Source organism: Spermophilus citellus (assembly GCF_964194105.1).
Source record: "Spermophilus citellus genome assembly, chromosome: 9".
NCBI lineage: Eukaryota > Metazoa > Chordata > Mammalia > Rodentia > Sciuridae > Spermophilus > Spermophilus citellus.
The window spans coordinates 62,118,970-62,263,148 of NC_138191.1; the positions used below are offsets into that span (position 1 = coordinate 62,118,970).

At 37.5% G+C, this 144,179-nt stretch overlaps 3 protein-coding genes, 2 long non-coding RNA genes and 2 pseudogenes across 8 annotated transcripts; all 7 read left to right on the forward strand.

Moving 5' to 3' along the window:
• Positions 1-24,413: 24,413 nt before the first annotated feature.
• Positions 24,414-27,154, forward strand: LOC308656524. The gene is made up of 3 exons (XR_014023739.1): positions 24,414-24,564; positions 24,686-24,794; positions 27,103-27,154. It is a non-coding gene; the product is annotated as an uncharacterized lncRNA (long non-coding RNA).
• Positions 27,155-28,425: 1,271 nt separating this feature from the next.
• Positions 28,426-31,100, forward strand: LOC308656507 (endoplasmic reticulum chaperone BiP-like; annotated as a pseudogene). Its single transcript has one exon. The product of its transcript is annotated as an endoplasmic reticulum chaperone BiP-like (transcript).
• Positions 31,101-40,849: 9,749 nt separating this feature from the next.
• Positions 40,850-48,162, forward strand: LOC308656515 (guanylate-binding protein 5-like; the record flags this gene model as incomplete). Its single annotated transcript, XM_081307692.1, has 9 exons — positions 40,850-41,021; positions 41,683-41,810; positions 42,963-43,072; positions 43,328-43,521; positions 43,887-44,129; positions 45,295-45,575; positions 46,443-46,655; positions 47,510-47,612; positions 47,906-48,162. The coding sequence occupies 9 exons, from the start codon at positions 40,850-40,852 to the stop codon at positions 48,160-48,162; spliced, it is 1,701 nt and encodes a 566-aa protein (XP_081163818.1).
• A 24,653-nt stretch (positions 48,163-72,815) lies between these two features.
• LOC308656521 lies at positions 72,816-75,642 on the forward strand. Its single transcript, XR_014023736.1, has 3 exons — positions 72,816-72,971; positions 73,093-73,201; positions 75,511-75,642. It is a non-coding gene; the product is annotated as an uncharacterized lncRNA (long non-coding RNA).
• Positions 75,643-76,798: 1,156 nt separating this feature from the next.
• Positions 76,799-79,504, forward strand: LOC308656508 (endoplasmic reticulum chaperone BiP-like; annotated as a pseudogene). Its single transcript has one exon. The product of its transcript is annotated as an endoplasmic reticulum chaperone BiP-like (transcript).
• Positions 79,505-92,699: 13,195 nt separating this feature from the next.
• Positions 92,700-106,998, forward strand: LOC308656518 (uncharacterized protein). Its single transcript, XM_081307694.1, has 7 exons — positions 92,700-92,974; positions 101,113-101,419; positions 101,891-102,167; positions 103,205-103,415; positions 104,091-104,193; positions 104,487-104,668; positions 106,074-106,998. Exons 5-7 carry the CDS (start codon positions 104,187-104,189, stop codon positions 106,191-106,193), a joined length of 309 nt encoding a protein of 102 aa, XP_081163820.1. The 5' UTR covers positions 92,700-92,974; positions 101,113-101,419; positions 101,891-102,167; positions 103,205-103,415; positions 104,091-104,186; the 3' UTR covers positions 106,194-106,998.
• Positions 106,999-121,481: 14,483 nt separating this feature from the next.
• Positions 121,482-133,249, forward strand: LOC308656514 (guanylate-binding protein 5-like). Of its 2 annotated transcripts, XM_081307690.1 has the most exons (11): positions 121,482-121,668; positions 123,447-123,655; positions 124,783-124,910; positions 126,077-126,186; positions 126,443-126,636; positions 127,003-127,245; positions 128,504-128,784; positions 129,491-129,703; positions 130,302-130,404; positions 130,724-130,905; positions 132,297-133,249. In XM_081307690.1, exons 2-11 carry the CDS (start codon positions 123,466-123,468, stop codon positions 132,414-132,416), a joined length of 1,764 nt encoding a protein of 587 aa, XP_081163816.1. In that variant the 5' UTR covers positions 121,482-121,668; positions 123,447-123,465; the 3' UTR covers positions 132,417-133,249. The 2 variants fall into 2 exon arrangements, with proteins under 2 accessions (XP_081163816.1, XP_081163817.1); XM_081307691.1 differs by lacking the exon at positions 129,491-129,703.
• Positions 133,250-144,179: the final 10,930 nt, after the last annotated feature.

Genomic DNA, 144,179 nt, shown 5'->3' on the forward strand with positions numbered 1-144,179 from the left:
ATAAATTATTAAATCTATAGCAAGGCATTTCTGTCCCACAGTGATTAGCCTTTTCTGTTAATTTGTTAATGAAAATCCTTTGTCCTGATTATACCTGTTACATCAATTTCATCTTGCATTTTGTCTTTGCTGTTGTCCTTGCCTAGGTCATCTCTGGTTCTTATGGCCTTGAACTTACAGTGCTTGTTTCACCAAGTCCTGTAGTTTATCATCACTCAATAAGCAGGAGTTCTTCTCTCCCAAGCACTGTTCAAAGCCCTCTGCATGCATTCTCTCATCTAATCTATTTGCTGTGAAGCAGAGCTGTTGTGTCCCCAGTTTTATATGAGGTTAGCGATGCCCCGAGGAGATAACTAAATGTGAGTATCTCACACCCTTGTGAGGCATTGAAACTGCCTTTCCCATTAGTGGTATCCTCAGTGTTGCTGCTCCCTAGATTCTTTGGCGAATTCCTGTGGGAACACCTCATAAGATAGACAACATCCCGATATTTTCCCTGGCTTACCATGGAATCTGTGGATATTTGGGGATTATAGCTCTTTTCTGAAAGGCATTATGGGCAAACTCTGGTGTTTGATCCCCTCATTCTTTTCTTGTACTTCTCCCTCCATAGTTCAGTGACCTGGACCATTTCCTTCATCTAAGGCTCAGACCTCGCCTGACTGCACATCACCTAGATATTCTGTTTTTGAGTCAGTTTCTTCTCTTACAAACACGGTTCATATTTTCCTAAAGATGGAAAAGAGGATTGAAGTCAAGTTGTGACTAAGATTACTCAAGGAAACTGGGTAGCGTAGGTGAAAAGCGAGCCTTGGGATGGTATTCTACAGACCCCAACATTCCAGGGACTGGATGTTTCTGGAACTAGAGAGAGAGGAATGTGACTAACTATAGAAGTAGCATGGACCTACCTGAGTGGAAAAGAAAAATATGGAAATGTCTATTGTTTCTGCTCATTAAAGGTAGTAAGGACAAGTCAGTGGTGTAGGCAATCAGAATGAGGCTGACCTTGCTTATTGCTAAGTTTTATTGTTTTTATTTATTACTTCTCAGGAAAGGGGTGACATGATCCCTGAAGCTCGAATCACCAGGTTTCATGATCAGATCCAGCATCTCCACCGTGCTAGTGATTCATGTATCATACTCTAACGTACTGAAAACATCAGAGCTTCCTCTTCCTATTTCTTTTCACTGAAGATGAGAAACTAGAAAATGTGGGACAATGAACATTTAAACAATCCCAAAGCCTTTTGCCTAATCTTTCATTTTGTCTCTAGGTATGACAAGTTACCTAGGTGATGTTATGCACAGTCAAATGGAAATTGTTCTAGGTTTTGGCCTCTGTTCAGCATCACTCTTGCTGCTGGCCCAGTGCTAGATGCCATCAAAAGGAGGCCCCAGTGGTAAAGTTAAAACAATGTGCCCTTCTCAACTGGGTGAAGGCTGCTCTTCTATGAGCAATGGTGAAAATCATCAGCATTGTTAGTTGACCTCTGCATGGAGAAATTCCAAGCTTAAAGCAAATAATGTTATGATGAGATGGACATCTCTAGAGGATGAAAGGAAATACTACTTTGAAATTGTGTCATGTGCTTAAGGGCTAAAGAGAAAGCCTTTTCCTTTGCATTCATCCTCACCTGAGTTAGTTCATAACTCAGAGAATTTTATAATAGAAAACATTGGTCTTAATATTTATGTATTATTTAAAATCCTTTAGACCTCATAAATAATAGGCATAAGTAATGTGTAATGTGCCCAAATTCTGATGATGCTCATTTAGTTTTATACTTTCTATATGTGAAAGTTAAATCATCATAACCTTTGCAGTCTTTTGTGAGAGCCTGTTGATTATTTAAAAATATTGATTAAATGAATGTATCTTTAATACATAGTTTTAACTATAAAATATTATTAAGCCATAAATATATTATGGTTTTAACTCTTTTTAAAAATGTTTCACAGTAGTTAAATTCTATGGGGAAAGCTTTTAAATTTCCATCAGGAGATTAGGAATTTCTTTAAAACTAGAATTAAAATACAATTTGCTATGTCTTTCTATTTGTTTTGTTTAACTCCAATAAAAGTTTTAAAAATTGTAGGAATACACCACAAAGTTGTTTCTTTATCCCTTATAACTACTTAATTATGTAAAGAATTTCCAGTGCGGAGATATTAGAAGTGCATCACTTATTTTTTAGTTGCTCAAAATGTGTTTTACTTATATACAAAAGAAAAGCACATTAGTGTTAATATCTGTACTTCTTCTTCTGTTCTTTGAGATTTTTATTTTTCTAAACTTCTTGTATCAGCAAAGGTCTGCTCAGCTATGTTTCTAGACTTGACCTCTACTCTATAAGGTACCAGCACACTGGCTGAGCATTTGTTTAGCAATACTCTATAGGAAACTTTGTGAGCTATGCAGACCACAAAACAGAAAATAACATATATTTTACACCTGAGGAAATGGCATAGTTGGAAAGAACAACTTTCTATATCATTACTACTCATCTTCAACACACTTTTAAACCTGGGTCATACCATATTTAATCTGCTTATCCAAAGTTCCCACCATTTATACTGTTAGTCTAGACCACACTACAAATAATCTGTCATCTAGCTCACTAACACTTCTCTAGTATCTCCCCACCAAATAAGAGGTCTTCCCCTTAGAAAACTCTAGAGGAGCAAGTTGCTTCCACCAGTGGTCCACAAACTTTCCTTCCCACCAGCATCCTTGGCTCCCATGTGTCCCCACATACTCTGTCACCTTGAATAGAACTGTGTCATTGGATACAAAATGACAAGAAAAGGCACTGAAAGATGAACAGGGACAGTTTTTTAGAACTACTAAGACTAGACTATGTATTTCTGACCCCACTGATCTTATTATCATGAAATTAAATGATTAAATCATTTAAGTATAATGAAAAGTGAGGAAATAGATTCTCTCCTGGAGTTTTCATATGAATCACAAACTTGCTAATGCCTGAGATTAGCCTCGCAGACTTCTGATTTCCAGAATTGTAGGGTATAAGCTTGTATTTTTTAAAATATTATTTTAGTTGTAGATGGATATGATACCGTTTTTATTTTTTATTTTTATGTGATGCTAAGGATCTAACCCAGTGCATCACCTATGCAAGGCAAGGGCCCTACCATTAAGCCACAACCCCGGCCCTTGCTCTTTTTCTTTCTTTCTTTCTTTCTTTCTTTCTTTCTTTCTTTCTTTCTTTCTTTCTTTCTTTCTTTCTTTCTTTTTGTAACATATTTATTTTTATTTTTTGTAGTTGTAGATGGATACAGTACTTTTATTTTATTTATGTATCTTAATGTGATGCTAAGGATCGAACTCAGGGTCTCACAAGTGCTAGGCAAGTGCTCTACCACTGAGCTACAACACCAGCCCTTTCTAGCATATTTTAAGAGATAATTTTACTGAGCGTCCTGAGTAAATGTTTATTTCCAACATTTCTCAAGTTCTATGTTGTCATATAATAGAAGCTTCTATACCACATGTGCCATTTTCTCTGAGCATTTTAATTTATTATTACTGAAATGTTTTTTAGAAACTCAGATCTCACTATTATTGTTTTGAGTCACTTAGTTGGTGGTTGATTGTTACAACAGCAATAGTAAACATGTACAACTTCTTTATTTCTTAGCATCGTAAGTAGTTTGTAATAGCAGCTAGTATTTTTTCAGGATTCACGATGTGCCAGTTGTGGTCCCTGTAATAACACATCTATTGCTCACAAAATCCTATGAACATGAAGTATTGCTTTATTGTAATTATCATTACTTAAAACATTTTTATTTTTATTAGTGGGACTATTATTAAAGTTATTAAATTTAAGGCACTGAAGATAATTATGTCATCTCAAGGCAATACCACAGGAGCCTTTTGAATCTGGACCCCACATTAATAACCATTTTGATATTGTCTTTCTTGTCATGCTTAATAAAATAATAGTAAATAATATGTTAAAATTTAGAGAGAATTACTGAAAGAATGAAAACCAAAAGCACAGTGTGAAAACAACATAAAAGTACTCAACACAAAAAGCAGATACATTGTTAAAAATAAAGGTTAAAAATGTGATAATGACTCTTGAATGTATTGATCACCAATGGAACAGAATAGAAAGTCCAAAATAAACTCTATAGGAAGTATGGAGAATAAAGGTGGACTTCTAAATAGAAAGAGACAACTGCATGGCAAACTTAGAAAGAGACCAAATCAGAACCAGATCTTACATTCTACACTGAAACAACAACAACAAAAAAGTTTAAAGTGTAACAATATAAACTGTATTTAAGAAAACCAAGGTTATATTCTTTATGAACCTATAGGAGAGGGCCTTTCTATGAGCCAAAAGTATCTTGAAACTTCTCTTGATCCTATATCTCAATCAGTTATAACACAATCCCTTGATCCTTTTCAAAGCAAGATTCTGACGAATTATATCCCCTTCTCTGTTTTTCAAAATTATGAAATATGACACATTCAGAGGAGTACATCAAATATAAAGCATATAAATTACAAAAATCACACCCCAGAAACATAAATTGAGCATTGCTAAAACCCCAAGGAGTGTATTTCAACCTCTGACTACCCTACTAGAGACAACCATTATCACAACTTTTGAATTCCTCGTGGATTATATCATATACAAATGATGTCTGAAATAATGTAAGTTAGTTTGACCTTCTTTCTAGATAAATCAGATCTTATTGCATGTCTTCTTTTGTACTTTGCTTCATTTCCAAAAAGATATCAATAAGATTCTTCTATTTCATTGTGTAGTTGGAAATATATATATTGTATATAATAAAATGACTTTGTTTATTATACTATTGATAAATATATAAATTCTCAGGTTTACCTTTTCTGAAATATAAATCAGTTGATTTTGAAATGTGTATGTGTGTGTGTGTGTGTGTGTGTGTATACATGCACAATTCCCTTGTGTAACGCCCCTAGGAATGGACTTCCTAGGTTAGAGGAAGTGAATCTTGTCCTTCTACATAAGGTTAGCCATGACCTCAGAGTCTTTCTTGCATAATATGATGGTTTCCACACCAAAATTGCTCACATTTTGAAGTACAGGGGCTGTACTGTATATGGTAATGTGTTGTATCTTATTGAGACATTAATTTGCATTTTTCTCAAATAAATTAGGTGCAACACTTCTTCATGTGTTTGTACACTAGTTCTTTTTCATGTTTTGTGATGTCTTTTTCTTTCATATTCTGTCTTTTTCTTGATTTTTATGTGTTCCTTAAATATAAAGGATATGAGTTTCCTGTGTGTTATATGATGTGTCAGTGTCATTTCTCATTCTGTGATTTGCTTTAACACCTTTTATGGGATTTTTTTGAAAAGAATTTTTGACTGTAGTCAACAACATTTTACTTTATGGTAGGAGGGATGTATGTGTGATTGCCTGTGTGTATCTTCACATCTATCGACATGGCTCCTTATCTAAATATTTTTCTAAATGTGTGTCATTTGACCTTCATATGTATCTGTATAAATTTCTGTAAAAATTTAAGATCTATGTAGTGTGAATTATGGGTTCAAAGTATTTTTCTGAAAAAAGGATGACCTATTTTCCCAAAACAATTTAAACAGAAGATAGACTTTGTCTCCAAACTCATGAAGAAATTGTAAGTTTGATAACAATATATGACTGTTTATTTTGCAACTCTCCCAATTCTTTGGGCCTGTTGACCCACTCAAGCACAGATATAATGATGTATTACAAACTAAAGAATCACAAGAATTATGTCTTATTTCTACTGTGCTCAGTCTTTCTACAATGTTCATCAAAAATTTCCTGGCTGTACTTAAACATTTGCATATCTATATAAATTTTTTGGATCATTCTGTACCTCCCAGAAAAAAACCATATTTTTTCTTGGATTACATTTAATCCATTAATATTGGTTTTCATTGTTTTTATAATTTGTAAAACTCTGTATTTACAATTAATAGACAAGTAAAACGAAGGCTAGTAGTATAGAGGAAGAGAGGGGAGCGGAAGTGTGAGGGGAGATGGAGATCATGAACTGAAATGGATTTTCATTCGTGTTTGAGTTTATCAGGATGAACCCAGAAACTATGTGTAACCATTAAGCTCTAATAAAAAATAAAATAACAATTTTAAAAACTCTGTATTTACATTTATTTACAAACATTGTCACTAGGTAAAGAATTTGGAATTGCCATTTTCTATTCAATATCTTAGAGATGTTTTTCTATTTTATCTCACTTGTAGAGTTTCCATAAATAACTGCTCCTATTTTTATTTTTAATTCTTCATATGTAACATTTTCTCTAGTTGCCTCCAAAATGCTTACTTTATATTAGGTTTTATTATGTTGCATATGATGTGCATGAGTGTGTTTTCCTTGCATTTATTCTGCTCAGGTTCTCTGAACTTGTGGATCTGTGGTTTGTTGTCTTCGAGTAGTTTCAGAAAGCTCTCAGCCATGTTCTCTTCCCTTTCCATTTTGTCTTTTGGAATCCCAATCATATTTGCAGTAAACTCTTTGACATTGCTTTTGGGGATGCCCCAAGCTACTGGGAACTCAGCTATCAATGATTGTACTCATGAATCTCTTTGTGCTGCTGTTTAGTTAATTTCTATTGACCTTTTTCAAGGGCTCTGATTCTTCTCTCTGTTATGTTCATGTGTAGTATTTTGTTGAGCCCACTGAAGAATTCTTCATCACTAATATTGTGATTTGTGTTTACAGAGTTTCCATCTGACTGTTAACAATTTCCACTTTCCTGCTGCAAATCCACATCTGTTCATGTATATTGATCACCTTCCTGCTAGAATCCTTAGACATCATACATATATAATTCATCATAATATATAATTCTATATATGTTGCTTGCTTTAGCTCTTTAAAATCAATAGTTTTAACTTCATTTTCCCATGTGTCTCACAATTTTTTAAATCATTCATTGCTGAAGAAATAGTTGAGAATTGTATGATAATATTTGTGTTGGAAATAGAAACACCTCTTTTGTATTAAGATGTCTGGGGCAAGTAAGGCTTCAGAGTCATCATACTTCAGCTGGATTTGAGTTTGGTTTTTATGGATAGCTACCTTGAAAGTACCACAAGCCTGAACTTTCATCAGTGACTGTTCAGCAATGACATTGATCTTTATGTAAGGTCTAGTATGCTAGAAAGTCTGTCTCAATATTGCTGTGACATTTCAGTTTTAGCAGACTCTGCATAGCTATCTCACATGGATATCAAAAAAGTGATACTATTCCTGTCTGAGCATATTCTCCAGACCCCAAATTGAGTACATGTAAAAACAACAACAAACAAACAAAGAAAACCACAAATTAAAGCAAAACTGTTTCTTTTTTTTTTAAAGAGAGGAGAGAGAGGAGAGAGAGAGAGAGAGAGAGAGAGAGAGAGAGAGAGAGAGAGAGAGAGAGAGAGAATTTTTTTTAATATTTATTTTTTAGCCAGGCGAGCACGCTACCGCTTGAGCCACATCCCCAGCCCAAGCAAAACTGTTTCTAAAGAAGATACTACATTTATTTCGGGGGTTCAACTAATGGAGCAGAGAATAACTTTATTTCAGTTAAATAAAATCTCATTAAACTATCAGTTTAGGAAACTATTTCAACAAGCTTTCCTTAATCAATATTTTAACTTTTATGAGGCTTACCGAATATCATTTTAAGAGATGTTCTTTCTTGCAACAGTTTGAAATCATGGAGCGAGAAGAATGATGCCAAATTTGCTTTTTTTCTTCTGTTATCAAATAATGATCCTAAATCTTCCTTATGATCAGAAAGAACAAATAAGCCTGAGTATCTTCTTTTCTAGAGTCATATCTACATACCTGCATGAACAAAATGAAAACAAACAAAATATATAAGAGAGAGAGAGAGAGAGAGAGAGAGAGACAGACAGACAGACATAAAGACACTGACATTTTAGATTTAGAACTTTAAGATAAAGTTTTATTAAGAACTGAGAAGGTTGCTCTGTCTTTCTTTACATGTTCAGTGGTTCTCATATTGGATTACATTTTACCAGTATAATATGCCCTCAAGAGTTGAAGGAAAAAAATGATCTGTCAGGCTTATTCTCTAGGGCATCCACCTGACTCTGGGGGACTGGATCAGTGCACTTCACAGCGGATAGCCTGTGATCCACAACCGCCCTCATCTGCCGATGGCCCTGGTTCCACCCCCCCCCCCCCTGCTCTGGCCAGTGGCTGGTCTCTGGGGGACTTGGCAGTGCATGGCGGGGAGGGGCTTATGTGGACAGGGTGGTCTTGGAGGTGGCTTGATAGGGCATCCAAGGGCCATGCGTGGGGATGGAGGCAGGGAGCTCTGGCCCTCTCTTGCCATGCATTTGGCGGGAGATTGAGTCCTGGAGACTGGAGGAAGCGCGGGGATGAGTGTGGGATGGCGGTGGTCGCTCTGGCGCTGCATTGGGCTGGGGACTGCAGAGATGGCTGCTGACCAATTGCCATCCAGGGTCAGGGCGGCCACAGGGTCATGCGGTGGTCCCAGAGGGGAGGCGGCTGCGGGCGGGGCGGGGTCTTCCGGGAGGATGGAACCTTGGGATGGGCGCCCAGGAGCGGTAGACGTCAGGAGCAGGCACTATGGGAACCGGAACACTGTGGTCCTTGGTGATCAGTGAGCAGTTGGAGCGGGAGGACGTCGCTGAGGCAGCTGCGGACCAGAGCCATACTCGTGATACTCAGGATACTCACGGGTTAACTTGACTTTTCCTTCTTGGTTTTCGGGTCTTCACAATCGTCTTTCCCACTGGGATCTTTTTGTAAGTGTTGTGACATTTCCTGAAATTTCATTCTGATGAGTACCTAGGTAAAGAAACTAACAAGTGCTGTTCCCTTTTTACTTTTTCTTTACCCACTTCACCTCATCTAGGCCTTGGTTGATGACTACTTTGGGGAGGGGAGAGGGGTCTAAAGGTGCAGGGACACTCTCCTTGCCGTTATTTCTGAGTGCCCCCTCTGTTGCCTCTCTATCCTACCTCTTCTCTGTCCTTTCCTTATTACTGTCCCTTCTGTTTCCATTCACCATTTTTCAACCATGACCTTAGCACACAAAGTTAGGGTGTAAATTGGAATTGATAAGCTGGGAGATCCCAACTGCTACAAGGAGAGTAAGTCCCTGTGAGTATGTGGCCAGGATACCCCAAGACCCTGTGGGTGATAAAAATCTGGTGTTCCAAAGGTCGCCCCCCTTCTGTGGAAACCAAGTGGACCAGGACTGTCCTTTTCTTTGAGTCAGACAGGTGCTGGTTTATTTCACTTTTTCACTACTGTCCCTGCCTTGGAGACCAAGGAGAGGGTTCCACACTGAGTCATTTGGATCTTTGACATCCACTGAGTTCTTTGGATCCTTTGGGGGAAGGGAGGAGTGTTAGGTGTTTTTTGAATATTCCAAGACCATTTCTAAACAGCAGGCAGCTTTTTGTTCTATATCAGTTTTGTTCTTTTCTTCTTTGGGTTCACTTCACCTCCTTATTGAGTTTGGGTGTAGGGGTCTCCCTCTTCATGAAAAATAATTCAAAATTAGATGTGAAGGTGAGTATTTAGGATGAGTAAATAAATCACAGCACATTATACATGTGTGTCTTTGAGATTTAGATCCTTTTCCCTGCAGTGAGTTCTTTAAGCAGTTTGCCAGAAATGCCAACTTAGAAATGCTACTTCATTGTTAGAACTGTGCAAGTGAGGAACAGTGACACTTAAGCCTCATTAGGTTGACAATACCTATAGCTCTGGTCTCATGATTTTGATAAAATCTTTCAGACTGAATTTGAAGAAAGCCCGATGGGCCCAGGTAGAAAAGTTTCAGCCCCCAAGTTGGCAGGTTATTGAAGTTTAGCTGAGTTGAAGAATCACTATTCAGTGAACGTAGGGTAACACCAGCCCACTCCACCTCCCGAAAATAGAACAACTTCTCAATTATCATCCCCTTCACCTCCCACCTGCAAATGTCCTTGACCTAGGAATGTGGGCCTTTACAACTGCTCTTGGTCCCAGGGGGTTAGTACTACCATTGAACAAAGATGATTCCCAGAAGGGATTCTGGAAGAATTCTGATGCTCGTTGATCATAATTTATCACCATTCACTCTGAAAATTTAACAGGGTCTCACTTTATGCTAGACAGACTCCCTGTAGAACCTTTCCATTTAAAGAGTGGCAGAATACAATAACAAATACTAGAGCCAAAGGAATGATTATTTTCAATGGAGGGAATGAAGTGATATTTTTGTGTGAGCTTGAAAGTGAAAGGTAACTTTAATAAGCACAGAAGTGGGGAGGCTTTCTGCACAGAATTGCTGGTTATCTCTAATGTCTACCAGGATCTCACTGCTTTGACAGTGCAGCCATGTGCTCTGAGCCATTGAGGAATCTGAAAGAAAGCTCTGTAGGTGGCCAGAATGTGCAGGTGTCTCAAATCAAGCCAGAACCACTTGATTTGAGACAACAAGTCACAGACAATAGCTCTGAAGAGTAGTTGGTTTGCTGTTTCTTTTTAATTTCCCACTCACTTTCATCATGGTGATGAGCCACACACATAAAGGTAATTCATGTATGTAAAGAATCCAGGGGATTGATAAAGGTTGGGAGCACATTCTGGTCTTTTCTGTGGAAAGTGGTATGTGTTTTATTAATTGTCTTTATTATTACGTGATAAGGAAATGAGCCACCTTGCTCATAGAGCAGATATTCAGCAATAATGCCTCCCTTGATAAGAGTTTTATTTTTCTTGAAGAAAGTTTCAGGATGTATTGCTGAGAAAGTTTTCAAATGTCACAGTCTTCCTTTTTATTTTATTTGTTGTGGTGTTACATATTGAACCAGGGCTTCAGGCATGCTAGGCAAGCACTCTACCACTGAACTACAGTCTAGTCCCATAGTCTTCCTTTGAAAGGAAGAGGTAGGAACTAATTAACATGTTTATAGAAGTGTTAGGGAAGGGTAAGTTCAGTTTCAACTTCAGGGTGTATGTAGACAGAACCTTCCATAATTTTACTTATAATATATTTCTCTAATATTCATTCAGTACCACCATGATGTCACATCTATGCTTAGCATGTTAGAATGAATGGCTGGCTTCCACAGGACATTCAGGGGACTCTAGGATTGGTTGAGCCTTGCTGGAGAGAAATGGGAAGGAGAGTGATGGAGCTTATGGGGATGATCTTGAGATAGCCCAGAGTAGATCTGAAGGTAGACTAAAAAAAGAAAAACAAGTTTTTATCATGGGAAATTTCAAACAGTCATGAAAGTAGGCCCAAGAGTATTTGAACTCTGTGTATACAACCTCAGTTTCAAAAATTATCAACACCTGTACAGTCTTTTATCTCTACTACCATTACACTTAATAATCCTTAAAAGCAATTATACACAATACATCAACATGGCTGTGTTCCTAAAACATTCTTTATTTATAAAAATAGGCAGCTGCCCTTTATAACCTTGAATTCAAGGATGGATAGTGTTAGGTTGTATGTTTAGGTGTGTGGTTCCTGTTCATTTTAGAGTTGACTGAAATAAGGTTTGAGGTTCATCCCTCACATTATGGATATCTGTTATTTCAGCACCATTTATTGAAAGACCACGGAAGTACTTTGGCATCCCTGTCAGAAATCGGTTGACTGGGATCCAAGGTGGCAGAGTAGAGGAGATCCTGTTTCTAGCTTCTCTGTGCCTGAATCAGAGAAAGCTATCAGGTGGCTTCTCCTCCTCCGGGTCTTGCCTTGAGGAAACACAACATCTCAGTGCATGTGACAGGACTCCATCCAGCGGATTTTCGCAGAATCCACCAGAGCTGCGAACACCAAGCAGAACTCTGTGTTCAGGTGAGACTCCAGGCTCCGGTCCCAAAGCCCACAGTTTGAGCACAGGTGCGACTCTCAAGTGGGGGAGCAGAGACACCAATTCAGCACCTCGGCGGAGTGGCAGAACTCCAGAGGATGCTCTGTTATCACGCAGGTCCCCAGACCACATTCTAGGCACAGCACAAGGACATCCCAGCTCCCCCCACCTCACCAGACACCCCAACTGGGAAAAGGACTGACTCGACCTTTCTCACCATCTTTGGTCGGTGTGGTTACCAGCCAGATCTGTGACTGAACAGGTACCTGGGTTCCAAATCGCCTCCCCCAGCTGTAATAACTCAGTATAGAAACGATCAGCACAAAATCAGCTCTCAGGTGAACAGGAGAGCAGTGCCACCAGGAAGCTGCCCATCTGGTGCGATTCTAAGGTGGAGGGCGTGAGGTCCCCCAGCTGAGACCTGATAAGCAATAGAGAGAAGGGGGCTAAAACCTTAGGAGCAACTCAAAGAGACCAAGATTAGGGAAGCCCAGATAAGACAGGAAGAGCTTTAGTCTTCTCACACTGGTTACCTACACCACCCTGAGGGCAGAGAACCAAGCTTGGAATAGACAGCTCCACCTACTGAAAGAAAAGAGAAGAAAAGGGAACTCTGAGAGTATTTTGTTGTTTGTTTGTTTTGTTTTTTGTTTTCTTCTCTTCCATTTTATCCTCTTTCTTTCGCCCCTACCCCTCCATCTCTGGTCCCCACAACCCCACAACCAAGAACTTTGCATGAAATAGAACTGAGTGACCATAATAATATAATATAAAGGAATTGCATAAGCCATCCCTCTTTTTTTATTTCTCTCTCTCTTTTTTCTCTTTTTTGCTTCCTTTTTATTTTTCTTCCTCCCTCTCTTTCCCTTTCAACCTCCTAATTTTTACTATTTTTACTTCTTGTAATTTTCTAAACACATATATGTGTTTGTTTTTATGCATTCTACTGTCCTCCCACATACTTGTCTCCCCTAAATTACCTCCTGTCTATTCCCCTGCTACTAACTTCTTGATTAGAGTTCTCCTCCAAATTTCTTAAGTTTTATTAATCCATTGCCCTCACATCTTTCGCCCTTAACATAATGTCAGATACCTGACCTCCAGTTCTCTGTCCACCACCAGAAGTAAGTGTACATCTTCTATGAAACTACTGATTATATTTTAAATTATAATTGAATCTAACATTACTAGACATTGAGACAATAAATGTCTTAATAGCAGAAATTTACACATAAGTGATGTATTGTTGATATTGGGAACTGTCAACATTGTCCTTCCCCACAAAGAAGGGATCTTAGAATATACAAGAGCACTACACATCTATAGGGTAAAAAGAATAACACTCCAGTCCCATAGAGCAGGAAAGAAATACCAGCAACATGAAAAGTCAAGGGAAGAAAATACCACAAACAATTGAAGACAATGCATCATTAGAAGAATTATCAGAAACAGCAGAAAAAAATGACAGAGAAAGATTTCAGGATTTACATTATTCAGATATTTTGGAATCTTGAAAAAGACATTAGACAACAAATACAGACAGTGAAAGATCACTTTGACAATGAGCTACATAAACAAATCCAAGAAGCAAAAGATAACCTCTACAGGGAGATTGAGGATATATATATATATATATATATATATATATATATATATATATATATAAACAGAAATCCTTGAAATGAAAGAAATAATGAACCAAATTAAAAACACAAATGAGAGCATCACCAGCAGAGTATACAACTTAGAAGATAGGACATCAGACCACAAAGACAAAGTATATCATCTTGAAAAGAATGTAGACAAGCACAGCAAAAATAATAAGAAACCACAAGCAGAAAACCCAAGAAATATCGCATAGCATAAAAAGACCAAATTTAAGAGTCATTGAGATAGAGGAAGGCACAGAGGTCCAAACCAAAGGAATGAGCAATGTATTCAATGAAATAGTATCAGAAATACTTCCAGACATGAAGGATGAAATGGAAATCCAAATCCAAGAAGCCTACAAGACACCAAATGTGCAAAATCACAACAGACCCCCACCAAGACACATTATTATGAAAATGCTCAATATACAGAAATAGGAGAGAATTTTAAAAGCCACAAGCACACAGAATCAGATTACTTATACGGGTAAACCAATTAGGATAACGGCAGATTTTTCAACACATTCCCTGAGAGCTAGAAGATCCTGGAACAACATATTTCAAACTGGAAAGACAATGGGTTCCAACCAAGAATCTTGTATCCAGCCAAACTAAGCTTCAGATTTTAAGATGAAATAAAACTTTCCATGATAAACAAAAGTTAAAAGAATTTACAGCTAGAAAACCGACACTAAAACACATCCTTGGCAAACTATTTCATGAAGAGGAAATGAAAAACATTGATAACTGGCAGAAGGAGGTGGTACACTAAAAGAAAAACTAATCAAAGAGTAAACCAAGTCACGTTAAGTAATAAAAATAAACAAATATGACTGGAAATACAGACCATATCTCAATAGTCACCCTAAACGTTAATGGCTGAAACTCACCAATCAAAAGACATAGGCTAGCAGATTAGATTTTTTAAAAAGATCCAAGAATATAATGCCTACAGGATACTCATTTGATAGAAAAAGACATACACAGACTGAAGGTGAAAGGTTGGGAAACTCATACCACTCACATATAGTGAGGAAAAAATAGGGGTCTCCAAACTCATATCAAATAAAGTAGACTTCAACCAAAGCTAATCAAAAGGGATAAAGTTGGATGTTCCATACTGTTCAAGGGAACCATACATCAACAATACATAACAATCATAAATATATATGCCACAAACAATGGTGCAGCTATGCTCATCAAACTCTTCTCAAGTTCAAGAGTCAAATTGACCTCCCAGCACAATAATCTTGGGTGATTTTAACCCACCTCTCTCACCACTAGAGAGATCTTCCAAACAAAAGTTAAATAAACTTCAAGAAATAGTAAATGAATTCAACAAAGTAGCAGGATATAAAGTCAACACCCATAAATCAAAAGCATTTATGTATATCAGTCACAAATCCTCTTAGCAGGAAATGAGGAAAACTCCCCATTCACAATATCCTGAAAAAAAATAAGATACCTGAGAATCAACAAAAGAGGTGAAATAACTATACAATAAAATCAACAGAACCCTACAGGGACACAGCCACATCAATGTTTATAGCAGCACAATTCACAATAGCTAAACTGTGGAGCCAACCTAGATGTCCTTCAGTGGATGAATGGATAAAAAAAAAAAGTGGCATTTATACACAATGGAATACTACTTAGCCTGATAAAAGAACAAAATTATGGCATATGCAGGTAAATGGATGGTGTTGGAGAAGATAATGCTAAATGAAGTCAGCCAATTCCAAAAAAAAAAAAAGAAAACAATGTCAAATGTTTTCTCTGCTATAAGTGGGGTGACTTATAGTTGAGTTGGGAGGAACAGCATGGGAGGATGAGATTAATTCTAGGGAAGGGTGGGAGGGAAAAAGAGGGGGAAGGGGATTAGCAAGGATGGTGGAATGTGATGGACATCATTATACAAAGTACATATATGAAGACTTGAAATGGGTGTCAACATACCTTATATACAAACAGAGATATGAAAAGTTGTGGTATATATGTGTATTACGAGTTGTAATGCAAAACAATAGAACATATATAATGGCATAAACTGACGTGAACATACTTTATATCCAGAGATACAAAAAATTGTGCTCTGCATGTGTAATAAGAATTGAAACGCATTCCAGTGTTGTCGTGTATTTAAAAAATTAAATGAATTTATAAAAAAAGAAATAGCTTCACTAAATACAAGAGAGTCTACTTTGTATTCTATTTTATTCTGTTGATTTGCATGTCTCTTCCCAGGCCAAAAACACACTGGCTTGAATCCTGTAGCTCTACAGTGAATTGTGAAGTCAAGTAGTCTAGATTCTCTAAAATTTCTTTGGCTCTCCTATATCTTTAACATTTTCATATAAACTTTAGAATCAACTTGTTAATTTCTGCATAAAAACATGCAGGGTTCTTCCAAAATCCTATATATTCAGCAATAAAAGAGAATACAATCATGGCATTTTCAGATAAATGGATGGTATTGGAGAAGATAATGCTCAGTGAAGCTAGGCAAGCCCAAAGAAACAAATGCCAAATGTTCTCTCTGATATAAGGAGGCGGATTCATAGTGGGGTAGGGAGGGGGAACAAGGGAGGACTCTGGAGCAGAGGGGTGGGAGGGGAAGGGAGAGAACATGGGGTTAGAAATGATGGTGGAATGAGAAGGTCATCATTATGCCAAATACATGTATGAAGACACTAATTGGTGTGAATATACTTTGTATATGACTAGAGATGTGAACTATTGTGCTCTATATGTGTAATATGAATTGTAATGCGTTCCACTGTCATAAGTACATAAAAATGTGTTTTATAAGAGATCAATAAATGAGATGCTTTTTATGTTAGAAATGCAAAATAATAGCTTTTTGTAATATATAAGTAATCTCAAAGTCTAAAAATTATTCCAAGTACAATATCATGTGGTATATGTTTTTGTCATTTTACCCTTCTTACATACTAACATTTCTGTTGTAAGGACCGAGCTCCTTTGGAACATTTCAGCAATCATTAATGGCAAAAGCAGCTGCCACCCATAAGTTCAGAAAATGGAGATTTCCAGCAAGATGTCGATACTGTGAACGCATTTTCATATTTAGAGGTCTTAAATGCGAAGAGGTAAGACCTTTTGGGAATCACAATTTTTTCTTTTGCCATATACTTTTTTGTTAGGATTTTACTTATTTAGAGATGTGTGTGTCCACACACAAACACACATTTAAATATATATAAATTTGTTGTTTGTACTCCTGGGAACTAAATTCAGGGTCTTGCACATGCCATATTTTTATTTTGTTTTATTTTGTTTTTTTTTTAAAGAGAGAGTGAGAGTGGAGAGTGAGAGACAGAGAGAGAGAAGTTTTTAATATTTATTTTTTAGTTCTCAGTGGACACAACATCTTTGTTGGTATGTGGTGCTGAGGATCGAACCCGGGCCGCACGCATGCCAGGCGAGCGCGCTACCGCTTGAGCCACATCCCCAGCCCCTTATGCCATATTTTTAGAGAGAGAGAGAAGAGAAAGAGAGAAGGAGAGGGGGAGAGAGAGAGGGAGAGAGAGAGAGAGAAGGAGAGAGAGAGATTTTTTTAATATTTATTTTTCAGTTTTTGGTAGACACAATATCTTCTTTTAAATTTTATTTTTATGTAGTGCTGAGGATCGAACCCAGCGCCCCGCGCACACCAGGCAAGAGTATTACCGCTTGAGCCACATCCCCAGCCCATCTACCCTTTCTTAAAATTGTGTTTTGAAATGGGTTCTTGCTAGATTGGTCTGGCCTTCAACTTGTGAAATTCCTGTTTCAACCCCTCAAGTAGTTGGAATCATGGGCATATGCCATCACACCTGGCTTGCCAGTACATTTTAATAAAGTCCCACAGTTTATTTCTATAGTTTTCTTCTTTGTTTTCCTGTTAACTGTAATTCACCAACCACAAATAGTACTTTTTAACATATTTTTGTCGTTATTACTCGGCCTGTATTTTGCTTAGTTGTGAATAATTTTAAGGTGAGTCAATCAGTTTTCAAATATCATTTTCTTATAGTGTCTTCTTGTCTGCCATAAAAAATGCATGGCAAACTTAACCATCATTTGCGGACATCGGAAACTTCGGGGGAAAATGCACTTATTTGGAGCAGAATTGTCCTGTGTTGCCAAAAAGGAGCCAGATGGCATTCCTTTCATAATCAAAATGTGTACTTTAGAAATTGAAAAGACTGCCTTGTGTTTACAAGTATGTTGTTTACTCTTAAAACTCTAAAAACATAAATGCCTTTTTGATTTGTCTTAATGAAAAAGAGACTTTAAGAAAATCAGCACTCTCCATTTGTAATAACTAAATTTATTCACATTTATTTGGAAAATGTTAATTTATTTGACTTCAACTTGTATTTTTTAAATACTAATAAGATTGAAGTAGATACATCAACTCTGTCTAGATGTCTGCATTTAGCCCTTTGTACTAAAGTAAAATATTGCATTCTGTTTTTCTTTTCTCTTCAAGGGAATTTATCGAGTGAGTGGCAACAAGGCAAAAATCGCAATACTGTGTCAAGCTCTGGAAAACGGAAGGCATTTAGTAGATCTGTCCGAATTTTCTTCACACGATATCTGTGAAGTGTTAAAATGTTACCTTCAGCAGGTTAAAGTTTTATTCTAAACCTACCATCAAATGCAAAGAGCAAAAATATTTTATGTTTCATATTTTTCATTGGTATAGACTATGTCATCACCCCCCTCATTATTCTAAGATTTTATAATGATGTACTTTGATGTGGATATATTTCCATCCAGTATTCTGGCCACTCCATGAGCTCCGTCAGTTGTGAGCACTTTAGTTCTTGGAACTTTTCTTGATTTTTATTGCCATTCTCCCACCCTTGTACTTGAAGCTCTTGTTTGGGGATGTGTGTGTGTACACATACACAAACACACATATAAATATTTATAAATTTGTTATTTGTACTCATGGGGATTAACAATTCAGGGTCTTGCACTTGCTTGGCAAGCATACTTGTTCTCCAGTTCCCTTACCTTTTCTTTATTGTTCTTTTTTTCTTCAAAAACTTTCTAAGACATTTCCTTGTCTTTTTCTTCTTGAATAAGTAAATTACTCCATTTGTGAGATCATGTTTTAATATTCAAGAAGTCTGATTTTCTATTCTTTTGATAACATTTTTTAAATGATTATATGATTCTCTTTTATTGTGGATATTCATAGATTTTTCTCATTAAGGGTTCTTTTCTCTATTTGGCCTCTAACCTTTGTAGAAATACAATGTGACCCTCATATATAACATTAAATTTTCTATAGCAACATAAAAATGAAAAATAAAGTGAAGCGAATTTTAATATGTCATTTAACATTTTGAATATCTAGTTTTTCAAATTATGAGGTATTTTTCTTATTTATTTATTTGTATTGCAGCTCTTCTTCTTTGAAATATGGTATCTATTTTTCATTTAGAGCACATCTCAATTTAGATCAGTTGCATTTCCAGTGCTCTTTCACCATATCTGACTAGTTGCCAGCATATTGACAGCATCATTTTACACCTTCAATTTGTTCTTTATCTACCCCTTTTGATTTTTGTCTTTCATGGTGTCTAGTTACATGAGTTTGGGCTTGAAATCACTTTGGAAGCACTTGAACACACATCAAGGCTTTTTAAAAACTTTGAACTTTACTATAAAGTGGTCTAGGTGGACTGTTTGGTATATGCCTAACTACATGTCTCTAGTTCCCTGTTCTGGCACTGGTGTGGTCCTCCTGGGATGGCATTTTTGTTAATTTTGATGGACACAATACTTTTAATTAATTAATTTATTTTTATGTGGTGCTGAGGATCAAACCTAGCGCCTCGCACATGCCAGATGAGTGCACTACCACTGAGCCACAACCCCAGTCCCCCAGGAAAGGGTTTTTTCCTTGCCTAGAGATACAGTACCAATACTGTGGGAGCCAGGGTTACTAAGACTGTAGGATCTGTGCTTTCAGTGTGCATATAGCCAACATATCCCCATTTGAAGACAGTTACTTCTCTGTTCCTTATGTTTGGCATTGCCTCGATTCAGAGAGCCTCTGTATCCCATTGCCCAGAGAAAAATTTTCCAGAGTTTTAGAAAGGAGATTGCCCTAGTACATGGAGTGGAGACAGGAGTCTATAGAGAGCTAAGCTTTCTCAGCTGGCCCACCTGCAACCTAAGCCAAGATCAGAGGACCTGGTAGTGATTGTCCACATCCCTTTAGGATTCTGAAAATCATGTTGAGTGACAAAGGGTCAGTTCTCTTGGAAATGCTGCATCAGGACTTATTCATCTGCTCTTCTACTTGTGAATTGTTGCTTTTTGTTTTCTCTATTTTCCTAGTCCTTATGAGCCTACTGTATTTTAGTGGAATTGCAGGAGGGAAAGAAATTAAGTATAAATTGCTGGATTTACAAAGTTAGCCCAGGAAAGCATTGATAACCCTTTAATCACATTCTACAGACCCCTCAACTGAGAAATGGAGGTTGATACCTTTGAATGACTGGAAGTCTCATAATGTGTCATCCTTAGCCTTGTTTAGTCAGTCAGGGAGAGGAGATGAATTGGGTCCAATACAATAAACTTGCATTCTGTTGAGGAATTTTGTATGTCTAAGACTTTCATTTGGGAAAGTGTGCTCAATTCTTGCAATAGTGTTAGAGAGTAGCCTTTATCTGACTCATTGACCTAAAGCTCCAAGAGGTGATGTGACTTGCCTCAGATCCCAGAGTGGTGAAGATAGAAACTGATCACAAGGCAACACCTTAACTTCCCACAGATATTATAGGACATCAGGTAGCTAACTGTTCACTGAATTTTCTATTGTAGATCAGTAGAAACATTGAAATTCATTATGGCAGTGGATATTTGTTGTAAGAACTACTTCTTTTGATCTATTCATGGCAAATCAGCCTGTTTTAAAGTTTCATGAGATGTTGACGGTATGTTTTTGTAGGTCATATTATCTTGTGCTGATCTTCATTCTTGCCCAAGTAAAATCTGTGCCCTTTAGCACTTTGATATTTTTACCCCTTACTCATAAAATCCATGGGTTTCTGATTCATTTTATAGATTTTGTTCACTATTCTATGTTTGTTCCAGTAAAACAGCTGAAGATTATGCTATTTGGGGGGCAGATGTGAATATAATGTGTTTAGGATAGAGATGAAGAGTTTTAAAATCCCATAATGAAGCTTAAAGCTTAAACTTCATTTAAAGTTTAGAATTTCACTCATTATCTATTAATTTGTTATTAACATAAATATAATTTATAGTCAAGATTTTGATTTGCTTTCTAAGTCACTTCTCTACCAAACATAGATATTTTATTTTATGGGCAGGGATGAAGCTGCGTACTAGAGTGCTTGCATAGCATGCTTGAGGTCCTAGGTTCAATCTCCAGTACTGAAAAAGATATCAATAAATACAGATTGACTTCAGAAAATTTTGTTAATCTAAAGGGACATGCTAAATTATTTGAGCAATTCTCACTTATAGTTGACTTTAACAAAGAAAACAGGCAGAAGATTTTTTCAAAATATTTATTTTTTGGTTGTAGCGAGATGCAGTACCTTTATTTTGTTTATTAATTTTTATGTGGTGCTGAGGATCAAACCCAGGTCCCCGCATGTGCTAGGCAAACACTCTACCTCTGAGCCACAACCTCAAGCCAAAGGTATTTTTAATATAATTTTGTTTCTTTAGCTACCAGAACCATTGGTTTTATTCCAATGGTACCAGGAATTTATGGAGCTTGCAAATGTCATCCAACATATTAACCAAGAACAGGACACCAAAAGGGACAACTCTGAAGACAACACATCTCCAAATATGTGTACGGAAATCAACCAAATTATTCTCAAAACCAAGGACCTTCTAAGACAATTGCCACCGTCCAATTTTAACACTCTACATTACCTTATCATCCATCTTAGGAGGTAAGAATTTTTATACCATCTTAGCCATTTTTAATTGAACAGGGCAATAGTATTCAGTACATTTATATTGTTGTGTTATGATTTTCAAAATGATTTTTAGGATGTTTTTATTATGTGTTGGGAGAGGGAGACATTGAATACATGTTCATGCAGCAAACATGGTTCCCTCAGGTGCTTCCTGTGTGCGAGGCTCTGGCTGGGGAAACTAGGATGGAAGTATAGGGTTTCTGCTATTTGTGGGCTTATCCTCTTGGGGTACAGATCTGTATATAACCACAGTTCACCATCATCCTTTTCTAGTAGCTGTGCACAGCTTGTAGGCATGCAGAGGAAGTTTTGGGGGTAGGAATAGAGCAGAAGAGGCAAAAGGCCTTGTGTCTGATTTTAAGAACTGAGTGGTGATTTGGTAGTGAACGTGCAGAAGAGCATACGAGACAGAGAGAAACAGACATGGGGACACAAGAAAGCATTTTGCATTTAGAAAATTTGATTTCATTAGGCTACAATATAGCCAGCAGTAGCAGGAACTGTGCTACCCTTCCTAGAGACTTGATAAAAAATTTTACCTACCTGGCAGATTAGTTGACCATGTTGTTTCTATACCCACTAAAGAACTTGGAATCAGGAATTTCACATATTCAGATTTGCCTGCTAGACCTTTCTGACAACAATTAAGATCTCCTTTTTAAATTTTTTTTTAATTTATTTTTTGTGGCTGGAATTTTGGCTCAGCGGTAGAGCATGTGCAAGACTCTGGGTTTGAACCTCAGCCCCACATACAAAGAAATAAATAAAATAAAAAATTAAAAAAATTTTAGTAGTTCAAATCAGTTATACATGACAGCAGAATGCTTTTCAATCCATTGTACACAAATGGAGCACAAATTTTCTTTTCTCTGTACATGATGTAGAGTCATACCACGTGTGCCATCATACATGTACTTAGGGTAATGATGTTTGTCTCATTCCACCATCTTTCCTACCCGTACCCCTCCTCTTCCTTCCCTCTCCTGAGCCCAATCAATGTTTCTCCATCCCCAGAGACCCAATTATGTATCAACATTTATTTATCAGAGAGAATTTTGTCCTTTGATTTTGGGGGATTTGCTTACTTCATGATATTCACCAACTCCATCCTTTTACCTATAAATGCCATTATTTTATTCTCTTGTGATTCTGAGTAATAGTCCATTGTGTATATATACCACAGTTTTTTTTAACTATTCATATCTTGAAGGGCTTCAAATTATTCCATGAAATAGAAAAGGAGGAAACCCTTCCAAACTCATTCTGTGAAGCTAGTGTCACCCTGATACTGAAACCAGCCAGAGACACATCAAGGAAAGAAAATTTCAGATCCATATCTACCTGATGAACATAGATGCAAAAATTCTCAATAAAATTCTGGCAAATCACATACAAAAACATATAAAAAAAAACAATGCACCATGATCAAGTTGTGTATTCCAGGGTTTCAAGGTTGGTTCAACATACAGAAATCAATAAATGTAATTCATCACATCAATAAACTTAAAGAGAAGAAACCTATGATTATACCAATTGATGCAGAGAAAGCATTTGACAAAATACAGTACCTTTTCATGTTCAAAATATTAGAAAAACTAGGGGTAGTAGCAATATACCTCAACATAGTGAAAGCTCTCTATGCTAAACCTAAGGCTAACATCATTCTAAATGAAGAAAAATTGGAAGCATTCCATCTAAAAATTGTTCAACATAATGCTTGCCACTCTAGCCAGAGCAATTAGATGAAAGAAATTCAAGGGAATACAAATAGGAAAAGAAGAACTTAAAATACCATTCTTTGCCAATGACATAATTTTATACTTGGAGGATCAAAAAAACTCCACCAGAAAACTTCTAGAATAATAAATGAATTTGGCAAAGTAGCAGGATATAAAATTAATACCCATAAATCAAATGCATTTCTATACATCAGTGATGAATCCTCTGAAAGACAAATAGCAAAACTACCCCATTCACTATATATATATATATATATATATATCTCACAGCTTTTTCACCCATAGATGAATCTAGTATCATCCTGATAGCTAAACCAGGCAGAGAGAGATTTCTTTGGATAGTCATAGAAATAACAAGCTGAGAGTGTTTGAAGTAAAACCAGAACATTGATAGTGGCAAGAGAACAGAGAGATGTTCAGGAGAGAGAATCATCTAGGCTAGAAAACTAGCTGTGGGCAGCTGGGAGTGTGGCTAGTGATAGAACACTTGCCTAGCACATGTGAGACACTGGGTTTGATACTCAGCACTGCATAAGAATAAATAAATAAATAAAATAAAGGTATTGTGTCCATGTCTAGGTAAAAATTATTTTTTTAAAAAAGAAAACTAACTGGGCAGTGAGAGAGAAATTGACAGTGCCAGTTTCCAGTATAAGAAATGGGGAGTATATCCGACATACAATGATGGAGCAATTTTTAGAGGTGTTTTTCTTCCTTCTGCTACTGAGTTCAGTAGTTCCTTCTACTTACATGCATTTTATCCTAATATAGTACTCTGAAACTCAGTTTGGTGTGTGGTAAGTATCATAATGAAACAAAGGATTCTTTCCCTAGACCTACCTAACTTGACCCTTGACAAACGTTTTGTAGTCTTCTATAGCCCGAGTTTTCTCCAAACTTCTCAAGTCATGGTAAACTACCATTAAGGACCTCTATTAGGCAAATCTCATACACTTTATGTGTTCTTCTTTTCAGGGTTGTAGACCATTCTGAAGAGAACCTGATGAACTCAAAAAACTTGGGGGTGGTATTTGGACCCTGTCTCATGAGGCCCAGGCCTACAACCACTCCTTGTACCATCTCCTCCTCTCTTGTTGCCTATGCCAATCAGGCCCTTATGGTAGAGTTCCTGATTACCAATGCACAGATGATCTTCGATGGGTCCCTAGAGCCACAAAATGTTTCATCTAATACTGATGTTGTTGCACCTCGGGTGGATATAAGCCCTCCTTCCAAACCCATAATATCAACAGAACATTCCACAAAGTCACAATATTTTTCTACAAAGCAAGTGAGTTTTGACCATTTCAGAATTGGATTAAATTTGTGATGTTTATGTTAACAAGTTAATAATCTTTGAACTGTTTGAGATGTGTTTTGCTTTTAGTTTAAAACTTTTCTTGTATCAATAGGATATTCACACTGCAGATATTGAAATTAAAAATTATGAATTGGCTACATCATTTGAGGAGTCAGAATGCAAGCAAAATGCATTGGAAAAAAGGGATGCATGTCTCATTGGTGAGTGGTCATGTAACATATATCTTTGCATATTTCAAACCTTGCCAAGAAGTCATGATTAAAAACCAAGGTGAGGGCTGGGCTTGTAGCTCAGTGGCAAAACACTTGCCTCGGCATGTGTGAGGCCATGAGTTGGATCCTCAGTACCATATAAAACAAATAAATGAAGATAAAAATATTGTGTCCATCTACAATACTCATCCTTTAAAGAAAAGGTTAGTTTAGTTGAGGTAAGTTCAAACTTCAAGGTTTTATTATTTAACTTTTCTAGCCATTGAGAAAGTTTAGTGAATGTCATTTAAATGAATATCTCGGTTTGTTTCTTTCTTGTAAAAAGATATCTTGAAATTCATAAATTATTTTTGTTCACTTTCTGAGATTTGTTTTCACCTTTACTTCTTTGTCATCAATTAAAGTCAAAACAGAAAAAAGCTGGACTCCTGAAACTCAAAAAAAAAAAAAAATAGACTCCTAAAGTTTTTTGATGTCCCTTTACCTGTGGCCTAACTTTAGCACATTAAGCACACGTCTTCCATTTTCTTGGCTCCAGTCTTTTTGTTCTCTGTTTTTTGATCATTTTATTTCAGTGAATGGTTTCTGGTAAGGGGGTTGAAAACCTTTCATTCCTTACTGCTTTAGTAGAGCTGAGAGCTGAATCTGAATTTTTCAATACATAGTCATAAATGTTAAATTTGATATATTAAATTAATGAAATATCAATGAGTGTAGCCTGAAAAAGTCTGAAAACAAAGACAGTCCATTACCTCTCTGCAAAGAAAAGCACTGGACTCACTGATTCCATTTATCTGATTTGATCTTATTAGCACTTCTGTGCTATGAATCTTGGCCTCATTTAAGCCATAGCTAACAGTCTGAAGAAGGTAAATAATGCCAAGGGTCATGTCCCTAAATTATTGTTGATTCAGGATTTGAACCTCATCCTGTCTCATTCCTAAATGGAACCTTGTTTCACTGTCCAATGAAATTTGATTCCCAGATAGGTATACTAATAACAATAAGTAATTTTAACATATTTGAAATTTTTATTACATACCAGGTAATTCTGAGCCTTTTCTTTAGAAGATCATTAACACCACATGCCAACATATCTCCACATAGGAGTTTGTCTTGACAGAAGAAGGCAGGTAGGGCTAGTGCACTAGGCTTGCCCAGGGCAGTACTGGAGCAGGAGCTGCGACATCACCCAGGCAGCTAGAAGTGGTGCTAGAAGTTCTGCAGGACTGTAAATATGTTCTGGTGGTTGCCATCCAACCACAATGGCTCAGCTCCCTTCTATCAATGTGGAGAAGGGTCCAGGACAGCAAATCACATGAGCACTGCCTGGGAAGCAGGAAAGAGAGGCCAGAAGCCTCAGGTGAAGAAGGATGTCAGATGAGATGATGACCTGCGATCATCATCAAGTGATGCTGCTGTGCACCTGTCTGCAAACCACTGCCCAAGGATATGGGAGAAGGACCAGGTGGCAGGGATGAGGAATGTGGGCTATGAACAGGGCTGTTGGAAAGCCATCAGACCAGTGGCAAGGCACACAGTTGTCTGATGTTTCTCAGCAGGGAGATGAGGATCATGGCCAGATGGCTGCACCTTTCTAGCAACAGGAGCTTCTGGGGTACATGCAGCAAAGAGAGAGTGGGAGATGCTAGGGTTATAGGTGAGAAAACGGACCTTGGGACCAGACTAGAGGAGAAAGAGAAGGAGGTAAATCTGGAGTCTCCAGGACCAGTAGCACAATGGCAATTTTGACAGCTCTTCAACCTTCCTTTGTCCAGAGGATATTGCCATGTATTAGTGGATCAGCTGGGAGAGCATCCAAGTCCTCTCTGGTGTGTTGCCCTCAGTATGGACAGAATGTAGCTGGAAAGCAGATTAAGTGACAGGCAAAGTCCTTGGGATTCAGGACAAGGCGTTTGTTGGTGTAAAGAATAGTGTTACTGTTCTAGAGTTACCATTGTCTGCCTGTTGAAATCAGGAAAATCTTAACACAGAAAATATTCATTCATGGGTAGTATATTAAAACAAGTTATTACAGGAAGTGGTTTTTTTTTAAATTTTATGTGCTTTGTGACTATTTGTTCTATTAAGATGAATTTTAAAAAGCAATGCTTTAATTAAAAATGTGCCTTTAATATTGTATGGATTTTTAATTCCTCTGCATAGATGACTGAGAAAATAATGTTGGAAAAGATATGTAAGACTCTGTTGTTTGAGAGAATGCCCATTCATAAATAACCACACTTCCTTATTAACCAAGCTTCATGAAGTTAAAAAAAAATCTCTTGTTTTTCAGATCACAAAGAACTTGAATCATCATCACAAAAGATGGACAATATGTGTAAAACCACGAAACCACTTAGTCTGAAATCTGATGTGACAACAAATGGTATACAGAGGCCTATGCCAAGCCCCAAGATCAGATGTTGCTGTTTGCCTGTAGATAGGTTCCATCTTGCAAGCTCTCCTAATGAGAAAAACAGCATAAATGTGGGAAATGTCAATTCAGACAAGTTTTGCCAGAATCTTACCTTTGAAGGACGTAATAGAAAAGATACCTCTACTACTGTTGGCTCCCAAATTAATGGTTTTGATCTGCAGTTTCCACAGAAAACTCAGGAACAACAATGTGAACCAAAGAACTTAACTGGCAGGAGTGCAGTGATTGTGCCAAGTGTACTCCAGGAAAAAGTGACAATGAGCATCAAGGTTAGTGGTGACCATTCCAATGGTGCCACACAGCCCAACACACCAGCCAGTTCAGCAAGAGAGGCACCAGTGAGACTGTCCTCTCATTCTCACCGTCTTGCTCCTGCAAGAGCACCCAGAATACTGCAGCCCCATCTCGGGACAACATTTTACAAACCACCTACCCCGACCAGCAAAGTCAGGGAGACTGAGGAGAGACCAGCTTCACCTTCAGCAGCAGTGCCTCCTAGCACAGCTCTTATTCCCCTGAGTCATGTGGAGAAATCTGTTCCAGAGGCAGACAGCACATCAGCTTATGCTTTGAAACCAGCTGCTGAGCCTAAAGAGAACTGTGAGGAGGTTGGCCTGCCTGACATGAATCCAATGTGCCAGGGACTCAGGCTAAAACAAATGGAAGAGTTACAAGACCTTGAATTTGAAATGCCACAGTTTGTGTAGGTTTTCAAAATTCAGTTTTTCTTTTTCTTGTTTCATTTTTATGTATTGTGTTTATTTTATGAAAGAATGTTGTAACAGAACCCCTTTTGTATAGGATTGCCAAAGTGTATATTATGCCTTTTGGCCTGTATTGTGTTTGCTAGTCATACAGAATGATAGTGTTTTAGTCATATAGAATGTTAGTGCTCACTGGTATTGTCTTTAAATTCTGTGTTTTTGAAGTTATACATAAAATAAGTATTATAATTTTAAATTTAATATAATTTTCTCTATAAAATGATTCATGTAAATGCATCCTTAATGTACAATATTGTTCTCAACAAATAGGGGCAGTAGGGGAAAATGAGCTTTATTTTGGAGCAAACCTGGTGCTGATTCATAAAATGCTTCTGAATGCAAGTGCCTGAAAAATGTTGATTGGGTATGAATATATTTTTTCCCACATAATGTTCATAAAGTGCATCTTTGACCACTTGTGTTGTTATAGCATGTATGGAAGCATTGGCAATTCACTTAACTTTTTAAATATTTACATAGTGGCCTAAAAGCTTGCGAATCTGTGTTTACTAGCATTCTACTTGTCAATTTTTACATATGGTAATTAATACAATTGTAGAAAGAAAAGGCACTTCAATACTAAAAAGTTTGAGAAATTGGCAGAGACAACACAGACGGACAGAGTTGAGGCATCTCGAGTGTAAGAGACCTGTAACCTCACTGCTCTCAGCTGCAGCCTGTTGCTGGATTGCCTGCAAATTCTGGCTGTCTGCTGAGGAGAGCAACTGGCCAATAGCTAGGGCAAGATGAAGCTCTCTCTGGTGGCCGCGGTTCGGCTGCTGCTCTGCACAGCATGGCTGAGGAGGATGACAAGAAAAGGACATGGGTACCGTGGTCGGCATCGACCTGGGGACCACTTACTCCTGCATTGGGGTGTTCAAGAATGGCCACTGGAGATCATCTCCAATGATCAGGGCAAGTACATCAGGCCGTATTATGTGGCCTTCACCCCTGAAGAAGAACATCTGATCCGAGATACAGTCAAGAATCAGCTCACCTCAGATCCTGAGAACACGGTCTTCGATGCCCAGCGGCTCATTGGCAGCACTGGGAATGACCCTTCTGTGCAGCAAGACATCAAGTTCTTGCCTTTCAAAGTGTTTGAAGAGAAACATACACACAAATCATACATTCAGGTTGATATTGGAGGTGGGCAAACTAAGACATTTGCTCCAGAAGAAATCTCTGCTATGATTCTCACTAAAATGAAAGAAACTGATGAGGCTTATTTGGGAAAGAAGATTACCCATGCAGTTGTTACTGTATCAACCTATTTTAATGATGCCACTGGCAAGCAACCAAAGGTGCTGGAACTATTGCTGGCCTGAATGTTATGAGGATCATCAATGAGCCTACAGCAGCTGCTATTGCTTATGGTCTGGATAAGAGGGAGGGAGAGAAGAACATCCTGGTGTTTGATCTGGGTGGTGGAACCTTCTATGTGTCTCTTCTCCCCATTGACAATTTGATGTCTTCGAAGTCATGGCCACCAATAGAGATACTCATCGGGATGGAGAAGACTTTGACCAGCGTGTTATGGAACATTTCATCAGGCTGTACAAAAAGAAGACTGGCAAAGATGTTAGGAAAGAAAACAGAGCTGTGCAGAAACTCCAGTGTAAAGTAGAAAAGGCCAAGTGGGCCCTGTCTGCTCAACATTAAGCAAGAATTAAAATTGGGTCCTTCTATGAAGGAGAAGACTTTTCTGAAACCCTGACTCAGGCAAAATTTGAAGAGAAAACATGAAGCCTGTTCAGAAAGTACTGGAGGATTCTGACTTGAAGAAGTCTGATATTGATGAGATTGTTCTTGTTGGTGGCTCTACTCAAATTCCAAAGATTCAACAACTTGTTAAAGAGTTCTTGAATGGCAAGGATCCATCCTGTGGCATAAACCCGGATGAGGCTGTTGCATATGGTGACACTGTCCAGGCTGGTGTACTCTGATGATCAAGATACAGGTGACCTAGTACTGCTTCATGTATGTCCCCTGACACTTGGTATTGAAGCTGTGGGAGGTGTCATGACCAAACTGATACCAAGGAACACTGTGGTACCAACCAAGAAGTCTCAGATCTTTTCTACAACTTCTGATAATCAACCTACTGTTCCACTCAAGGTCTATGAAGGTAAAGGACCCCTGAAAAAAGACATCCACCTTCCGGGTACATTTGATCTCACTGGAATTCTTCCTGTGGGGTCCCCCAGATTGAAGTCACTTTTGAGATACATGTGAATGCTATTCTTTGGGTGACAGCTGAAGACAAAGGTACAGAGAACAAAAATAAGATTACAATTACCAATGACCAAAATTGCCTGACACCTGAAGAAATTGAAAAGATGGTTAATGATGTTGAGAAGTTTGCTGAGGAAGACAAAAGACTCAAGGAGTGAATTGATACTAGGAATGAGTTGGAAAAACTACGCCTACTCTCTAAAGTATCAGATTGGAGATAAAGAAAAGTTGGGAGGCAAACTTTCCTCTGAAGATAAGGAGACCATGGAAAAAGCTGTCGAGGAAAAGATTGAATGGCTGGAAAGTCACCAAGAAGCTGACATTGAAGACTTCAAAACTAAAAAGAAGGAACTAGAAGAAATTGTTCAGCCAATTATCAGCAAATTCTATGGAAATGTAGGCCCTCCCCCAACTGGTGAAGAGGATACAGCAGAAAGAGAGGAGTTGAAGACACTGATCTGCTATTGCTGTAATATTGTAAATACTGGACTCAGAACTTTCCTTAGGAGAAAACTGAGAGAACTTAAGTCTGGAATGTAATTGGAATCTTCACCTCAGAGTGGAGTTGAAAATGCTATAGCCCAAATGGCTGTTTACTGCTTTCCATTAGCAGTTGCTCACATGTTTTGGGGAAGAGAGAGAGGAGGAATTGGCTATCTTAAAAAACTGGATATTAAAATGTGGGTCAGGATGTGTGTTCACCTCAGAAATGTTCTATTTAACAATTGGGTCATGCACATCTGGGGTAGGAACTTTTTTCTACCATAAGTGACACCAATAAATGTTTGTTATTTAAAAAAAAATACTGAAAGTTTAGAACTGTCATAAAATAAAAATTTGTACAGATAAAGCTAAGGGAAAAAAACACTATCAGAAGCAATAAAACCATCTAAAGCCAAATAACTAAACTATATAATTTAAATTATATTTATATATTATATATTATGTATTATATATTATATACTACATATGCAATACATTTATATAATATTATAATTTAAATTATATAGATAAATTATTTCTTATTTGGCTTTAGATGATTTTAATACATTTGATAGTTTTTAACCCCTTAACTTTATCTGTATAAATTTTTATTTTATGACATTTTAACCTTTTTTGTATTTTTATAATGGTCTTATAAATGTGTGCTTCAGATATTTTTAATTTCAATGCATTTTCTCTTGACATTATGAGGGTTTGGTTAAAACCATTCCTTTGGATGTATGCCTGTAATCCCAGTAGCTTGGGAGGCTGAGACAGGTGGATCTCAAGTAGAAAGCCAGCCTTAGCAATGGCAAAACTCTTAGCAACCCTGTCTTTAAATAAAATTCAGAATAAGACTGGGGATGCGGCTCAATGGTTGAGTGTCCCTTAGTTGAATTCCAGTTCCCCCCCCCAAAAATCCTTTTGTATGAAATGTTTTGACTTATAAATCACTTTACATACTTTTTCTACCTGACTATCAACCAGTGAAAACGTATATGTCATTAGAATTGTGCAATAATTTATTTAAGTTCATTTTGGGAGTATAGTAAATCACATTGTTTGCAATTTGAGAGATGTAGATGACTGAATGTGTTTCACTTATAAAATACCCAGTTTTTATAAACTAGTCCATTCCTGTTATTTTCTGGGTTTCATCATCTTGCCTAAAATATGATGTAAAAGGGACAAAAATAAAATAGCCTTCTTTGGTATGTGTGAACTATATTGTGAGTCAATGTTTTTGTATGATCATATTATACTTGATAAAAGTTATATGTACAGGTTTATACACACATTATTATATGTAAATTATTTCAAGTACAATAAGTTATTGTGGCTTCTCTGAAATTGTTGCCTCTTGGAGTATGATACTTTAAGATTATTAACTATTGACTCAGTGATCAACACATGGGCTCATCACTTGACTATGATATGAAATGGGTTTTAGGGCATGTTGTCTTATAGTTCTCCATAACATTAAGGACTAAGGAGAAATGAACAAATGGCCTTTTTAATGCTAAAGCCATTTTTTAGCCTTCCTTATACAAAGTACAAGAATCAAATTGGTTTGAAAACTTAAAAATAAAATCAGAGCTAACATTTATTGAGCTTTGTGTATTTAGACTTTACCAAGTTGAAATTTCACAGCAACCTCTAATGGGTAAGGAAGCATTTTATAATTCCTGTGTTATAGATGAGGAAACTGAGGCTTAGCTAAGTGACATGCTTTTAGTTTTCAGAGATTCAGCAAGCAGAATTGAATCTCAGATACAGGGTTGTGAAACTTTGATTAGTGCTTCTTTTTTGGAGTACCAGAGAGCCACATCTGCCACAGTCTGGCTGGGCACAAAATCACGAGCGACTCACTGCCTTGTAGATTCAAACAGCAATTCTTTATTCCCGAACTCACACCGGCACTCTACAATCACGTTCTGGGGAAATTCACGTTCTGGGGAAATTCACGTTCTGGGCCGAATCCACTGGGCTCTAAATCCCAAATACTCTCTGAATCACATGAGAACTCAATGGGAACTCAAGGAGCGTGCAAAACTGAGGCAGCAGGATACGCCCTATTCCCAGCAGGGTACACCTTAAACCTGGAACCACCCTAAACCCAAAGAGCGGGATACTCCCTAATCTCAGCAGGATACACCCTAAACCTGGATCCGCCCTGGTCCTTGAGCAGGGTCACCTTACTCAAGCATACATGCAATGTCACTGCAAATGACCTGGGTCCAATATGGAGAGTCCTTCCACTAAGCAATATTGGGTAGGCTGACAAAGAAATTGCCATGCGTCATTCCTACTTGGCAATGGCTCTCAGCACACATCCACAACCCTATTTCATTTTTTATTTAGAGCAGGGTCTCACTGAATTTCTTAGCACCTTGCTTTTGTTTTGCTGAGGCTTGCTTTGAACTTGCAATTCTCCTGCCTCAGCCTCCCAGTGGGATTACACACATGAGCCACTGTGCCTGGCTGGTTAGTGCTCTTAATGAATGTGATTACTAAATAATAGCAGGAAACACTGAACAATAGAAAATGCATCTTTCGATGTTTTTATTGTAAAATACACTTACAATTTGCCATTTAGACCATTTTGAAGTGTACAGTTAAGTCACACTAAATATATTCACATTGCCCAAGGTGGCGTGTATTGCTGCATCATCAGTTGACTGAAAGTAGAATGGGGGGAAAGGGATGTGAATGATGTGTGAAGCCTCTAATATAAGGGCATTCATTCTGTTAAAAAATATAGAGCCCCATGACCTAATCACATGTTTTGACTTATTAATCACTTTACATACTTTTTCTACCTGTACTATCAACCAGTGAAAATGTATATGTCATTAGAATTGAGAAACAATTTATTTAAGTTGATTTGGAGAGTATAGTAAGTCTCATTGTCCCTTTTGCTGCTGTCACAATGGTGATTGTCACAACATACACATTTGGGAAGAACATATTCAGACCATAGCAACCATGTTTAATACACTTTTTTTTTGAAAGAGAGAGTGAGAGAGGAGAGAGAGAGAGAGAGAGAGAGAGAATTTTCAATATTTTATTTTTTAGTTCTCGGCGGACACAACATCTTTGTTCTACCTACCCTAGGATCTGTTGGAAAAATGCAATAAGATCATCCTGGAAATAGATGAATTCTAGATAGGGCAGAGGGGTGGGAGGGAAAGGGAAGGGGCAAGGGATTAGCAAGGATGGTGGAATGTGATGGACATCATTATCCAAAGTACATGTATGAAGACATGAATTGGTGTCAACATGCTTTATATACAACCAGAGATATGAAAAATTATACTGTATATGTATAATAAGAATTGTAATGCATTCCACTGTCATTTTGTTAAAAAGTCAATAAAAATAAATTTTAAAAAATAAGAAGCTAAAAAAGAGATTAATAATAATAAAATAAAATAAAAAAAATAATTATAATAATTTCTCTGAAAAAAGAAGATCATCCTGGAGACTAAAAAGTGCAGTCCAAATGCAAGCCCCACAAAACACACATGAACGTTGATTAATTATTTCCTGAATGGACAAAGCCAACAAATGGGTGGTGGTGCAGAGGAGACAAAAATCACTTCCCAGCAACTAAAAAGAATGAATCACTGCCTCTCCTAAGACATTCACTGGCCTTATTGGGTGGATTGGTACATTAGTTCAGAATACAGACCTGGGGCTCTCACCTGACTTCACACTCAGCCTTCTTACTCTCTGTGCCTCAGTTTCCTCATCTACAAAATAAGGCGATTGTGATATTTCCTATTGAAGATTTTCTGTCTTGATCGGAGGATGTAAAAATACTCCATAAAAGAAACACTGAAAGGAAAATCAGGGCTAGAAAAATAACCTGGGGGTGGAGTTATTGTTTTAGACTAGACGTGGTATCCAAGGTTAGGAGACTGAACAATGCCTCAGGGAAAGATCTACATAGGGAGCTCAAGAATTGAGCCCCAAGGCAAACTGACTTAGGAGGTTAGGAAAATAGCAAAAAAGTTGCCTTTTACCTAAGATTGCACAGCCATTTGGGTTGGAAAGAAGCAGGACAAGAGTGTCATTGTGAGCTCTTGAATGAGCTGAGAGATCTTAAATCTGGCTAATGTTATGCCAGATTCGTGGGACTCCAATAGACCTCCAGGAGCCAAATCCAATGCAATCACACAAGAGTCTTTATTGCAAGCTCAAGCCTGGACTCGCAACCATTCCCGATGCAGCGGTCCCAGGGAGTGAGTCCTGGTCCTTTGTTCAGTGAGATTTTACAGGTTTTGGGAGGATACTGTATGCATCACAACATCACACAGCAAATCATTCCATACCGCGGGAAAGTCAAACAACAACTCTTAACATTGATTAGCACATTCAATGGCGGGAACAAGTTGGGAAGGGGTAATTGGTTAGTACAAAAGGGGGATTTGTTTGAGCTGATTGGTTTAGGCCATGAGGGGTGTACATGCTAAAATACATGGTTTCCCAACATGTTATCAACCACCATAAACTACTTGGGGGTCATCTGGCATTCCAGGTATTTTCCCTGTCTCATGCTGATTGGAGGTTGCTAGGGGGGTTGCTATGGGTCCTCATAGCTCAGAGAGACCGCCTAACTGAGTCAGGGACACCTGGCACCGCAGACCTCTCCTGTTATTTACAGACAAACGACTCAGCAGGGTGGGTATGTGCTTAGGAGTGCTCTGTGGGTTTTTCCAAGGACAAGGGTCATGCCCTCTTCCTTAGGGCCTTGAAGTAGAAGCTGCTGTTATTTATTTATTTTTAAAAATGGAGTCACATTAGTTTCTCACTAAGAGGGGGTCAGGGGCTTGACCCCTCCTTTGTGGTCTTAACACTATCCAATAAATGCCATTCATGGGTTCGATCACATGAGGCCAAGAATTTCCCATGGATTTCACAGCAATGTGGAGGTCATCGGTGACTTCAGAGGGCACTTTGAAAGGGAGGTGTGTTAAGAGGTTAAGAGGAAACTTGTGGAATTTTAATTGAACAGTTTTTTTGAACAAATAATATTCCTGAATATTCCTGAAGCAGGCAGTTCTCAGAACCAGGAGAAGGCTGGAGAGCTCTGCTCTTTAGCTGGTGGGCATTTCCAGATCAGGCTGGGAAGTTGAGTACAGACAGGGCTACCCTGTTGAGAGCCAGGAGTTTGCCTTGCCTGGTCATGCATGGTCTGGTGCTAGGCAGCTTGTGATTGGCTGAAGCTCAGCTATGTGTGATTGGCTGAGACTTGGCTGCTTCCTTATATTACTGAGTTTAGTTTTCAGATTGTTTTTGAACTACATTGGGTGGCTATTTGTTATACAGGAATTCAAAGCATGACCACAGTCTCTGATCTCTGATCGGGGCTCCTACTCATTTAACATGACAGATGGGGGCAAGAGCTTCACTGAGGAGCATTCCAGATAGAGCTCAGAGAGAACTTCTACAGGCAGAAGAAGAGACTTGGGGAGCTGAGCCTCTGAGCATGGTTGGAGATGGGTGGGGACGTCAAGGGGGAGCTGAGCCACCAGAGGAGGAGCAGCAGATCCCCATGAGTCTGAGGCCCTGGCAGCTTTGAATCCACAGTGTGAGCTTGTTTGGGTCCTTGTTCTCGGGTCTGAGGCTGTGTAAGCAGGTCTCCTTCTTGCTCTGACACTGAAATCCTTCAGACAAGAGGCAAAAATACAAATTGACATAAGAAAAGAACCACATACACTTGGGAGTGAGCCCAGGGTTTCACAAAGTAAGAAAAGTGAAAAGACCTGAAAGAACCTGAACCTTGCAGAACTAAACAAACAAGTCTAGTGCTGCCTGAAAGCTTCTGGGGTGACCTTCAGTGTGCGTTGTGACCATGCTGGCTTCATGTTCATGTAGTCTATATACATCGAAATTAGTGGCTTGTCTCTGTCCTTTGATAGAAAGGATTTTCTATCAAAGGACTTTAAGATTTTCACTGAATGTTCACCGTGCACAAAGAACTTTATAGTCAAGAAGATGTTGGATGGCCTAACTGTGCAAATCTCACAATACCTCAGGGTACACAACAGATTTTTATATGCATCACTTTATTTACTATCAAAGTAACCCTAAGAAATAGGTCTTATCATCCCCTTTTTTTATAAAAAGAAATCAGAAACCCAGTCCAGACAATGTACTTCACAAGTGGCCACGTCAGCAATGGCTCCCAGGCTACCTTACCCCAGACCCAGGGCTGTTCCCAAATACAAGTCAGTCATCCCTTAGCAGTAGGGCATGTTCTGAGAGATGCGCTGTAAGGTGATATTATTGTTAGGTGAACATAACAAACTGTGCTTACCCAAACTAAGGTATTTACAACATCAGTAGGAAATATGATTTTGAGATCATTGTCATACACAAAGTCCATCAGATGTGGCACATGATCATTCAGCAGAAGTGGCACCCCTTTGTGATCACCACATTGCACCCCAAAGGCAAGGCCTGAACAGTGTAAGCACACAGGAGGAGGGAATCATGGAGTCACCTTGGAGCTCTGTCCAGGATGTTCTCTGAATCCCATAGCTGTGTTCTCTTCTCCTCTCACACAAGGCTTCCATCACTACAGGGATGGTTTCTGATGCCCCCAGAAGCCTTTGCAATGCCCACCTGGAGCTACTTAAGGTGTGGTTCAGTCATACTGACATTTCTGGGCTCCTATTTTCTCACCTGAAAAATTAGAGTGTTGAGCTTCATCAAAGTTGTTCTTGTAGCTCTGAGGCCAGAACCACTTCTTTGAGGGTTTGTGGCTCTGCTCTAGGTAACTGGATAGCTGAAATTTGGATTGTTGTATAAATAAGACATTACCTTATTTCCTTGTAATGAATGTGTTTATAACTAGCCCTTCTATTAGGATGTAGAAAAAAAATTCATCTTACAACCACCACTCAACAGACTTTGCCAGTACTTGGACACTTTGGTTCTGATCCATCATTGTGGGAAGAGAAGAGATGCAGTCTTTTCAGGGCAGAAATCACTTTAGTTCCCTAACTCTGCCATCTCCATGTTTTCTCAGTTAATAAATTACATCTCATGTTTATTTTTTGAAGACTCTTTTTTCAATACAAAAAAAAAAAAAAAAAGATGTTAGCCGGGCACAGTGATACATGCCTGTAATCCCAGCAGCTCAGGAGGCTGAGTCAGGAGGATCAGGAGTTCAAAGCCAGCCTCAGCAAAAGTGAGGTGCTAAGCAACTCAGTGACATCCTGTCTCTAAATATAATACAAAATAAGGCTGGGTTTGTGGCTCAGTGGTGGAATGCCCCTGAGTTCAAACCTTGGTACCCCAAAATATAGGTTTTTATCTATTTAGGAAATATACCTACTTTTCATATAAATGAATTTAAGTAAATATGCTTTACACCAGTCAAGTTATCTTCAAAGTAAAAAAAAAAAAAAAAGAAAAAAGGAAAGTTTTCTTTACCTGAGCAGTCTATCTACCATGATATTTCCATGTACTTTATCATAATTCTTTGAAAATATTGGGGAAATAACTGGAAAATCCAAACCATAAATCAATCACTAAACTTTTCTCTTTTTGAAGGCGTGCAAATAGAATTTACATATCACTTTTTTTTTAAATTATTTTTTTATTTGTTTTTATTGATTATTTAAAGCATTACATAGCTCATGATATATCATCTTTCATACATTTGACTCAAATTGTGTTTTGAACTCCCATTTTCACCCCAAATACAGATTGCAGAATCACATCTGTTACATATTCACATTTTTACATAATGCCATATTAGTGACTGTTGTATTCTGCTACCTTTCCTATCCCCTCTTTAAAATATATATTTTAAAGATGGAAAATTCTGGCAATGGAGGCACAACAATGTCAATGTATTTAATGTCACAGATTTAAAATTGCTTACATAACAAATTCTACATTATGCATATTTTACTCCAATTTGAACCATAGCCCCTCATTTTCCCAGTAGCCTCATGTGGTCAGGGGTTACCACACTAGAGAGCACAAGGAAGATCACTCCCCTTATCACAGAAAACTCTGCTGATGTCATTGCTTTAGCTTCAGGCTGTTGGGACTCAGGCAGGTGAAGCAAGGAGCTGAGCTATGGTGAGATTTGGTCCCAGTAAGAGGTTGATGTCCTGCACCCTGCACACACCACGAGTGCAGCATAAATGGAAACAGATCACCCTCCTGTGATTGAGACATGACCTGGTTTCTCTACCTTTGACTTAAATTGCTTCGATGTTCTCTGCAATGCATTTTCCATTTTCAGAACAACTAACCATGAACATACATGGGGCTATCACAGTCAGGCACATCATTTCACTCATCTTTCTAAGTTCATGTATTTTTAAGTCGGAAGGGTTAAACATGGTATCAGTCTAAACTGTAAACTAGAGTATTGCTCATAGAAGCCACCTCTGAATTGCAAATTCACTAACAGAGGAATCAACCAATTGATCATAGGGTATGGATAAACAGGGATGGGCAGGGGATCACTAGACCATCTTATCTACTCCATTCTGTTCCCTTAACTTGTAGTGATGTGTGAATGCTGAGTAGCTTTTAGGGATCGAAATTCAAGGTCAGTGTTTGAGAGTCCAAGTCTGACTCCAAATTTAAGTTACTGCACTACAGTCTACAGGTGTTATTTATGGTCCATGTATTTATTTTTCACTGATATCCTTAAGAGTGGAGGTGTACTTAAGAGTGGATGTGCACTAAAGATGTTACGCAGAGAACACCTGGGAACAATATATAAAGCACTATTATTAATACACATGCTAATGCTATTCACAAGAAAGTCCAAAACCTTAAAGCTGTTAGCTCCCACATTAGTAAATTCACTCGAAAGCATGAAGTTTGTAAGCTCAGAATATTTGTATACAGATTTAGTCATATAACTTCTGTTTTTATAGCTAATTAGTGTAGATTATAATTGGGAGTTGCCACATTTTTCTAATCTAAATATGATTCTTGCCTCTGCTACATGTAAGTCAGGCAGCCAGAATTCTACTAATCTAAGGTGCCAATATTGCATTAGCAGTACATTAAAATGGAAAGACACCTGACATCTAAGCTTCTAAATTCATCATAAAATTGCCCCTGTCTGCAGTACAAGCATTCCCTGACTTCCATGCCCTGGAGCTGTGCCATGTGTGAAGGCAATTTGTGACTTCCTACTATTGTTTCCAAGCAGCAGTTTCTGTTTTGTCTTTCATCTAGAGGATTGACAGGGCTTTGGCTATGAGAAAGGGAGAGAATGGATCTTTATGGTTGTCAACAACAAAAACAACAACAAAGAAATCCACAGCTTATATAGTCTGCTACAACAAGAGTCCAGAAGTATTCATTTTAAGATGTCCATGAAAATAAAGTCAAACAGATAGTGAATTTTTAGTTTTGTAAAATGGCAGAAAACTCTTCTTAACAGCATGACAAGTCAGAAAAGCAAGGATTTGCTTAAAAATATTTTATCAGAGACTCCTCAGATTACAGGAACTAAAGAACAGAAGTAGAAATTGGTTAAACATTAATAAAAGAAGTTTTGTCTTCCGCTCATATAGCAGGAAAAATCATCATGCTTTGAACATTTGTTTCAATAAAGGGATTTATTAACTAAGTAAAAAAGCACTTCAAAAGTACAGCTTTAAGAAATAAGCACCTGCAATTTATTTTTAATGCTAGATAATGGCTTAGAATCGATGCAATTCACTTTGGACATGGACCTAAATAAGAGAAATACAAAAATTTATATTTGGCAAATAATCAAGCTAGGGACATAAAAAAAGGAATATAAGTAAACCAAAATCCAGGGGAAGGAGTTAGATACAAAGAACCAGTAGGTAAGATTAAGGAAATAAATTTTTCTATGTCCACCAAATATTTAAGAATAAGCAAGGTAACTGATAGCAGGCCTAGGACCGACTTTACCGAGGTGCTCTTGATAATCTTTGTTTATATTTTGTTTTTTAACCTCTTCAGAAAGAGACCATGCTGGGGAATAGTTATGTTTTCAGGTTCAGTAAGCAAAACGGCTTTCTCTGCTCAAAGAGTAGAAATTGCTGCTCATCCTACCTCTTCCCTTGAAGACTAAGGAACATCCCAGATATGGCCTCAGAGACTACATGCCCGGCCCTGTGTGCCTCATGGAGAACATGGAGGGGCAGCTAGTGGTCAAGCAGGAAGCCCTGCAGATCCTGTCGGCCATCACGCAGCCCATGGTGGTGGTGGCCATCGTGGGCTTCTGCAGCACAGGCAAATCCTACCTGATGAACCAGCTGGCTGGGAAGAAAAAGGGTGAGTGCCACCAACAGAGCTCTGCTGAGCCCTCTGTCCACCACACTATGGGCGTCCAGCATGGGGATGGAGGGGAAAAAGACAGTGCCAAGGAGGGACAGTGAAAACCAGTGTTTGGGCCACACCTGGGTCTTTTAACTTGGGGAGATAAAGGGAAGGTTTCTGTCCCTGACATATAACTTTTTAAAAATGTTGATCTTAATGTCTTTCAGGGAGAAACACAATATATTCCCCTAATACAGAATGAGATCAATGAAATAATTTCCATATGCATAATTATTATTATTATTATTATTTATATATGACAGCAGAATGCATTACAATTCTTATTACACATACAGAGCACAATTTTTCATATCTCTGATTGTAGACAAAGTATATTCACACCAATTCCTGTCTTCATACGTGTACTTTGGATAATAAGATGGTCCATATGCATAATTATAAACTTTTAAAAATTTACTTGCATATTATTATAAAAACCATAAAAATTTTCCACTTACAGAATTTGACTTTATTTCCCCATTTCTCTATTGTAATGAAGATTGTATTTTCTGCTGTTTTCTTATCTTGCTTTCCTTAAACCCTAACTGAATCATCAAGAAAATACACGAATTCTAGATCCCCTTCTCTGTGACGACCCCTGCACTCCCCTCTGCAGGCTTCTCTGTGGGCTCCATGGTGCAGTCTCACACCAAGGGAATCTGGATGTGGTGTGTGCCTCAACCTGAGAAGCCAGGCCACACCTTAGTTCTGCTGGACACCGAAGGCCTGGGTGATGTAGAGAAGGTAAGGACAGAAGATTCTTTTATGATTAAACTCCTTATCACTGAACATGTTTTGTACAAGCAGTTTTTCATTTTGTTTTTATAAATTTGTACTTTTACTTGACTATATTGCCCCTCATTTTTTTGTTTATATTTTCAATAGTGTTTGGAAGCCTGAAGTGAGAAAATATACCTAAAATGCAGAATGAGTATTAGAACTACATTGATGTTTTTGCTTAGTAGTTCCCAGGTATATAAAAATGGTGCAAATAAACTCACTTTACAAGATTATATGGTTAGTAGTGGGCACAGGATGAGATGAACTTCTGTTCAAATCAGGGCTCTGGCACTTTTTGCTTTCTGACCATGACAGAAGAGTGAGTCTCCCTAAATTTTTTATATTCTTTTTGGTCTTATCCAACTCATCATAGGAAAAGTAGACACATGGATCCTTTTTTACTGCATGGGTCTTCTCTAGTTATATTCTAATAAGTATTTAGCAACAAGTTCACAGAAGAAAATGAATTGGATTTGTACAACTTGACCATTCCATAAAGATTCCTATCATAATTAATTACAAGCTACTCAAGCGAAGTCACTAAACTCAGACTTGAGAAGAGATGTACACAGTTGACTCTCATGAGCTGGTTTTTACAACTAACCAAACTTTCTCTTGAATGTCCACTGTTTGTTTTTTATGTTTTGATTTTTACATTTGATTTACCTACCAAGATGCAAAGATAGTAATCCAAAACTTCAGCTTCAGTTTCCTTACAAAATGGAGATATTAATTATGAGTTCATCCCACAGCATTAAAATTAGATAAGATCAGTAATGTGAACTCCCTTGTGGATAATAATTATTTGATAAAATAGATATATGTATTGTTCACATAGGCTGATTTTGTTTTAGTACCCGGAAAACCTTGATTTTAACTATTCTGGTTACCCCATTGACTATTAATTTTGCAATTATCTATCAGTGGCTATAAGTGGGACTCTGGAGTTAGAAATGTATGCTTTAGGGTAAAATTATCAATGAGAAAACTATGGAAGTTCATGTGTTTGATCACTTGTGTTTTCCCTGCTTAACACTTGTATATCAGAATCTTATTTTCAATGATAGTTCATTTGGAAATGCCATTTGACATGACTTAAATTTGTTTGACTTCTAGGGTGATGATAAGAATGATACCCAGATCTTTGCTCTGGTAATCCTTCTGAGCAGCACCTTTGTATACAATACCATGAACAAAATTGACCAGGGGGCTATTGACCTACTGCAGTATCCTTGTGAGGTTCAGGATGGCACCAAAGCCACAGAGAACACCATTCATCAGCTGCAAGTCTGTGAAACTTTGTAAATCCCCCAAATGAAAATGGGTAGACACTGGATGTACAGTCAAGAGCCCTCATATTCACTGATGATGAAATGTTGATTTGTTAGTTGCCAAATGCAAAATGCAGGTTTAGGAAACATGAAATCAAATATAGGCTTAGATGCTGTGCTATTTCTTCTACTTTTCCTTAATCATCTCAGCAATGTGACAGAACTGACAGATATACTCAGGGCAAGGACATTGCCTGACAATGGAGTGAAAGATGCTGATGACATTGGAAACTTCTTTCCAGACTTGGTGTGGACTCTAAGAGACTTCTACCTAAGCCTGGAAAGAGATGGACAACTCATGACAGCAGATGAATACCTGGAGAATTCACTGAAGATGAAGAAAGGTAAATAAATGCTTTGGTTTTGGAAAGAAGAAGGAAAGTAACCCAAGAAATGATCTCTTTTGGGTAGAAGGCTAAATGTATAATTTTCCCTATTTATCCACCTAGCTGTTTTAAAAAATAAATAATGAATATTATTAATTTCAAATGAAGTAATATGTTTAATATCAAAATTTATTACTCCCTTGTTTTTGGGAAAAATTCTTTCCTTTTTTCTTTCCCCTGATTAGTTATCCTTAATATTTTTCTAACGGTATATGATGACATAATAAGTTGAGTAACACCAGGGAAAGGGCATATATTTGAGGAGAATAGATTAAAGTGAATGTAAATTCTAAAGAAAATAAATACTGTTTTTTCTTCTCCAGGTAGTGATCAAAGAACTCAAAGTTTCAATTTGCCTCGTCTGTGTATTCAGAAGTTCTTTCCAACAAAGAAGTGCTTTGTCTTTGACTCACCCACTCACCAGAAGAAGGTCTCCCAGCTAGAGACACTGAAGGAGGATGAGCTGAGTTTTCAGTTTGTGCAACGAATGGCAGAATTCTCTTCCCACATCTTCAACAAGTCCAAGATCAAGACACTTCCAGGAGGCATCAAGGTCAATGGGCCTTGTGAGTATCTCTTTAAGGATTTCCCTTCTATTCAACATAATTATTAACATGTAAGAAGGTCCTTGGGTCAACATTGCATTAACAATTACCAGTGTGCAAATCATATGCACCACGTTTGCAAAAGCTATAGTGAATACAAAAAGTATTTCTAGTATTTGTTTTAGTAATGCCTATAAGCTTACATGAAATAGGAACATGATGAAGTTAGATATTTTATCTTTCAGTCTTCCCCTGTTCATTTAGATTACTCCCTGTAGGTTGGCAGCATTTGTTCAACAAATAAATTAGATGCCTGTGGTGTGTCACAATTTTGGTAGATATAGTGACACATACCTGTTCCCTGTGAAAATGGAACTTGCTTGCTACAAGTATTGAACTAAGGTCCAGTATCGAACTAGACCCTCTAAAGATATCCGGTCAGACTTCTTGCTCTACCTTTACCTAACAACTTCAGGTTTCATAACTTTGTAAATGATTGTTGCATTATTGAGGGAAGTAGAGAACAAATGAAAAAGAAGGAAAACCAGGAAGTTCCAACACAGAATAAGGGACAATTGGTCTAAATTGTATAATTTGCTTCTTTTCAGAGAATGGTATCTATCATACTTAATATGATAACTTAAATACTTAAAAAAATGAGAGAAGAGGAAATTTTGAAGAAAATGGAAATCCAAGGCAGAGGGAAATAAAAGGAGGATTAAAGAGGCAAAAAAATCCAATCACATGAATGTGCATGATTTTATAAGATCATCTGCTTATTTCTCTATGGAGAAGGATTAAAATCATACAATCATATATCTTGGGGCTGGGGTTGTGGCTCAGCAGTAGAGCGCTTGCCTAGCATGTGTGTCGCCCTAGGTTTGATTCTCAGAACCACATACAAATAAGTAGAAAAAAAATATCAACAACTAATAAAAATATTTTTTTAAATCATACAATCATATATCCAGACATTTCCCCTATTTTCTTCTTTAGCCCCTATTTCTTTTCCCAAAGAAGGAAACACCTGTCTTCTTAATCTCACAATTTCCTAAAGAAAGTTATCTACTGGTCAGAAAGTTGTTGAATAAATGTTTTCAGAATTAATTGACATTAGTTAATCAATTAGTCAATTGTTTCATTGACTTTTTATGCAAATAACACCAGGATCTCTTCCTCTGTGCAGGTTTAGAGAACCTGGTGCTGACCTATGTCAATGCTATCAGAAGTGGAGATCTGTCCTGCATGGAGAACGCAGTCCTGACCCTGGCCCAGAGAGAGAATGCAGCTGCAATAAAAAGGGCACTTGCCCACTATGACCAGCTGATGGGCCAGAAGGTGCAGCTGCCCACAGAGACCCTCCAGGAGCTACTGGACCTGCACAGAGCCAGTGAGAGAGAGGCCATAGAAATCTTCAAAAAGAACTGTTTCAAGGATGAGGACCAAAGTTTCCAGAAGGAATTAGAGGTAATTGTGTGTTTTATTCTAATTCATGTGCTTTAGGGTTAACAGAAGGAAAAATATTACTGTGAATAACACAATAAGACTTTTTTTAAGAAAAACAATTCCTATTAGACTAGAAAATAATGATATTTGCCTATGTGTACATATGGTCACTTTTCATTTGTAAACAAAATGTAAATACCTGGGCCCTTTAGGGTCTGAAGTTTTCCTCTATGCACACAGCTCCACTTTACCATGTTACACTCAAGAGCTAAATTTGAATTGATTTCATTCCTTTAAAACATTGTATTTACAGGGGATAATATTGCCCAAATATATTGTTGTATTCTTTGCATGTTTAAATACATAAAACAAATCCCATCATTATATACAACTACAATGAACCAATAAAAATGTGAAAAGAAAAAAATAATTGTATTTACAAAGTCATGTTTTATCTTTTTATTAAGCAGAGAGAATTGTCATTTGGATCTGCTAAAGTATGAGCTATCTAGGATTAATAGAGGAAGTTGACGTCATTCCAGCTAATTATTCAATTCTACTTCTTGAAGGTAGAAAAATACTGAAACTAAAAATGCTGAAAAAGAGTAGGCTGCATTTAAAATGAGGATTTAAGTTTAGAGGTCTGTGGACATAAGATCACATCTAAAGCAGAAATGCAAGAGAGGGGTTTCAGGAAATTTTATACCCAAAAATAAATGCCATATTTTATAGACTATCATTCTTGTAACTATTTCAGATTTGCTGGGAAGGGTATAGTCTTGCTTATATTCTCTGAAGTTTCTTAAATAAATAGAGAATCTCTTTAAAAATAAATTTCAGAAAGACTGAGGTGTTGCTAATATCTCCGTGGGTTCTTTCCCTTTGAAGACCCTACTAGATGCAAAGCAGAATGACATTTGTAAGCAGAATGAGAAAGCCTCTTCTGATTGTTGCTCAGCTTTACTTCAGGATATTTTTGGTCCTCTGGAAGAAGCAGTGAAGCAGGGACTTTACTCTAAGCCAGGAGGCCATAATCTCTACCTTCAGAAGACAAAGGAGCTAATGACAAAGTATCATCAACAGCCCAGGAAAGGAATACAGGTATTTCCCAGGATTCTATCTATTAATTATGTAAAATGCTGAGGTGCCTGTTTAAAAAACCCATTGAGGACAGGACGTGCACATAGGAACAGAGGTGCAGTTTATGTCTCTGCCTCTGAGTTACTCTGTAACTGAATGAGCATGCCTGGGAATTATGTACCTGGTGTTGGTATTTTAGCACAGGATGTGGGTGTGCTAATGATAGCTGTGGAATTAAACTGAACCATCACCATAATCACCAGAATTCTATTGCAAACATGAGTACTGACTGCAACAAAGGGACCATTTTTGGCTATACAGAACAGAATTCCAATTATTGTAACTTATTTAAGAAAAACTATAATTGGTTTATATATCTAAAATCAAAAGTTTTTAATATGAATACTTTCTAGAGTTCAAACAGTATCCTCAGTTGTCTTCCTTTCCTTTTCCTTTCCAACCCCTGTTTCATTATTCTGCTCCATTTTCCTGATAATTGGCTTCATTTTCAAATAGACTTGCCCACATGACAACCAATAAGATACAACTGAATAAAAGTTCAATTCCTCTTAGTGCCTCAATCCTCCGGGAACAGAACATGTCTTTCCCAGCATCCTTACCAGTCTTTAAAACACTCAACTTGCAGTATTTTTCCTTCTGTGAAGGAGTTCTTTTCATCAAGTGGCCTTGGGTGCTCTGATAGGCCCAGCTAGGTTCTGAACCTCACCTGTGGAGAGGCTTGATGGATATCTCCATCAGGTGCAGGCAGAATGCCTTCTAAGAGGAAAAGATGATTGATAGAACAAGAAATATAATTATATCACATCGATAAACACAATTTCCTGGATCTTACTCTGTGTTTTGGGGGTTCCTAGGCTGAGGAAGCTCTACAAAAGTATTTAAAGTCCAAAGAGTCTGTGTGTAACGCTGTTCTACAGACAGACCAGGCTCTCACAGCCAAGGAAAAGGAGATGGAAGGTGAGAAGAGAACAGAAGTAATGCAAGAAAGACAAGAAATGTCCAGAAATTTGAAATTCATGTATCCTGACCTAGCTGAGATTATTCACCTAGAGCAAGACGGACAAAGAGGCTTCTTGTCCCCACAGGTGGTATCTGAGTATGGCAGGATCAGTTGCAGTATGGTTATCTGGAAGGAAAAACAACGGCAGGAATTTTCTGTGTGGGTTGGAACAATAAGGAATGAGAATGGGAGGCCCTAAGGAGCGATAGAGCTGTCCTAGAAGGTTTATCTTTTTCCTTGTTCTCCTCAGAGGCACGTGTGAAAGCAGAGGCTGCCAAGGCTGAAGCAGAAAGTGCAGAGGTGATTCGTAGGCAGATGCAGCAAAGGATGGAGGAGAAGGAGAGACTCCATCAGCAGCAAATAAGACAAATGGAAATAGAAATAGCAAACATTTTGGCACAGCAACACAGGAATTCGGCACATCTGCTCCAGGTATTGAATCAGTTGTTTCAGCCTAGGGTTGTGTTTCTGTCTTTTCTCTATAAGGATGAGAGCATGAAACAGTGAGGGGAGATGAAGAGTACTAGGGTGGTTCGGGGCAGGAACTGTGGAATCAGAATGCTGGATGTGCATCCAAGCTCCACTGTTACCAAATACATGGTGTAAGCAAGTTATCTATGTCCTCTGTGCCCGTTTTCCTTTTGCATAGAATATAAATGGGGGTTAGACATATTTGTGAAGTTATTGTGATAAGCAAGTACATTAATATTTGGATTTAGAATGGTGAGTGGAGTAGAATAAGAATATAAATTATTAAATCTATAGCAAGGCATTTCTGTCCCACAGTGATTAGCCTTTTCTGTTAATTTGTTAATGAAAATCCTTTGTCCTGATTATACCTGTTACATCAATTTCATCTTGCATTTTGTCTTTGCTGTTGTCCTTGCCTAGGTCATCTCTGGTTCTTATGGCCTTGAACTTACAGTGCTTGTTTCACCAAGTCCTGTAGTTTATCATCACTCAATAAGCAGGAGTTCTTCTCTCCCAAGCACTGTTCAAAGCCCTCTGCATGCATTCTCTCATCTAATCTATTTGCTGTGAAGCAGAGCTGTTGTGTCCCCAGTTTTATATGAGGTTAGCGATGCCCCGAGGAGATAACTAAATGTGAGTATCTCACACCCTTGTGAGGCATTGAAACTGCCTTTCCCATTAGTGGTATCCTCAGTGTTGCTGCTCCCTAGATTCTTTGGCGAATTCCTGTGGGAACACCTCATAAGATAGACAACATCCCGATATTTTCCCTGGCTTACCATGGAATCTGTGGATATTTGGGGATTATAGCTCTTTTCTGAAAGGCATTATGGGCAAACTCTGGTGTTTGATCCCCTCATTCTTTTCTTGTACTTCTCCCTCCATAGTTCAGTGACCTGGACCATTTCCTTCATCTAAGGCTCAGACCTCGCCTGACTGCACATCACCTAGATATTCTGTTTTTGAGTCAGTTTCTTCTCTTACAAACACGGTTCATATTTTCCTAAAGATGGAAAAGAGGATTGAAGTCAAGTTGTGACTAAGATTACTCAAGGAAACTGGGTAGCGTAGGTGAAAAGCGAGCCTTGGGATGGTATTCTACAGACCCCAACATTCCAGGGACTGGATGTTTCTGGAACTAGAGAGAGAGGAATGTGACTAACTATAGAAGTAGCATGGACCTACCTGAGTGGAAAAGAAAAATATGGAAATGTCTATTGTTTCTGCTCATTAAAGGTAGTAAGGACAAGTCAGTGGTGTAGGCAATCAGAATGAGGCTGACCTTGCTTATTGCTAAGTTTTATTGTTTTTATTTATTACTTCTCAGGAAAGGGGTGACATGATCCCTGAAGCTCGAATCACCAGGTTTCATGATCAGATCCAGCATCTCCACCGTGCTAGTGATTCATGTATCATACTCTAACGTACTGAAAACATCAGAGCTTCCTCTTCCTATTTCTTTTCACTGAAGATGAGAAACTAGAAAATGTGGGACAATGAACATTTAAACAATCCCAAAGCCTTTTGCCTAATCTTTCATTTTGTCTCTAGGTATGACAAGTTACCTAGGTGATGTTATGCACAGTCAAATGGAAATTGTTCTAGGTTTTGGCCTCTGTTCAGCATCACTCTTGCTGCTGGCCCAGTGCTAGATGCCATCAAAAGGAGGCCCCAGTGGTAAAGTTAAAACAATGTGCCCTTCTCAACTGGGTGAAGGCTGCTCTTCTATGAGCAATGGTGAAAATCATCAGCATTGTTAGTTGACCTCTGCATGGAGAAATTCCAAGCTTAAAGCAAATAATGTTATGATGAGATGGACATCTCTAGAGGATGAAAGGAAATACTACTTTGAAATTGTGTCATGTGCTTAAGGGCTAAAGAGAAAGCCTTTTCCTTTGCATTCATCCTCACCTGAGTTAGTTCATAACTCAGAGAATTTTATAATAGAAAACATTGGTCTTAATATTTATGTATTATTTAAAATCCTTTAGACCTCATAAATAATAGGCATAAGTAATGTGTAATGTGCCCAAATTCTGATGATGCTCATTTAGTTTTATACTTTCTATATGTGAAAGTTAAATCATCATAACCTTTGCAGTCTTTTGTGAGAGCCTGTTGATTATTTAAAAATATTGATTAAATGAATGTATCTTTAATACATAGTTTTAACTATAAAATATTATTAAGCCATAAATATATTATGGTTTTAACTCTTTTTAAAAATGTTTCACAGTAGTTAAATTCTATGGGGAAAGCTTTTAAATTTCCATCAGGAGATTAGGAATTTCTTTAAAACTAGAATTAAAATACAATTTGCTATGTCTTTCTATTTGTTTTGTTTAACTCCAATAAAAGTTTTAAAAATTGTAGGAATACACCACAAAGTTGTTTCTTTATCCCTTATAACTACTTAATTATGTAAAGAATTTCCAGTGCGGAGATATTAGAAGTGCATCACTTATTTTTTAGTTGCTCAAAATGTGTTTTACTTATATACAAAAGAAAAGCACATTAGTGTTAATATCTGTACTTCTTCTTCTGTTCTTTGAGATTTTTATTTTTCTAAACTTCTTGTATCAGCAAAGGTCTGCTCAGCTATGTTTCTAGACTTGACCTCTACTCTATAAGGTACCAGCACACTGGCTGAGCATTTGTTTAGCAATACTCTATAGGAAACTTTGTGAGCTATGCAGACCACAAAACAGAAAATAACATATATTTTACACCTGAGGAAATGGCATAGTTGGAAAGAACAACTTTCTATATCATTACTACTCATCTTCAACACACTTTTAAACCTGGGTCATACCATATTTAATCTGCTTATCCAAAGTTCCCACCATTTATACTGTTAGTCTAGACCACACTACAAATAATCTGTCATCTAGCTCACTAACACTTCTCTAGTATCTCCCCACCAAATAAGAGGTCTTCCCCTTAGAAAACTCTAGAGGAGCAAGTTGCTTCCACCAGTGGTCCACAAACTTTCCTTCCCACCAGCATCCTTGGCTCCCATGTGTCCCCACATACTCTGTCACCTTGAATAGAACTGTGTCATTGGATACAAAATGACAAGAAAAGGCACTGAAAGATGAACAGGGACAGTTTTTTAGAACTACTAAGACTAGACTATGTATTTCTGACCCCACTGATCTTATTATCATGAAATTAAATGATTAAATCATTTAAGTATAATGAAAAGTGAGGAAATAGATTCTCTCCTGGAGTTTTCATATGAATCACAAACTTGCTAATGCCTGAGATTAGCCTCGCAGACTTCTGATTTCCAGAATTGTAGGGTATAAGCTTGTATTTTTTAAAATATTATTTTAGTTGTAGATGGATATGATACCGTTTTTATTTTTTATTTTTATGTGATGCTAAGGATCTAACCCAGTGCATCACCTATGCAAGGCAAGGGCCCTACCATTAAGCCACAACCCCGGCCCTTGCTCTTTTTCTTTCTTTCTTTCTTTCTTTCTTTCTTTCTTTCTTTCTTTCTTTCTTTCTTTCTTTCTTTCTTTCTTTTTGTAACATATTTATTTTTATTTTTTGTAGTTGTAGATGGATACAGTACTTTTATTTTATTTATGTATCTTAATGTGATGCTAAGGATCGAACTCAGGGTCTCACAAGTGCTAGGCAAGTGCTCTACCACTGAGCTACAACACCAGCCCTTTCTAGCATATTTTAAGAGATAATTTTACTGAGCGTCCTGAGTAAATGTTTATTTCCAACATTTCTCAAGTTCTATGTTGTCATATAATAGAAGCTTCTATACCACATGTGCCATTTTCTCTGAGCATTTTAATTTATTATTACTGAAATGTTTTTTAGAAACTCAGATCTCACTATTATTGTTTTGAGTCACTTAGTTGGTGGTTGATTGTTACAACAGCAATAGTAAACATGTACAACTTCTTTATTTCTTAGCATCGTAAGTAGTTTGTAATAGCAGCTAGTATTTTTTCAGGATTCACGATGTGCCAGTTGTGGTCCCTGTAATAACACATCTATTGCTCACAAAATCCTATGAACATGAAGTATTGCTTTATTGTAATTATCATTACTTAAAACATTTTTATTTTTATTAGTGGGACTATTATTAAAGTTATTAAATTTAAGGCACTGAAGATAATTATGTCATCTCAAGGCAATACCACAGGAGCCTTTTGAATCTGGACCCCACATTAATAACCATTTTGATATTGTCTTTCTTGTCATGCTTAATAAAATAATAGTAAATAATATGTTAAAATTTAGAGAGAATTACTGAAAGAATGAAAACCAAAAGCACAGTGTGAAAACAACATAAAAGTACTCAACACAAAAAGCAGATACATTGTTAAAAATAAAGGTTAAAAATGTGATAATGACTCTTGAATGTATTGATCACCAATGGAACAGAATAGAAAGTCCAAAATAAACTCTATAGGAAGTATGGAGAATAAAGGTGGACTTCTAAATAGAAAGAGACAACTGCATGGCAAACTTAGAAAGAGACCAAATCAGAACCAGATCTTACATTCTACACTGAAACAACAACAACAAAAAAGTTTAAAGTGTAACAATATAAACTGTATTTAAGAAAACCAAGGTTATATTCTTTATGAACCTATAGGAGAGGGCCTTTCTATGAGCCAAAAGTATCTTGAAACTTCTCTTGATCCTATATCTCAATCAGTTATAACACAATCCCTTGATCCTTTTCAAAGCAAGATTCTGACGAATTATATCCCCTTCTCTGTTTTTCAAAATTATGAAATATGACACATTCAGAGGAGTACATCAAATATAAAGCATATAAATTACAAAAATCACACCCCAGAAACATAAATTGAGCATTGCTAAAACCCCAAGGAGTGTATTTCAACCTCTGACTACCCTACTAGAGACAACCATTATCACAACTTTTGAATTCCTCGTGGATTATATCATATACAAATGATGTCTGAAATAATGTAAGTTAGTTTGACCTTCTTTCTAGATAAATCAGATCTTATTGCATGTCTTCTTTTGTACTTTGCTTCATTTCCAAAAAGATATCAATAAGATTCTTCTATTTCATTGTGTAGTTGGAAATATATATATTGTATATAATAAAATGACTTTGTTTATTATACTATTGATAAATATATAAATTCTCAGGTTTACCTTTTCTGAAATATAAATCAGTTGATTTTGAAATGTGTATGTGTGTGTGTGTGTGTGTGTGTGTATACATGCACAATTCCCTTGTGTAACGCCCCTAGGAATGGACTTCCTAGGTTAGAGGAAGTGAATCTTGTCCTTCTACATAAGGTTAGCCATGACCTCAGAGTCTTTCTTGCATAATATGATGGTTTCCACACCAAAATTGCTCACATTTTGAAGTACAGGGGCTGTACTGTATATGGTAATGTGTTGTATCTTATTGAGACATTAATTTGCATTTTTCTCAAATAAATTAGGTGCAACACTTCTTCATGTGTTTGTACACTAGTTCTTTTTCATGTTTTGTGATGTCTTTTTCTTTCATATTCTGTCTTTTTCTTGATTTTTATGTGTTCCTTAAATATAAAGGATATGAGTTTCCTGTGTGTTATATGATGTGTCAGTGTCATTTCTCATTCTGTGATTTGCTTTAACACCTTTTATGGGATTTTTTTGAAAAGAATTTTTGACTGTAGTCAACAACATTTTACTTTATGGTAGGAGGGATGTATGTGTGATTGCCTGTGTGTATCTTCACATCTATCGACATGGCTCCTTATCTAAATATTTTTCTAAATGTGTGTCATTTGACCTTCATATGTATCTGTATAAATTTCTGTAAAAATTTAAGATCTATGTAGTGTGAATTATGGGTTCAAAGTATTTTTCTGAAAAAAGGATGACCTATTTTCCCAAAACAATTTAAACAGAAGATAGACTTTGTCTCCAAACTCATGAAGAAATTGTAAGTTTGATAACAATATATGACTGTTTATTTTGCAACTCTCCCAATTCTTTGGGCCTGTTGACCCACTCAAGCACAGATATAATGATGTATTACAAACTAAAGAATCACAAGAATTATGTCTTATTTCTACTGTGCTCAGTCTTTCTACAATGTTCATCAAAAATTTCCTGGCTGTACTTAAACATTTGCATATCTATATAAATTTTTTGGATCATTCTGTACCTCCCAGAAAAAAACCATATTTTTTCTTGGATTACATTTAATCCATTAATATTGGTTTTCATTGTTTTTATAATTTGTAAAACTCTGTATTTACAATTAATAGACAAGTAAAACGAAGGCTAGTAGTATAGAGGAAGAGAGGGGAGCGGAAGTGTGAGGGGAGATGGAGATCATGAACTGAAATGGATTTTCATTCGTGTTTGAGTTTATCAGGATGAACCCAGAAACTATGTGTAACCATTAAGCTCTAATAAAAAATAAAATAACAATTTTAAAAACTCTGTATTTACATTTATTTACAAACATTGTCACTAGGTAAAGAATTTGGAATTGCCATTTTCTATTCAATATCTTAGAGATGTTTTTCTATTTTATCTCACTTGTAGAGTTTCCATAAATAACTGCTCCTATTTTTATTTTTAATTCTTCATATGTAACATTTTCTCTAGTTGCCTCCAAAATGCTTACTTTATATTAGGTTTTATTATGTTGCATATGATGTGCATGAGTGTGTTTTCCTTGCATTTATTCTGCTCAGGTTCTCTGAACTTGTGGATCTGTGGTTTGTTGTCTTCGAGTAGTTTCAGAAAGCTCTCAGCCATGTTCTCTTCCCTTTCCATTTTGTCTTTTGGAATCCCAATCATATTTGCAGTAAACTCTTTGACATTGCTTTTGGGGATGCCCCAAGCTACTGGGAACTCAGCTATCAATGATTGTACTCATGAATCTCTTTGTGCTGCTGTTTAGTTAATTTCTATTGACCTTTTTCAAGGGCTCTGATTCTTCTCTCTGTTATGTTCATGTGTAGTATTTTGTTGAGCCCACTGAAGAATTCTTCATCACTAATATTGTGATTTGTGTTTACAGAGTTTCCATCTGACTGTTAACAATTTCCACTTTCCTGCTGCAAATCCACATCTGTTCATGTATATTGATCACCTTCCTGCTAGAATCCTTAGACATCATACATATATAATTCATCATAATATATAATTCTATATATGTTGCTTGCTTTAGCTCTTTAAAATCAATAGTTTTAACTTCATTTTCCCATGTGTCTCACAATTTTTTAAATCATTCATTGCTGAAGAAATAGTTGAGAATTGTATGATAATATTTGTGTTGGAAATAGAAACACCTCTTTTGTATTAAGATGTCTGGGGCAAGTAAGGCTTCAGAGTCATCATACTTCAGCTGGATTTGAGTTTGGTTTTTATGGATAGCTACCTTGAAAGTACCACAAGCCTGAACTTTCATCAGTGACTGTTCAGCAATGACATTGATCTTTATGTAAGGTCTAGTATGCTAGAAAGTCTGTCTCAATATTGCTGTGACATTTCAGTTTTAGCAGACTCTGCATAGCTATCTCACATGGATATCAAAAAAGTGATACTATTCCTGTCTGAGCATATTCTCCAGACCCCAAATTGAGTACATGTAAAAACAACAACAAACAAACAAAGAAAACCACAAATTAAAGCAAAACTGTTTCTTTTTTTTTTAAAGAGAGGAGAGAGAGGAGAGAGAGAGAGAGAGAGAGAGAGAGAGAGAGAGAGAGAGAGAGAGAGAGAGAATTTTTTTTAATATTTATTTTTTAGCCAGGCGAGCACGCTACCGCTTGAGCCACATCCCCAGCCCAAGCAAAACTGTTTCTAAAGAAGATACTACATTTATTTCGGGGGTTCAACTAATGGAGCAGAGAATAACTTTATTTCAGTTAAATAAAATCTCATTAAACTATCAGTTTAGGAAACTATTTCAACAAGCTTTCCTTAATCAATATTTTAACTTTTATGAGGCTTACCGAATATCATTTTAAGAGATGTTCTTTCTTGCAACAGTTTGAAATCATGGAGCGAGAAGAATGATGCCAAATTTGCTTTTTTTCTTCTGTTATCAAATAATGATCCTAAATCTTCCTTATGATCAGAAAGAACAAATAAGCCTGAGTATCTTCTTTTCTAGAGTCATATCTACATACCTGCATGAACAAAATGAAAACAAACAAAATATATAAGAGAGAGAGAGAGAGAGAGAGAGAGACAGACAGACAGACAGACATAAAGACACTGACATTTTAGATTTAGAACTTTAAGATAAAGTTTTATTAAGAACTGAGAAGGTTGCTCTGTCTTTCTTTACATGTTCAGTGGTTCTCATATTGGATTACATTTTACCAGTATAATATGCCCTCAAGAGTTGAAGGAAAAAAATGATCTGTCAGGCTTATTCTCTAGGGCATCCACCTGACTCTGGGGGACTGGATCAGTGCACTTCACAGCGGATAGCCTGTGATCCACAACCGCCCTCATCTGCCGATGGCCCTGGTTCCACCCCCCCCCCCCCCCCTGCTCTGGCCAGTGGCTGGTCTCTGGGGGACTTGGCAGTGCATGGCGGGGAGGGGCTTATGTGGACAGGGTGGTCTTGGAGGTGGCTTGATAGGGCATCCAAGGGCCATGCGTGGGGATGGAGGCAGGGAGCTCTGGCCCTCTCTTGCCATGCATTTGGCGGGAGATTGAGTCCTGGAGACTGGAGGAAGCGCGGGGATGAGTGTGGGATGGCGGTGGTCGCTCTGGCGCTGCATTGGGCTGGGGACTGCAGAGATGGCTGCTGACCAATTGCCATCCAGGGTCAGGGCGGCCACAGGGTCATGCGGTGGTCCCAGAGGGGAGGCGGCTGCGGGCGGGGCGGGGTCTTCCGGGAGGATGGAACCTTGGGATGGGCGCCCAGGAGCGGTAGACGTCAGGAGCAGGCACTATGGGAACCGGAACACTGTGGTCCTTGGTGATCAGTGAGCAGTTGGAGCGGGAGGACGTCGCTGAGGCAGCTGCGGACCAGAGCCATACTCGTGATACTCAGGATACTCACGGGTTAACTTGACTTTTCCTTCTTGGTTTTCGGGTCTTCACAATCGTCTTTCCCACTGGGATCTTTTTGTAAGTGTTGTGACATTTCCTGAAATTTCATTCTGATGAGTACCTAGGTAAAGAAACTAACAAGTGCTGTTCCCTTTTTACTTTTTCTTTACCCACTTCACCTCATCTAGGCCTTGGTTGATGACTACTTTGGGGAGGGGAGAGGGGTCTAAAGGTGCAGGGACACTCTCCTTGCCGTTATTTCTGAGTGCCCCCTCTGTTGCCTCTCTATCCTACCTCTTCTCTGTCCTTTCCTTATTACTGTCCCTTCTGTTTCCATTCACCATTTTTCAACCATGACCTTAGCACACAAAGTTAGGGTGTAAATTGGAATTGATAAGCTGGGAGATCCCAACTGCTACAAGGAGAGTAAGTCCCTGTGAGTATGTGGCCAGGATACCCCAAGACCCTGTGGGTGATAAAAATCTGGTGTTCCAAAGGTCGCCCCCCTTCTGTGGAAACCAAGTGGACCAGGACTGTCCTTTTCTTTGAGTCAGACAGGTGCTGGTTTATTTCACTTTTTCACTACTGTCCCTGCCTTGGAGACCAAGGAGAGGGTTCCACACTGAGTCATTTGGATCTTTGACATCCACTGAGTTCTTTGGATCCTTTGGGGGAAGGGAGGAGTGTTAGGTGTTTTTTGAATATTCCAAGACCATTTCTAAACAGCAGGCAGCTTTTTGTTCTATATCAGTTTTGTTCTTTTCTTCTTTGGGTTCACTTCACCTCCTTATTGAGTTTGGGTGTAGGGGTCTCCCTCTTCATGAAAAATAATTCAAAATTAGATGTGAAGGTGAGTATTTAGGATGAGTAAATAAATCACAGCACATTATACATGTGTGTCTTTGAGATTTAGATCCTTTTCCCTGCAGTGAGTTCTTTAAGCAGTTTGCCAGAAATGCCAACTTAGAAATGCTACTTCATTGTTAGAACTGTGCAAGTGAGGAACAGTGACACTTAAGCCTCATTAGGTTGACAATACCTATAGCTCTGGTCTCATGATTTTGATAAAATCTTTCAGACTGAATTTGAAGAAAGCCCGATGGGCCCAGGTAGAAAAGTTTCAGCCCCCAAGTTGGCAGGTTATTGAAGTTTAGCTGAGTTGAAGAATCACTATTCAGTGAACGTAGGGTAACACCAGCCCACTCCACCTCCCGAAAATAGAACAACTTCTCAATTATCATCCCCTTCACCTCCCACCTGCAAATGTCCTTGACCTAGGAATGTGGGCCTTTACAACTGCTCTTGGTCCCAGGGGGTTAGTACTACCATTGAACAAAGATGATTCCCAGAAGGGATTCTGGAAGAATTCTGATGCTCGTTGATCATAATTTATCACCATTCACTCTGAAAATTTAACAGGGTCTCACTTTATGCTAGACAGACTCCCTGTAGAACCTTTCCATTTAAAGAGTGGCAGAATACAATAACAAATACTAGAGCCAAAGGAATGATTATTTTCAATGGAGGGAATGAAGTGATATTTTTGTGTGAGCTTGAAAGTGAAAGGTAACTTTAATAAGCACAGAAGTGGGGAGGCTTTCTGCACAGAATTGCTGGTTATCTCTAATGTCTACCAGGATCTCACTGCTTTGACAGTGCAGCCATGTGCTCTGAGCCATTGAGGAATCTGAAAGAAAGCTCTGTAGGTGGCCAGAATGTGCAGGTGTCTCAAATCAAGCCAGAACCACTTGATTTGAGACAACAAGTCACAGACAATAGCTCTGAAGAGTAGTTGGTTTGCTGTTTCTTTTTAATTTCCCACTCACTTTCATCATGGTGATGAGCCACACACATAAAGATAATTCATGTATGTAAAGAATCCAGGGGATTGATAAAGGTTGGGAGCACATTCTGGTCTTTTCTGTGGAAAGTGGTATGTGTTTTATTAATTGTCTTTATTATTACGTGATAAGGAAATGAGCCACCTTGCTCATAGAGCAGATATTCAGCAATAATGCCTCCCTTGATAAGAGTTTTATTTTTCTTGAAGAAAGTTTCAGGATGTATTGCTGAGAAAGTTTTCAAATGTCACAGTCTTCCTTTTTATTTTATTTGTTGTGGTGTTACATATTGAACCAGGGCTTCAGGCATGCTAGGCAAGCACTCCACCACTGAACTACAGTCTAGTCCCATAGTCTTCCTTTGAAAGGAAGAGGTAGGAACTAATTAACATGTTTATAGAAGTGTTAGGGAAGGGTAAGTTCAGTTTCAACTTCAGGGTGTATGTAGACAGAACCTTCCATAATTTTACTTATAATATATTTCTGTAATATTCATTCAGTACCAACATGATGTCACATCTGTGCTTAGCATGTTAGAATGAATGGCTGGCTTCCACAGGACATTCAGGGGACTCTAGGATTGGTTGAGCCTTGCTGGAGAGAAATGGGAAGGAGAGTGATGGAGCTTATGGGGATGATCTTGAGATAGCCCAGAGTAGATCTGAAGGTAGACTAAAAAAAGAAAAACAAGTTTTTATCATGGGAAATTTCAAACAGTCATGAAAGTAGGCCCAAGAGTATTTGAACTCTGTGTATACAACCTCAGTTTCAAAAATTATCAACACCTGTACAGTCTTTTATCTCTACTACCATTACACTTAATAATCCTTAAAAGCAATTATACACAATACATCAACATGGCTGTGTTCCTAAAACATTCTTTATTTATAAAAATAGGCAGCTGCCCTTTATAACCTTGAATTCAAGGATGGATAGTGTTAGGTTGTATGTTTAGGTGTGTGGTTCCTGTTCATTTTAGAGTTGACTGAAATAAGGTATGAGGTTCATCCCTCACATTATGGATATCTGTTATTTCAGCACCATTTATTGAAAGACCACGGAAGTACTTTGGCATCTCTGTCAGAAATCGGTTGACTGGGATCCAAGGTGGCAGAGTAGAGGAGATCCTGTTTCTAGCTTCTCTGTGCCTGAATCAGAGAAAGCTATCAGGTGGCTTCTCCTCCTCCGGGTCTTGCCTTGAGGAAACACAACATCTCAGTGCATGTGACAGGACTCCATCCAGCGGATTTTCGCAGAATCCACCAGAGCTGCGAACACCAAGCAGAACTCTGTGTTCAGGTGAGACTCCAGGCTCCGGTCCCAAAGCCCACAGTTTGAGCACAGGTGCGACTCTCAAGTGGGGGAGCAGAGACACCAATTCAGCACCTCGGCGGAGTGGCAGAACTCCAGAGGATGCTCTGTTATCACGCAGGTCCCCAGACCACATTCTAGGCACAGCACAAGGACATCCCAGCTCCCCCCACCTCACCAGACACCCCAACTGGGAAAAGGACTGACTCGACCTTTCTCACCATCTTTGGTGGGTGTGGTTACCAGCCAGATCTGTGACTGAACAGGTACCTGGGTTCCAAATCGCCTCCCCCAGCTGTAATAACTCAGTATAGAAACGATCAGCACAAAATCAGCTCTCAGTTGAACAGGAGAGCAGTGCCACCAGGAAGCTGCCCATCTGGTGCGATTCTAAGGTGGAGGGCGTGAGGTCCCCCAGCTGAGACCTGATAAGCAATAGAGAGAAGGGGGCTAAAACCTTAGGAGCAACTCAAAGAGACCAAGATTAGGGAAGCCCAGATAAGACAGGAAGAGCTTTAGTCTTCTCACACTGGTTACCTACACCACCCTGAGGGCAGAGAACCAAGCTTGGAATAGACAGCTCCACCTACTGAAAGAAAAGAGAAGAAAAGGGAACTCTGAGAGTATTTTGTTGTTTGTTTGTTTTGTTTTTTGTTTTCTTCTCTTCTATTTTATCCTCTTTCTTTCTCCCCTACCCCTCCTTCTCTGGTCCCCACAACCCCACAACCAAGAACTTTGCATGAAATAGAACTGAGTGACCATAATAATATAATATAAAGGAATTGCATAAGCCATCCCTCTTTTTTTATTTCTCTCTCTCTTTTTTCTCTTTTTTGCTTCCTTTTTATTTTTCTTCCTCCCTCTCTTTCCCTTTCAACCTCCTAATTTTTATTTTTTTTACTTCTTGTAATTTTCTAAACACATATATGTGTTTGTTTTTATGCATTCTACTGTCCTCCCACATACTTGTCTCCCCTAAATTACCTCCTGTCTATTCCCCTGCTACTAACCTTCTTGATTAGAGTTCTCCTCCAAATTTCTTAAGTTTTATTAATCCATTGCCCTCACATCTTTCGCCCTTAACATAATGTCAGATACCTGACCTCTAGTTCTCTGTCCACCACCAGAAGTAAGTGTACATCTTCTATGAAACTACTGATTATATTTTAAATTATAATTGAATCTAACATTACTAGACATTGAGACAATAAATGTCTTAATAGCAGTAATTTACACATAAGTGATGTATTGTTGATATTGGGAACTGTCAACATTGTCCTTCCCCACAAAGAAGGGATCTTAGAATATACAAGAGCACTACACATCTATAGGGTAAAAAGAATAACACTCCAGTCCCATAGAGCAGGAAAGAAATACCAGCAACATGAAAAGTCAAGGGAAGAAAATACCACAAACAATTGAAGACAATGCATCATTAGAAGAATTATCAGAAACAGCAGAAAAAAATGACAGAGAAAGATTTCAGGATTTACATTATTCAGATATTTTGGAATCTTGAAAAAGACATTAGACAACAAATACAGACAGTGAAAGATCACTTTGACAATGAGCTACATAAACAAATCCAAGAAGCAAAAGATAACCTCTACAGGGAGATTGAGGATATATATATATGTGTGTGTGTGTGTGTGTGTGTGTGTGTGTGTGTGTGTGTATTTTAACAGAAATCCTTGAAATGAAAGAAATAATGAACCAAATTAAAAACACAAATGAGAGCATCACCAGCAGAGTATACAACTTAGAAGATAGGACATCAGACCACAAAGACAAAGTATATCATCTTGAAAAAAATGTAGACAAGCACAGCAAAAATGATAAGAAACCACAAGCAGAAAACCCAAGAAATATCGCATAGCATAAAAAGACCAAATTTAAGAGTCATTGAGATAGAGGAAGGCACAGAGGTCCAAACCAAAGGAATGAGCAATGTATTCAATGAAATAGTATCAGAAATACTTCCAGACATGAAGGATGAAATGGAAATCCAAATCCAAGAAGCCTACAAGACACCGAATGTGCAAAATCACAACAGACCCCCACCAAGACACATTATTATGAAAATGCTCAATATACAGAAATAGGAGAGAATTTTAAAAGCCACAAGCACACAGAATCAGATTACTTATACGGGTAAACCAATTAGGATAACGGCAGATTTTTCAACACATTCCCTGAGAGCTAGAAGATCCTGGAACAACATATTTCAAACTGGAAAGACAATGGGTTCCAACCAAGAATCTTGTATCCAGCCAAACTAAGCTTCAGATTTTAAGATGAAATAAAACTTTCCATGATAAACAAAAGTTAAAAGAATTTACAGCTAGAAAACCGACACTAAAACACATCCTTGGCAAACTATTTCATGAAGAGGAAATGAAAAACATTGATAACTGGCAGAAGGAGGTGGTACACTAAAAGAAAAACTAATCAAAGAGTAAACCAAGTCACGTTAAGTAATAAAAATAAACAAATATGACTGGAAATACAGACCATATCTCAATAGTCACCCTAAACGTTAATGGCTGAAACTCACCAATCAAAAGACATAGGCTAGCAGATTAGATTTTTTAAAAAGATCCAAGAATATAATGCCTACAGGATACTCATTTGATAGAAAAAGACATACACAGACTGAAGGTGAAAGGTTGGGAAACTCATACCACTCACATATAGTGAGGAAAAAATAGGGGTCTCCAAACTCATATCAAATAAAGTAGACTTCAACCAAAGCTAATCAAAAGGGATAAAGTTGGATGTTCCATACTGTTCAAGGGAACCATACATCAACAATACATAACAATCATAAATATATATGCCACAAACAATGGTGCAGCTATGCTCATCAAACTCTTCTCAAGTTCAAGAGTCAAATTGACCTCCCAGCACAATAATCTTGGGTGATTTTAACCCACCTCTCTCACCACTAGAGAGATCTTCCAAACAAAAGTTAAATAAACTTCAAGAAATAGTAAATGAATTCAACAAAGTAGCAGGATATAAAGTCAACACCCATAAATCAAAAGCATTTATGTATATCAGTCACAAATCCTCTTAGCAGGAAATGAGGAAAACTCCCCATTCACAATATCCTGAAAAAAAATAAGATACCTGAGAATCAACAAAAGAGGTGAAATAACTATACAATAAAATCAACAGAACCCTACAGGGACACAGCCACATCAATGTTTATAGCAGCACAATTCACAATAGCTAAACTGTGGAGCCAACCTAGATGTCCTTCAGTGGATGAATGGATTTAAAAAAGTGGCATTTATACACAATGGAATACTACTTAGCCTGATAAAAGAACAAAATTATGGCATATGCAGGTAAATGGATGGTGTTGGAGAAGATAATGCTAAATGAAGTCAGCCAATTCCAAAAAAAAAAAAAAATGTCAAATGTTTTCTCTGCTATAAGTGGGGTGACTTATAGTTGAGTTGGGAGGAACAGCATGGGAGGATGAGATTAATTCTAGGGAGGGGTGGGAGGGAAAAAGAGGGGGAAGGGGATTAGCAAGGATGGTGGAATGTGATGGACATCATTATACAAAGTACATATATGAAGACTTGAAATGGGTGTCAACATACCTTATATACAAACAGAGATATGAAAAGTTGTGGTATATATGTGTATTACGAATTGTAATGCAAAACAATAGAACATATATAATGGCATAAACTGAGGTGAACATACTTTATATCCAGAGATACAAAAAATTGTGCTCTGCATGTGTAATAAGAATTGAAACGCATTCCAGTGTTGTCGTGTGTTTAAAAAATTAAATGAATTTATAAAAAAAGAAATAGCTTCACTAAATACAAGAGAGTCTACTTTGTATTCTATTTTATTCTGTTGATTTGCATGTCTCTTCCCAGGCCAAAAACACACTGGCTTGAATCCTGTAGCTCTACAGTGAATTGTGAAGTCAAGTAGTCTAGATTCTCTAAAATTTCTTTGGCTCTCCTATATCTTTAACATTTTCATATAAACTTTAGAATCAACTTGTTAATTTCTGCATAAAAACATGCAGGGTTCTTCCAAAATCCTATATATTCAGCAATAAAAGAGAATACAATCATGGCATTTTCAGATAAATGGATGGTGTTGGAGAAGATAATGCTCAGTGAAGCTAGGCAAGCCCAAAGAAACAAATGCCAAATGTTCTCTCTGATATAAGGAGGCGGATTCATAGTGGGGTAGGGAGGGGGAACAAGGGAGGACTCTGGAGCAGAGGGGTGGGAGGGGAAGGGAGAGAACATGGGGTTAGAAATGATGGTGGAATGAGAAGGTCATCATTATGCCAAATACATGTATGAAGACACTAATTGGTGTGAATATACTTTGTATATGACTAGAGATGTGAACTATTGTGCTCTATATGTGTAATATGAATTGTAATGCATTCCACTGTCATAAGTACATAAAAATGTGTTTTATAAGAGATCAATAAATGAGATGCTTTCTATGTTAGAAATGCAAAATAATAGCTTTTTGTAATATATAAGTAATCTCAAAGTCTAAAAATTATTCCAAGTACAATATCATGTGGTATATATTTTTGTCATTTTACCCTTCTTACATACTAACATTTCTGTTGTAAGGACCGAGCTCCTTTGGAACATTTCAGCAATCATTAATGGCAAAAGCAGCTGCCACCCATAAGTTCAGAAAATGGAGATTTCCAGCAAGATGTCGATACTGTGAACGCATTTTCATATTTAGAGGTCTTAAATGCAAAGAGGTAAGACCTTTTGGGAATCACAATTTTTTCTTTTGCCATATACTTTTTTGTTATGATTTTACTTATTTAGAGATGTGTGTGTCCACACACAAACACACATTTAAATATATATAAATTTGTTGCTTGTACTCCTGGGAACTAAATTCAGGGTCTTGCATATGCCATATATTTTTTTTTATTTTGTTTTTTTTAAAGAGAGAGTGAGAGAGGAGAGAGAGGAGAGAGAGTGAGAGAGAGAGAGAGAGAATTTTTTAATATTTATTTTTTAGTTCTCGGCGGACACAACATCTTTGTTGGTATGTGGTGCTGAGGATCGAACCCGGGCCGCACGCATGCCAGGCGAGCATGCTACCGCTTGAGCCACATCCCCAGCCCCTTATGCCATATTTTTAGAGAGAGAGAGAAGAGAAAGAGAGAAGGAGAGGGGGAGAGAGAGAGGGAGAGAGAGAGAGAAGAAGAGAGATTTTTTTAATATTTATTTTTCAGTTTTTGGTAGACACAATATCTTCTTTTAAATTTTATTTTTATGTAGTGCTGAGGATCGAACCCAGCGCCCCGCGCACACCAGGCAAGAGTATTACCGCTTGAGCCACATCCCCAGCCCATCTACCCTTTCTTAAAATTGTGTTTTGAAATGGGTTCTTGCTAGATTGGTCTGGCCTTCAACTTGTGAAATTCCTGTTTCAACCCCTCAAGTAGTTGGAATCATGGGCATATGCCATCACACCTGGCTTGCCAGTACATGTTTAATAAAGTCCCACAGTTTATTTCTATAGTTCTCTTCTTTGTTTTCCTGTTAACTGTAATTCACAAACCACAAATAGTACTTTTTAACATATTTTTGTCGTTATTACTCGGCCTGTATTTTGCTTAGTTGTGAATAATTTTAAGGTGAGTCAATCAGTTTTCAAATATCATTTTCTTATAGTGTCTTCTTGTCTGCCATAAAAAATGCATGGCAAACTTAACCATCATTTGCGGACATCGGAAACTTCGGGGGAAAATGCACTTATTTGGAGCAGAATTGTCCTGTGTTGCCAAAAAGGAGCCAGATGGCATTCCTTTCATAATCAAAATGTGTACTTTAGAAATTGAAAAGACTGCCTTGTGTTTACAAGTATGTTGTTTACTCTTAAAACTCTAAAAACATAAATGCCTTTTTGATTTGTCTTAATGAAAAAGAGACTTTAAGAAAATCAGCACTCTCCATTTGTAGTAACTAAATTTATTCACATTTATTTGGAAAATGTTAATTTATTTGACTTCAACTTGTATTTTTTAAATACTAATAAGATTGAAGTAGATACATCAACTCTGTCTAGATGTCTGCATTTAGCCCTTTGTACTAAAGTAAAATATTGCATTCTGTTTTTCTTTTCTCTTCAAGGGAATTTATCGAGTGAGTGGCAACAAGGCAAAAATCGCAATACTGTGTCAAGCTCTGGAAAACGGAAGGCATTTAGTAGATCTGTCCGAATTTTCTTCACACGATATCTGTGAAGTGTTAAAATGTTACCTTCAGCAGGTTAAAGTTTTATTCTAAACCTACCATCAAATGCAAAGAGCAAAAATATTTTATGTTTCATATTTTTCATTGGTATAGACTATGTCATCACCCCCCTCATTATTCTAAGATTTTATAATGATGTACTTTGATGTGGATATATTTCCATCCAGTATTCTGGCCACTCCATGAGCTCCGTCAGTTGTGAGCACTTCAGTTCTTGGAACTTTTCTTGATTTTTATTGCCATTCTCCCACCCTTGTACTTGAAGCTCTTGTTTGGGGATGTGTGTGTGTACACATACACAAACACACATATAAATATTTATAAATTTGTTATTTGTACTCATGGGGATTAACAATTCAGGGTCTTGCACTTGCTTGGCAAGCATACTTGTTCTCCAGTTCCCTTACCTTTTCTTTATTGTTCTTTTTTTCTTCAAAAACTTTCTAAGACATTTCCTTGTCTTTTTCTTCTTGAATAAGTAAATTACTCCATTTGTGAGATCATGTTTTAATATTCAAGAAGTCTGATTTTCTATTCTTTTGATAACATTTTTTAAATGATTATATGATTCTCTTTTATTGTGGATATTCATAGATTTTTCTCATTAAGGGTTCTTTTCTCTATTTGGCCTCTAACCTTTGTAGAAATACAATGTGACCCTCATATATAACATTAAATTTTCTATAGCAACATAAAAATGAAAAATAAAGTGAAGCGAATTTTAATATATCATTTAACATTTTGAATATCTAGTTTTTCAAATTATGAGGTATTTTGCTTATTTATTTATTTGTATTGCAGCTCTTCTTCTTTGAAATATGGTATCTATTTTTCATTTAGAGCACATCTCAATTTAGATCAGTTGCATTTCCAGTGCTCTTTCACCATATCTGACTAGTTGCCAGCATATTGACAGCATCATTTTACACCTTCAATTTGTTCTTTATCTACCCCTTTTGATTTTTGTCTTTCATGGTGTCTAGTTACATGAGTTTGGGCTTGAAATCACTTTGGAAGCACTTGAACACACATCAAGGCTTTTTAAAAACTTTGAACTTTACTATAAAGTGGTCTAGGTGGACTGTTTGGTATATGCCTAACTACATGTCTCTAGTTCCCTGTTCTGGCACTGGTGTGGTCCTCCTGGGATGGCATTTTTGTTAATTTTGATGGACACAATACTTTTAATTAATTAATTTATTTTTATGTGGTGCTGAGGATCAAACCTAGCGCCTCGCACATGCCAGATGAGTGCACTACCACTGAGCCACAACCCCAGTCCCCCAGGAAAGGGTTTTTTCCTTGCCTAGAGATACAGTACCAATACTGTGGGAGCCAGGGTTACTAAGACTGTAGGATCTGTGCTTTCAGTGTGCATATAGCCAACATATCCCCATTTGAAGACAGTTACTTCTCTGTTCCTTATGTTTGGCATTGCCTCGATTCAGAGAGCCTCTGTATCCCATTGCCCAGAGAAAAATTTTCCAGAGTTTTAGAAAGGAGATTGCCCTAGTACATGGAGTGGGGACAGGAGTCCATAGAGAGCTAAGCTTTCTCAGCTGGCCCACCTGCAACCTAAGCCAAGATCAGAGGACCTGGTAGTGATTGTCCACATCCCTTTAGGATTCTGAAAATCATGTTGAGTGACAAAGGGTCAGTTCTCTTGGAAATGCTGCATCAGGACTTATTCATCTGCTCTTCTACTTGTGAATTGTTGCTTTGTGTTTTCTCTATTTTCCTAGTCCTTATGAGCCTACTGTATTTTAGTGGAATTGCAGGAGGGAAAGAAATTAAGTATAAATTGCTGGATTTACAATGTTAGCCCAGGAAAGCATTGATAACCCTTTAATCACATTCTACAGACCCCTCAACTGAGAAATGGAGGTTGATACCTTTGAATGACTGGAAGTCTCATAATGTGTCATCCTTAACCTTGTTTAGTCAGTCAGGGAGAGGAGATGAATTGGGTCCAATACAATAAACTTGCATTCTGTTGAGGAATTTTGTATGTCTAAGACTTTCATTTGGGAAAGTGTGCTCAATTCTTGCAATAGTGTTAGAGAGTAGCCTTTATCTGACTCATTGACCTAAAGCTCCAAGAGGTGATGTGACTTGCCTCAGATCCCAGAGTGGTGAAGATAGAAACTGATCACAAGGCAACACCTTAACTTCCCACAGATATTATAGGACATCAGGTAGCTAACTGTTCACTGAATTTTCTATTGTAGATCAGTAGAAACCTTGAAATTCATTATGGCAGTGGATATTTGTTGTAAGAACTACTTCTTTTGATCTATTCATGGCAAATCAGCCTGTTTTAAAGTTTCATGAGATGTTGACAGTATGTTTTTGTAGGTCATATTATCTTGTGCTGATCTTCATTCTTGCCCAAGTAAAATCTGTGCCCTTTAGCACTTTGATATTTTTACCCCTTACTCATAAAATCCATGGGTTTCTGATTCATTTTATAGATTTTGTTCACTATTCTATGTTTGTTCCAGTAAAACAGCTGAAGATTATGCTATTTGGGGGGCAGATGTGAATATAATGTGTTTAGGATAGAGATGAAGAGTTTTAAAATCCCATAATGAAGCTTAAAGCTTAAACTTCATTTAAAGTTTAGAATTTCACTCATTATCTATTAATTTGTTATTAACATAAATATAATTTATAGTCAAGATTTTGATTTGCTTTCTAAGTCACTTCTCTACCAAACATAGATATTTTATTTTATGGGCAGGGATGAAGCTGCGTACTAGAGTGCTTGCATAGCATGCTTGAGGTCCTAGGTTCAATCTCCAGTACTGAAAAAGATATCAATAAATACAGATTGACTTTAGAAAATTTTGTTAATCTAAAGGGACATGCTAAATTATTTGAGCAATTCTCACTTATAGTTGACTTTAACAAAGAAAACAGGCAGAAGATTTTTTCAAAATATTTATTTTTTGGTTGTAGCGAGATGCAATACCTTTATTTTGTTTATTAATTTTTATGTGGTGCTGAGGATCAAACCCAGGTCCCCGCATGTGCTAGGCAAACACTCTACCTCTGAGCCACAACCTCAAGCCAAAGGTATTTTTAATATAATTTTGTTTCTTTAGCTACCAGAACCATTGGTTTTATTCCAATGGTACCAGGAATTTATGGAGCTTGCAAATGTCATCCAACATATTAACCAAGAACAGGACACCAAAAGGGACAACTCTGAAGACAACACATCTCCAAATATGTGTACGGAAATCAACCAAATTATTCTCAAAACCAAGGACCTTCTAAGACAATTGCCACCGTCCAATTTTAACACTCTACATTACCTTATCATCCATCTTAGGAGGTAAGAATTTTTATACCATCTTAGCCATTTTTAATTGAACAGGGCAATAGTATTCAGTACATTTATATTGTTGTGTTATGATTTTCAAAATGATTTTTAGGATGTTTTTATTATGTGTTGGGAGAGGGAGACATTGAATACATGTTCATGCAGCAAACATGGTTCCCTCAGGTGCTTCCTGTGTGCGAGGCTCTGGCTGGGGAAACTAGGATGGAAGTATAGGGTTTCTGCTATTTGTGGGCTTATCCTCTTGGGGTACAGATCTGTATATAACCACAGTTCACCATCATCCTTTTCTAGTAGCTGTGCACAGCTTGTAGGCATGCAGAGGAAGTTTTGGGGGTAGGAATAGAGCAGAAGAGGCAAAAGGCCTTGTGTCTGATTTTAAGAACTGAGTGGTGATTTGGTAGTGAACGTGCAGAAGAGCATACGAGACAGAGAGAAACAGACATGGGGACACAAGAAAGCATTTTGCATTTAGAAAATTTGATTTCATTAGGCTACAATATAGCCAGCAGTAGCAGGAACTGTGCTACCCTTCCTAGAGACTTGATAAAAAATTTTACCTACCTGGCAGATTAGTTGACCATGTTGTTTCTATACCCACTAAAGAACTTGGAATCAGGAATTTCACATATTCAGATTTGCCTGCTAGACCTTTCTGACAACAATTAAGATCTCCTTTTTAAATTTTTTTTTAATTTATTTTTTGTGGCTGGAATTTTGGCTCAGCGGTAGAGCATGTGCAAGACTCTGGGTTTGAACCTCAGCCCCACATACAAAGAAATAAATAAAATAAAAAATTAAAAAAATTTTAGTAGTTCAAATCAGTTATACATGACAGCAGAATGCTTTTCAATCCATTGTACACAAATGGAGCACAAATTTTCTTTTCTCTGTACATGATGTAGAGTCATACCACGTGTGCCATCATACATGTACTTAGGGTAATGATGTTTGTCTCATTCCACCATCTTTCCTACCCGTACCCCTCCTCTTCCTTCCCTCTCCTGAGCCCAATCAATGTTTCTCCATCCCCAGAGACCCAATTATGTATCAACATTTATTTATCAGAGAGAATTTTGTCCTTTGATTTTGGGGGATTTGCTTACTTCATGATATTCACCAACTCCATCCTTTTACCTATAAATGCCATTATTTTATTCTCTTGTGATTCTGAGTAATAGTCCATTGTGTATATATACCACAGTTTTTTTAAACTATTCATATCTTGAAGGGCTTCAAATTATTCCATGAAATAGAAAAGGAGGAAACCCTTCCAAACTCATTCTGTGAAGCTAGTGTCACCCTGATACTGAAACCAGCCAGAGACACATCAAGGAAAGAAAATTTCAGATCCATATCTACCTGATGAACATAGATGCAAAAATTCTCAATAAAATTCTGGCAAATCACATACAAAAACATATAAAAAAAAACAATGCACCATGATCAAGTTGTGTATTCCAGGGTTTCAAGGTTGGTTCAACATACAGAAATCAATAAATGTAATTCATCACATCAATAAACTTAAAGAGAAGAAACCTATGATTATACCAATTGATGCAGAGAAAGCATTTGACAAAATACAGTACCTTTTCATGTTCAAAATATTAGAAAAACTAGGGGTAGTAGCAATATACCTCAACATAGTGAAAGCTCTCTATGCTAAACCTAAGGCTAACATCATTCTAAATGAAGAAAAATTGGAAGCATTCCATCTAAAAATTGTTCAACATAATGCTTGCCACTCTAGCCAGAGCAATTAGATGAAAGAAATTCAAGGGAATACAAATAGGAAAAGAAGAACTTAAAATACCATTCTTTGCCAATGACATAATTTTATACTTGGAGGATCAAAAAAACTCCACCAGAAAACTTCTAGAATAATAAATGAATTTGGCAAAGTAGCAGGATATAAAATTAATACCCATAAATCAAATGCATTTCTATACATCAGTGATGAATCCTCTGAAAGACAAATAGCAAAACTACCCCATTCACTATATATATATATATATATATATATCTCACAGCTTTTTCACCCATAGATGAATCTAGTATCATCCTGATAGCTAAACCAGGCAGAGAGAGATTTCTTTGGATAGTCATAGAAATAACAAGCTGAGAGTGTTTGAAGTAAAACCAGAACATTGATAGTGGCAAGAGAACAGAGAGATGTTCAGGAGAGAGAATCATCTAGGCTAGAAAACTAGCTGTGGGCAGCTGGGAGTGTGGCTAGTGATAGAACACTTGCCTAGCACATGTGAGACACTGGGTTTGATACTCAGCACTGCATAAGAATAAATAAATAAATAAAATAAAGGTATTGTGTCCATGTCTAGGTAAAAATTATTTTTTTAAAAAAGAAAACTAACTGGGCAGTGAGAGAGAAATTGACAGTGCCAGTTTCCAGTATAAGAAATGGGGAGTATATCCGACATACAATGATGGAGCAATTTTTAGAGGTGTTTTTCTTCCTTCTGCTACTGAGTTCAGTAGTTCCTTCTACTTACATGCATTTTATCCTAATATAGTACTCTGAAACTCAGTTTGGTGTGTGGTAAGTATCATAATGAAACAAAGGATTCTTTCCCTAGACCTACCTAACTTGACCCTTGACAAACGTTTTGTAGTCTTCTATAGCCCGAGTTTTCTCCAAACTTCTCAAGTCATGGTAAACTACCATTAAGGACCTCTATTAGGCAAATCTCATACACTTTATGTGTTCTTCTTTTCAGGGTTGTAGACCATTCTGAAGAGAACCTGATGAACTCAAAAAACTTGGGGGTGGTATTTGGACCCTGTCTCATGAGGCCCAGGCCTACAACCACTCCTTGTACCATCTCCTCCTCTCTTGTTGCCTATGCCAATCAGGCCCTTATGGTAGAGTTCCTGATTACCAATGCACAGATGATCTTCGATGGGTCCCTAGAGCCACAAAATGTTTCATCTAATACTGACGTTGTTGCACCTCGGGTGGATATAAGCCCTCCTTCCAAACCCGTAATATCAACAGAACATTCCACAAAGTCACAATATTTTTCTACAAAGCAAGTGAGTTTTGACCATTTCAGAATTGGATTAAATTTGTGATGTTTATGTTAACAAGTTAATAATCTTTGAACTGTTTGAGATGTGTTTTGCTTTTAGTTTAAAACTTTTCTTGTATCAATAGGATATTCACACTGCAGATATTGAAATTAAAAATTATGAATTGGCTACATCATTTGAGGAGTCAGAATGCAAGCAAAATGCATTGGAAAAAAGGGATGCATGTCTCATTGGTGAGTGGTCATGTAACATATATCTTTGCATATTTCAAACCTTGCCAAGAAGTCATGATTAAAAACCAAGGTGAGGGCTGGGCTTGTAGCTCAGTGGCAAAACACTTGCCTCGGCATGTGTGAGGCCATGAGTTGGATCCTCAGTACCATATAAAACAAATAAATGAAGATAAAAATATTGTGTCCATCTACAATACTCATCCTTTAAAGAAAAGGTTAGTTTAGTTGAGGTAAGTTCAAACTTCAAGGTTTTATTATTTAACTTTTCTAGCCATTGAGAAAGTTTAGTGAATGTCATTTAAATGAATATCTCGGTTTGTTTCTTTCTTGTAAAAAGATATCTTGAAATTCATAAATTATTTTTGTTCACTTTCTGAGATTTGTTTTCACCTTTACTTCTTTGTCATCAATTAAAGTCAAAACAGAAAAAAGCTGGACTCCTGAAACTCAAAAAAAAAAAAAAAAATAGACTCCTAAAGTTTTTTGATGTCCCTTTACCTGTGGCCTAACTTTAGCACATTAAGCACACGTCTTCCATTTTCTTGGCTCCAGTCTTTTTGTTCTCTGTTTTTTGATCATTTTATTTCAGTGAATGGTTTCTGGTAAGGGGGTTGAAAACCTTTCATTCCTTACTGCTTTAGTAGAGCTGAGAGCTGAATCTGAATTTTTCAATACATAGTCATAAATGTTAAATTTGATATATTAAATTAATGAAATATCAATGAGTGTAGCCTGAAAAAGTCTGAAAACAAAGACAGTCCATTACCTCTCTGCAAAGAAAAGCACTGGACTCACTGATTCCATTTATCTGATTTGATCTTATTAGCACTTCTGTGCTATGAATCTTGGCCTCATTTAAGCCATAGCTAACAGTCTGAAGAAGGTAAATAATGCCAAGGGTCATGTCCCTAAATTATTGTTGATTCAGGATTTGAACCTCATCCTGTCTCATTCCTAAATGGAACCTTGTTTCACTGTCCAATGAAATTTGATTCCCAGATAGGTATACTAATAACAATAAGTAATTTTAACATATTTGAAATTTTTATTACATACCAGGTAATTCTGAGCCTTTTCTTTAGAAGATCATTAACACCACATGCCAACATATCTCCACATAGGAGTTTGTCTTGACAGAAGAAGGCAGGTAGGGCTAGTGCACTAGGCTTGCCCAGGGCAGTACTGGAGCAGGAGCTGCGACATCACCCAGGCAGCTAGAAGTGGTGCTAGAAGTTCTGCAGGACTGTAAATATGTTCTGGTGGTTGCCATCCAACCACAATGGCTCAGCTCCCTTCTATCAATGTGGAGAAGGGTCCAGGACAGCAAATCACATGAGCACTGCCTGGGAAGCAGGAAAGAGAGGCCAGAAGCCTCAGGTGAAGAAGGATGTCAGATGAGATGATGACCTGCGATCATCATCAAGTGATGCTGCTGTGCACCTGTCTGCAAACCACTGCCCAAGGATATGGGAGAAGGACCAGGTGGCAGGGATGAGGAATGTGGGCTATGAACAGGGCTGTTGGAAAGCCATCAGACCAGTGGCAAGGCACACAGTTGTCTGATGTTTCTCAGCAGGGAGATGAGGATCATGGCCAGATGGCTGCACCTTTCTAGCAACAGGAGCTTCTGGGGTACATGCAGCAAAGAGAGAGTGGGAGATGCTAGGGTTATAGGTGAGAAAACGGACCTTGGGACCAGACTAGAGGAGAAAGAGAAGGAGGTAAATCTGGAGTCTCCAGGACCAGTAGCACAATGGCAATTTTGACAGCTCTTCAACCTTCCTTTGTCCAGAGGATATTGCCATGTATTAGTGGATCAGCTGGGAGAGCATCCAAGTCCTCTCTGGTGTGTTGCCCTCAGTATGGACAGAATGTAGCTGGAAAGCAGATTAAGTGACAGGCAAAGTCCTTGGGATTCAGGACAAGGCGTTTGTTGGTGTAAAGAATAGTGTTACTGTTCTAGAGTTACCATTGTCTGCCTGTTGAAATCAGGAAAATCTTAACACAGAAAATATTCATTCATGGGTAGTATATTAAACAAGTTATTACAGGAAGTGTTTTTTTTTAAATTTTATGTGCTTTGTGACTATTTGTTCTATTAAGATGAATTTTAAAAAGCAATGCTTTAATTAAAAATGTGCCTTTAATATTGTATGGATTTTTAATTCCTCTGCATAGATGACTGAGAAAATAATGTTGGAAAAGATATGTAAGACTCTGTTGTTTGAGAGAATGCCCATTCATAAATAACCACACTTCCTTATTAACCAAGCTTCATGAAGTTAAAAAAAAAATCTCTTGTTTTTCAGATCACAAAGAACTTGAATCATCATCACAAAAGATGGACAATATGTGTAAAACCACGAAACCACTTAGTCTGAAATCTGATGTGACAACAAATGGTATACAGAGGCCTATGCCAAGCCCCAAGATCAGATGTTGCTGTTTGCCTGTAGATAGGTTCCATCTTGCAAGCTCTCCTAATGAGAAAAACAGCATAAATGTGGGAAATGTCAATTCAGACAAGTTTTGCCAGAATCTTACCTTTGAAGGACGTAATAGAAAAGATACCTCTACTACTGTTGGCTCCCAAATTAATGGTTTTGATCTGCAGATTCCACAGAAAACTCAGGAACAACAATGTGAACCAAAGAACTTAACTGGCAGGAGTGCAGTGATTGTGCCAAGTGTACTCCAGGAAAAAGTGACAATGAGCATCAAGGTTAGTGGTGACCATTCCAATGGTGCCACACAGCCCAACACACCAGCCAGTTCAGCAAGAGAGTCACCAGTGAGACTGTCCTCTCATTCTCACTGTCTTGCTCCTGCAAGAGCACCCAGAATACTGCAGCCCCATCTCGGGACAACATTTTACAAACCACCTACCCCGACCAGCAAAGTCAGGGAGACTGAGGAGAGACCAGCTTCACCTTCAGCAGCAGTGCCTCCTAGCACAGCTCTTATTCCCCTGAGTCAGGTGGAGAAATCTGTTCCAGAGGCAGACAGCACATCAGCTTATGCTTTGAAACCAGCTGCTGAGCCTAAAGAGAACTGTGAGGAGGTTGGCCTGCCTGACATGAATCCAATGTGCCAGGGACTCAGGCTAAAACAAATGGAAGAGTTACAAGACCTTGAATTTGAAATGCCACAGTTTGTGTAGGTTTTCAAAATTCAGTTTTTCTTTTTCTTGTTTCATTTTTATGTATTGTGTTTATTTTATGAAAGAATGTTGTAACAGAACCCCTTTTGTATAGGATTGCCAAAGTGTATATTATGCCTTTTGGCCTGTATTGTGTTTGCTAGTCATATAGAATGATAGTGTTTTAGTCATATAGAATGTTAGTGCTCACTGGTATTGTCTTTAAATTCTGTGTTTTTGAAGTTATGCATAAAATAAGTATTATAATTTTAAATTTAATATAATTTTCTCTATAAAATGATTCATGTAAATGCATCCTTAATGTATAATATTGTTCTCAACAAATAGGGGCAGTAGGGGAAAATGAGCTTTATTTTGGAGCAAACCTGGTGCTGATTCATAAAATGCTTCTGAATGCAAGTGCCTGAAAAATGTTGATTGGTATGAATATATTTTTTCCCACATAATGTTCTAGTGCATCTTTGACCACTTGTGTTGTTATAGCATGTATGGAAGCATTGGCAATTCACTTAACTTTTTAAATATTTACATAGTGGCCTAAAAGCTTGCGAATCTGTGTTTACTAGCCTTCTACTTGTCAATTTTTACATATGGTAATTAATACAATTGTAGAAAGAAAAGGCACTTCAATACTAAAAAGTTTGAGAAATTGGCAGAGACAACACAGACAGACAGATTTGAGGCATCTCGAGTGTAAGAGACCTGTAACCTCACTGCTCTCAGCTGCAGCCTGTTGCTGGATTGCCTGCAAATTCTGGCTGTCTGCTGAGGAGAGCAACTGGCCAATAGCTAGGGCAAGATGAAGCTCTCTCTGGTGGCCGCGGTTCGGCTGCTGCTCTGCACAGCATGGCTGAGGAGGATGACAAGAAAAGGACATGGGTACCGTGGTCGGCATCGACCTGGGGACCACTTACTCCTGCATTGGGGTGTTCAAGAATGGCCACTGGAGATCATCTCCAATGATCAGGGCAAGTACATCAGGCCGTATTATGTGGCCTTCACCCCTGAAGAAGAACATCTGATCCGAGATACAGTCAAGAATCAGCTCACCTCAGATCCTGAGAACACGGTCTTCGATGCCCAGCGGCTCATTGGCAGCACTGGGAATGACCCTTCTGTGCAGCAAGACATCAAGTTCTTGCCTTTCAAAGTGTTTGAAGAGAAACATACACACAAATCATACATTCAGGTTGATATTGGAGGTGGGCAAACTAAGACATTTGCTCCAGAAGAAATCTCTGCTATGATTCTCACTAAAATGAAAGAAACTGATGAGGCTTATTTGGGAAAGAAGATTACCCATGCAGTTGTTACTGTATCAACCTATTTTAATGATGCCACTGGCAAGCAACCAAAGGTGCTGGAACTATTGCTGGCCTGAATGTTATGAGGATCATCAATGAGCCTACAGCAGCTGCTATTGCTTATGGTCTGGATAAGAGGGAGGGAGAGAAGAACATCCTGGTGTTTGATCTGGGTGGTGGAACCTTCTATGTGTCTCTTCTCCCCATTGACAATTTGATGTCTTCGAAGTCATGGCCACCAATAGAGATACTCATCGGGATGGAGAAGACTTTGACCAGCGTGTTATGGAACATTTCATCAGGCTGTACAAAAAGAAGACTGGCAAAGATGTTAGGAAAGAAAACAGAGCTGTGCAGAAACTCCAGTGTAAAGTAGAAAAGGCCAAGTGGGCCCTGTCTGCTCAACATTAAGCAAGAATTAAAATTGGGTCCTTCTATGAAGGAGAAGACTTTTCTGAAACCCTGACTCAGGCAAAATTTGAAGAGAAAACATGAAGCCTGTTCAGAAAGTACTGGAGGATTCTGACTTGAAGAAGTCTGATATTGATGAGATTGTTCTTGTTGGTGGCTCTACTCAAATTCCAAAGATTCAACAACTTGTTAAAGAGTTCTTGAATGGCAAGGATCCATCCTGTGGCATAAACCCGGATGAGGCTGTTGCATATGGTGACACTGTCCAGGCTGGTGTACTCTGATGATCAAGATACAGGTGACCTAGTACTGCTTCATGTATGTCCCCTGACACTTGGTATTGAAGCTGTGGGAGGTGTCATGACCAAACTGATACCAAGGAACACTGTGGTACCAACCAAGAAGTCTCAGATCTTTTCTACAACTTCTGATAATCAACCTACTGTTCCACTCAAGGTCTATGAAGGTAAAGGACCCCTGAAAAAAGACATCCACCTTCCGGGTACATTTGATCTCACTGGAATTCTTCCTGTGGGGTCCCCCAGATTGAAGTCACTTTTGAGATACATGTGAATGCTATTCTTTGGGTGACAGCTGAAGACAAAGGTACAGAGAACAAAAATAAGATTACAATTACCAATGACCAAAATTGCCTGACACCTGAAGAAATTGAAAAGATGGTTAATGATGTTGAGAAGTTTGCTGAGGAAGACAAAAGACTCAAGGAGTGAATTGATACTAGGAATGAGTTGGAAAAACTACGCCTACTCTCTAAAGTATCAGATTGGAGATAAAGAAAAGTTGGGAGGCAAACTTTCCTCTGAAGATAAGGAGACCATGGAAAAAGCTGTCGAGGAAAAGATTGAATGGCTGGAAAGTCACCAAGAAGCTGACATTGAAGACTTCAAAACTAAAAAGAAGGAACTAGAAGAAATTGTTCAGCCAATTATCAGCAAATTCTATGGAAATGTAGGCCCTCCCCCAACTGGTGAAGAGGATACAGCAGAAAGAGAGGAGTTGAAGACACTGATCTGCTATTGCTGTAATATTGTAAATACTGGACTCAGAACTTTCCTTAGGAGAAAACTGAGAGAACTTAAGTCTGGAATGTAATTGGAATCTTCACCTCAGAGTGGAGTTGAAAATGCTATAGCCCAAATGGCTGTTTACTGCTTTCCATTAGCAGTTGCTCACATGTTTTGGGGAAGAGAGAGAGGAGGAATTGGCTATCTTAAAAAACTGGATATTAAAATGTGGGTCAGGATGTGTGTTCACCTCAGAAATGTTCTATTTAACAATTGGGTCATGCACATCTGGGGTAGGAACTTTTTTCTACCATAAGTGACACCAATAAATGTTTGTTATTTAAAAAAAAATACTGAAAGTTTAGAACTGTCATAAAATAAAAATTTGTACAGATAAAGCTAAGGGAAAAAAACACTATCAGAAGCAATAAAACCATCTAAAGCCAAATAACTAAACTATATAATTTAAATTATATTTATATATTATGTATTATATATTATATACTACATATGCAATACATTTATATAATATTATAATTTAAATTATATAGATAAATTATTTCTTATTTGGCTTTAGATGATTTTAATACATTTGATAGTTTTTAACCCCTTAACTTTATCTGTATAAATTTTTATTTTATGACATTTTAACCTTTTTTGTATTTTTATAATGGTCTTATAAATGTGTGCTTCAGATATTTTTAATTTCAATGCATTTTCTCTTGACATTATGAGGGTTTGGTTAAAACCATTCCTTTGGATGTATGCCTGTAATCCCAGTAGCTTGGGAGGCTGAGACAGGTGGATCTCAAGTAGAAAGCCAGCCTTAGCAATGGCAAAACTCTTAGCAACCCTGTCTTTAAATAAAATTCAGAATAAGACTGGGGATGCGGCTCAATGGTTGAGTGTCCCTTAGTTGAATTCCAGTTCCCCCCCCAAAAATCCTTTTGTATGAAATGTTTTGACTTATAAATCACTTTACATACTTTTTCTACCTGACTATCAACCAGTGAAAACGTATATGTCATTAGAATTGTGCAATAATTTATTTAAGTTCATTTTGGGAGTATAGTAAATCACATTGTTTGCAATTTGAGAGATGTAGATGACTGAATGTGTTTCACTTATAAAATACCCAGTTTTTATAAACTAGTCCATTCCTGTTATTTTCTGGGTTTCATCATCTTGCCTAAAATATGATGTAAAAGGGACAAAAATAAAATAGCCTTCTTTGGTATGTGTGAACTATATTGTGAGTCAATGTTTTTGTATGATCATATTATACTTGATAAAAGTTATATGTACAGGTTTATACACACATTATTATATGTAAATTATTTCAAGTACAATAAGTTATTGTGGCTTCTCTGAAATTGTTGCCTCTTGGAGTATGATACTTTAAGATTATTAACTATTGACTCAGTGATCAACACATGGGCTCATCACTTGACTATGATATGAAATGGGTTTTAGGGCATGTTGTCTTATAGTTCTCCATAACATTAAGGACTAAGGAGAAATGAACAAATGGCCTTTTTAATGCTAAAGGCATTTTTTAGCCTTCCTTATACAAAGTACAAGAATCAAATTGGTTTGAAAACTTAAAAATAAAATCAGAGCTAACATTTATTGAGCTTTGTGTATTTAGACTTTACCAAGTTGAAATTTCACAGCAACCTCTAATGGGTAAGGAAGCATTTTATAATTCCTGTGTTATAGATGAGGAAACTGAGGCTTAGCTAAGTGACATGCTTTTAGTTTTCAGAGATTCAGCAAGCAGAATTGAATCTCAGATACAGGGTTGTGAAACTTTGATTAGTGCTTCTTTTTTGGAGTACCAGAGAGCCACATCTGCCACAGTCTGGCTGGGCACAAAATCACGAGCGACTCACTGCCTTGTAGATTCAAACAGCAATTCTTTATTCCCGAACTCACACCAGCATTGTTTAGCAATACTCTATAGGAAACTTTGTGAGCTATGCAGACCACAAAACAGAAAATAACATATATTTTACACCTGAGGAAATGGCATAGTTGGAAAGAACAACTTTCTATATCATTACTACTCATCTTCAACACACTTTTAAACCTGGGTCATACCATATTTAATCTGCTTATCCAAAGTTCCCACCATTTATACTGTTAGTCTAGACCACACTACAAATAATCTGTCATCTAGCTCACTAACACTTCTCTAGTATCTCCCCACCAAATAAGAGGTCTTCCCGTTAGAAAACTCTAGAAGGGGCAAGTTGCTTCCACCAGTGGTCCACAAACTTTCCTTCCCACCAGCTTCCTTGACTCCCATGTGTCCCCACATACTCTGTCACCTTGAATAGAACTGTGTCATTGGATACAAAATGACAAGAAAAGGCACTGAAAGATGAACAGGGACAGTTTTTTAGAACTACTAAGACTAGACTATGTATTTCTGACCCCACTGATCTTATTATCATGAAATTAAATGATTAAATCATTTAAGTATAATGAAAAGTGAGGAAATAGATTCTCTCCTGGAGTTTTCATATGAATCACAAACTTGCTAATGCCTGAGATTAGCCTCGCAGACTTCTGATTTCCAGAATTGTAGGGTATAAGCTTGTATTTTTAAAATATTATTTTAGTTGTAGATGGATATGATACTGTTTTTATTTTTTATTTTTATGTGATGCTAAGGACCTAACCCAGTGCATCACCCATGCAAGGCAAGGGCCCTACCATTAAGCCACAACCCCGGCCCTTGCTCTTTTTCTTTCTTTCTTTCTTTCTTTCTTTCTTTCTTTCTTTCTTTCTTTCTTTCTTTCTTTCTTTCTTTCTTTTTGTAACATATGTATTTTTATTTTTTGTAGTTGTAGATGGATACAGTACTTTTATTTTATTTATGTATCTTAATGTGATGCTAAGGATCGAACTCAGGGTCTCACAAGTGCTAGGCAAGTGCTCTACCACTGAGCTACAACACCAGCCCTTTCTAGCATATTTTAAGAGATAATTTTACTGAGCGTCCTGAGTAAATGTTTATTTCCAACATTTCTCAAGTTCTATGTTGTCATATAATAGAAGCTTCTATACCACATGTGCCATTTTCTCTGAGCATTTTAATTTATTATTACTGAAATGTTTTTTAGAAACTCAGATCTCACTATTATTGTTTTGAGTCACTTAGTTGGTAGTTGATTGTTACAACAGCAATAGTAAACATGTACAACTTCTTTATTTCTTAGCATCATAAGTAGTTTGTAATAGCAGCTAGTATTTTTTCAGGATTCACCATGTGCCAGTTGTGGTCCCTGTAATAACACATCTATTGCTCACAAAATCCTATGAACATGAAGTATTGCTTTATTGTAATTATCATTACTTAAAACATTTTTATTTTTATTAGTGGGACTATTATTAAAGTTATTAAATTTAAGGCACTGAAGATAATTATGTCATCTCAAGGCAATACCACAGGAGCCTTTTGGATCTGGACCCCACATTAATAACCATTTTGATATTATCTTTCTTGTCATGCTTAATAAAATAATAGTAAATAATATGTTAAAATTTAGAGAGAATTACTGAAAGAATGAAAACCAAAAGCATAGTGTGAAAACAACATAAAAGTACTCAACACAAAAAGCAGATACATTGTTAAAAATAAAGGTTAAAAATGTGATAATGACTCTTGAATGTATTGATCACCAATGGAACAGAATAGAAAGTCCAAAATAAACTCTATAGGAAGTATGGAGAATAAAGGTGGACTTCTAAATAGAAAGAGACAACTGCATGGCAAACTTAGAAAGAGACCAAATCAGAACCAGATCTTACATTCTACACTGAAACAACAACAACAAAAAAAGTTTAAAGTGTAACAATATAAACTGTATTTAAGAAAACCAAGGTTATATTCTTTATGAACCTATAGGAGAGGGCCTTTCTATGAGCCAAAAGTATCTTGAAACTTCTCTTGATCCTATATCTCAATCAGTTATAACACAATCCCTTGATCCTTTTCAAAGCAAGATTCTGACGAATTATATCCCCTTCTCTGTTTTTCAAAATTATGAAATATGACACATTCAGAGGAGTACATCAAATATAAAGCATATAAATTACAAAAATCACACCCCAGAAACATAAATTGAGCATTGCTAAAACCCCAAGGAGTGTATTTCAACCTCTGACTACCCTACTAGAGACAACCATTATCACAACTTTTGAATTCCTCGTGGATTATATCATATACAAATGATGTCTGAAATAATGTAAGTTAGTTTGACCTTCTTTCTAGATAAATCAGATCTTATTGCATGTCTTCTTTTGTACTTTGCTTCATTTCCAAAAAGATATCAATAAGATTCTTCTATTTCATTGTGTAGTTGGAAATATATATATTGTATATAATAAAATGACTTTGTTTATTATACTATTGATAAATATATAAATTCTCAGGTTTATCTTTTCTGAAATATAAATCAGTTGATTTTGAAATGTGTATGTGTGTGTGTGTGTGTGTGTGTATACATGCACAATTCCCTTGTGTAACGCCCCTAGGAATGGACTTCCTAGGTTAGAGGAAGTGAATCTTGTCCTTCTACATAAGGTTAGCCATGACCTCAGAGTCTTTCTTGCATAATATGATGGTTTCCACACCAAAATTGCTCACATTTTGAAGTACAGGGGCTGTACTGTATATGGTAATGTGTTGTATCTTATTGAGACATTAATTTGCATTTTTCTCAAATAAATTAGCTGCAACACTTCTTCATGTGTTTGTACACTAGTTCTTTTTCATGTTTTGTGATGTCTTTTTCTTGATTTTTAGGTGTTCCTTAAATATAAAGGATATGAGTTTCCTGTGTGTTATATGATGTGTCAGTGTCATTTCTCATTCTGTGATTTGCTTTAACACCTTTTATGGGATTTTTTTGAAAAGAATTTTTGACTGTAGTCAACAACATTTTACTTTATGGTAGGAGGGATGTATGTGTGATTGCCTGTGTGTATCTTCACATCTATCGACATGGCTCCTTATCTAAATATTTTTCTAAATGTGTGTCATTTGACCTTCATATGTATCTGTATAAATTTCTGTAAAAATTTAAGATCTATGTAGTGTGAATTATGGGTTCAAAGTATTTTTCTGAAAAAAGGATGACCTATTTTCCCAAAACAATTTAAACAGAAGATAGACTTAGTCTCCAAACTCATGAAGAAATTGTAAGTTTGATAACAATATATGACTGTTTATTTTGCAACTCTCCCAATTCTTTGGGCCTGTTGACCCACTCAAGCACAGATATAATGATGTATTACAAACTAAAGAATCACAAGAATTATGTCTTATTTCTACTGTGCTCAGTCTTTCTACAATGTTCATCAAAAATTTCCTGGCTGTACTTAAACATTTGCATATCTATATAAATTTTTTGGATCATTCTGTACCTCCCAGAAAAAAACCATATTTTTTCTTGGATTACATTTAATCCATTAATATTGGTTTTCATTGTTTTTATAATTTGTAAAACTCTGTATTTACAATTAATAGACAAGTAAAACGAAGGCTAGTAGTATAGAGGAAGAGAGGGGAGCGGAAGTGTGAGGGGAGATGGAGATCATGAACTGAAATGGATTTTCATTCGTGTTTGAGTTTATCAGGATGAACCCAGAAACTATGTGTAACCATTAAGCTCTAATAAAAAATAAAATAACAATTTTAAAAACTCTGTATTTACATTTATTTACAAACATTGTCACTAGGTAAAGAATTTGGAATTGCCATTTTCTATTCAATATCTTAGAGATGTTTTTCTATTTTATCTCACTTGTAGAGTTTCCATAAATAACTGCTCCTATTTTTATTTTTAATTCTTCATATGTAACATTTTCTCTAGTTGCCTCCAAAATGCTTACTTTATATTAGGTTTTATTATGTTGCATATGATGTGCATGAGTGTGTTTTCCTTGCATTTATTCTGCTCAGGTTCTCTGAACTTGTGGATCTGTGGTTTGTTGTCTTCGAGTAGTTTCAGAAAGCTCTCAGCCATGTTCTCTTCCCTTTCCATTTTGTCTTTTGGAATCCCAATCATATTTGCAGTAAACTCTTTGACATTGCTTTTGGGGATGCCCCAAGCTACTGGGAACTCAGCTATCAATGATTGTACTCATGAATCTCTTTGTGCTGCTGTTTAGTTAATTTCTATTGACCTTTTTCAAGGGCTCTGATTCTTCTCTCTGTTATGTTCATGTGTAGTATTTTGTTGAGCCCACTGAAGAATTCTTCATCACTAATATTGTGATTTGTGTTTACAGAGTTTCCATCTGACTGTTAACAATTTCCACTTTCCTGCTGCAAATCCACATCTGTTCATGTATATTGATCACCTTCCTGCTAGAATCCTTAGACATCATACATATATAATTCATCATAATATATAATTCTATATATGTTGCTTGCTTTAGCTCTTTAAAATCAATAGTTTTAACTTCATTTTCCCATGTGTCTCACAATTTTTTAAATCATTCATTGCTGAAGAAATAGTTGAGAATTGTATGATAATATTTGTGTTGGAAATAGAAACACCTCTTTTGTATTAAGATGTCTGGGGCAAGTAAGGCTTCAGAGTCATCATACTTCAGCTGGATTTGAGTTTGGTTTTTATGGATAGCTACCTTGAAAGTACCACAAGCCTGAACTTTCATCAGTGACGTTCAGCAATGACATTGATCTTTATGTAAGGTCTAGTATGCTAGAAAGTCTGTCTCAATATTGCTGTGACATTTCAGTTTTAGCAGACTCTGCATAGCTATCTCACATGGATATCAAAAAAGTGATACTATTCCTGTCTGAGCATATTCTCCAGACCCCAAATTGAGTACATGTAAAAACAACAACAAACAAACAAAGAAAACCACAAATTAAAGCAAAACTGTTTCTTTTTTTTTTAAAGAGAGGAGAGAGAGGAGAGAGAGAGAGAGAGAGAGAGAGAGAGAGAGAGAGAGAGAGAGAATTTTTTTTAATATTTATTTTTTAGCCAGGCGAGCACGCTACCGCTTGAGCCACATCCCCAGCCCAAGCAAAACTGTTTCTAAAGAAGATACTACATTTATTTCGGGGGTTCAACTAATGGAGCAGAGAATAACTTTATTTCAGTTAAATAAAATCTCATTAAACTATCAGTTTAGGAAACTATTTCAACAAGCTTTCCTTAATCAATATTTTAACTTTTATGAGGCTTACCGAATATCATTTTAAGAGATGTTCTTTCTTGCAACAGTTTGAAATCATGGAGCGAGAAGAATGATGCTAAATTTGCTTTTTTTCTTCTGTTATCAAATAATGATCCTAAATCTTCTTTATGGTCAGAAAGAACAAATAAGCCTGAGTATCTTCTTTTCTAGAGTCATATCTACATACCTGCATGAACAAAATGAAAACAAACAAAATATATGAGAGAGAGAGAGAGAGACAGACAGACAGACAGACAGATATAAAGACACTGACATTTTAGATTTAGAACTTTAAAGATAAAGTTTTATTAAGAACTGAGAAGGTTGCTCTGTCTTTCTTTACATGTTCAGTGGTTCTCACATTGGATTACATTTTACCAGTATAATATGCCCTCAAGAGTTGAAGGAAAAAAATAGCATTTTTCAATTTTATATAAAGACAATTGAAAAACTTGATCATGAAAATTACTTTGATGCTATGTAAGAAGAGTACAATTAAAAAGCTATGTTAGGAAAGAGTGTTTACACATTCACCTTAAAGGTGAACTTTCCAATAAAAGTGTTTTACCACTGACTTAGACATTGAAACTAGGATTACTTTACAGTTCTCATAATCTATAATCATTTTACCTCTGATAATTCCTGCATTAACACAGGACCCTTTGGAGTATACCTCATATCCAAACCAAAATATTCTGCTCCTGATTCTCAAAAGCTCATGTCCATTCTCAAAATGCATTCAGTCCATTACTAATAGTATTATTTTCTTAACAGTTTCAGATTGCCCAAATATCCACATCCAAAGTCTCTTTTGACACTCTTGGAAAACTATTGGCTATGAAACTCTATAAAAACCAAAAGCATGTTACATATATCTAATAAGTAATGGCACAGTGTCAACCTTTCCATTCTAATAGGGAGGAACTGAGGCATAGAAAAAAGGGATGGGATCAAAACAAGATCAAAACCTCACCAGGCAAACAGATCTTATATCTCCACATACAGCATCTAGGACCCATGCCAGCAAGATGTGCACAAAAAAAAGACTTAGGCAGCTGTGTTAGAGCCATTCTTTTCCACTGGAATATTTTGGGGAATGGCACAAAATGCATTTCAGAACTCCAACCCCAAGAAGTCAAGAAAGAAAAGCATTTATTCATCAACTTCCATCCCTTTGGGATGAAGACTGATCCCACAGGCTTATCTTCTAGTTTGTACAGGAATGATTTTAAGTGTGATATTCTTCATCTGAATCTGAATCTCTTCCCACTTGCCTTGGTCCATTCCAGTTGGTCTAACAACTATAGACTTGAAAGTTATAAAGAATAGAAATTTATTTCCCTCAATTTTGGACCCTGGAGAGTCCAAGATTGAGTTGTTGCTCAGGGTTCACTTTCTGCATCCAACATTGCCCCTAGCTGCTGTGTCCTGACATGGGGGATGGTAAAATGATTTGTTTGTCCCTTTTGACATCTGTTGTAATAACAAACACCATTCATGGGGGCAGAACATTCATGATTTGATTATTTATCCAAAGCTTCCACCTCTAATACTGTCACCTTGGGGACATCTGGAGTGACACATATACTCAGATTATAGTACTGCTTAGTAGGTTTCCTTATTCTCAGGGACACTCCAGATGTTCTTTGTTCTTTGTGAAGTGAACCCAATCATCACCTTAAGAAGTCTTAATTCTCAGTGACATTGATTTTGAACTGTGGCTGCTGGTTCTGTCGGTTCAACATGGACCACAGAAAAGCTATGCCGTGCCCTGTATTCCAAATAAACTCCTTATACCTCTACTGTGAAGAAGTAACTATGGTTCCTCATTGTAATCAAGGTAAATTATAACTACCAGTGTTTAAGCAGTGGCGCATTGCTGCTTAAAATTTATTCCGAAAGATAGTGACTTAAAAAATATTTTCTCATAGTGATTTAATTAGTATTTTGGTCAGAAATTTGGGTCAAGTTTGGCTGTGAGATACTTCTGCTCCAAGTGGTTCCAACTGAAAATATTCTGTTGTATTCAGATGATAAGTGCACTGGTCTACAGGTCCACAATCTGTGGCCTGGTTGAGGATAGTTAGAGACATGGGCCTGTCCTTCATGGTCTCACACACTGAAAACAGATTGAGGATTCTGGCAGGTGAAAAGAACATGCCAGGTGCAGTTGTGATAGTAGACATACTTTGTTTGGAGGCAGCAATATTTTCCCCCACCCCAGTCATTCCAGAGGCCTTTTTATATGCTGGCCAAAAAAGAGGCATATTGCTAACAGATTAAATAAGTGAGGCCATGCCCAAGAGCACATGTTTATGACTCTGAGTACATATGCTGCATCAAGGTGTTTATGACCTCGGCTGCATCCTAAAAATAGCCCACCAGAAAGCTTGACGAGGAAGCCTAACTATAATCATCTTGGGCCAACCCTACAGATCCCATTTATAAATGCCATTTGAAGTCCCTACATATTTCTAATCCACATTTCCAAAACAGAGCTGCTTGTTAGTATGTCCATTACTGTTGGCCATACCCTGGGATCCCCTCAGTTTAAAGCCCGAGAGAAAGGTCTGAATGAAAAGAGTTTTCTTTTTAAAAAAGTGATGAGCAGATAAAATATAAGGGATCTGGGTAGAGGAGCAGCAAGTCAAGCAAGGAAGGAACAAAGGTTAATAAAAAACTAATTTATTGAGTTGGTTACCACTGTGAGTAACTGCAAATCCACCTGAAGAGTTCTCTCTGGAATACTGTATGCAAGGCATCTCAGAGGGGAACCTACAGGAAACAGTATGGAAAAAAAATTTATTGGCTCCCATCCTCATGGATATCAACACCCTTACAATTCTGGGAAGAAAATGATCATATATGTAAGACTGTCAGATGAATCTTTGTTGGGCCCCACATTACTGAAGCAGTGAAGACATAAAGCACCATTCCAGGAGAAAATTCCCCCAGTGATAGCTCTACAAAGCCACCGACATTATAAAACATGGAACAAAAAGAAACTTGAAACTATGTACAAGAAGTTCAACACATGCGACAACCTCCACTCAGGGTATGACATTACCAATTCTAGTGTTTGAGTTTTCCTTTTTATAGAACCTAAATGGAAAATAAGTTGCTTTGTCAGTTAGAGATGGACCCCAAAGACACCTACATTTAGATTTATTGTCTATGAACAGATGTTAAGCAGTTCAACTGGTCATCAATTTTGTACAAAAGGAGAGTAAACTGAAGTAAGGCTCTACAGAGTCTTGAGCAGTGATAAATGGTTTCTCTGGTTATGCTTGGCTTATAAGGAGCACAAGTGAATGATTGGTAATAAGGAAGTGAGTGCACAGGAGTGGGTTTGTTAATATGTAGACACTTATTTCTTAGGTCAATGGTGACCAGATGGTATATACTTTAGGGAAACAAGCTGACCCATCTGGTGGTTACCTTAGACCCGAGTTTGTCCTCACTTACCCAGTGATTGTACAGAGTAGACATGATAGCTGTAATGGAGTCTTTGCAATTACCTACAGCCTGGGATCTCTCTCAACAAAGTTCATTTCACCAAATATTTAATGTTGGCCTGAAAGCAACAAAGATTGACACTGATGTTTCAACACAATCCATTTCTTCATTGAGATCAACTAGCTATTAGATAGCATGATAGTCACACCAGGACCTTTGTACCCTGGAGGTGGCAGCAATTTTGTTATTGGAATTGATATGAATTCTGATTATGTATTGGCCTTCCCTGCTTAGAGAATTATGGACAGCAGATATTGAAGGATTCATAGTGTCTGACCCTGATATACATCATCTTAGACAAGTTTTTGACTTTACAGAAAATAGGCATTACAATGTGAGTATAGCCCAAGGATGCACTAGTACATCATGGAGAAACTGTCAGGTTTATAGAAAAATGGAATATCCACTTAGTGATATAGCTAAGACACACTGTGGGAGTTTTCAATGGCATTCAAGGTGTAGCATATAATTGATGAACGAACAGTCATTGCAGGCTGCTAAAATATATATATGCCTGGGAACCAAGGGATTAAAGTAGAAATGTTCCCTGTGGACTCATTTGTGAATCTCTGATCCTCCAAACACTTCTTGAGTTCCTAGTGAACTAGAGATCTGATTATCAGGGTGGAGTTAAGCAGTATTTCTCCCAAGGGTCATAGTAAGGTTGCACTAAATTTAAATCTATAGCTGCCATGTGGCTATGTTGTAAACTTCCTATTAGACTAACTAGCAGGCAATGAATGAGGTTGTTTTACTGGCAGAGTTAACTGACCATGATTTAAATGAGGAGATTGTGCATGATGGAAACAGTCGGTTCTCAAGGATTCATTAGGAGTCTTGTGTTATTTCTGTGGTCTGTTCAAATGTACTGGAAGCAAGCATACCTAACTGGAACAAGAATCAGATTGGTTTTTTTTTTTTTTTTTGGTCCTTCATGAATGTATGAGAAGAACTTCTGGCTAAGTATAAACAATTTAGAATGGGTAGAAAAGGGAAAGATCTTGAATATCAATTATGACATGAAATCAATGGCAATAATGAGGACTATAGCTTAGGCTTTCCTATAGTAGATACATTAAAAAAATTATGACTAGGCAAACATTTGAAGAAGTCTTGAAGAAAAAGAAGTGGATTTTCTGTGAAGTATGAGGAGATCTGGGCAGAGAGAAAGGGGTCTTCACAGATGGTGTGGGTGTTCCAACCATCTCCCCATGTCACTTACCCTTTCTGCACATTCCAATGGCATCTTACAGCAAACATCAGAGACACCCTTTCTGAGCAATTGCTTTCAACCCACATGTGGGCCAGGCCAGTAATGCTGGAGGGTCATTGCTCCCAGTAGCAATCCCCATTCAGATGTGAAAGGAAATGGAAGGCAAAAGCCCCCATCCTAAAGGACAGCTTCCCAGGCAGATTTTATACTGTTTCTTAGAGTTAGCTCACGGGGATGGGCTCACAAAATGACCTTCTGACTCTGTAACTTGGTTTTATTCTCTTCCCATCTTCTCTTTCTCTCTCTGCTACTCTGCTTTGTAGGATCACCTTCTTAGCAAGTCCCTCAATCTCAAATCCTCGGCTCAGGACTGGAACCTCAGGAAACACAGTCTAAGAACCCCTGTGTTTATTTTAAGTTACAGATAAAAGCAACAGTCCTGTAGCATTGTTGTCAGAATAAATTGAGATCTATGGGCTGGGAATGTAGTCAGTGGTAGAGCACTTGCCTAGCCTGCATGAAGCCCTGGGTTCAATCCCCAGTACTGCCCCCTTCTCCAAAAGAACCAAAGACAGAATAAACTGAGATTTAATCATTAAAAAGAATCATGGTACTGGTGACAATCATGAGAATACACACCACAAACCAGAGGACCTCAAGGAGTGCTTGGGTTTGAAACTTAAGATCAGTTAATTGGTAGCTCTATAATTTTGAACAAGTTACAAAATCTCTCAGGGCCTTAGCTCTTTTAAATTGGGAGGAAATATTTGTGGAATATTTACTCCACATAAACTAGTGAACACTGTGCGTGGAATATAGCAGATGTTTAGAAAATAATGTCCTTGCCTGCATTTAATGTGTACTAAGTGCCAAGACCTTTTGTGATTTCCTGTAAATTAAAGTTCTCAACTATGGAACCTACCGTAAAAGCAACAAACTCACTCCTATGTGACTGCATCTACCTTTTCAGAAAACCAGACCTCAAAAAATATGTTCTTCCCAACTGGAGGTAAATATCATCATATTCCAAAAGAGGCAAAATAAAACACACTTGGAAAACTTGCAAAAGCTCTCCTTAGTAACATTTCTTCTTCAGGAACGCTTTGCAATTTCTGGAAAATTAGGCCAAATATATCCAAACCTTCCACAAGAGGTGCTCAGAATATCCCCTGGGCACCATCTAGTAACTGAATTGAGTCTGTGGTTTCAGTTTCCTGTGGAGAAGTTTGAAAACCTCTTCTGACTTTTGGCGTGCTTATACTCCACATCCAAGGGTCTGCTGGGAGGTGGGAGATGGAGAAGAAGGAAAATCCCCAGGACTGTGGGAAGACGCTCATCAGAATTCATCACAGCTATAAGTAAAGGACAAGTGTTGGTACTGACCCTGACCAAGCCCTTCTTAAAGCAGCTTTTCTGCCTGTTCTAAAAGAGCTCTGCTCCGGATTTTACGTAGATAAGGTAAGATCGCGGGCAGCGGGTGGGAAGGGATTTACCAAGATTCAGTTAGTTTTTAAAATACCCAGGAAGTCGAGGGAACCGGCAGCTCACGAGGAAGCGGCAGGTTATGGTGAGACAGGAGCCGCTGCCTTCCCCGCCCCCATCGCTCCTGCGGCTGCGCAGGCGCTCTTCCCCGCAGGTCCCGCCACGGCCCCGCTGTCCAGGTAGTCCTCTGGATACCGTTCGGGGGCCCTTAAAGATGCGGGAATGAACCGATCTAGGGTATTTTGTGTGTGTGTGTCACTCGCGTTTCTGGAGTTTTGTACCTTCCAATATGGCGCCTCCGCCAATCGCACCGCGGACTCCGGGGACGGGAAAGAAACATCTATCAGGACTGGGTGCAGCTTTGCATGAAGGGCCCTATGAAACACAGCAGGAGTAAAGTGAACTTTGGTGTTCTGACAGGCAGCAGAATTCATTAGTTGTCTGGTAAGGTTTTTTTTTTTTTTTTTTTTTCTTCCTTTTCCCTGCTGAATTAGACACAATACTAGCGGGGACTAACAGAGAGTTTGAAATGCCTTAATACTATTTTTCTTCCTTTGCCATTTAAGGTTCTTCCAGGGTTCATATTTGCAATTTTAAGTTATCTTTATCTTCGCTGACACTTGGTTAATCTGGTTTCACCTGCAATCTGACAGTTTGAAGAACTTTTCAATGTTTTCACGAGAAAGAGCAAGAATGAGATACCATGGAAATAGCTTATTAACACTGATAAAAGAAAAAGAAAGAAAGAAAGAAAATTGAAAAAACAAAATGAACAGTGAAGAAGTTTCTTGAAAACAGCAATATAGTTTTTGTCATTTTCTTTTATTTTGAAGTTAGATTTCTTCCTCTAAATATAATATTTACTTATTTTTCCCCCTTGGCACACTCACCTGTTAATCCTTTTTGGTTTTCTATTTCTTCTATTTTGTTGTCTCTGCTGTTAGTGAAGTGGGCACCCCTTTCTCCACAGAAAAGCCCTCTTTCATCATGGCTGATTTTGGGACTGTCAGCAAAAGAGTCTCTGCAAAAGAGTCCAATGTAGATAAACTTCCTATTTTCTTGTCACCCTGTTTACTTGACCACTGGCCAAGAAGATATCAGCACTCCAGGTGCTGGACACCCCCTTACTAGTTTTTCACAAACATATCAAGTATAGTACTTTGAAGAAATGTGCAAACAAGGCCTCTGGCCTTGAGCTGGGCTTCACAGAGATGTCTACATTTTTAAGTACAATTGAGCTCCATGGTAACAGCTGGCAGGGGGAGGAAAGAAAGGGGAGAAGAAGCTCTCCCCTTCTCAGGTGTTGTCCTTGAAGTGTTAACTTGCACAAAACAGTGAGAGAAAAAGCTGCTTTTATGTGAACTTCTGAAGACTGTGAACTTCTGAGCCCCTCCACTTACACACTGGGTATAAAACTCTGAAACTCCCTGAACTCGGGGTTCAGGGGATTGATTGATTATAGCAAAGGCTGTCCCTCTGAACCTGGCTGCAGCCAAATAAAACTGCTATCTTTGGTGCCTTGCCTCTTTTGTCCCTACAACATTAGGAATGGCTTAATTCAACAGCTCCCAAACTGATCCTCAATATTAGTCTGTAAACTTTGTGACTCCTTGGAACTCCTCCCTCCTCTGAACTTCTAATCATGGCACATGCTCATGCATCTCATATTTGTTTGATATCTAGGTATCTTCTTGATCCATCCCTTTTTTTTCCCTACACAAAATAAATCAAAAGCAAACAAAACAACAACAATCAAAACAAAACCTGAGCTAGACTCATATGCTTCAAAAAGAATTTTTTTTTTTTTTCTGGAGAATCTCTTGCCAACATTTCAGAGCATTTTCTTATATTTCTTGGCATTTTTCCTTTTTTAAATTATTTTTTATTCTAATTTGTAATATATGACAACAGAATGCATTACAGTTTATATTACACATATAGAGCACAATTTTTCATATCTCTGGTTGTATGCAAAGTATATTCAGACCATTCATGTATTCATACATGCACTTAGGATAATGATGGCCATCTTATTTCACCATATTTTTTTACCCCCATGCCCAGTCCCTTCCCCTCCCACCCCTTTGCCCTATCTAGAGGTCATCGAATCCTCCCATGTTCTGCCTCCCAACCCTACTATGAATCAGCATTCTTATATTAGAGAAAACATTGGGCAATTGGCTTTTTTGGGACTGACGAACTTCACTTAGCATAAAATTCTCCAACTCCATCCATTTTCTTGCAAATGCCATGATTTTATTCTCTTTTATTATGCCGAGTAATATTCCATTGTGTATATTTACCACATTTTCTTTATCCATTCATCTTCTGAATGGCATCTAGGTTGGTTCCACAAGTTAGCTATTGTGAATTGTGCTGCTATAAACATTGATGTGGCTATTTCCCTGTAGTATGCTGTTTTTAAGTCCTTTGGGTATAGACAGAGGAGTGGGATAGCTGGGTCAAATGGGGTTTCCATTCCCAGATTTCCAAGGAATCTCCATACTATTTTCCATATTGGCTGCATCAATTTGCAGTCCAACCAGCAATGTATGAGTGTTTCTTTTCCCCCATATCCTCACCAACACTTATTGTTGTTTGTTTTCTTCATAGCTGCCCTTCTGTCTGGAGTTAGATGAAATCTTCCAGTAAAGTTTTGATTTGCATTTCTCTAATTGCTAGAGATGATGAGCATTTTTTCATATATTTGATTGTATATCCTCTTCTGAGGAGTGTCTGTTCAGGTCCTTGGTCCATTTATTGATTGGGCTATTTGTGGTTTTGGTGTTTAATTTTTTGAGTTATTTATATACCGTAGAAAGTAGTGCTCTACCTGATGTGGGAATAGTAAAATTTTGCTCCCAAGATATAGGCTCTCTATTCACTTCACAGATTGTTTCTTTGCTGAGAAGAAGCTTTTTAGTTTGAATCCATCCCATTTACTGATTATTGATTTTAATTCTTGCACTATAGGAGTCTTATTAAGGAAGTTGGGGCCTAATCCCACATGATGAAGATTTGGACCTACTTTTTCTTCTAATGTATGCAGTGTCTTTGGTTTAATTCCTAATTTCTTTGGTTTAATTCCATTTATAATGATGTTGGCCTGGGGCTTGCATGATAGTTTTTATGATGTTGAGATATGTTCCTGTTATATCCCTAGTTTTTCTAGTGTTTTGAACATGAATGGGTGCTGTATTTTGTTGAATGCTTTTTCTGCATCTATTCAGATGATCATATGTTTCTTATCTTTAAGTCTATTGTTGTGATGTATTACATTTATTGATTTCCATATATTGAACCAACCTTGCATCCCTGGGATGAACCCCACTTGATCACAGTGCACAAACTTTTTGATATTTTTTTGTATTCGATTTGCCAGCATTTTATTGAGAATTTTTGCATCTATATTCATTAGAGATATTAGTCTGAAGTTTTCTTTCTTTGATGTGTCTTTTGCCTGGTTTTGGAATCAGGGTGATATTGGCCTCATAGAGTAAGTTTGGAAGTGCTCCCTCTTTTCTATTTCACAAAATAATTTGAAGAGTATAGGTATTAGTTATTTTTATAGGTCTTGTAGAACTCAGCTGTGTATCCAAACGGTCCTGGACTTTTCTTGGTTGGTAGGCTTCTGACGGTGTCTTCTATTTCATTGCTTGAAATTGATCTGTTTAAATTGAGTGTGTTATCCTGATTCAAAATGAGCAAATCATATGACTCTAGAAATCTGTCAATGCCTTCAGTATTCTTTATTACATTGGAGTACAAATTTTCAAAATAATTTCAAATTATCTTCTATATTTCTTTACTTTCTGTTGTGATATTTCCTTTTTCATTATGTATGTTATTACTTTGAGTTTTCTTTCTCCTTCTCTTCATTAGTGTAGCTAAAGGTCTGTCAATTTTATTTATTTTTTCAAAGAACCAATTTTTTCTTTTGTCAATTTTTTCAGTTGTTTCTTTTATTTCAAATTTTATTGATTTCAGCTCTGATTTTAATAATTTCCTTTCTTCTGCTTTTGGTGTTGACTTGTTCTTCTTTTTCTAGGGCTTTGAGATATAATGTTAGGTCATTTATTTGTTGGCTTTTTCAAATTTTAAGTATTGAACTCCATGCAGTGAACTTTCCTCTGAGTACTGCCTTCATAGGGTCCCAGAGATTTCGATATGTTATATTAGTTTTCTCATTTACGTCTAAGAATTTTTTAATCTCGTCCTTGATGTCTTTTGAAACCCATTGTTCATTTAGTAGCATATTATTTAGTCTCAGTGTTGGAGCAATTTTTATTTTTTTATTTTATCATTGATTTCTAATTTTATTCCATTGTGATCTGATAGAATGCAGGGCAGTATCTCTACTTTTTTGTATTTGCTAAGAGCTTCTTTGTAGCACAGTATATAATCCATTTTAGGGACGGATCCATGTACTGATGAGAAGAAAGTGTATTTGCTCATTGAAGGTTGAAATATTCTATATATGTCAGTTAAGTCTAAGTTATTGATTGTATTATTGAGTTCTATAGTTTCTTTGTTTAGATTTTGTTTGAAAGTGGTGAAAGAGATGTGTTAAAGTCACCCAAAATTATTGTGTTGTGGTCAGTTTAACTCTTGAACTTGAGAAGAGTTTGCTTGATAAACACAGATGTTCCATTGTTTGGGGCATATATATGTATAATTGTCATGTCTTGTTGGTGTATGGTTCCCTTAAGCAGTATGAAATATCCCTCTTTATCCCTTTTGATTAACTGTAGCTTAAAGTCTACTTTATTTGATATGAGGATGGAAACCCCTGTTTGCTTATGCAATCCATGTGAGTGGTTTGATTTTTCACATCGTTTCACCATCAGTCTGTGGATGTCTTTTCCTATAAGATGAGTCTCTTGGAGGCAGCATATTATTGGGTCTTTTTTTAAATCCAATCAGCTAGTCTATGTCTTTTGATTGGTGAGTTTAGGCCATTAACATTTAGGGTTATTATTGAGATATAACTTGTATTCCTAGCCATTTTTGTTTATTTTTGATACTTAACTTGGCTTTGTTTCTCCTTTGATTCACTTTTTCTTTATTGTACTACTTCCCTCTGCTGATTTTTATTGTTGTTTTTCATTTCCTCTACATGGAATATTTTTTCCAAGGATGTTCTGTAGTGCAGGTTTTCTAGCTGTAAATTCTTTTAACTTTTGTTTATCATGGAATATTTTTATTTCATCATCAAATTTAAAGCTTAATTTTGTTGGGTACAAGATTCTTGGTTGGCATCCATTTTCTTTCAGAGCTTGATCTGTGTTGTTCCAGGATCTTCTAGCTTTCAGGGACTGGGTTGAAAAATCTGCACATAACCTAACTGGTTTTCCACTATATGTAATCTGATTCCTTTCTCTCCTGGCTTTTAATATTCTCTCCTTATTCTGTATGTTAGGCATTTTCATTATAATGTGCCTTGGTATGGATCTGTTGTGATTTTTATACATTTGGTGTCCTGAAAGCCTTTTGAATTTATTTCTCCAATTCGTTCTTCATGTTATAAAATTTTCTGATATAATTTTATTGACTAGATTGTTCTTTCCTTTGGTTTGGAACTCAATTCCGTCCTCTATCCCAATAACTCTTAAATTTGGTCTTTTTATGCTATCTCAAATTTCTTGAATGTTGTGCTCATTGTTTCTTACCATTTTCACTGTGTGGTCTACATTCTTTTCAAGATTAAATATTTTGTCTTCCTTGTCTAAGTCCTGTTTTCCAAGTGATCTAATCTGTTGGTGATGCTTTGAATTGAACTTTTAATTTGGTTTATTATTTCTTTCATTTCATGGATTTCTGTTTGGGTTTTCTTTAGAATATCTCTCTCCTATTGAAATAATTTTTTGCTTTCTGTATTTGTTTATGTTGCTCTTTGTTGAAATGATATTTTGCTGCCTATATTTACTCTCTTATATCATCCTTTCATTCACAGAACATTTTAATTATGTATATCCTGAACTCCTCTGTCATTTCATCCTCTCTGCTGACCATGGATTCTAATAATGTGGTATCTTGATTAGTTTGGGGCACTTTCCTCCCTTGTCTTTTCATGTTGCTCATGTGTTCTAGCACTGTGGATCCAAGACATTAACGTTTTTTTGTTTTGTTTTGTTTTGTTTTTGTTTTTGTTTTTTTTACCCTTTAGGCTTGTAGTGCCCCTGTAGGATTCCAGTACCTCTCCTTTGAGGGGAAGGACAATGTTAACATCCCAATATCATTAGTTGCTAATAGACATTTACAGTTTGTTCACAATGTACATAAATGGTGAATTCTATTATTATCCACAATATAATCAGTAGGTTTGTAATAAGGCTTACAGTTTCTGATGGTGGACAAAGAACCGGGGGTGCGGAGTAGGACAATATGTTGAGGAGGCAAGAAGTGAGGATATAGACTTATTATATCTTAGGAATTGTAAAAGAAATCTAAAGAGGAAGATTAGTAGCGGGAGAGAGGAAGTAATTTGGGGTAGACAAATAAGTGGGAAGACAGTAGAGCACATAAAACAAACACACATATGTATTTAAAAAATTAAAAATGTTAAAATACTAAAAATTGGAGGAAAAAAAGAATATACAATGCAACAGTAATATCCTATTCAGTCATTTCCATCCTCAATATCTTAATTCATGCATAGTACTTGGTTTCACATATGTTGGGGATGTGAGGGTGAGAGAATAGAGGGAGAAGAAAGAAAAAAATCTCAAAGGAAGAAACATGGACTGTTTTGGTTGGAGATAAGTGTCTTTCCTGCTTCCCTACTCCTCCAATAGGTGGGGTCGTCTGTTGTTAGCTGGTATCTCTGCCCTCAGGATGTGAAGGTAATCAGGGAGGGAGGGTTGGTCCTGGGTGGAGGGCACCTGGAAGTGGGGTGTGGCACCCCCTGGTCCCCAAGGGGAAATTTCACCTCAAGGATTTTTGGGGGGCTTGCTCCTGTGATGTGGTCTTATCTCCTTATCTCACCTGGAGCCTGTGTTACTCTCTAAACTGTATCACACTCACCCTCTCCCTTATTGCTTCCTAATACAGGACCTTTGTCTCCAGGGTTCTTGTGTGTAGTGCTTTGTGTGCCTTGCTCACCTATCTTGCTGAGAACTGTTTTGTGTCAGGCCGTCATCGTGGTAGGTTAGCAGCTGCTGGGGAGAGGGGGGAGTTAGAAACTGGGTACCTGGCCAGATGGAGTTCCAAACTGGGAATTGCCCCTACTAAAGATGATAATGAAAGTGACCCAAGATGGAGGCAGCTGCTTTCAGTGATGGGGTGTTGGGTCATGTGGGGGTAGCCGGGTTATGGAGTTAGACAATGAGTTCAAAGACTGTGGCATGCAGTGTGTGGCTGTGGCTTTCTTCAGAGCCTGTGTAAAGTTCCCTGGTTCAGGCAGGGTGCAGGAAGGCTACAGCATGTAGGGGACTATGTTGCTGCAGAGTCCCAAGATGGAGGGGACCGGGGGAGCCCCATGTTGGTTGATTAGGGTCCAAACAGGAGTGGCGGCTGGAGATGTAGCGTGTAGGTAACTGTTGGGTGTCCTGTGTGGGAGCTGCATCTGGGATTTCTGCTGGGGTGGGTGGCCGAAAGTTTTGCTCTGGTGCTGGTGCTGATGGTCCCGCTGGGCACCTGGTAGTCCTGTGTGGGTGAGTAGTTGGGAGACCTACTTTGATGCTGAGGTCTGGAGCCATGCACGGGCACAGTGGCTGTGATTCCTGTGCAAAAGTAGGAATCTCCCTTGCAGAGATGCAGTATTCTGACTTCTTGAGTCCCAGGTCACAGAGCGACACAGAATGCTGCCTCCCTCTGGCCCGCCATCTTGAAATATCCTCTTGGCATTTTTCTTATTGGTACTTTTTTTTTCCTTCAGCGGATCTCTTTTTTGAGGTAGTAGTTGTACTGATACATATATAGTCATTTACTTCCAACTTTTAGGAAACAGCTTTAAAGAGATGAGTGAAATGCCAATGTGATACCCAATTACAGGGCTGAGAGATTAGAAATTAAATCTAGCTCACAATAAAGCTAAAATGTGTATTTGTTTCTATGTGTTTTGATCCACTCTTGCATTGTTTTCTTTTATAAAAGTCATGGGCTCTACCAGAGTAGGAGAAAATGCATCCCAAAGGTACATACAGGATGAGTTTTCAATGGTAGAACAGTAGTTATGTGTGTGGCTCAAACACTGTAAACATTCAAAGATGTGTCAGAGATCTGGCTCTTCTAGAAGCACTAAAGATGCTATCCAGATAGCATCTGGGAACAACATATAAAATACTATTATTAATATATATACACATGCTATTAACCATGTAGTCCAAAACATCAAAGTTGTTCTCTCCCATATTATTAAATTCACCATAGAGCATGAGAGGTTGTAAGCCCACAATATCTGTGTGTACATTTGGTTTATATAACTTGTTTTTGTAGCTAATTGGTATAAATCATAATTGGAAGTTTCCACATTTTTCTAATCTAAATACAATACAAATATGGGGCTAAGGCCCAAATAGTCTAGAACCTCTAAAGATATCTAAGCACACTTCTGACTCTAGGTTTCCTAACATCTCTTTCAGAACTTTGTAAACAACTGCTATATTACAGAGGGAAGTAGAATGTAAATGGCCAAGAAGTAAAACAGGGAAGTTCCAACAAAGAATAAGGGAAACCTGTTCTAAATTGCTCAATCAGCCCTTTTTCAGAGGATGGTATCTCCCATACTGGTTTATCTGTGAAAAGTGAAAGAGTTTTGAAGAACATGGATAACTGAGGAAGAAGGAAAGAAAGGGAGGTTAAAGAGGCGAAACCATATAGCATTCCAATCAAATGAATGTGCATGACTTTTTACTTCTCCAGAGAAGGAGTAAACGTGGACCATGAGCTGTGAGCTACATTTTGACATTTTTCCTATTTTCTTTGAACCCTGCTTCTTTTCCCAAAGAAGGAAACATTCGACTTCTTACTCTCTTAATTTGCCAAAGGAATTTATGTAGACTACTTGGATACTGTTTAGAATGCTGAAAAATTGGGGGCGGTATATTGTTAAATGAATGTTCTTAAATTTTTGTTTTCTTTTTGGTACTCAGGCTTGAACCCATAGGTACTAAACCACTGAGCCACATCCCCAGCCCTTTTTTATATTTTTATAAAAAATACATTGAGACAGGGTCTTGCTGAGTTGCTCAGGTCCTTATTATATTGCTGAGGTTGACTTTTAACTCAATCCTCCTACCTCAACCTCCCAAGCCCCTGGGATTACAGGTGTGCACCACTGCAACTGGCTGTTCTCAGAATTAAATGGCATAGATAATAAAGTATATTTCTAATAACACAAGCATCTTTTCCTTGGTAAAGGTCTAGAGAAATTGGTGATGACCTACATCAACACTATCAGTGGGGATTTGCCCTTCATTGAGAACACAGTCCTGGCCCTGCCCAGACAGAGAATGCAGCTGCAATAAAAAAGGTTCTTGCCCACTATGACAGGCTGATGGGCCAGAAGATGCAGCTGCCCACAGATACCCTCCAGAAGCTGCTGGGCCTGCACAGGGCCAGTGAGAGAGAGGCCATAGAAATCTTCACAAAGAACTGTTTCAAGGATGAGGACCAAAGTTTCCAGAAGCAATTATAGGTAACTGTTTTTCTAGTTCATGGGCATTAGGGTTAATAGAAAAGAAAGCTTTGCTCTGAAAGGTATAATAAAACCTGTTTAAGAAAAGTAATTCCTATTGGACTATAAAATGATGGTCACTTATGTGGCCACATTATCACTCTCATTCTGAAAACAAACAAATATATAAAAGTACTCTGGACATTAAGCATCTGAAATTTTCAAATGTGCACACAACCTTCCCCATGTTACACCAATTGGCTAATTTGAATTGATTTAATTCCTTTAAAACATTGTATTTACAAAATATTAAACACATTGCATTTACAAAGTATTGAGTACATCCCTTTATATCATTATATTTACAAAGTATTTTTTATTAATAAAGCAGAAAGAATTTCCCTTTGGATCAACTAAAGTATAATGTATCCAGGATTAATTTAGTCACCTACATCATTCCAGCTAATTATTCACTTCTACCTTCTCCTTGAGGGTGGAAAACACTGAAGTCAGAAATGATGGAAAAGTAGGCTACATTTAAAATGAGGGCTTGAGGTTAGAGGTCTATGGTCAAAAGATCACCTCTAAAGCAGAAATTGAAATAGAGGGTTTTCAGAAAATTTCACACCCGAAAGTAAATGTAATTTTTCTTTTTTCTTTTTTTTTGGGGGGGGGTGGGGATGGGTGGGTACTGGGAATTGAACTCAGGGGCACTTCACCACTGAGCCACATCCCCAGCCCTATTTTGTGTTTTATTTAGAGACAGGGTCTCATTGAGTTGCTTAGTGTCTCGCTTTTGATGAGGCTGGCTTTGAACTCCTGAACCTCCTGCCTCAGCCTCCCAAGCCACTGGCACACAGGCATGTGCCACTGTGCCCAGCTAAATGTCATTTTTCATAGACTCTCAAATCCTTGAAACGTTTTCAGGAAGGGCACAGTCTTGCTTATATTCCTTGAAGTTTCTTAAACAAAAAAAAAAAATAGAGATTTGCTTTAATATAAATTCCATAAATACTGAGGTGTGGCTAATATCTCTGAGGGTTCCTGTCCCTTTGAAGACCCTATTAGATGCAAAGCAGAAAGACATTTGTAAGCAAATGAAGTAGCCTCTTCAGTTCATTGCTCAGCTTTCTTCAGGATATTTTTGGTCCTCTGGAAGAAGTGGTGAAACAGGGGCTTTATTCTAAACCAGGAGGCTATAACCTCTACCATCAGAAGACAGAGAAGCTGAAGACAAAGTGCCACAAGCAATTCAGGAAAGGAATACAGGTATTCCTGGTTTTATCTATTAATTATGATAAATCCTGGGGCCCCTCTTTAACAAAAACCATTGAGAACAGAAGAAAGGACATGTGTACAGGAACAGAGATGAGATTGATGTGTCATCTGGCTCAGACTTACTCTGCCACTGAGCATGCCTGGGAATTATGTGCCTGGTATTTAGTTTCACGTGTTTAAGAAAGCAATTCCAACTAGACTATGAAATGATGGTCACATTCCAATGTTCAAATAGCATCAGCGGTTGTCTGCTTCCTTTTTTCTTTCCAAATCCTACTTCATTAGTGTGCTCCATTCTCCTGACTATTGGCTTCATTTTCAAGTAAACTCACCCCACATGGCTACAAAGAGATACCGCTGGGTCTAAGTCCAACCTATCTTTATAGCCCTGGTGACAGAGCAGGTGTCTTTGTCAGCACCCATATCAGCCTTTACAACATTCAAGTCATAGTATTTTTCCTCCTATGAGCAAGTGGCCTTGGGTGCTCTGATTGGCTCAGCCAGGTTTGGGACCCCACCTGTGGAGAGGCTTGATGGACATCTCCATCAGGTGCAGGCAGAGCACCTTCTAAGAGGAAAAGATGTTTGATGGAAAAGGAATCATGATTTTATCATATTGCCAATCACCATTGCCAGGTTCTAACTGCATGTTTTGGGGGTTCCTAGGCTGAGGAAGCTCTGCAAAAGTATTTAAAGTCCAAAGAGACTGTGAGTAAAGCTGTTCTACAGACAGACCAGGCTCTCACCGCCAAGGAAAAGGAGATGGAAGGTGAGAAGAGAACAGAAGTAATGCAAAAAAGACAAGACATGTCCAGAAATTTGAAATTCATGTGTCCTGGCCGAGCTGAGATCATTCACCTGAAGCAAGACAGACAAAGAAGCTTCTTATCACCTCAGGTGGTATCTGAATATGGCAGGATCAGCTGCAGATGGTTATCTGGAAGGAAAAACAATGGCAGGGAATTTTCTCTATAGGTTAGAACAATAATGAATGAGAACAGGAGGCCCAAGGGAGGGACAGAGCTGTCCTAGAAGGTTTATCTATTTTTTCTTTCTCTTCAGAGGCACGTGCAAAAGCAGAGGCTGCCAAGGCTGAAGCAGAAAGTGTGGAGGAGATTCGTAGGCATATGCGGCAAATGATGGAAGAGAAGGAGAGACTCCATCAGCAGCAACTAAGACAAATAGAGATAGAAAGAGCAAAGTGTCTGGCACAGCAACAGTTGGAGCAGGAACGTCGTCTGCGGGTATTGATCAATTGTTGCATCTCAGGACTGTGTTTCTGTCCCTTCCCTATAAGGATAAGACTGTGAAAGAGTATCCATGGGGGAGATTCAGACTACTAGGGTGGCTAAGGACAGGGACCGTGTAGCTAGACAGCTGGGTGTGCATCTGAGCTCTACCTTTACCAAATGCATTGTTTAAGCAAGTTATCTATGTCCTCTGTGCCTTTTCTTCTTGTCTAGAATGGAAATGGTGGTTACACATATTTTCTAAGGGTATTGTCATAATGAAATGCATTAGTATTTGCATTTAGAATGGTGTTTGGCATAGAGTAAGAATATGAATTTTAAGTATAAACCATGGTATTTCTGTCCCACAGTAACTAGCTTTTTCTATTAATTTGTTAATTACTCTGGACAATTCTTTACTCTTATCATACTTTTTTATGTCAATTTCATATTTCAGTGTCTTTGCTTTTGTCCTTGCTTCAATCATATCTGGTTCTGATGGCCTTGAACTCAGTGCTTATTTCACCAAGTCCTTTAGTTTATTATCACTCAATAAGCAGCAGTTCTTATTTCCCACGCGCTGTACAAAGCCCTCTGCATGCATTCACTCATCTAATCTGTTTACCGTGAAGCAGAACTGTTCTGTCCCCAGTTTATATGTGGTAAATGAAGCCCCAAGGAGATAACTAAAGGCCATTATCTCATAGTCTTCTGAGTGCCTTTCCAGTGAGTGGGATCTACAGTGTTGCTGCTTCCGAAATCTTTTAGGGAATTCCTATGTGAGCCTCTGATGAGACAGACAACACCCCGATCTTCCCTCTGGCTTATCGGGGAACCTGCAGGTATCTGTTTTTCAGTAACTGCCCTAGAGTATTTGGGAGATTGCAGCTCTCTCCTGAAGGCCATTATGGGCAAACTCTGGTGTTTGATCTCCTCAGATTTTCTTGTATTTTTCCCTCCAAAGTGTGGTGACCTGGAACATGTCCTCATCTAAGGCTCAGATGCCTCCTGGCTGCATATCACCTAGACATTCTGTTTTTGTGACAATATTTCTTCTTAAAAACACAGTTAATATTTTTCTAAAAATGAAAAAGAAAGTTGGGAAAGAGGATTGAGGTCAAGATGTGACTAAGATTACTCAAAGAACTTGTGTAGTGTAAATGGGAAGGGAGCCTTAGGATGGAATTCTAGGGACAGCAATATTTCAGGGACTGAAACAATGTTTCTGGATGTAGATGAAGAGTAGTAGTGTGAATAACTTCAGAAGTAAGCTGGAGTGAGTGAATGGAGCAGGGAGATTCAGGGACTGTTTACTGTTCCTGTGGATTAAAGGAAATAAGGACAAATCAATAGTTTAGACAATCAGAATGAAGCGGACCTTACTTTTTGCTAAGTATTAGTGTGTCTGTTTTTCACTTAGGAAGAAGCCCAAAAGCTCAAGTTGATGCATCAAGCTGAAATGTCAAGGTTTCAAGACCAGATCCAGCATATCCACAGAACAATGTCTGAGCCACAAGCTGCTCGATGTATCATACTCTAAAGTACATCAAAGCTTCCTTATTTCTTTTCACTAAAGACACAAAGAAACAAGAAACTAAAGAACTTGGAACAATCAATATTTAAATAATCCCAAAGCCTTCTGCCTAGTCTTCTAATTTGTCTCTAGATATTGCAAGTCACCCAGGCGTCTAGGTATCGCAAGTTATCACATGGGCTCAGTCAAATGGAATGGTACCCTGTTCAGCATCACTACTGCTTATGGTCATGTGCTGGATGCCATCACAGGGAGGCACCAATGGTACCATGGAACAATCCACAGTTCTTACCTGGTTGGAGACTGCTATACTATGGGCAGTGGTGCAAATCAGCACTCTCAGTTGGCCTTCTGCATAGAGAAATTCCAAGTTCAAAGGAAACAATGTTAACATGAAATGGAGATCTTTAGAGGATGAAAGGAAATACTACTATGGAAATTGTGTCATAAGCTTAAGGACTAAACAAAAAGCTTTTTCCTTTTCTCTAATCCTCACTAATTCATAACTTATAATAGGTAACAACTTACATGTGACTTAATATTTTTGCATTACATATTTATAATCCTTTAGAGCTTGTAAATAGGAATCATAGTAATAATGTGTAATGAGCCCAAGTTCTGATGGTGCTCATAGAATGAGTTTGGAAGGGTTCCTTCCTTTTCTATTTCATGCAATCCTTTGAGGAGTATTGGCTTTAATTTTCCTTTGAAGATCTCATGGAACTCGGCTGAGAATATGTCTGGTCCTGCTTTCTTAATTGGTTGGCTTTTGATGGTGTTTCCTATTTCATTACTTAAAATTGATCTGTTTAAATCACATATGACCTCCTAATTCAGTTTGAGTAGGTCATATGCCACTGCAAATTTGTCAATGTCTTTGATATTTTCTATTTTCTTGGAGTATAAATTTTCAAAATAGTTTCTAATTATCTTCTGTATTTTAGATGTGCCATTGTGATATTTCCTTTTTCATCACATATTTTAGTAATTTAAATTTTTCTCTCTTTTTCTATTTGTTAGCATGGCTTATCTATTTTGTTTATTTTTTCAAAGAACCAACTTTTGGTTTGGTCAATTTTTTCAGCTGTTCCTTTGTTTCAATAACATTGATTTTAGCTCTGATTTTAATTATTTCTTATCTTCTACTGCTTTTGGTGTTGATTTGTTCTTTTTCTAGGACTTTGAGATGTGATGTTAAGTCATTTATTTGTTGACTTTTTATTCTGTTAATGAATGAGCTCAATGCAATAAACTTTCCTCTTAGTAGTGCCTTCATAGTGTCCCAGAGATTTTGATATGTTGGTAATGTCTCTTGAATATACATATCACCAATGGAAGAGAATAGAACGTGAAAAAAAAAAAGACTATGTCGGAAGTATGGAAGGTAAAGATGGACTTTTAAATAGGAAGAGACAACTACATGGCCACTTAGAAAAAGATCAAATCAGAACTAGCCTTTACATCGTTCACTAATAACAACAACAACAAAAGGTTTGAAGTGTAAAGATATAAAACACATTTTTAAAAACAAGGTTGTTTTTTTTTAATGAACCTATAGGAGAGGGCCTTTCTGTGAGTCAAATCTATTTTGAAATGTCTCTTGATCTCAACTTAATCAGTTACAACAAAATCTCTTGATCCTTTCAAAGCAAGATTTTAACAAATTACATCCCCTTCCTGTTTTTCAAAATTATGAAATATGGCACATTGAGAGGAGTGCATCAAATCCAAACCATATAAATGATATAAATTACAAAACCACACCCTAGACATAAATTCACCATTGCCAAAACCTCAAAGGAGTGTGTTAACAACCTCTGACAGCCCTGCTAGAGACAACCAGCATCACAACTTTTGAATTCCTGCTGGATTTTATCATATACATTTGATGTCTGAAATAAGATAATTTAGTTTGACTCCTTCCATATGAATCTGATTTTGTTGGTAAGATTTCCACAGAAGATTTCTCCAATAAAGCAGAAGGAGTCCTTTAAAATTACATGTTAAGTCTCTAGCAAGAGCTATAATAAAGAGAGAGAGGAAGAGAACTGAAGCCTGACCAACCATGTATTTGGTTTCCCAGATTCACAGTTGGAGAGGAATTTCTACCCAGGATGAATCACACCTGCAATCTTACTCCCTCCCACCTGGTTTAGATGATATTCAGATGATATTTTGGATTTTGAGTTGATGCTAGGATGCGTTAATACTTTGGGGAATGTTGGGATGGGACAAATGTATTTCACATGTGAGAAGGACATGAGCTTTGTGGACCCAAAGGGAGAACGGTAGAATTCTTTTTTTTTTTTTTTTTTTTTTGACAGTTCTAGCAAGCTAATGTGACAAGGAAGCTTGTTTGCCATAACTCGTTGAATTTTTTTCTCATTATATGATGATGAGAAAGTTTTCATATGATGCAGTTCAAAATGTTACCAGAAGTCTCCTATTATTGTTTTGATTTTCTATTGACAATAATATTAAGAAAATAGCTGATATTAGACTAGAGTCCTAGAATCCAGCACAATCACTAATATTGTAAAGGAAGCCTAAGTGAAACCCCTGAGCTCCCCTTGCTCTTTGTGCAATTTATCTATCTTGGAGATATAGGTGTTGTTTTAGGGTTACGGAATCTTTAAAGCAAAAGCTAAGGATAGGATGATGCTCATGATGGTGGCAATGATAAGATACATGATAGTAACATGAGCCCACATCCATGAATTCATGTTTTGAGCTTGTGAACAGAATTTCTTTATTTTATCTATAAGGCTGAAAGGTGAGGATGCAAAGAGCAAAGTTCATATGTTACTGAAAAGAGAGTGGGCATTTTAAAACATGATTGTATTTACTCACTGGAAAATATGTATTGGACTGTGTGCCAGACCCTAGTGAAGGTATTGAGGATACAGTGATTAGCAGAAGAACAGCCATGGTTCTTCGGTTTTAGTAGTTTACAAGTAAGATATTAATAAATGTAAAATTTCAATTTCTGCTAAGCATTGCAAGTGAACAATTCAGGGTGTTATGAGTAAGTATAGAAAGGAGACCCAATTAAGATTACTTGGTCAGAAATATTTCCCTGAGGAAAAGAGACTTATGGTGAATTTTTAATGAGTACAATGTGTTCAGGAAAGAAATGAGGAAAACAAGTTCCAGGCATGGTTGGTCAGGATGAAAGTCCATGTGGTGAAAGATAGACTGGATATATATGGAAAGGGACAAGGAAGATAGTTCAAACCATAGAATGGTATAAAACAGGAAGCTTTAATCTATCGAGCAAAAAAAAAGTGACAAGACACAGTTTTTGTTTTTAAGTCATCATGTTTATTGCATGGAGGTGAGTTAAAGACACTCAGATGTGATTATAAGTAATGATAGCCCTGGCAATGGGCCCAATCTGCAGGCTGTTTTTGGAAGCTCAGTGCCACATGCTTGTAAAATAGCAGCAAAATAGGGCTATGTTGGAAGTCTGATGTGTGGTGTTTCTCCCTTCCTCCCTCCACGTTGCATATACTTTCAGATATTCTGTTTTAAAATGACCTAGCAGAAGTGTTTTTCCAGCCAGGAAAATGACCTCTTGATTCATTGCAGGCCTATTTGAAATGGCTTTTCCTGGAATGCAATTCAGATTGAAACTGAAAGCAACAAAGAATTATTTGTGTAACTGGCCAGTTCTGGGAAATGAGTTGGTCTTCTCTTGTAGCAAAACAAGAACTTAAAAAAAAAAATCTAAGCAGACCCCGTCAGAATTAGATATCAGAATATTGAGGTCAGATCAAGTATTTCAAAGTGAGCTTAGGAGAGTCTCTTACTCACTGGTAAATATGTATCGAACTGTGTGGCAGACCCTGGTAAAGGCATTAAGGATACAGTGATGTATCCTTAATGGTTACATCCAAGAACCATGGCAGAACAGCCATGGTTCTTGTATTTTAGTAGTTTACAAGTAAGATATTAATAAATGTTGAAGTATTGAAGGACTACCAAACTACTATTCTTATGGTGCCTCTGCAAACCCTCCTCAGAGACCACCCTCTTCCCATTGGGACTATTTGAATTTTGCAGGCCAAAAAATTTCATGGCATGTGTAGCACTGCTTCCTGGAAACTTCACCCAAGCCCAGAATGCTCCTATTTTAACTTCAGTAGTTTGGAACTGTCCTCCTGTGGTTCATTTTGTTATACAGCTTTTCAAATAAGTGAGTCTGTTCTCTACATCTCTCACTGGGCACATAGCCTCCTGCCCTCTAGTAGCAGATAGGCTACTGAGATACCATATTATAAAGGATAAAACAGGATTATTATTTTTACACTTGACCCTAAAATTCTTGATATAAGGGAAATACTGATCTCTATAAAACCCTGACATGCCCTTGAAGCAAAGGTAGCGAATATAGAGTGATGATTATTAGAAGAAACCAACCAGCAAAAAAATAAATTTATGCCATATATTTTTGAAAGAAAAATTTTATTTTGGGGCTGGGGATGTGGCTCAAGTGGTAGTGTGCTCACCTGGCATGTATGCGGCCCGGGTTCGATCCTCAGCACCACATACAAACAAAGATGTTGTGTCTGACGAAAACTAAAAAAATAAATATTAAAAAATTCTCTCTCTCTCTCTCTCTCTCTCTCTCTCTCTCTCTCTCTCTCTCTCTCTCATCTCTCTTTTAAAAAAATTATTTGCTTTTTTTTTTCTTGGCACAGGGATTGAACCTAGGAGCACTTAACCACTGAGCCACATCCCCAGCTCTTTTATTTTATTTTTAATTTAAAATTTTTTCCTATTTTTAAATTTGTTGTAATTAATTATACACAGTAGAATGCATTTTGACACAGTATATGAAATTGGAGTATAAATTCTCATTCTTCTAGTTGTACATGATGTAGAGTTACACTGATTGTGTAGTCATATATACACATAGGGTAACAATGTCTCATTCATTCTACTGTCCTTTCTACCCCCATACCCACTTCCCTCTCTTCACTCCTGTCTATCTAATTCAAAGCACCTATATTCTTCCCTAGGCTCCCTACCACCACCCTTATTGTGAATTAGCATCTGCATATCAGAGAAAACATTTGGCCTTTGGTTCTATGGGATTGGCTTATTTTGCTTAGCATGATATTCTCCAGTTGTATTCATTTACCAGCAAATGCCATAGTTCCATTCTTCTTTAAGGAGGAGTAACATTCCATTGTTTATATATACCACATTTTCTTTATCCATTCATCTGTTGAGGGCACCAATGTTGGCTCCATAGCTTAGCTATTGTGAGTTGAGTTGCCGTGAACATTGATGTGGCTGTGTTACTATAATAAGCTGATTTTAAGTCTTGTGAGTATAGGCCAAGGAGTAGTATAACTGGGTCAAATGATGGTTCCATTCCAAGTTTTCTAAGGAATTTCCATACTAAATTACAGAATGTTTTCTCCAATTTGCAGTCCCTTCAGCAATGTATGAGTGTTTCCTTTTCCCACATCCTAACCAACATTTGTTACTTGTATTCTTGATAATTGCCATTCTGACTAGAGTGAGATGAAACCTCAGTGGAGTTTAATTTGCAGTTCTCCAATTGCTAGAGATGTTGAACGTATTTTCATATATTTGTTGATCAATTGTATTTCTTCTTTTGTGAAGTGTCTGTTCAGTTCCTTTTCTCATTTATTGTTTGGGTGATTTGTTAAAAATTTCATTTTTAAGGGACTTAAAGGCTTTATATCAGGCTCTCCTTTCAGTTTAAACAAAGCTTAGAAAACTGGCATTTACTAATTTGGGGAAGTAATTGGGAAATGTGGGAAATTTGATTTACAGGGTCAGATAATAGTGTAAAGAGAAACCTGCAGGATGTTCAAATGAGGGAAGAGTGAAAGAATGAAGGCAGAGAGAGTTGTTGGAGTTTCCTATGACCATTTCAACTAAGGAGGATGGTGATATACTGGGGAGGTAGTAGGAAAGGAGCTGAAAATACTCAGAGTTGGGATCCATTTTAACATAGAGCTGTCACTTCCTACATACCTGTCTTTAGATAAATAAGCACATAGGTGTCCAGTATGGAAGCTATGATACTTCCGGATTGCTTCTGGGAGCTGAAAGTAGAATAGAAATAAGAACTCTCCTAAGCTTATTTTAAGAAACTTGATCTGACCTCGATATTCCGATACCTAAGATAGTAAATGCCAGTTTTCTAAGCTTTGTTTAAACTGAAAGGAGAGCCTGATATAAAGCCTTTCTACAGGTAACTTTATTGGAAATAGGATACCAGGGAGTGGGAATAAAGATAAAGTAAAACAGGGAAGAGAGAGAAGTCAATAGAAGAATGGGTTATCAAGTTGGGCTATAGCCATTCACCTCCATTGGAATATTTTGAAGATTGGACAAAAAACTATTCAGAACTATGCCCTCAAGAAGTCCAAAAAGGAAAACATTTATCCATCAGCTTCCATCCCTTTGAATGAAGACTGGTCCCCACAAACTTATCTTCAAATTTGTACAAGAATGAGTGCCAATGTTTTCTAATAGCAGATCCAGTTTGAGCATCAGAGAAGCCTCAGGGTAGGACAAATAGCATATGAATGGTCCTGAAGGAGACTGCTCACCAGCATGAAGCTTGTTCCAGCCTGTGGAACTAGATGCAGTAACAAAATCTGGAGTGTAAAGTGGGAGTATGAAGAACATAATTCAGTCTACTTGCTCCTCTAGTAGGCCCAGTCCAGGATTGAGTCTCTTCAAAAGGTATATTAATTAGGGTTGTCACTGTAACCAAAATATCTGACCAGAACAACTTAAAAGAGGAAAAGTTTATTTTGAGCTCCTGGTTTCAGAGGTCAGTTCATGAACAGCTGATTTTGTTGCTTTTTGCAAAAGTGAGGTAGAACATCATGGAAGAAGAGTATAGCAGAGGAAACCTGCTCACTTCATGTAGCCCGAAAGCAGAGAGAGTAACCTGTGCTCGTCAGCAATAATATATATACTCCAAAGGCATGTTCCCACGATCCATCCTTGTGCCACACTCTACCTGCCTTTAGTCACTACCCAGTTCAGTTCTTTCAAATTATTAATTGATTGAATGGATCAATGCACTGATTAGGTTACTGTCTCATAATCTAATTACTTTGTCTCCTGAATTAACATAGGAGACTGGGGGGATACGTGGGTTATCAACAGGAAATTTTATCAACACCAACATTTAACAAAGGCAAATTGAGGGACAACCGCATCCTGTTTGCAGTGACAGTTTTAAGACCATAATTTATATTCTTCATCTTCTTCTTTTATCACTTGCCTTAGTCCATTCCTGTTGATATAACATACCACAGACTTGGAAATTTATAAATAATAGAAATTTATTTTTCACCATTCTGAACACTGCAGGGTCCAAGATCAAGGTGCTTGGTAGATTTGGTGTCTCCTAAAGGCTCACTCTCTGCTTCCAACATGGCCCATCATTGTTGTGTCCTACATGGTGTAAGGGCAAAATAACTTGGTTTTTCCCTTCAGCATCTTTTATAAAAGCACTAATAAATACCATTTGTGAGGTCAGAATACTCATCACTTACTCATTTCTCCAAAGTTCCCACTTCTTGATACTATTCACCATGAGGCCATCTGAATGTTAGAAAGATAAATACATTCATATATAGCACTGCACGGTAGGCTTTTTTATCCACAGGGATATTTAAGGTGCTCTATGTTCCTTGTAAAATGAAACAAATCATCTCCTAAGAAGTCCTGAATTCTTAATTACCTTGGTTTGTTTGACTGTGATTATTGCTACTGTTAGTTCATCGTGAACCTGAGTTGATGTCCTTAGTTCCAAATAAATTCCTTCATAGCTCCACTATGATTTCTCACTGTAACCAGGGTAACTTAAAACCACCAAGGTAAATTACAATTTATTCCAAAACTTATTGACTTAAAACAATGAATATTTTATCCTAGTTAATAATTTTATTCTTGTTTTTACCAGAAATTTGGGTTACATTTAGTTGTGTGACACTTCTGCTCTAAGGGGTTCCAATGCAAGACACTCTGTTGAATCATGATGACCTCATTCATGTCTGTGGTCTTGTTGAGGATGGATAGATGCATGGCCATTTGTGAATGTCAATTATAGTGTCCCCATGTTTCTCATCCAAATTGCCACCACATAGAGCCACTTGTTAGGATGTCCATCATCATTGGTCACATTGGAGATTCTCCCAATATCAGAGTCTGAGACAAAGGTCTGAGTGAAAGAGTTTTCTTTTTTAAAATGATCAATGGAAAAAATATAGGGCATCTGGATAGAGGACCAGAGGAGTAAAATAAAAAGGAATAAATGTTAATAAAAAAAACAAGTCATTGATTTGCTCACCACTGTAAATAACTACTATTCTCTCTGAAGCTTTCTCTTAAATACATTCTGCAATGTATCTCAGAATGGAACCTCCAAAAAACAAAATGAAAAAGCACTTTTATTGGCTCTCATTTTTATGGATACTTATGCCTTACAATTCTAGGGAGAACATGATTGTACATATGTAAGACTGTGAGTTGAATAGTTTTGGGGCCCCACATTACAGAAGCAGTGAAGACATAAAGTACCAGTCCAGGAGAGAATCCCCCAATGTCAGCTGTAGAAGTGGCAGAAATGGTGGTAGCAACAGGCATTATAATAAAACTGGAGCCAAAAGAAATTTGAAATTATGTAAAAGAAGTTTTCAAAACACAGGAAAACCACCAATGTCAGGGCATGAAGTTGTCTGACAGTTCTAATTTCAGTGTTTCGGTTTTTCTATTTATTGAAATAAAATGGAAAATATATAGTTTTGGAAGCTAGAGATGGACCCTAAAGACACCTACCTTTAGATTTATTGTCTACGAATAGATTTTAAGCAATTCAACTGTTCATCAATTTTGTACCAAGAAAGAGTAAACTGAAGTAAGGCTCTACAGAGAGTCTTAAGCAGTGTGAATGGTTTCTCTGGTTGTTCTTGGCTTACAAGGAACACAAGTGAATGACCAGGAGGTGAGTCACAGGAGTGCAGGTTTTTAATATGTAGATGTCTATCTCTTAGGTCAATGTAAACCAAGGATTTTACACCTTAGAGAGAGACTGAACCATCAGGGAGTTATCTTAAATTTGATTCAGCCTTTGTTCTCACTTACTCACTGTTTGTACAAAGTGGACAAGATAGCTATGTTTGATGATTGAATCTTTGCATGAATCCACCAGCCTGGTCTCCCTCTTAATCTCACCAGATATTAAATGTTGGCCTGAAGGCAACAAAGACTGAAACAGATGCTTCTACATGATCCCTTTCTTCTTAGAGATCAGCCCTTGCACCCTGAAGATGGTAGCAATTTTGTAACTGGAATTGATATGAATTCTGGTTATGTGTTACCCTCCTTTTCTTAGAGAATTATGGGAAAAACCTGTTTAAGGATTCATAATGTCTGGTCTACTGTTATGTGACTCTGCTACACGTCATCTTAGACACGTTTCTGATTTTACAAAAAAAGAGGAACAACAATGTGAATGTAGTTATAGGATCCACTACTTCTTATACATCACCGAGATATTGCTAGCTTAATAAAACAATGCAATGTCCATTTGGTGATGTAATAAGAAACACTGTTGAGATTGTTCATTGGCATTCAAGATCCAGTATATAGTTGATGAACTAACAGCCATTGCATGCTTGCTAGAATATATAGGCCTGAGCACTAAGGAATCAAATAAAAATATTCTTCATTGACTCAATTATGAATTTATGATCCACTTCCCACATCCTGTGTTTCTGCTGGACTAGAAGGATGGTTTTAAGTGTGGAGTTAGGCAGTATTTCTCCGAAGTAAGATGTAGTAAGGCTCCATTACATCTAAAACTACAGCTGTCATGCAAACTCTCGTATTATATAAAACTTACCATTGGACCATCCAGCAGGCAACGAATGAGATTGCTTTATTGGCAAGCTTAACTGCCAATAATTTATGTGAAGAGAATATACATAATTAAAGGAAGGAAGAGTATGTCTTGTTCTTGAGGATTAATTGGGAGTCTCTTGTCATTTCTGTGGTCTGTTCAAATACACTGGTAGTGAGCACACCCTAATTGGAACACAAAAAGATTTTTTTAGAATCCCTTGTAAGTACATAAGAAGAACTGCTGGCTACGTATATGCAATCTAGAATGGATAGAAGAGGGGGAAGAACTTGAGTATCAATTATGACCATGAAATCAATGGCATAAGGGCTATAGCTTATATGTTCCTATTGTGGGTACATTTTAAAAAAGTAAACTATGACAAACCATTCATTTGAAGAAGTCTTGAAGTAAAGGAGTAGATTTTCTGTGAGATATGAGGGGATCTTGGCAAATAGAAAATGATCTTCACAGATGCTGTGGGTGCCTCACCCATCTCTCCTTGCTACTTACCCTTTCTGCATATTCCAATGGTGTCTTACAACAAATAATTTAGATACCCTACGTTAGCATTTGCTCTCAAGGCACACGTAGCAAGGCCAGCAATGCCAGGGAGTCATGCTGCCAGGATCAGTCTCTGAACAGATATTGAAGGAAATTGGAGGAAAAAGCTCCATCCTAAGGGCCAGATGCCCAGGCAGATTTTACCTTGTTTCCTGGAATTAGCTTAAGGGGCTAACCTTGTGGGTTCACACAAAAGGAACCACTGACTCTTTCCCCATTTCTTGGCTTCATTCCCTTCCAATTTTCATTCCCTATCTCCTACTCTGCTTTGTAGGATCACCTTCTGAGCAAATCCCTCAATCTCAAATCCTTGACTCCAGAATGGAACCTCAGAAAACACAGCCAAACAGCCCCCGTGTTCATTCTAAATTACAAATAAAACCAATGGTCCTGTATGATTATTGTCTGAATAAAAAGAGATTTAATTATTTAAAAAGCAGTAATGATTGAATAGAAGTGGTGATAGAGGGCATCCCTGTCTTGTTCCAGATTTTAGAGGGAATGCCTTCAATTTTTCTCCATTCAGACTGATGCTAGCCTGAGGCTTAGCATATATAGCTTTCACAATGTTGAGGTAAGTTCCTGTTATCCCTAGTTTTTCTAGTGTTTTGAACATAAAGGGATGCTGTACTTTGTCGAATACTTTTTCTGCGTCTATTGAGATGATCATATGGTTCTTATCCTTAAGTCTATTGATGTGGTGAATAACATTTATTGATTTCCGTATATTGAACCATCCTTGCATCCCAGGAATGAATCCTACTTGATCATGGTGCACAATTTTTTTGATGTGCCTTTGTATCTGATTCACCAGAATTTTATTGAGGATTTTTGCATCTAGGTTCATCAGAGATATTGGTCTGTAGTTTTCTTTCTTTGAGGTGTCTTTGTCTGGTTTTGGAATCAGGGTGATGTTGGCCTCATAGAATGAAATCGGAAGAGCTCCCTCTTTTTCTATTTCCTGAAATAACTTGAAAAGAATTGGTATTAATTCTTCTTTAAAGGTTTTGTAAAACTCCGCTGTATACCCATCCGGTCCTGGGCTTTTCTTGGTTGGTAGACTTTTGATTGCTTCTTCTATTTCATATAATTGATATTGTTCTGTTCAAATTGTGTGTATCCTCCTGACTCAGTCTGGGCAAATCATATGACTTAAGAAATTTATCGATGTCTTCACTATCTTCTATTTTATTGGAATATAGGTTTTCAAAATAATTTCTAATTGTCTTCTGTATTTCTGTAGCATCTGTTGTGATATTGCCTTTTTCATCCCGTATGTTAGTAATTTGAGTTCTCTCTCTTCTTTTCTTCCTTAGCATGGCTAAGGGTCTGTCAATCTTATTTATCTTTTCAAAGAACCAACTTTTAGTTTTGTTAATTTTTTCAATAGTTTCTTTTGTTTCAATTTCGTTGATTTCTGCTCTGATTTTAATTATTTCTTGCCTTCTGCTACATTTGCTGTTGTTTTGCTCTTCCTTTTCTAGGGCTTTGAGATGAAGTGTGAGCTCGTTTATTTGTTGTTTTTTTCTTTTTTTGAGGAATGACCTCCAAGCAATGAATTTCCCTCTTAAAACTGCTTTCATTGTGTCCCATAGATTCCGATATGTTGTGTCTGTATTTTCATTTATCTCTAAGAATTTTTTGATTTCTTCCTTTATGTCTTCTGTAACCCATTGATCATTCAGTAACATATTGTTCATTTTCCATGTGATGTAGGATTTTTCCTCCCTTCTTTTATCATTGATTTCCAGTTTCATTCCATTATGATCAGATAAAATGAATGGTATTATCTCCACCCCTTTATATTTACTGAGGGTTACCCTATGGCATAATATGTGGTCTATTTTTGAGAAGGATCCATGTGCTGCTTAGAAAAAAGTATATCCACTTGATGATGGTTGATATATTCTATATATGTCAGTTAAGTCGAAACACTGGCCAGAACAATTAGACAGATGAAAGAAATTAAAGGCATAAAAATAGGAAAAGAAGAACTTAAATTATCACTATTTGCAGATGACATGATTCTATACCTAGAAGACCCAAAAGGGTCTACAAAAAAACTACTAGAACTAATAAATGAATTCAGCAAAGTGGCAGGATATAAAATCAACACGCATAAATCAAAGGCATTTCTGTATATCAGTGACAAAACTTCTGAAATGGAAATGAGAAAAAACACTACATTCACAATATCCTCAAAAAAATAAAATACTTAGGAATCAACCTAACAAAAGAGGTGAAAGACTTATACAATGAAAACTACAGAACCCTAAAGAGAGAGATAGAAGAAGATCTTAGAAGATGGAAAAATATACCCTGTTAATGGATAGGCAGAACTAACATCATCAAAATGGCGATATTACCAAAAGTTCTTTATAGGTTTAATGCAATGCCAATCAAAATCCCAACGGCATTTCTTGTAAGAAATAGATAAAGCAATCATGAAATTCATATGGAAAAATAAAAGACCCAGAATAGCAAAAGCAATTCTAAGCAGGAAGTGTGAATCAGGCGGTATAGCGATACCAGATTTCAAACTATATTACAGAGCAATAGTAACAAAAACAGCATGGTACTGGTACCAAAACAGGTGGGTGGACCAATGGTACAGAATAGAGGACGCAGAGACTAATCCACAAAGCTACAACTATCTTATATTTGATAAAGGAGCTAAAAGCATGCAATGGAGGAAAGTTAGCATCTTCAACAAATGGTGTTGGGAAAACTGGAACTCCATATGCAACAAAATGAAACTGAATCCCCTCCTCTCCCCATGCACAAAAGTTAACTCAAAGTGGATCAAGGAGCTAGATATCAAATCAGAGACTCTGCATCTGATAGAAGAAAAAGTTGGCTCCGATCTACATATTGTGGGGTCGGGCTCCAAATTCCTTAATAGGACACCCATAGCACAAGAGTTAATAACAAGAATCAACAAATGGGACTTACTTAAACTGAAAAGTTTTTTCCCAGCAAGAGAAACAATAAGAGAGGTAAATAGGGAGCCTACATCCTGGGAACAAATTTTTACTCCTCACACTTCAGATAGAGCCCTAATATCCAGAGTATACAAAGAACTCAAAAAATTAGACAATAAGAAAACAAACAACCCAATCAACAAATGGGCCAAGGACATGAACAAACACTTCACAGAGGAGGACATACAATCAATCAACAAGTACATGAAAAAATGCTCACCATCTCTAGCAGTCAAGGAAATGCAAATCAAAACCACCCTAAGATACCACCTCACCCCAGTAAGATTGGCAGCCATGATGAAGTCAAACAACAATGAGTGCTGGCGAGGATGTGGGGAAAAGGGTACACTTGTACATTGCTGGTGGGACTGCAAACGGGTGTGGCCAATTTGGAAAGCAGTATGGAGATTCCTAGGAAAGCTGGGAATGGAACCACCATTTGACCCAGCTATTGCCCTTCTTGGACTATTTCCTGAAGACCTTAAAAGAGCACACTACAGGGATACTGCCACATCGATGTTCATAGCAGCACAATTCACAATTGCTAGACTGTGGAATCAACCCAGATGCCCTTCAATAGATGAATGGATAAAAAAATGTGGCATTTATACACCATGGAGTATTACGCAGCACTAAAAAATGACAAAATCACGGAATTTGCAGGGAAATGGATGGCACTAGAGCAGACTATGCTTAGTGAAGCTAGCCAATCCCTAAAAAACAAATACCAAATGTCTTCTTTGATATAATGAGAACAACTAAGAACAGAGCAGGGAGGAAGAGCAGGAAGAAAAGATTAACATTAAACAGAGACATGAGGTGGGAGGGAAAGGGAGAGAAAAGGGAAATTGCATGGAAATGGAGGGAAACCCTCATTGTTATACAAAATTACATATAAGAGGTTGTGAGTGGAATGGGAAAATAAACAAGGAGAGAAATGAATTACAGTAGATGGGGTAGAGAGAGAAGATGGGAGGGGAGGGGAGGGGAGATAGTAGAGGATAGGAAAGGTAGCAGAATACAACAATTACTAATAGGGCATTATGTAAAAATGTGGATGTGTAACCGATGTGATTCTGCAATCTGTATTTGGGGTAAAAATGGGAATTCATAACCCACTTGAATCTAATGTATGAAATATGATATGTCAAGAGCTTTGTAATGTTTTGAACAACCAATAAAAAAAAAAGCAACAATGATGTTGGTGACAATTATGATACACCACAAATCAGAAGGACTCTAGGAAGTGCTTGGGTTTGAGCCTTAAGATCTGATTATCAGTAGCTCTGTGGTTTTGAACAAGTTTCTAAACCTCTCAGGGCCCTGGCTCTTCAGTTGGGAGAGTTAAAATAGGGTACTCCACATAAAGAAGTGAACACTGTACAGGGAGTTATAGAAAATGTTTAGTAAATGACTTCTTTGCCAGCATTCTTTGTGTGCTGTGCAGAAACCTTTATCTTTTCCTGTAAATTAGTTCTTAGCTCCTGGAGCTTTCATTAAAAAAAAAGAAAGAAAGAAACAACAACCTTACTCCAATATGAGTGCATTTAACATTTCAGTGAACTAGACCTACAAGAGTATGTTTTTCCAAACTGGAGATAAATATCATCTGAAGCTAGTTCAAATAACACACACTTGAAAAACCTGCAAAAGTTCTCAAAGTTTTCCTTCAGTAACACAATGCAATTTCTGGGAAATCATGCCAAATATTTTGAAACCTTCCACCAGAGGACGCTCAGAATATCCCCTCTGCAACTACCTAGTCACTGAATTTGCTCTTTGGTTTCAGTTTTGTAGAGAAACTTTGAAAACCCCTTGGACTTTTGCCATGCTTACATTTCATATTCAAATACTCTGCTGGGAGGCAGGAACTGGGGAAGAAAGAAACTCCCCAGGATTGGAGGAAGAGCTCATCAGAACTCATCACAGCTAAACTAAAGGACAACTGTTGAAACTCACCCTTACCAAGCCTTCCTGAAAGCAGATTTTCTGCCATTTCTAAAAGCAGATTTTCTCTCTGCTCTAGATTTTACAGGTAAGTTAAAACTGTGGGCAGGTGGTGGGGGGCAAAAGGGAGGAAGATATTTGCAATGTTCAGGTATTTTTAAAAGTATTCCATCCAGGATAGGGTGCAAATTTTTCTGAGATACTACAAAATGAACCCATTAAAGTCTAAATTGATGTGTAGCTAGATAACAGAATTCATTCAGTGTCTGCTAAGTTTGTTTCCTGCTTAATTAGACACAATACCAGTGGAGGCTAGCTAGAACTTGAAATGTCTTAATATGTTTTATTCCAGAGGACACAAACAGGTTGAGTTGTAAATGGCAGAGTGGCAGTTGTGTGTGTGGCTTGAACACAGTAAATATTCCAAGATGTGTCAGAGATTTGGCTCTTTGAAAAGCACTAAAGATGCTATACAGATCACACCTGGGAACAATATAAAAAACACTATTACTGATATTGATACACAGAGCTATTCTTATTCATGAAGAAGTCTAAAACTTCAAAGCTGTTTTCTCCCACATTAGTAAGTTCACCTCAAAGCATGAGAATTTATACGTCTCCAATGTCTGAATACAGATTTGGTTTACAAATATCTGCTTTGTAGCTAATTATTGTAGATCATGATTGGAATTTTCCCACATCTTTCTAATCTAAATATGATTCTAGCCCCTGCTATATGTAAGTCAGGCAACCAGAATTCTACTAATATAAAAATACCAATATTGCAGTAGAAGTGGGTTGGAAGGGAAAGACATCTGGCATATGGAATTTCCTGCCTCTGAATACATGGGGCGGTACAATTTGTGAATGGACTTCCTACTATTTGGTCCCAAGCAGCAGTTTCTGTTCTAATTTGTCTTTCATCAGGATGGTTGATGAGAAAGGTCATTGGCTATGAGAAAGGGAGAGAATGGGTCTTCATGGTCATCAAAACCAGCAACAACAACAAAGAAATCCACAGTGTGTATAGTCTGCTAGCAAAAAGAATCCAGATGTTTTAATTTTAAGACTTTCATGAAAAATGAATTCAAGCAGATAGTGGATTTTTAGCTTCAAAATGATGATTTCTAAAATGGAAAAAATTAAAAAAAACCCTCTCCTTATGGCATGACAGGTCATAAAAACAACTATTTGCCTTTACGTTTCACATAGCTTTAAAATATTTTACCAAAGACTCCTCAGGTTACAGGAGTTGATGCCCAGAAGTAGAAAATTAGTGGTGAAAAATTATTAAATGAAATTTTTTTCATTTATATAAACAGTCATAAAATGATAACACTTTGAAGTTTTGTTTCTGTAAAAGAAATTATTAACTAAGTAAAAATCCCTTTGAAAAGTATAGCTTGAATAAACACTTAAATTTATTGGAAAATGCAACATAACGGCATAGAATTGTTTAATGCAATGCAGTCTAGACATGGACCTAAATAAGAGAAAAGCAAAAATTTATATATAGCAAATAATGAAAATAAATTTTCAAAATAGGGATTTTAGGAGGTAAAAACTGAGAAACATGAGTAAATCAAAATCCAGTGGAATGAGATAGATGCAAAACATCAGAGGGTAAGATTCAGAAAATTAATTTTTCTTTGTTCACCAGCTATTTAAGAACAAGCAGGGTAGCTGATGGCTGGCCTAGGACCTAGTTTACCTTGGTGCTTTTAGCTATTTCTTTTTATGTTTTGTTTTGTAATGTCTTCAGAAACAGGCCACGCTGGAAAACAGTTATATTTTCAGGTTCAGTAAGCAAAATGTCTTTCTCTGCAAGGGCTAATATTTACTGCCCATCCCATCTCTTTCTTCCAGACTAAGTAACATCCCAGACATGGCCTCAGAGACCTACATACCAGGCCCCATGTGCCTCATCGAGAACATGGAGGGGCAGCTAGTGGTCAAGCAGGAAGCCCTGCAGATCCTGTCGGCCATCACGCAGCCCATGGTGGTGGTGGCCATTGTGGGCCTCTACCGCACAGGCAAATCTTACCTGATGAACCAGTTGGCTGGGAAGAAACAGGGTGAGTGACACCAACAAAGCTCTGCTTAGCCCTCTGTCTACTCCACTGAGGACACTCTGCATGGGGATGGAGGGGAGAAAGTTAGTGTCAGGGAGGAACAGTGAAAACTAATGTTTAGGCCATAGTTAGGCCTTTGAACTTGGAGAGATTGTTTTAAAGACCTGAGACAGAAGGAAACAATTTTATTTGGCTGCAGCCAGGTTCAGAGGGCACAGCTTTTGCTGTAATCAATCAATCCCCTGAATCCTGAGTTCAGGTAGTTTCAGAATTGTATACCCAGCATGTAAGGGGAGGGGCTCAGAAGTTCACAGTCTGCAGAAGATCACATAAAAGCAGCTTTTTATTTTACTGTTTTGGGCATGTTAACCCTTCAAGGATAACACCTGAGAACGGGAGACTTCTTCTCCCCTTTCTTTCCTCCCCTTGCCAGCTATTACCATGGAGCCCAATTGGTAACTTATCTTAGAAATGTAGACATCTCTGTGAAGCCTCAGCTCAACACCAGAGGCCTCATTTACACATTTCTACAAACTACTATACTGGATAAATGTTTGTAAAGAACTAGTAAGGGGGTGTCCAGCACCTGGAGTGCTGATTTCTTCCAGGCTAGTGACCAAGTAAGATAGGGCATCACAAAAATAGAAAGTTTACCTACATTAAACTCTTTTGTAGAGATTCTTTTGCTGACAGTCTAAAATCAACCATGGTGAGGATTTCTGGAGAAGCTCAGTTAAGATTTTCTGTGGAGAAAGGGGTGCCACTATAAGATAAAGGGCAGATTTCTGTCCCTGACATATAAACCCTTTTTAAAAATGTTGACCTTAATGTCTTTCTGGGAGAAACACAATATATTCCTCTCATAAGGAATAAGACATCAATGAAATAATTTCCATATGTGTAATTATAAACTTTAAAATTTTACTTTTTTATTATTATAAAAAACATAAAAATTTCCCACTTATGGAATTTGACTTTATTTCCCCATTTCTCTATTGTAATGGAGCTCAACACTCGTATTTTCTGCTGTTTCCTTTTGTTGCTTTCCTTAAACCCTAACTCAATTATCAAGAAAATACGCGAATTCTAGATCCCCTTCTCTGTGACGACCCCTGCACTCCCCTATGCAGGCTTCTCTGTGGGCTCCACGGTGCAGTCTCACACCAAGGGAATCTGGATGTGGTGTGTGCCTCATCCTGAGAAGCCAGGCCACACCTTACTTCTGCTGGACACTGAAGGCCTGGGTGATGTAGAGAAGGTAAGGACAGAGGATTCTTTTATGATTAAACTCCTTATCACTGAACACAATTTGTACAAGGAGTTTTTCATTTGGTTTTTGCTTTTATGAATTTCTATTTCCACTTGACTGGACTATATTGCCCCTCATTTTTTCTTTCCATTTTCAATAGTGTTTGGAAGCCTCTAAGTGAGGAAATATATTTATAATACAGAATGAGTATTAGAAGAACTACACTGATGTTTTGCTTAGTAGTTTCCAGATGCATAAATGGTGCAAATAAAATCACATTACAAGCCTGGTCTTGCACTGAATATGGTTAGTAGTGGGTTGAAGATGAGATAAAATTCTATTCAAATCAGGACTCTGGCACTTGTAACTCTCTGACACTGACAAGAACAGTAGGTCTCCCTGCATCTTTTATTTTTTTCTTTAGAATTATTCAACAGTACACCCATAGGTCTTGTCTAACACATGAGCCTTTTCTAGTTGTATGCTAGTAAGTATTTAACAACCAGCTCATAGAAAAAAAGAAAGACTTGACTATTCCCTAAATATTTTTATCATAACTAAATACAAGCTACTCAAGTGAAGTCCCTAAACTCAGACTTAGGAAGAAAGGTACATAGTTGGATCTTATAAGCTGATTTTTGTACCAAACCAAACTATCTCTTGAATGTCTAGTGTTTTTTATATTTTGATTTTGATTTTTACTTCTGACTTATCAAGATGCAAAGATGTTAAGACAAAATTTCATCTTCTGTTTACTCATATACAAAATAGAGATATTAATTATGAGCTCATCTTATAGCATTAGAATTAGATGTCTAAGATTGGTAATATTAACTCCCTGTGGATAATAATTATTTAATAAAATAGATATATGGATTGTGCAGATAGGCCAATTTTGTTTTGATACCTGGAAAACCTTCATTTTAACTACTCTGCTTCCCCCATTAACTTTGACTACACCATTTGCAGTTATCTAACAGTAGCTAAAAGAGGGACTTGGGAATTAGAAATATATGCATTAGTATAAAATTATAAATGAGAAAGTTATGCAAGTTCATGTGTCTGACAATCACTTGTGTTTTCCCTGCTTAGCATTTGTATATCAGGATTCTATTTTTAATGATTGTGCATTTGGGAATGCCGTTTGATATGACTTAAATTTGTTTGACTTCTAGGATGATAATAAGAATGATACCCAGATCTTTGCTCTGGCAATCCTTCTGAGCAGCACCTTTGTATACAATACCATGAACAAAATTGACCAGGGGGCTATTGACCTACTGCAGTATCCTTGTGAGGTTCAGGATGGCACCAAAGCCACAGAGAACACCACTCACCAGCTGCAAGTCTGTGAAACTTTGTAAATCCCCCAAATGAAAATGGGTAGACACTGAAGGTACAGACAAGAGCCCTCATATTCTCTGATGAGAAAATGTTTACTTGGCTGGTTGCCAAGTGGAAAATGCAGGTTTGGGGAACATGGGATCAAATATGGGCTTAGATGCTGTGCTATTTCTGCTAGTTTTCCTTAATCATCTCAGCAATGTGACAGAACTGACAGATCTACTCAGGGCAAGAAAGTCGCTTGATCTTGGAGACGAGGATGCTGATGACATTGTAAGCTTCTTTCCAGACTTGGTGTGGACTATAAGAGATTTCTACCTAAGCCTGGAAATAGATGGACAACTCATGACAGCAGATGAATACCTGGAGAATTCACTGAAGATAAAGAAAGGTAATTGGGCTTCTGTTTTGAAAAGAGGAAGAAAAGTAACCCAAGAAATGATATGTTTTGGGTAGAAGGCTAAATGTATATTTTTCCTATTTATCAACATAGCTGTTTTTCAGAATACATAATGAATATTATTAATTTTCAGTGAACTCATAGGCTCAATATCAAACTTTATTACTCCCTTTTCTTGGGAAAAATATTCTTTCCTTTTTTTCCTTTTTCTGATTAAATACATTTACTCTGTTTGCTTAGGGTATATGAAGATATATTTAACTGAGGATCACCAAGAAAAAAGACACATATTCAAGGACAATGTATTAAATCGAGTGTAAATTCTAAAGAAAATAAATCCTGTTTTTCCTTCTCCAGGTAGTGATCAAAGAACACAAACTTTCAATTTGCCTCGTCTGTGTATTCAAAAGTTCTTTCCAACAAAGAAGTGCTTTGTCTTTGACACACCCACTCACCAGAAGAAGGTCTCCCAGCTAGAGACACTGCAGGATGATGAGCTGAGTCTTGAATTTGTGCAACAAGTGGCAGAATTCTCTTCCCACATCTTTACCAAGTCCAAGATCAAGATTCTTCCAGGAGGCATCAAGGTCAATGGCCCTCGTGAGTACCTCTTCAAGGATTTTCCTTCTACTCAGAATAATGTGTAAGAGATATATAGGAGGGTCCTTGTTGTGCCAACCTTGAGAGATACATAAGCAGTTACCAAAATTATAATGGTGCACATTTTCTTGGTGATCCTCAGTTAAATATATCTTCAAATACCATCATGCAAATCATATGCACCATGTAAACTTATAGTGAATATGAAACATATCTCTGGTATTTGTTTTAGTAATGCCTTTAAGGTTGCATGAAATAAGAAAATGAGGATAAGATGAAGTTAAAGATGTTGTATCCTTCCATCTTCCACTGTTGACCTATATTAGGTCATATGTGTTGGCAGCATTTGTTTAACAAATATATTGGATTTTTAAGGTATGTTGCAAGGTTTGAAGGCACAAATTATAAATATATTCCTTTTAGAAATGCAACTTGGTTGATACAATTGTTGAACTATGCCCCAAGTGGTCTAGCGCCTCTAAAAATATCTAATCACACTTCTTGCTGTAGCTTTCCATAACAACTCTATGTTTCACAGCTTTGTAAATAATCACTATATTATGCACGGAAGTGAAGTGCAAATGACAAAGAAGTAAAACAAGGAAGTTCTAACTAAGAATAAAGGAATATTGTTCTAATTTATTCAATTTGCCCTTTTTCAGGGAATGGCATCTCCCATACCAGTGTATGTATGTATATATGGAGATACCATACCAGTATATATATTTGCATATGATTTGCATGATGGTAACTGCTTATGCATCTCTCTCTCTCTCTCTCTCTCTCTCTCTCTATATATATATATATATATATATATATATATATATATATAATTAGTGAGATCCTAAGCAGCTAGGAGACACCCTGTCTGAAAAAAAAAACAAACTTAAAAAGTGCTGGGATGTGGCTCAGTAGTTAAGTACCCCTGGGCTCAATTCCTAGAACTATATGTTTCATGAATATGCATGACTTTTATATGATCATATGCTTATTTCTCTGCATAGAATTAAATAATGATATACATCTAGACATTTTTCCTGTCTTTATCCTCTGACTCCTATTTCATTTTCCCAAGAAGGAAATACCTGTATTCTTAATTTCACTATTTCCCAAAGGAATTTGTCTGGGACACTTGGATCCTATTCAGAATGCTGAAAATTTGGGGGTAATACATTGTTCAATGAATGGTCTCAGAATTAATGACATAGATCATAGACTTTTTCTACAGAGAACACAAGCATCTCTTCCTTCTGTGCAGGTCTAGAGAGCCTGGTGCTGACCTATGTCAATGCTATCAACAATGGAGATCTGCCCTGCATGGAGAACGCAGTCCTGGCCCTGGCCCAGAGAGAGAATGCAGCTGCAATAAAAAGGGCACTTGCCCACTATGACCAGCTGATGGGCCAGAAGGTGCAGCTGCCCACAGAGACCCTCCAGGAGCTGCTGGACCTGCACAGAGCCAGTGAGAGAGAGGCCATAGAAATCTTCAAAAAGAACTGTTTCAAGGATGAGGACCAAAGTTTCCAGAAAGAATTAAAGGTAATTATTTATTTTTCTTGTTCATGGGCATTGGGTTAATAAAATGAACAATACTGCTATGAATGATACAATAGGAATGGTTTAAGAAAAGCAATTCCTTCTATATTGAAAAACAATGGTGATCATTAATGTGGCATGATATACTTTCCTTCTGAAAACAAAAACGTGTAAATATTCTGGGACTTTTACAGTCTGAATTTTCACATAGTCACACAGCTCACATTTACCATTTAACATCCATGGAATTAATTTGATTGATTGATTCATTCCTTTAAAACATTTGCAAAATATTATTCTTGTTTTTCATTAATTAAGCAGAGAAAAACTGTCCTTTGTATCTACTAAATTACAATTAGGATTAATAGAATAAACTGACATCATTCCAACCAATTATTCAAATCTATTTTCTGCTTGATGTAGGAAAATGTTGGAAAACAGTAGGCTGCATTTAAAATGAGGGCTTGAAGCTAGGGGTCTGTGGTCTTAAGATCACATTTAAGCAGAAATTAAAAGACACAGGAATTTCAGAATATTTCATAGACAAATGTAAATATTTTTCATAGACTCTCATCCTTGCAACTTCCTCCAGGATTGCTGGCAAGGGTATAGTCCTTGGAATTTTTAAGAAAAACAGAGACTTTAAAATATAAATTTCAGAAGTACTGAGGTATGTTTAACACCTCTGTGGGTTCCTGTCCCTTTGAAGACCCTACTAGAGGCAAAGCAGAATGACATTTGTAAACAGAATGAAGAAGTCTCTTCAGATCGTTGCTCAGCTTTGCTTCAGGATATTTTTGGTCCTCTGGAAGAAGCAGTGAAGCAGGGACTTTACTCTAAGCCAGGAGGCCATAATGTCTACCTTCAGAAGACAGAGGAGCTGAAGGCAAAGTACCATCAGCAGCCCAGGAAAGGAATACAGGTATCCCTGGTTCTGTCTATTAATTATGGGAATTTCTGGAGCCTCTCTAATAAGCCATGAGGATAGGAGAAAGGAAATGTCTAGAGGAATAGAGATGAGAATTGATGTCTCTGCCTCAGACTCACTGTCACTGAATGAGTATGCAGGGGTATTTTGTGCTTGCTATTTAGTTTCAAGTGTGAACACATTCCAGAGTTGAAACAGTGTCAGCAATTCTCCTGCTTCCTTTTGATGTTCCAGCACTTCTTCATTATTGTGCTCCATTTTCCTCACTATTGGCTCTATTTTCAAAAAGGCTTGCCCGACATGACAACAAAGAGATACCACTGGGTGTGAGGTCAACCGATCCTTACTACCTTGGTGACAGAGCAAACACTCTTGTTGCAGTGAGTTTTTTTCATCTAGTGGTGTTGGGTGCTCTTAATTGCCCTGACACGTTCTGAACCCCACCTGTGGAGAGGCTTGATGGACATCTCCATCAGGTACAGACAGAGCACCTTCTAAGAGGAAAAGATGCCTTATGGAACAAAAAACGTGATTTTATCACCTTGCCAATCACCACTGCCAAGTTCTAACTGTATGTTTTTGGTGTTCCTAGGCTAAGAAAGCTCTGCAAAAGTATTTAAAGTCCAAAGAGTCTGTGAGTAAAGCTGTTCTACAGACAGACCAGGCTCTCACAGCCAAGGAAAAGGAGATGAAAGGTGAGAAGAGAACAGAAACAAAGTAAGAGAGACAAAAAAAAATGTCAAAAAATGTGAAATTCATATATTCTGGCCCAGCTGAGATCATTCAACTAGAATAAGACAGGCAAAGAGGTGTCCTATCCCCACAGGTACTACCTGAGTATGGCAGGATCAGGTGCAATATGGTTATCTTGAAGGAAAAACAGTGCCAGGGAATTTTCTCTGTGGGATGGAGCAATAACAAATAAGAGTGGGAAGCCCAAGGGAGGGACAGAACAGTTTTCCAGGGTTTTTTGTTTTGTTTTGTTTTGTTTTACCTTTTTTTCTTTCTCTTCAGAGGCACGTATAAAAGCAGAGGCTGCCAAGGCTGAAGCAGAAAGGCTGCAGGCGATTCGTAGGCAGAAACAGCAAATGATGGAGGAGAGGGAGAGACTCCATCGGCAGCAAATAAGACAAATGGAGATAGATAAAGCAAACTTTCAGGCACAGCAACAGAGGGAGCAGGAACGTCGACTCCAGGTATTGATTAATCGTTGCATCTCAGGATTGTGTTTCTGGCCCTTCCCTAAAAGGATGAGGGCATGAAAGAGTGGCCGTTGGGGAGATGCAGACTGCTATGGTGGCTCAAAGTGGGGTCTGTGGAGCTAGACAGCTGGGTTTGCATCAAGCTCAACTTTACCAAATGCATGGTTTAAGCAAGCTATTTATTTATTTTCTTTGTGTCTCCTTTACTTCTTGTATAGAATGGAAATGACAGTTTCATATATTTTATATTGTGATAATGAAATGCATTAGTACTTGCATTTAGAATGGTATTTGGCATAGAGTAAAAATTTAATTTTTTATATATAGACTGAGGCATTTCTGTCCCACAGTGATTAGCCTTTTCTGTTAATTTGTTAATTGACTGGTCAATCCTTTGTCTTGATCATACCTTGTTACATCAACTTCATATCGCAGTGTCTTTGCTCTTGTCATCGCTGGTTGATGACCTTGAACTCACAATGCTTGTTTCATCAAGTCCTTTAGTTTATCATCACTCAATAAGCAGGAGTTCTTCTCTCCCAAGCACTGTACAAAGCCCTCTGCATGCATTCTCTCATCTTATCTACTTACTGTGAAGCAGAACTATTTTGTCCTCAGTTTTAAATGAGGTAATCGAGGTCTCAAGGAAATAACTAAATGCCAGTATCTCAGTCTTGTGAGTCAATGAAGCTGTCTTTCCAGTGAATGGGATCCACAGTGTTGCTGTTCCCAAGATCCTTGGAGAATTCCTATGTAAGCACCTCAGACAACATCCCAATCTTGCCCTGACTTAACATGGAAACTATGGCTACCCATTTTTTTAGTAACTACCCTGTGGCATTTTGGGGATTATAGCTTTTTCCTGAAAGGCATTATTGGCAATCTTGGTGTTTGATCTGCTCAGTCTTTTCTTGTACTTTTCCCTCCAAAGTATATTGACCTGGAACATATCCCTCATCTAAGGTCCAGACTCCTCTCCTGATTGCATATCACCTAGACATTATGCTTTTGTTTCAGTTTCTTCTCTTACAAACATAGTCAATATTTTCCTAAAAATTGGAAAGAGATAGGGATAGAGAATTGAGGTCAAGATGTAACGAAGATTACTGAAGGAAATTGTGTAGTGTAATTGGGAAGGGAGCCCTGGGATGGAATTTTAGAGACAGCAACATTTCAGGGACTGAAACAATGTTTCTGGAGGTAGAGGAAGACCAAAGTGAATAAGTGAATACAGAAGTAAGCTGGAGGTAAATTAGTGGAAGAGGGAGATTCAGGTACTGTTTATTGTTCCTGTGAATTAAAGGAAATAAGGACAAGTCAAAAAGCAATCAAAATGAAGCAGACCTTACTTTTTGCTAAGTATTATTATGACTATTTTCACTTAGGAAGAAGCCCAGAGGCTCAAATTGATCCATCAAGCTCAAATTGCAAGATTTCAAGCTCAGATCCAGCAGCTCCAAAGCACAAGGCCTCAGCCACAACCTGATCTATGTTTGATACTCTAAAATGCTAAACATTAAAGCTTCCTTTTCTTATTTCTTCTCACTGAAGACACAAAGGAACAAGAAACTAAAGAACTTGGGACAATCAACATTTAAATGCCTAGTCTTCTGCCTAGTCTTCCAATTTGTCTCTAGGTATTGCAAGTTACCCAGATGTCTAGTTATTGCAAATTACTACATGGGCTCAGTCAAATGGAAAGGTACCCAGGTCTGGGGTCAGTATGGCTTCACTTCTGCTGCTGGTCACATGCTGGATACCATCAGAGGGAGGCACCAGTGGTAAAGTAGGAACAATCTGCAGTTCTCACCTGGGTGGAGACTGCTATTCTATGGGCAATGGTACAAATCATCAGCACTGTCAGTTCACTTTCTGCAAAGAGAAATCCCAAGCTGAAAGAAAATAATGTTATCATGAAAGGGAGATCTTTAGAGGATGAAAAGAAATACTACTGTGGAAATTGTGTCATAGGCTTAAGGACTAAAGAGAAAGCCTTTTCCTTTTACTCATCCTCAATAAGTCATGACTTAGAGCATGTTATAATAGGTAACAACTTATTTGTGACTTGATATTTTTGTGGTACATTTTTATAATCCTTTAGCTTGTAAATAGGAGGCATAAGTAATAATGTGTAATTAGCCAAAATTATAATGGTGCTCATTTAATTTTATACTTGGTATAATGCTAAAGTTAAATCATCATACCATATGAGAGCCTGCTGGCATTTTTTAAAAAGTATTAATTGTATGGGCTGGGATTGTGGCTCAGCAGTAGAGTGCTCGCCTAGCATGTGTCAGGCCCTGGGTTCCATCCTCAGCACCACATAATAAATAAATAAATAAATAAATAAATAAATAAATAAATAAATAAATAAATTGTGTTCGACTACAACTAAAAAATAAAAAAAAATTTAAAAAGTATTGATTGTACAAATGTATCTGTTAGTACCTAGTTTTAACTATGAAAATATTTTTAAACCATAACTCTATTGCTTTGCTTTTATGTCTCTCAGTATATAAAATTCTATGGGGAAAGCTTCTGAATTTCCCTCAGAAGATCAGGAATTACTTTAAAACTGGAACTAAAATGCTTTTTGCAATATCTTTTTGTTTTCTGTTTGTTGTGTTTAACTCTAGTAAAATATGCTTTAAAAATTATAGGACCACCCAAAAAGCTCTAGTTTTTTCCTCCCTTATAACTGTTTACTTATGTAAAGATTTTACTTTGGGTGATATTATAGGATCTTTAAGTTTTTTTTTGAGTTCCTCAAAATATGGTTTACTCATATGCAAAAGAAATACACATTAATGTTATTGACTATACTTTTTCTTATGCTTTGGAGTGTTTTATTTCTCTGAATTTCTCATAGTATAGCAGCAATAGTAAACATGTATGATTTATTTATTCCTTAGCATCATAAATAGCTAATAAAAGCAGGTAATATTTTGTCAGGTTTCACCATGTGCCTGTTGTGGTCACTGTAATACCTCATGCATTGTTCACAAAATCCTTTGAGCATGCAGTATTGCTTTATTACAATTATCATTACTTAAAATATTTCATATTTATTAGTGTTATTATTATTAAAGTTATTACTTTTAAGACATTCAAGATAATTAAGTCATCTAGAGGCAATGCTGCAGAAGGCTTTTCAGATCTGGACCCTTCATCTTAAAACTGTTTTTCTTGTCTTGCTTAGTAAGACAATATTTCTATAAATATTAAGTAATATGTTAAAATCTAGAGAACATTACTAAAATAATGAAAACCAAAATCAGAGTGTCAAAACAGTGAAAAAGTATTCAACACAAAAAGTAAAGAGACTGTTAAAAATAAAAGTTAAAAGTGTGGTAATGACTCTTGAATATACAGATCACCAATAAAACAGAATAGAAAGTCCAAAATAAACTATGTAGGAAGCATGGAGAGTAAAGGTGAAATTCTAAATAGAAAGATACAGCTGCATGGCCACTTAGAAAGAGATCATGTCAGAACCAGATCTTATATCATACACTAAAAACAACAACAAGAAAAAGAGTTTAAAGTATAAAATGTAAAACCTATTTTAAAATCCAAGGTTATATTTTTTCTGAACCTATAGGAGAGGGCCTTTCTCTGAGTCAAACCTATTTTGAAGTGTCTCTTGATCTCATAACTCAATCAGTTACAACACAATCTCTTGATCCTTTTCAAAGTAAGATTTTGATAAGTTACATCCCCTCATTTGCTTTTAAAAATTATAAAATATGACACATTCAGACAAGTGCATCAAATATAAAGCATACGAATAATATAAATTGTAACACCACACCCTAGAACCAAATTCAGCTTTGCTAAAACCCCAAAGGAGTATATTACAACTTCTGACAACCTTGCTAGAGACAACCAGTATCACAACTTTTGAATTCCCCCTGGACTGTATCATATACAGGTGATGTCTGAAATACTGTAGTTTAGTTTGTTCTGCTTTCCATACAAATCAGTTTTTATTGCATGTCTTCTTTTGTACTTTTTTTCATTTGTTAAAGATTTATTAATGAGGCGGAACTGTGACCACCAACAGAACAGGCTCAGACCCCTGCGGAGGGGCAGAGCTGCCAACCACGCCTGCAAAGTAGGCGGACCTGCGACCCACCAGCAGAGTAGGCCCAGCAACCTGCGGAGTGGCAGAGCCGCCCCACGCGCCTGCAAGGTAGGCGGACCTGCGACCCACCGGCAGATCAGGCCCAACGGCCTGCTGAGGGGCAGAGCCACCCCCCCCCCGCACCTGCAAGGTAGGCGGATCTGCGACCCACCGGGAGAGCAGGCCCAGCGGCCTTCAGAGGGGCAGAGCCGCTGCCCGCGCCTGCAAAGTAGGCGGAACTGCGACCACGGACAGGATAGGCCCAGCGGCCCACAGAGGGGCAGAGCCGTCGCCCACGCCTGCAAGGTAGGCGCACCTGCTACCAACCAGCAGAACAGGCCCAGCGGCCTGCTGGTGTGGTAGGCACATTGCCCGAATTGGAGGAGGAGCAGAGCCCCTGCCCGCGCCTGTGCGGGAGACTTTGCAACTATACAAGAATAATACAAATATATAGGGGGAAAATTCAATAACACAACAGTTTCAGCAAGCAGAAAGAAACATGAACAGTATGAAGAGACAAGGAAAGAAAGGACCACAAGCAATGCAGGTCAACTCAATGTTAGAAGAGGTAATATCTGCAGCAGATGGAATGTCAGATAACGAATTCAGGATATACATGCTTCAGATGATCTGGAGTCTCAAGGAAGACATTAGACAGCAAAATCAGACAATGAAAGATCACTTCAACAATGAATTACATAAACAAATCCAGGAAGCAAAAGATCAACTATAAAGGGAGATAGAGGTTATAAAAAACAAACAAACAGAAATCCTAGAAATGCAGGAAGCAATAAACCAACTTAAAAACTCAATTGAGAATACTACCATCAGAGTAGAACACATAGAAGATAGAACATCAGACAATGAAGACAAAGTATTTCAACTTGAAAAGAACATAGACAGCTCAGCAAGACTGTTAAGAAACCATGAGCAGAACATCCAAGAAATATGGGATAACATAAAGAGACCAAACTTAAGAGTCATTGGGATACAGGAAGGTATAGAGGTCCAAACCAAAGGAATGAGCAATCTATTCAATGAAATAATTCGAGAAAACTTCCCAGACTTGAAGAACGAGACAGAATCCCAAATCCTAGAAGCCTACAGGATGCCGAATGTGCAAAATCATAAGAGATCCACACCTAGACACATTATAATAAAGATGCCCAACATACAGAATAAAGAGAGAATTTTAAAAGCTACAAGAGAAAGGAAGCAGATTACATTTAGGGGTAAACCAATCAGGATAACAGCTGATCTCTCAACACAGACTTTGAAAGTTAGAAGATCCTGGAATAACATATTTCAAACACTGAAAGAAAATGGGTTCCAACCAAGAATTGTGTATCCAGCAAAATTAAGCTTCAGGATGGAAGATGAAATTAAAACCTTCCACGATAAACAAAAGTTAAAAGAATTTGCAGCTAGAAAACCATCTCTCAAAAAAATCCTTTGCAAAACATTACAGGAAGAGGAAATGGAAAATAACAATGAAAACCAACAGTGGGAGGTAGGACAGTAAAGGGGGGAAAATAATCAAAGAGGAAAACAAACCATGTTCGGTAACATAAATAAACAAATATGGCTGGAAGAACAACCCATATCTCAATAATAACCCTAAATATTAATGGCTTAAACTCACCAATTAAGAGACACAGGCTAGTAGAATGGATCACAAAACATGACCCAACAATATGCTGCCTACAGGAGACGCATTTGATAGGAAAAGACATACATAGACTGAAGGTGAAAGGTTGGGAAAAATCATATCACTCATATGGACTTCGGAAACAAGCAGGAGTGTCCATACTCATATCAAATAAAATAGATTTCAAGCCAAAGTTAATCAAAAGGGATAAAGAGGGACACTACATACTGCTCAAGGGAACCATACACCAACAAGACATAACAATCATAAATATATATGCCCCAAACAATGGTGCAGCTATGTTCATCAAACAAACTCTACTCAAGTTCAAGAGTCTAATAGACCACCATACAATAATCATGGGAGACTTCAACACACCTCTCTCACCACTGGACAGATCTTCCAAACAAAAGTTGAATAAGGAAACTATAGAACTCAATAAAACAATTAATAACCTAGACTTAATGGACATATATAGAATATACCACCCAACATCAAGCAGTTACACTTTTTTCCTCAGCAGCACATGGATCCTTCTCAAAAATAGATCATATATTATGTCATAGGGCAACTCTTAGACAATATAAAGGAGTAGAGATAATACCATGCATCTTATCTGATCATAATGGAATGAAACTGAAAATCAAAGATAAAAGAAGGAAGGAAAAATCATGCATCACTTGGAGAATGAACAATAGGTTACTGAATGACCAATGGGTTATAGAAGACATCAAGGAGGAAATTAAAAAATTCTTAGAGATAAATGAAAACACAGACACAACATATCGGAATCTATAGGACACATTGAAAGCAGTTCTAAGAGGAAAATTCATTGCTTGGAGTTCATTCCTTAAAAAAAGAAAAAACCAACAAATAAATGATCTCATACTTCATCTCAAAATCCTAGAAAAAGAAGAGCAAAACAACAGCAAAAGAAGTAGAAAACAAGAAATAATTAAAATCAGAGCTGAAATTAATGAAATCGAAACAAAAGAAACAATTGAAAAAATTGATAAAACTAAAAGTTGGTTCTTTGAAAAAATAAATAAGATCAACAGACCCTTAGCCATGCTAATGAAGAGAAGAAGAGAGAGAACTCAAATTACTAGCATACAGGATGAAAAAGGCAATATCACAACAGACACTTCAGAAATACAGAAGATAATCAGAAATTATTTTGAATCCTTATACTCCAATAAAATAGAAGATAGTGAAGGCATCGATAAATTTCTTAAGTCATATGATCTGCCCAGATTGAGTCAGGAGGATATACACAACCTAAACAGACCAATATCAATTGAGGAAATAGAAGAAACCATCAAAAGATTACCAACTAAGAAAAGCCCAGGACCAGATGGGTATACAGCAGAGTTTTACAAAACCTTTAAAGAGGAACTAATACCAATACTTTTCAAGCTATTTCAGGAAATAGAAAAAGAGGGAGAACTTCCAAATTCATTCTACGAGGCCAACATCACCATGATTCCTAAACCAGACAAAGACACTTCAAAGAAAGAAAACTACAGACCTATATCTCTAATGAACCTAGATGCAAAAATCCTCAATAAAATTCTGGCGAATCGGATACAAAAACATATCAAAAAAATTGTGCACCATGATCAAGTAGGATTCATCCCTGGGATGCAAGGCTGGTTCAATATAAGGAAATCAATAAATGTTATTCACCACATCAATAGACTTAAAAATAAGAACCATATGATCATCTCGATAGATGCGGAAAAAGCATTCGACAAAGTACAGCATCACTTTATGCTCAAAACATTAGAAAAACTAGGGATAACAGGAACTTACCTCGACATTGTAAAAGCAATCTATGCTAAGCCTCAGGCTAGCATCATTCTGAATGGAGAAAAATTGAAGGCATTCTCTAAAATCTGGAACAAGACAAGGATGCCCTCTCTCACCACTTCTGTTCAACATAGTTCTTGAAACACTGGCCAGAGCAATTAGACAGACGAAAGAAATTAAAGGCATAAAAATAGGAAAAGAAGAACTTAAATTATCACTATTTGCAGATGATGTGATTCTATACCTAGCAGACCCAAAAGGGTCTACAAAGAAACTATTAGAGCTAATAAATGAATTTAGCAAAGTGGCAGGATATAAAATCAACACGCATAAATCAAAGCCATTCCTGTATATCAGCGACAAATCCTCTGAAATGGAAATGAGGTCAACCACTCCATTCACAATATCTTCAAAAATAATAAAATACTTGGGAATCAACCTAACAAAAGAGGTGAAAAACTTATACAATGAAAACTACAGAACCCTAAAGAGAGAAATTGAAGAAGATCTTAGAAGATGGAAAAATATACCCTGTTCATGGATAGGCAGAACTAACATCATCAAAATGGCAATATTACCAAAAGTTCTCTTTAGGTTTAATGCAATGCCAATCAAAATCCCAACGGCATTTCTTGTAGAAATAGATAAAGCAATCATGAAATTCATATGGAAAAATAAAAGACCCAGAATAGCAAAAACAATGCTAAGCAGGAAGTGTGAATCAGGTGGTATAGCGATACAAGACTTCAAACTATACTACAGAGCAATAGTAACAAAAACAGCATGGTGTTGGTACCAAAACAGGCGGGTGGACCAACGGTACAGAATAGAGGACACAGAAACCAATCCACAAAACTACAACTTTCTTATATTTGATAAAGGGGCTAAAAGCATGCAATGGAGGAAGGATAGCATCTTCAACAAATGGTGCTGGGAAAACTGGAAATCCATATGCAACAACATGAAACTGAATACCCTTCTCTCGCCATGCACAAAACTTAACTCAAAGTGGATCAAGGAGCTAGATATCAAATCAGAGACACGGCATCTGATAGAAGAAAAAGTTGTATGTCGTGTAGATTTATCTGCTAATTCATTGCCCAAACTAAGGGCTCTAGGCAATCCTGTATGTGCCCTGATATATCCTATAAAGAATGGATCTTTTCTGTCCCAGATTAGACTTTGTATAGTGAAAACAAAGAGAAAACTGTAGAGGAAGGGGAAATCCTACCAGCATCTTCAAGGGATACTATAGCATTAACTACATACTGACTATCAGAAAATAAATTAAATACAGAATCTTTAAACATCACAAAAGCTTGTAATACTGCATTAAGCTCTACCTTTTGAGCTGATTGTTTGGGTACTAAAAATGTAAAAGTTTGATCAGGGGTAACTACTGCTGCTGTACCATTCTTTGACCCATCAGTGAATATATTTGGAGCATTCATGATAGGGTTTTTTTTGTGTGTGTGTCATTTTTGGAAAAACTACAGGATGTGAAGACCAAAAAGACAACAAAGGATTAGATGGTAAGTGATTATCAAATGAAACTTTAGATTTACACATGATTATTGCCCAAGTATTTAACTCATTAGCTAACTCATTAGCTAACTCATCAATTTGATCCATAGTATATGGAGTAATAATTTTATTGGGAGAAATCCCCAACACTCCCTTTGCTGCTCTTATTCCTTTGAGTATTAATTGTCCTACAGCCTCAGGATACCTAGTAAGAATAGTGTTAGGAGAATAAGATAAATGTATCCACAATAATGAACATTCTTGCCAAAATACCCCTGTAGGATTATTTTTTGTTGGTAGTACAATAAATAATAAAGGCAAACTTATATCAATTCTATCCAAATGCATACTTTCCATATATGTTTCAATGATTTTTAATGCCTTTCTTGCTTCAGGCGTTAACATGCAGGGTGAATTTGGATCTGATGGACCCTTTAGGATATCAAATAAAGGTCCCAACTCTCCTGTTGGTATGCCTAGATAAGGCCTTATCCAATTTATGTCTCCCAATAACTTTTGAAAGTCGTTAAGTGATTTGAGTTGATCTACTCGTATTTGAATTTTTGGTGGATGGATAATGGTTGAGGATAATAGAACTCCTAAATAATTAATTGGAAGATTTAATTGTACTTTATCTATTGATATCTCTAGATTATAATTTTTTAAATAAATTTGTAAGTGTGGCATAACATTCTAGTAATGTGTTTTTTATCTTTATGTGCCAATAATACATCATCCATATAGTGAAATATTTGTAGTTCAAGATTTTGATTTCTAAGTGGCTGGATTGCTTTGTTAACATAAATTTGACACATAGTTGGATTGTTAGCCATCCCTTGAGGAAGTACTTTCCATTCATATCTCTGATCAGGACCTTCATGATTCAGTGCAGGGATAGTAAATGCAAAACATGGACTATCCTCAGGATGAATTGGAATTGAAAAAAAAAAACAATCTTTAATATCTATAGCTAAAACATACCAGGTTTTTGGCAAAGCAGACAATTGGGGAATCCCTGATTGAGCAGGTCCCATAATAACCATCTCATTATTAATGGCTCTTAAATCTTGCAATAATCTCCATTTACCAGATTTCTTTTTAATGACAAAAATGGGAGTATTATGGGGAGATACGGAAGGTTGTATATGTCCCTCCACTAATTGTTGTTTGACCAGGTCATGGGCTACTTGTATCTTTTCTTTAGTCAGGGGCCACTGAGGAACCCATACTGGTCTTTCTGATTTCCAAGTAATTTTGATTGTCTCAGTGGTCCTTTCTGAAAACCCAATCCATGTCTATTTATTCCTTGATCTATTTGAATTGGTGCTGTTATACCTTGTTCTTGTTCTCTTAATCTTTTTTCTTTCCTAAACCTTGTCTAGCCCTAGTAGTGGGTGCGTTAGGATTGATGTTATTTGTTAATGTCAAACCTAATTGATCTAGGACATCTCGTCCCCATAAATTTATAGGAAGATGATCCAATACATATGGCTATATAGTTCCTTCACATCCTCCAGGATCCTTCCAGTCTAATACCATTGCACTTCTATGGGGATTAGTTGCCACTCCTAGGCCTCGAAGCGTTTGAGTGGCTTATCGTAATGGCCAATGTTTTGGCCATTCTTGATGAGATATGATTGTAAGGTCAGCTCCTGTGTCCAGTAGCCCATTAAATTCATGTCCTTGAATATATAGTTTTATCATTGGGCAAGAATCTAAAGTTAAAGACAGCATAGCCCAATCCACACCTGTGGAGCCTAATCCCCTGGATCCTCTTTCTACAGTACGACTGGAAAATTTATCATGCAGGCTGGGTATTATTGATAACTGTGCTATTCTATCTCCTGGTGAAATTACTGATATACCTCTTGGAGAACTAGCTATAATTTTTATTTCACCTTCATAATCAGGATCAATTACCCCAGGACTTATCATAAGTCCTTTTAGTGTAGAAGAACTGCATCCCAATAATAAGCCTACTGTTCCTTGGGGAAGAGGTCCTTTTACTCCTGTGGGAAGATTTGAACTCCCATCTCTAGAGTTAGTACTGCTCTGGCGGAAGCGCAGATGTCCAACCCTGCACTCCCTCTAGTTTGTCTGATGAGGGATTTAATGGATAATGTGTCCTGGGCACTACCCTGATGGTGTTGCTGGGTTCCTCCATTGCCCCGTATATTTGTGGTTGTGGGCCCCGGAGCATTGGGTCCCCCAGGCAATGGAGCCTGATGCCTTTCTCCACGATATCGTGGGTAAAACTTGGTCCTTGTCTGTTTTTTGATAATGGAATACCCTCTATGGTGGTTTGAGAACGGCATTCATTAGCCCAATGTCTCCCTCTACGGCATCGTGGGCAAATACCCGGTATTCTATTCTTTTGATACCTAGCTTTGTTAAACCCTCCTCCTATGGGGCAACTCCTTTTAAAGTGTCCTGTTTGTTCACAATTGTAGCATGTTTTTGGCCTGGCATTTAAAGCCTGTTGTACTGCAGCTGCCAAGACTTGCCTTTGTTCATTAATGTCTCTACATAATTTAATATATGTGTTTAAATCTTCATGTCTCCATGGTCTAATGACCTCTCTGCAGTAACGATTTGCTTGGTCATAAGCCAGTTGTTTTATTAATGGCATTGCTTGTTCTGTATCCCCAAAAATTCTGGCAGATATTTGAATGAGCCAATCTACAAATTCAGCGTAAGGTTCATTAGTTCCTTGTATTACCTTAGATAATTGTCCTTGTAAATCTCCATGCCCCTGTAAAGTTTTCCATGCCCTAACCGCATTTACAGCAATTTTTGCGTATACGCCAGGATCATATTCAATTTGTTGCCATTGACCCTCATAAGGTCCCTTTCCTAACAACATATCTAGATTTCTTTGAGGGTAACCAGCTGCTGCATTTCACCTAGCTGTCTTCTTGCAAAATTCCTCATTGGCAACCTTCCATAACAAATATTGTCCTCCATTTAGCACAGATTGACACATATTAGCCCAATTTGCTGGCGTCATGTCCAAGTTGGTAATGGATTCGACCATACTTATGGTGAAGGGTTCTTGTGGACCATAGGTTGTTACAGCTTCCTTTATATGCTTCACTGTTTTGAAATCAAAAGCACAGTGAATTTGTTTCCCTTCTGCCTGCTCAAGTACAGGGCATGCTAATCTTTGAGGTCCTGCCTCGGGATTCCATCTATCAACTACGGGGGTTAAGGGCCATTCAGCTGTCTCTATAGATGGAGCTGTTGGTTGAATTATGCCCTCTGGTGATAGAGTGGAGTTAGTAGCAGCCTCCTGTTGTAGTTTCCCACCTTATAGCTGTTTGTCCTTTAAGCTTTCTTCCTTTAAATTTTCTTCCTCTATCTGACTAGCTCAAGAGATCCTCTTTTGTTTGACCTAACATGTTTTCTACCATAGTCTAGACATCTAACAATTTACTTAATAGTCTTTCGGTTTGTTTTTTACTGATTTCTAATCTACTATAAAGGTAATGCAACCCAATAAGATAACATAAAACAAAACCAAAACAGAATGAAACAAAAATGGAACAAAAAACCGTTGTATCAATTTTCTCTTTCTCAGGGCCCAACAACTTCAAACCTTGAGCCAACCATTTTTCCCAGTTTGCCTGAGAAAGTTCTAGGCATAGACAGCTTGAAACAAAAACAAAATAAATCAAAACAAGAACACATTGTTTTTTTGAAATGGTCACCCATTCTCTCGCCTTCCCTCAGGGGCGAGCAATTTTGCTTACCTCTGAGCTTCAGGTGTCCCTGCATGGGCCACCAATTGCTGCAGTCTGGCTGGGCACAAAAATCACGAGCCACTCAAACAGGAACAAATTTCATTTTTGAAACTCCCACCATTGCCCTGTATGCTCCCGGGAAATATGCCAACCCACACACGCGGCGTTCTCCTGGACCCACACACCAACTGGAAATCCTTCCTCCGGAATTCCCTCCTACCACATTTCCCCAACCAATGGGAACTCTTCAGGAGTCCCGTTAGAGCTCCAAAGTAGCAGGCTGTGGCAGACAACAGGGGTCTAATATCCATTTGAATGCAGATCTTAACATAATCATATCATCTCAATGACTTGCTGGCGTCACCTTTCAACCAAAAATGCCATGCATCATTTTTACTTGGCTATGGCTCTTAGCAGAGTAGTT

Excerpts from the sequence above, each read along its gene's own strand:
- LOC308656514 (XM_081307690.1), top strand. The coding sequence starts at position 123,466 with ATGGCCTCAGAGACCTACATACCAGGCCCCATGTGCCTCATCGAGAAC. Across the intron at positions 123,656-124,782 it reads GTTGGCTGGGAAGAAACAGG|GCTTCTCTGTGGGCTCCACG; the intron begins GTGAGTGACACC and ends TCCCCTATGCAG. Across the intron at positions 130,906-132,296 it reads AGCAGGAACGTCGACTCCAG|GAAGAAGCCCAGAGGCTCAA; the intron begins GTATTGATTAAT and ends ATTTTCACTTAG.
- LOC308656518 (XM_081307694.1), top strand. Across the intron at positions 104,669-106,073 it reads AGCAGGAACGTCGTCTGCGG|GAAGAAGCCCAAAAGCTCAA; the intron begins GTATTGATCAAT and ends TTTTTCACTTAG.